The 144179-nt window shown below is 41.4% G+C and overlaps 1 protein-coding gene across 1 annotated transcript; it reads left to right on the top strand.

Annotated features, from left to right (window-relative positions):
• The first annotated feature begins 57834 nt into the window (after positions 1–57834).
• PCOLCE2 (procollagen C-endopeptidase enhancer 2) lies at positions 57835–138589 on the top strand. Its single transcript, XM_004462024.5, has 9 exons — positions 57835–57990; positions 58861–58969; positions 97399–97654; positions 107332–107456; positions 114965–115101; positions 119368–119522; positions 133718–133801; positions 135972–136139; positions 138014–138589. The coding sequence occupies exons 1-9, from the start codon at positions 57908–57910 to the stop codon at positions 138142–138144; spliced, it is 1248 nt and encodes a 415-aa protein (XP_004462081.1). The 5' UTR covers positions 57835–57907; the 3' UTR covers positions 138145–138589.
• Positions 138590–144179: the final 5590 nt, after the last annotated feature.

Here is a 144179-nt window from a genome sequence, read left to right as displayed (position 1 = left end):
TCAGAAAATATGCTTTCTTTCTGTGTATGCTTCTAAATAAGGAAAGTAGTTTTCCTTTCTGACAAGTGAACAAAATTAGAAATAATTTATTTGCTTGTTAGGGCACTAAATTCTTAAGTCCCTTCAGATTTTCTGAAACCTTAAAATGAAACTTGTAGTTGATACTAGAACTCTATAACTGGCAATGATAAAGTATAAAGGAGGGAATTCCTAGGACCACATGTACCTGTCCCAGATATGACACATGTGCAGAAAGGATCAGGGAGACCCCTATGCTTTGGCCTAGAACTATCCTCTAAACTCCTTGTGTAGATAAACTTTGAAAGAGAGCATTCATGTTGATCTGCAAAGATTGGGAAATAGGTTTTTTTTTTGTTTTTGGGTTTTGTTTTGTTTTGCTAGCTCCTGGCATTCATGGAATGTTATATCATAACACTAGCTGGATATCAGCTTAAGGAACAGATGCCTTAGAGTCTAAATTCCAATGATAACACATTGAAATATCAAAATGTTCAGGTTTGAATAAAAAATTACAAAACATACAAAGAAACAGGAAGTGATGGCAAAGGCAAAGAAGAAGATTAAAGCATTAGAAATCAGCAATGAGGAGCATCAATCTGGGACTTATCAGACAAAGACTTTTAAAAAATAGTCCTAAATATGCTCAAAGAGCTAATAGAAAAAATGGACAAGGAACTAGATGATGTCAAGAAAATATAGATGAATACAAAGAGAATATCAACAGAGAGAGAGAAAGTATGGAAAGGAACCAAACAGAGCTGAATACCACAGTAACAGAAATTTAAAAATTCCCTACAGGGTTTCAATAGCAGATTGGAGCTCACAGAAGAAAGAGTCAGTGAACTTGAAGATAAGACAATTGAAATCACCTAGTCTGAGGAGCAAAAAGAAGAAAAAAAGAAAAGTGAAAAGAGCCTGAAGAACCTATGGGATACCAGCACATGTACCAATATATGTATTATGGGGATCCCAGAATGAGAAAAAAGACTATTCAAAGAAATATGGCTGAAAACTTCCCAAATTTAACAAACAATATGAATATACAAATCCAAGATGGTCAAGGAACTCAAATAGATCCACACCAAAACATATTATAGCCAAACTGTTGAATGCCAAAGATAAAAAGGGAATTCTGAGAGCCACAAGAGAGAGGCAATGTGTCACATACAAGGGAGCCTCAATAAAATTGTGCTGATTCTCATCAGAAACCATGGAAGCAAGAAGGTAGTTGGATGACATAGTTAAAGTGCTGAAAGCAAAAAAAAAAAAAAAAAAAAAAAGCCAACTGGGAATTCTGTATCTGGCAAAACTATCTTTCAGAAATGAAGAAGGGATTAAGACATTCCAAGAAAAAAAAAAAACAGGGCCACTAGGCTAGTCCTACAAGAAATGCTAAAGGGACTTCTGTAGGTTGAAAGGAAAGGACACTAGACAATTGACTGAAGCCATGTGAAGAAATAAAGATCTCTGTTAAAGATAATGACATGGGTAAATACAAATATCAGTACTGTTGCATTTTTTTATCTACTTTTTAATTCTTATAGGATATAAAAGGCAAATGCAGAAAATGTAATAATAAATCAATGGTTTTGGACTCATAATATTTAAATGTCATTTTTAAAAGAATACATAAAGATGGGGGGTATAAGAACATAATTTATGTATACTATTGAAGTTAAGTTGTTATTAAATAAAAAGTGTTATAGATTTTGGATGTTAAATTTTACCCTAAGGTAACCACATAGAAAATATCAGAGAATATACAAACTCATAGAGTCAGAAGGGAGAGTGCAGATTACCAGGGTTGGGGAGCAGAGAAATGGGAAGTCAGTGCAAAATGAATGTAGGGTTTCTGTTTGGGATGAAGGGAAAGTGATAGATGGTGGGCAGGATACTGCAGTGTCACTGTGATTAATCCTACTGAATAGTATGCTGAGAGGGGTTAGGATGGGAAGATTTATAAGATTTATGTTACCCATATGTTTCCACAATTTTTTATAAGAAAAAGTGAAGAAAAAATGACAGTTAAATGCATTACGTGATCAAGGGTGGGATCTAAGAATGGAGGAGAAAAGCCTCAAAAAGACCCTATTGGGACATAAGAAAAAATTGAAATATAGAATATGAGAATTATATCAACGTTAACTTTCTTGAACTTGATAATTGCCCTTAAGGTGAATACATAAGTGAATATCCTTGTTCTTGGGAAATGTACAGGAAGTATTATTTGTTTAAGGATTATGATATGTGTAATCTACTCTCACATGAAGAAAGAAAGAGAGAAAGAGAGAAAGAAAGAGAGAGAGAGATATGGATTGTAGATAGATATAGAAGATATAGATAGATAGATAGATAGATAGATAGATAGATAGATAGATAGATAGATAGACCAATAGAATTATTCAGCAAAGGTGGCAAATGTTAAAATTGGTTGATCTGCATATCTGGGAGCGGGAGGGGAATATGTTGGCATTCTCTGTAAAGGGTTTGTATTATTTTTGCAACTGTCCTGTAAGTTTGAAATTATTTCAAAATACATAAGAAAAAAGAAAGAGGGTAAAAGGCTTAGCATAAGTGTATATGTATACATATAAATACTGTTGGCTTGGCTGAGACCACTTAACAATAAAACAATCGTGTTATAACTAAACATTTGGGCAATGGGTCAGTAACAATATTTAAAATCTAATTCTGGGCAGATAACACAAATAAGGCAGTAAATGTGTTTGTGGTAATAGTTCTAACAGATTCATTTGCTATTATAAAGTGATTAGTAAATTAGTGGTTTCCAAACCTGGCTACACAGTAGAATTGCCTAAGGAGCATCACAAGACAATAGATTCCAGGCTCTATCCCCAGAAATTCTAATTCAGGCAGTCAGGTGGGGGTTGGCACTTGTAGTTAGAAAAGCTCTCCTCGTGACTCCAGTCATCAGCCAGGTCTGAGAACCTCTGCTGCAGAATCTTCAAATAGTTACTAATCTTCAAATAGAAGCAGATTTACTGGGAAGCTAAAGACGCTCAATTTCCAGGGCATCTCATTGACACAGGTCCATTCCAAAGCCCTTGTAGCAGTCTGATATTATTGATTAATTCCAGAAGAAATACTGGATTATGTTTGTAAACTGATCTTTTCTTCTGGGCGTCTTAGATTATATTGGATTCATAGGTTTACTTGATTAAGTAAGTATGTAAACCTTTTGTGCTAGTGGGGCATTGAGTCCCCACCCTTTGGTGGGTGGGCACTCACAGATAAAAGGCATGGCAAAGAACAAAGTTGAGGGTTTCTGATGTTGGAGTTTTGATGTTGGAGTTTGATGCTGAAGACTTAAACTGGAGCCCCAGGAAGTTAGCACATAGAGGAAAGAGAAGCCAGCCCCAGGAAGAAAGGAATCTTGAACTCAGAGAAAAGCAAGCTCCAGGAACATGGGAACCCAGGAAGCCTGAACCCTCGCAGATGTCGGCAGCCATCTTGTTCCAAATAGACTTTGGTGAGGGAAGTAACTTATGCTTTATGGCCTGGTATCTGTAGGCTCCTACACCAAATAAATAGCCTTTATAAAAACAAACCAATTTCTGGTATTTTGCATCAGCACCCCTTTGCCTGACTAATACAACCCTGTACCTAATTTTGTATTCCCTTTTTAAAAAGAGAACTCCCAAACTCCCAAAATTGTAAAGGGTTCAGTCCCCACAAAATCTAGGCCTGCCCCTGGTCATACCCATACCATGGGCCAGCAAACTACCACCCACAGAGCAGATCTGCCCTCTGCCTGTGGTATGTCCTAGGAGTTAAGAATGGCTTTTACATTTTAAAATGGCTGAAAATTTTAAAAGAAGAACGACACATGAAAATTATGTGAAATTCAAGTTTCAGTGCATGTAAATATACATTGGCTCTCAATCATACTCATTTATTTATTGCCTGTGGTTGCTTTCATGTTACAATGATAGAGCTAAATAGTTGCAACAGAGATTGTATGGCCTGCAAAGCTTAAAATATTTACTGTCTGACCCTCTACAGAAAAAGTTGGCCAACCTGTGACCTATACCAACAAATGATGACATCATAGACACAACAGAAAACTGATTTGAAAGGCTTGCTTTATTTAATGTGAAAAGCATGGTAGGGGAATTGTTTCATATGGACAACTTATAAACGCTCTCAATGGTAGATGTGAGAGATTTATTTTATGGAAATCTACAAATGATTAAATTGAAATGTGAATACCCAAGACTTTATAGAACCATAGCATCTTATTCAAGATCCTTTAGATCAAAGTTATGCTTCATGTATACTGAGAAGCAGATTGGTGAGACAGAGGGCTCATGGGATGATTCAGGATAAGGTGATTATCAGTAAGAACCTCCCTAGGGAGATAATAAAGGAAAAATCTTGAAGCCTAGTTGCAAAAGATCTATACAATTAGATTAACCATTAACATAGTATGTGCTTTGGGTTATGGAAAAGACAGTAAAATATTGCTAAAGTTAGACTTCAAAGTTTAGCTCTCAAGGTTGTCAGTAAACCAGTTGACACAACAGTGTAAACAAAGCTAGAAGATTTGAACAATAGTGATAGGGTGTATTGGGCCAGAACTGTGACAGAGCATTGGATTCTGCTGGCAAGGCAGATTAAAAGTATTGATTGAGCTGTCCCTCTTCGAAGAATTATGACAAAAATGTATGGCTCTGACGACCTGGGGCCTCAGAGAGGCAGCGGAGGAGGGCTGTCTACCCAGGGACAGCCAGCAGAGCACCTGAGAGTGTGGATGTCGACAGGTCAGGTTCAGGAGTTACTCTCCCCGATCAAGTAAATGGTGGGTGGAAAATTAGAACCAAAGACCAACTGTTCGGGACCATAAGCTAGTGAATTTATTAGGTTGGTAGACCAATGATAAAGGCATAAGATCTTTTTATTAGTCAGTTAACTCTGCAGAACTCATGACCGAATTGCACAAAAGAGAACAAGAGCTCTTTCTTAACTGCTCCGAAAGCCCGATACTTTGGATAGCTGAAGTCTGTGACTCCAGCTTCTGATGGAAGCCTGGCTGTTTAAAGACATTTTTTTCTGTGCCTCTTAGAGGCAGCAGAGTCCCCTGGATTCCAAAGACTACCTGGGAATAATCCTAGCTGTAGTCCAACTTTTCCATTTTCATAAGAGAAAGGACTTGAGAGCTGCAAATAAGAGAATTGTTGAGTCCATTTGAAGGAGACCAGGCAAACATAGTGAAAGAAGAAGAAAACTAGCATTTTTGGAGCACCTATTATTATACTAGGTCCTTTGGGTATGTTAGTTATTTCATTAGTCTCCACAACCCCTCAGAATAGCTGTTCTTGATTCCCCTTAACACTGAGGAAACAGACTCAGCAGGTAGTTTCAGGCTCACAAGCACCCAGTAACTGGAGTTGAAATGCGAACACAGGGCCCTCCTCACTCCTTTCGGTCACCATCCAGCTCGGGGCAAGCTCTCCAAACTGAGAGAGCAGCAGGCAGAAAAGCCTGGCATGTGAAAAGAACCTGTCTTCCCACTTTGAAGGACCACCAAGACCTATCTTCTTAATAGGAGTTATAAAAATAAAACTAGCGCTTTCATGAATTAATACTTTTGCTGTGGGAGAAGGCCATATTACCCCTGCGATCTCTCTAAACCAACTAAAATAAGTGTCAATTTCTGAACCTAGGAAATGTCCTATATTAGATGCCTTTGAGAGTTGATGCCATTTAAAACCCAAAACTGGCTGAAAAGATGGTCTCATATGCTGAGGCAAAGCTTTGCGGGCTACAGGTTACCCCAGATAAGCAAGCACCCTGTTCCACCTGTGACTGGTGTGGTTTTTTCCCCTTTCACCACACTCCAATTAGAAATGAGATTGTAATTGTAGGTGTCCCCTCCCCTGGGGGTTTCTTTACACAGGCCATTATAGTAATGAGGCACACGGTCCTCCCTTAGGTGATGGTCAGTGGTAAAAACACATTCCGTAGATCCTAGAGGAATTATTACAAGTGCCTTTAAAAACTGGTTCAAGGACATGTGCCCCCATTTAGAAGTCCCTGATAGGTTATTTGATCAATTTGTAGGTATTTCTATTCCTCCAAAACTGGGTCCTCAAATTTGTCAGAGCTTAAAGTATTGACATTTTTTTTCTAACCATAAACCACTCAGAAAAGGCTCTAGGATGAAACTCTGATCAAGTAACGCTGTCTTAAAGAATTCTGTCCACTCAAAGCGTAGATTTCTTTTATAAACCTAGGCCTAACCTCAGATTAAACAAAACAAATTGTAGTCAGATAGACGGCCTCTTCAAATCTGGTTGCTTTAACACAGATGACAAAGGCAAGATGTTCTGAATCTGCAGTTCAGAAAGGTCTCTTCCCAATTTAGTAGCAGAGGGAAAAGGAAGACCAAGCACCAATCAAAACAGACATTCTGTAATTATAAGGTTTTAGGTTTGGAGTCACTTCACTTAATCTTTGCGTGACCCAGAATTCAACCCAAAAGATTAAAAGAACAGCATTTTCTATTTTATTCATGAAAATTAAGGACGTGGCTATTAAACAAAGCTGAGGGAAACATAATCCTTAAACCAATGCAAAATGAAAAAAAAATTAGCTGTACATTATTTCCATTGTAATAGGTAAAACCTTTGCTTATAGATTTGTAAAACAAGACAGAATGCCCTGAGGGTGAATTGCTTGATGGAAAAGAACCATATTAGGATTCTACTGTTGGAGCAACCCCAGAAGCTTATCAGATCTCAATAAAAGATTGATGGCGATTCTGAGTTTAAAATTTAATATCCAGGCTGGCTACTAAATTTTACATTACGAGAATGTTGACTGTACTGTAAATCAATGAAGTCAATTATTCTGTCTTATGGGATGGATTTTATAACATAAAAATTATGAATAAACTATTATGCTTTGTCGAGAGGATACCTGACCTCTTTCACTCACTGCCATTTGTCAAAATTTTCATTTCGAAGAATTTACTGGATAATATTTAAGACATGGTAAATTAAAAATCATATTCCGTTAAAAATGCTTTTTTTTCTTTGAATTGCTGATAAACATAATCATTTCCACCTGCAAACGTGGTACACTGGATTTGCAGAAACAAAACAAGCTAATAATCCGATACAGCCAAACTCCAAGAAGCAATTCCCAACTTTTAATTATGTTGAAACTGATCCTCATCTTGAAAAAGGAGCTTCGAGGCAGCTACAATATGCTATGAAGAAACAATCAATGTACTAGTCATAATTATGAGGCTTCTTTGTAAATAAATGGTAAGTGTCTGTTTATCCAACACCTTAGTTACTGCATAAATCTTTTCCCAAAGCCAGGTTACCAATTCACAGGAGCCTTATCTTTGGCTAAACCTGACTCTCAAGTGAGTTAACGGCTTGTGCAAGGAGGTAAATTACTTTTTATGGGTTTAAAATAGGCTGTGAGATTAAGACCTGTGAAATGCCATCTCAAAGGCAAGAGCTGGCAGGGTTTTCTCTCCCCTGTTCCTGCCGTTAATGTTCCACTGATCTCCTCATTCCCCTACCTCCAGGAAGGAAGAAGGGATCTTAACAGTGCAAATGTAAATACTGCATGTGTTTTTCTTTGAATTGTGCCTTTCATAAAATTATGAGATCAAGATTTTTGATCATATAGGCTGTTCAGATATGTGGTTACATTTATAATCACAAAGTAAAAAGTACCAGTGTGGAAAAAAGACTCAAAATTGTCGTAAGCAATCATTTTAAACATATTACAAAACAGATGATGATGAATTTACATTAGTATATTAACTCAGAATTGGAATTTGAAAAAGATATATTTTTCTATCTGTAATGAAATAATTTAATACTCTGTTTTCTTAAAATATTGGAGAAGAGGATATTTTAATCATTAAGGAGAAACCCTGTTTCCTATTCCCACATATGTTGGCTTAATGTCACTTGTACATCAGGTTAGCCAGAAAGAAGGCCATTTGAAAGAACATTAATAAGTTATATTTACTTTCTGAAATCAAGAATTTATTCAAATCCTTTTCTTGCTTTTCCTCAGCTAATACGATTATTTTGTTTAAAATGTTTCCTACTTTCAAATTTAGGTTCTTTTTCTTTTCCCAGGTCTACATGTACCATTCCTCCCTTTGTAAAGTCCTATATTTGGAAAAACACAAAATAGACATGACACCCCTTTTTAAAATTGTATAGAATTTTAAAAATTACAAAAGTCGCAAATACCCATTTGGAAGTCAAATATTTCAGAGGGGTGTAAAGAAAAACTATTCATCTATTTACCCCCTCTAATCCCATCGCCCTGAGAAACCCAATGCTAGCATTTAGTGTGTGTATATGTAATGTATATATACATATGCACTTATGCAAACACATGCAATAATCATAGAGGTTCTGCTTTATAAAGTCAGAATTAAATTATCCACATTCTTTCTCTATTAATCAGGACTCCTTTGGTTGCAAGTAAGAGAAATAGAAAGTAGTTGAATAAAAAGGGGGATGTATTGGTCATGTGACTGGGAAGGCTTTAAGCATAGGTGGACCTAGGGTCTTAATTAGGGACCTGGTTTTGCTCGGTCTTAACTCTGTTTTTCACTATATTGGTCTGTTCTTGGGCAAGGCTCCCCTCGTGCTGGCAAGACGGCTGACGCAGCTGCAGGCTTACATCTTCAGTTCCAAGACTCATGGAAAAGAGCGTATGCCCCTTTCAACAGGATCAAGAGAAGCTCTGAGATTTTGCACTGGCTCTGATATAATCAAATGCCTCTCTGAGCCAGTTCCTGTGGCCTGAGGAATGCTCTGCCTGTGATCACGCAGGCCTGTATCGTGAGCACAGTTGGACTGAGAACAGGCTTTCCAGAGGAAAACCCAGGTTATTTGACCGAAAAGGCCAAGGACTCCTGGGCCAGCACAATCAGCACACGTTATAACCAAAATTCAGAATTAACAAATGATTATGAACCAAATCATTTGGTAGAGTTGCCTTTTTGGCTTCTAATATGTGGTAGAATAGCTCAAAGTAAGTACCTGAAATTCCTGAAACTTGCAGAGCTAGAACTCAGATGCCTTGATCTTTGACAATGATTGTAGAACTATATAACCTTTTTGTGACTATAAAAACGTCATGACTGGCCCTGCCCATACCCCCCTCGGCATTTTAAAGCTTCCAAGGGAGAAACAGTTTCCAGTTCCAGGTCTCAACATCTGACCAGGAGAATGGGTCACCAAGGTAAAAGTGGACTGGGAAGTCAGAATGGGGGCTTCGGGCCCTTGGACCAGGGTTTTGAAGCTCTGGATCCCACTTCCAGACTGAGCTCCCTTACTCTGGCCTCTATACCTTTCTGTTTTCTGAGTACCATTCTCCTGGGGTTCAAGGCCTGACCTGAGGTTGTCTGTTGAGTATACTCCTGAAATATAAGTAATACAATATTAATTGGTATTTAATGAAATTATGGTAAATATCAAGTGTTTAATGTCTGTTTAACTGTTAATTGGTATGTTACTTAGACTTAGTAAGGTTTAAGCATTTAAATTGTTAATTGATGAGTTACTGCATTTGTATTATTCAATTGTTCCTAATTAGTTGCTAATATACAACACTCTTTAAAATGGGACATTCCTAATTCTAATACCCTACCTGAATGTAACCCTTTAGGCAGTATTTTGAAAAAAATGGAAAGATTTTAGTTGTGAGCCTATGAAAAAACAAAAAAATTATTTCTGTGTATTAGTTAGCCAAAGGGGTACTGATGCAAACTACCAAAAGCCTGTTGGCTTTTATAAAGGGCATTTATTTGGGGTAGGAGCTTACAGATACCAGGCCATAAAGCTTAAGTTACTTCCCTCACCATAGTCTATTTCCATGTGTTGGAGCAAGATGGCTGCCGATGTCTGGCTCAGTCTTCCTGGGTTCCTCTCTTCCCAGGTCTTGCTTCTCTCTGGGATCAGGGTTCCTGTCTTCCTGGGGCTTCCTTCTCTTTCCTCTGTGAGCTTACTTCCCAGGGCTCCAGCTTAAGACTTCAGCATCGAACTCCAACATCAAAACTCCAACATTAAAAACCCTCCAACTCTGTCCTGGCCATTCTTTAATCTGTGAGTCTCCACCCACCAAGGGGCGGAGGCTCAACACCTACTGATGTGGCCCAATCAAAGCCCTAATCATAATTAAATCACGGCCAGGTACAGACCAGTTTACAAACATAATCCAATATCTATTTTTGGAATTCATAATTATATCAAACTGCTACATTCTGTAATACATTCTGGCCCCAATATGATTTAGAATTGGGAGAGAGATGGCCTAAAAATGGTTCTACAGAAAAAAGCACTGTATTACAATTAAATTTATTCTGCTGAAGAAAGCAGAGATGGGATGAGATGATATATATTCAATCCTTTATTTATCTCTCTCAAAAGACAATGTTAATGAGAAAATATAAACTTTTTCCTGTAAAGACTAGTGGAGAAAAGAAAAATGCCCTCCCTGAATCAAGTCCAGGAGACCAATAGAGCCTTTTTAGCTCCTCCTTGTAGTCCCCTTTACAGGAGGTTAAAGAGCCTGAGATAGAGATAATCCCCCCTCCCATACCCAAGTGGGTACTCAATTCAACCAGAGTTGTTTTCTAAAACCAGCAGCTAAGCCACTGGCAAAATTTTTATCCCTCTAGTAAGTGCCTACAGGAATAAATGAAAAGGGAAGCCCAAGAGGATTTGTACTTGTACATACCCCGTTCACCACATCAGAGCTACACAAGTAGGAAAATAGTACCCCACTCTAGAGAGAAGACTCCCCCAAAAAATAGATTAATTGCTTCAATAGTAGCAACCTACAACCCATATTGGGCTAATATCCAAACCTTGTTAAATAATATTAACAACAGGAGAAGCAAAGAGAATAGTAATAGAAAAAGCAGAGAAGGAAGCAGATAAGAAACAAAGAGAAAATCCTGGCAACCCAGTGTGTACTGGAGCAAATTTAGCAGGACAAGTTATGGATCCTGAATGGAATCCAAATAATACTGATGACCGAGCTAAATTAGAGCATTATAAAGAGTGTATTTTAAAAAGGAATTCCTAAAACTATAAACTTAAAAAGACAAGTAATACGAGAACCAAAGGAAAATCCCTCAGCTTTCCTTGGAAGAATTTGAACACTGCCTACTGGCCATATACATAGATCCCAAATGTCCACAGAATGCCAGAAATGTGAATATGACCTTTATTACTCGGAGTTTTCCCTGTATAAGAAGAAAGTTACAAAAAATTGATGGAGGACTGGTATTGCCTATCTCTGGGTTGCTTGATATCACCTTTAAAGTTTACGACAAAAGGGACCAAGTTACGGTAAACAGGTAAACAGCACTTGGTGAGGCCCTAACGAACCAGTACAAAATTACAGCAGGAAGGTAAGACCCCCGGGCACCCCTCAAGGGATGGGAGAAATTCTTAAGAAATTAGGAACCAACCAATGTGCAAACAGTGTTTTTGTTTGCTAAAAGCTGCCAAAAGCAATACACCCGAAATGGGGTAGCTTTTACAAGAGCGATTTATCAACTTAAAAGCTTACCGTTCTGAGGCTGCGAAAATGTCCAAACTCTAGATTTCATCAGGCAGTGCTTTTCTTCCCAAAGACCTGGACTCCTGTCACATGGAAAGGCTGCCACCTGCTAGTGTCTGCCTTCTTCGGGCTCCATTGGTGTCAGCTTCTGGCTGCTCCACTTAGGACTTTCTCAGTTTCTGTGGATTCCTTTCTGAGATCCTGTCTTTTCTCTCTGTCTGTCTCTCCATATTCATCCCATCAATGAAGGACTCCAGTAAGATAATTAAGACCCATCCTGGGTCACGCCCTACTGAAATAATCTATTCAAAAACTCCCACCTACAATAGGTTTACACCACAGGAATGGATTAGCTCTAAGGATGTGGTCTTTTCTGGAGTCCACAAAAGCCTCAAACTACCACATACTGCAAGGAAGAAGGACGCTGGAAAAAGAATTGTCCTAGCTGCCCCGGGGAAAAACTTCAAGGAAAGGTGGGCAACAACCGAAAGGGACCTGGTGTGTCAGTTTGCTACAAGCTGCTGGGAGCAATATTCTGGAAATGGGTTGGCTTAGGTTAAAAGCTTACAGTTCTGAGGCTGTGAAAATGTCCAAATCAAGGCATCATCAGAGATGCCGTCTCGCCAAAGGTCGGCTGCTGGCGATCCTGGACTCCTGCCACGTGGCAAGACCCAATGACAGTTTCTGCCTTCTCCTCCTGGCCCACTTTCTCCCTGAGCGCAGCGGTGGTGGTCAAGCACGTGGCAGGGCGCAATGCCAGTCCCCTGTCTCTCCCCTCTCCACCAGGCCTCATTGCTAGTTCTGCTTCAGGCTGCTCCGCCTGTGACTTTTCTCTCTCCTGGTTCCTTTCTGAGCTCCTGGTTCCTTCTCTCTGTTTCAGCAATTTTTTTCCTTTTGTGTCTCTGCTTTCAATCCTCCATTTATAAAGGACCCCAGCAAGAGGACCAAGACCCACTCTGGGTCACACCTCACTGAAATAATCCAATCAAAGTTCCTCAACTGAATTCAGTCTAATCAAAGGATCCTACACCCATAGGAATAGATTAACTTCAAGAGCATGATCTTTTCTGGGATCCACAAAAAGTTTCAAACTATCACACCTGAAATTTAATCCTGAAAGGACCATACCTTATGGGTTAAAGCTAGAGAGTTCAAGATAATTTCTAAAGGTATTCTTTAGAGAATACCTTTGTGTGCAGGCATTTCTCATCGCCTCGTGTCTTTATGGCCCTAACAATTTACTAACCCATTTCTTTGGCACAGAGGTTGGGATTACCTTGATTGTCTTAGATCAGCTAGGGGTCATCCTTGGAGCTGGGGGTTGAGGCAATCCCACATAAATAACATAAATTTTTCCAAAGGGGTTGAGGTTTAATGGATGTCGGGGAGAAAAATACTACCCCTCCACCCCATCCTTACTGATCTTTCAGGTCTTAGATTGTAATGCCTTCTTATTACATTCATACACGCAAACACATACACTTGTTACCTCCTGGAATAGACTATAAACTCCATGAGAACTTTCTTAGAATTCCCTCAATGCTTAGCACCTAATAGGCATGCAGTAAAAATAACAATTGGGTCTACATTGCTCCACTGCTGGTCATCAGTTGAGCAACACTATTAAAGCTAAAGTAAGTCATATAAGTCAATAATGGGTTTTTCACCACCTGTATTAGTTTTTCCCAGAATCATAATCCCTTAGTAGCTACAGTAGATTGAGTTACATACCCTACAAAAAAAGACATGTTCTTAATCTTAATCCATTCCTGTGGGTGTGAGCCCATCATATAGAGGATCTTTTGAAGATGCTATTTTTTTTTATTTCTCTCCCCTCCCCCCACCCCTTCCCCTAGTTGTCTGCTCTCTGTGTCCATTTGCTGTGTGTTCCTCTGTGACCGCTTCTATCCTCATCAGCGGCACGGGAATCTTGTTGTGTCAACTCTCCGTGTGTGCGGCACCATTCTTGGGCAGGCTGCACGTTCTTTTCCGCTGGGCGGCTCTCCTTATGGGGCGCACTCCTTGCGTGTGAGGCTCCCCTAAGCAGGGGACATCCCTGCATGGCACGGCACTCCTTGCGCGCATCAGCACTGCGCATGGGCCAGCTCCATAGAGGTCAAGGAGGCCCGGGGTTTGAACTGCTGACCTCCCATGTGGTAGGCGGATGCCCTATCCATAGGGCCAAGTCCGCTTCCCCACAATAACCTTCTGACTTTAGGTACTCAGTTTGCCACAGGGCTGCCGATGCAAAGTACCAGAAATGAGTTGGATTTTATAATGGGAAATTTATTAGGAGTAAAAGCTTACAGTTCTGAGACTGTGGAATGTCAAAATCAAGGCATTAGCAGAGATGCTTTCTTACCAAAGTCAGCTACTGGTGAGACTAGCGTCCTGCCACGTAGTGATCAGGCAAGACTGGTAGGTCTGCCATGCTCCTGCTACTTTCTCCTTGAACCCAGCTGGATCAAATATGGCAGCTTCCTTTCTCTCTCTCTCTCTCCCTCTTTCCCTCTCTCTCTCTCTCTCTCTGTTTATATCAGACCCAGCAAGAGATTGGAGACTCAATCCCAGTCATGCCTCACTGATGTAATCCAACCTAAAGAATCTCACAACATAATCTTTTTCTTGGGATTCACCAAATTCAAACTGTTATCCTTGTCTAAAAGAAGAGAAAACTGAAGCTTAAAGAGATTTAAGAACCATTAAGTGATGGCTAAAGCTGGCTTTTCACCCTGTGTCACCTAACTCCAAAACTCTGGATGAACATCTGAAATTCTGGCCAATTTTATGAAATAAAATGTATTAAAGTTTGTACCTGAAACAACTACTACTCTTCTGAATATTGTTTATTCTCTTCTAGACTAATCATTTGCATTCATATATCTAATCATATTTTTAAGGAGTTAAAGGCTCTTTACACATATTATCTCATTTAAAATATAAGGTTTATAGGACAGTTTGCAAGTAAGCAGCAGAGGAAGAATAGAACTGAAATCTAAGTCACAAGCTATTCTTTGCACTGAGTCCATATTTGTTTTAATTCTTGTTTCCAACTTTAATTTCCATTTTTTCTCTATTTTCTTCTTTTTCTTTGTACTAACAGTTTAATTACTTTTTCTGATCATAAAACAATGTTTGAGTATTGTGAAAATGTTATTGCAGTAAAATTCTTTTTCTGAGCCTGGGTTTCTAGAAATCACAGCTTGGGCAAAACTTACATTCTAATGCTTTACAGGAAGGTCAAACCCAAGGAAGCAAAAGTGAAAGGGGACAGACAATGAGGCAGGAAAGAGGGAAGCAAATAGAAGGTGGTTTGTTACGGAGCTGGCCTCCGCTTACCAGAAAGCACAGCTGGCTGCTCAGTCTTTCTGGAAGTTTCTAGAGAGGTCACAGGGAGACATTTGGAAGACTCCATCAGGGGTAGAGGAAGAGGAAGAATTCATGAATAGCTTCCTCCTATCCTCCACCCAGTGGTCAACGTTCGCTTCATTATTATAACCTCCCGCACTTCTCCTGTGACTTGGCCCTTCTGGCTGGCCACGGGGGAAGCAGCAGTGGCATCCGCATGGAAGCCTCAGCACACGGGTGAGCCATGAGCAAGCACATTCCCTTTCTGCCTGTAGGCTGCATCCTCCCAGTCCCTGCCAAGCCAGCGTGCATGCAAAGGTCCCACTCTGTCTTATAACTCAGTGGTGACATGGGGGGTCTGGGGTAGGAGGGGAGAGGCCTGCAGGGGGAGGCATGAGGTGGGGCGATCCTGGGCTGTGAGCACAGGTGAGATGAGAGACCTTGAGCAGCTGTGCCACGGGCCAAGCTGGCTCCGCTTCTGCAGCAGAGATATCCCATGAGTTCTCCACAACAAACACCGAAACTGCTGCTCTGTGGCCCAAAGGAAGGTGTCTTTCTGGAGCACCATTAATAGCACTGAGTAGCAAACCATGACTGAAGACCAATACCTCGTTCTGTCAGTACACTGTTGGACATGTCCTCTTGGGCATGTATAGGAGATCTTCTCTCGGGTGTATAGCAAGAAGCAGAATGGCTGGATCATTAGGAATGTATGTCTTTAACCTTACCACATATTGTAAAATTATACTTCTAAATAATAGCTTAGAGTGACTTATTGTCGATTTAGTCTAATTCCTTATCTTTCTTATATGTATGTCTAAAACTCATATATTGATTCATAAATTCACCCTGGAAAAAAAAAAATCACTGACTATACCTATGACAATTTCTTCTTCATTAAACTGGTATTAGGCATCTTTGGCCAAACTCATAGGAAAATGGGAAGTATAAATTAAAAGCTTTTTGTGAGGTATTTAGAACTTCTTGAAGAGAGAGGCTATTGAAATACCATTAATTTTTTTTAATGAAAATTTCCCATTGTTTCCAGGAGAGGGCACAAATTCATTTTGTGTTTTTTCTTAGTGCCATTTATCACCCTTACTAAACTCACCCATGAGCAACTCTAGCTCCCATTTTGCATTCCTCTGACAGAAAAATACCTTAAGCTATTACTCCAGAACCTATGAAAGGCAACTTTGGGTGGATTCTTTACCCAGCTGCAAGATCTGGAGGGTCCATGGAGCTTCATGAGGTCCTCACACAGGACTGTGTCCACTGGGGCTGGAATGGGGAGGAGGAAAGAAGGGTCATATGAATTAAATACATAGGGCTGTAAGTCACAGTTCCTAAAGATTTTTTCCTTATTTCTCATGGCATACACATACCAAGAAATGTGATAGGAGCAACCCCAGGCAACAAGGGGGTGCATGGTCTGTAGAAAAAATTTACACAATAACAAAATACACTAAAAGTTGGTCTGCTTTTTATTAATAACTGCACACTAGCATTTATATACATTATCAGTGATAAAATGTGCTTCTCTAAAAAAACCTTTTTTGGTCTAGGTTCTAAACAATTGCTGTAATTATTGAATTTTGTAATATATAATATTAGCACATTTTATTGCTTATCCTTTAATAAATATTGTATTCTACATGGAAGTTAATTCAGAGAATCCCTGCAATAAATAGGGTTATCTACACATGTTTGTTTGAGAGTAAATTGCTAATGGTTCAGAATTGTTAGAGCTTGCTTTAGGAGCATTTCATGTCTCCACCTCCTGTGGAACTATCTAGCCCTGCATTTAAAAAACAGATTTGAAATAAATATTAACAGTACGTTGGTTTTAACAGAACTTGAGTTATTTCAGTTCCCTCTAATTCAATTTAATTTTCTCATTCTAGGTGACCATGTGGGGTTTTTATTTGTGATTAAGATTAAAATTTAAAACAATTATTTTGACAGAAGATTAGGGCTGGCATAAGAAAGAATCAGTCAACTTGAAGATAAAATTGTTATTGAAATGATTCAACCTGAAGAGCAGAAAGAGGAAAGAATAAAGAAAAATGAACAGAGCCTAAGAAAACTGTGGGACACCTCAAGCATAGCAATATACACATTATGAAAGAGGGAAAGGGGCAGAAAGAATATGCAAATAAATAATGGTTGAAAACTTCCTAAAGGATATGAATATACATATCCAAGAAGTTCAGCAAATTCCAGATAGGATAAACCCAAAGAGATCTAAATTGAGACATATTATAATGAAACTACTGAATGCCATAGAGAATTCTGCAAAAGAGAAACAATGCATCATGTACAAGGGAGACTCAATAAGATTAAGTATGGATTTCTTATCAGAAATCATGGAGACAAGAAAGCAGTTGGGTAACTGTATTAGTCAGGGTTCTCTAAGGAAACAGAATCAATAAGGGACATCTGTCAAGAGTAAGAGATTTATTAGAGTCTCTCACGCAGCCATGGGGACGTACACGTCCAGGTTCTGCAGGCAGGCTGCAACCAGGAGGTCCGATGAAAGTCCAAAGATTTTTGACAAGTTCTGGGAGATGTTGGCTGTCCAAAGACGAGCTGGGAAATTCTCTCTCAATGCTGGAATCATTTCCCCTTGTAAGGGATTCAACTGATTGGGTTAAGCATCACTCATTGCTGATAGCAATCTCCCTGACTGATGTATTATAACCAGCTATCTATGATTTACCACTGCAGTAAAGTCAATGGTGACGAAAGTCCATAAATGCCCTTGTTTTACAGTTAGCCCAGTACTTGCTTGACCAAACAACTGGGCACAATTACCTGGCCGAGTTGACACAATAGACTAACCATCACAGTAACATAGTTCAAGTGCTGAAAAGAAAAGAAGTATGAATCAAGAATTCTATAGTTAGCAAAAGTGTCTTTCAAAATTGTGGAAAATATTAAAACATTCCCAGATAATGAAAGCTAAGGATTCGTCACCACTAGATCAGCCCTATAAGAAATGCTAAACAGAGTTCTCCAGGCTGAAAGGACACAGGGCAGTAGATCAAAGCCACGTGAAAAAATAAATATCTTTAGTAAAGATACCTACATGGATGAATATAAATTCAGGTATTATTGTATTTTAGGTTTGTGACTCCACTTTTTACTTCTTACATGATCTAAAACACAAAAGTCATAAAAAATAATGATATTAAATCTATGGTTTTGGACACAATGTATAAAGATGTAATTTGTGACAAGAACAACATAAAGGTGGCAGGATGGAGGGGTATAAGAATATAGTTTATGTATGCAAATAAATACATGGAAACCACATATCTGATAAGGGTTAAAATCCAGAATATATAAACAACTCCTATAACTCAGTAACAAAAAGGCAAAGCAATTCAATTTAAAAATTGGGGGAACAGATATGGTTCAAGTGGTTGAGTGCCCACCTCCCACATGGAAGGTCCTGAGTTTGGTTCCCAGTGACTTCTGAAAAAACAAGCAAAACAAATGAAAGAAGCCGATGTGGCTCAGTGGTTTAGTGCCGGGTTCCCACATATGAGGTCCTGGGTTTTTTCCCTGGGCCCCAATACCTCAAAAAAAAAAAAAAGATGCTCAACATTATTAGGTATAAGGGAAGTATAAATCAAAACTACAATGAGAATATACACAATGGAATATTTTTCGGTCATAAAAATAAATGAAGTTCTGATACATGCTTACAACATGGATGAACTTTGAAGGTATTGCATTGAGTGAAATAAGCCAGACACAAAGGACAAATATTGTGTGACTTCAACTTATATGAAATAATAACAATGTGCAAATTCATATAGACAGAAAGTAGATTATAGATTACTGAGGTGGGGGTTGGTGGAGGTGGCAGGTTGGGGAATGGGAAGTCAAAGCTTAATAGATGCAGTTTCTGTTTGGAGTGATGGACTGGTTTGGGTAATGAATGGTGGTCATAGTAGCATGTACTTTAATTACATGCTACTGATTTGTATGTTTGCAAGTGGTCAAAACAGGAAATTTTATGTTGTATATATGTTATCACAATAAAAATGTAAAACAATGAAACAGAGCACAAATTATAGGGTGTTTATTTTTGGCAAGTACAGGTTTTAGTTTATACATGAAATATTTTTCTGAATTTGAGTAATATCTTTAAAAATTGAAGTTGATTCCTTTTTAATTGTTAGTTTTCTTATTTAATTGTTATTTAATTACTCTTGAACTGTAATGTTACTTTTCATTACTGCGGCCCACTGATATGTAGGTATATGCATGTTGTTAATTCTTTGGAAAAAATGAATGTAATTTAAAAGAATGAATTAATTTTTCTTTTTTGTACTGAAATAATGTATTTATTTTTATTGACATGATTATATATACAAAGCTCAATAAAGAAAACATTCATTGTTTCTTTTTTCTGTCCATTATTATTGTTATTAATTTCCTTTCATGACTTCTACTGAAAATAATGTTGTATATAGGAAAGAGATATTTTTAAAATGATCTGCTCCATATAGCAGATACACAAGGTGCACTGCTGCTTCCCAGGGCTGTAAAACTACGTTGCAAATCCACAGAGCTCAGGACCGGAGAGCCACGATAGTGGAAGAGACTGATCCCTGCTGTTCAAGTGTGAATTCACCCTGGAAGCTTGAAGAGGGCAGATTAACCTTGACTTTACCTTAACCTTATTCTTTTATTCAGAGATCATATATTTTACTAAGGTCAGGGGGCAAGATGGCGTCTGAGTAAGTACACCATCGTCATCTCTTTTTACAGAAGACCGGCTGTGTGGTGGCGGAGTCCTACCTGAGCAGGCTGTTTTGGGAACCTGAAAGGCGGGAGGTGTCTGGACATGGATCTGGAGAGACTGCAGCAGAACTGGTGCTTGTGCAAGGTAGAACTGCGGGTTTCTAACACTGAACGCAGAAGCCGTGGGAAGGTAAGTCCCTTCCCCCCTAGGACTAAGAGCCACAGCGTTCACTGAGAACTGCCGGTCATGGGGCGGAGTTTCCAAGCCCCCTGTTTCCCAAATGCGTGAATCACAAGCTTGTGTCCCCTGAACCCCCACGGCCCACGTTTCACACACCTACATAACCCAAGCCCACATTCTCCCAGGCCTCTGTTTCCCGAGCCCAGCACTCCTGGATTTGGAAATCCAGCATTGCCCTACCCCTCCAGGCACGGACTAACTCTCTGAGTGGGAGAGTTTAGGTGGGAAGTGCAGAGGGACTAAGGAGTGCAGGTTCAATTTTCTGGTCCCCCCCTTTTATTGAGTTTGGAGGAGCATATCAGCTGACTTGGGGAGAGCCTTGGAAGAGAGGAGAGGTGAATCTGGTGAGAGAACCCAATTTACCTAAACACCCTGGGATAGAAAACTTGATCTGGGAGAAGGTGGAGTCAGAAAATTAACCAGCCCCCTTGTAGCACACCTAAGGGAGAGGGACAGTAGGACGTGCTTTACAGGCTTCCAATAGCATATTTAGGGTTCCTGGCAAGGGGTGAGTGCTCTCTCAAGAAATTAAGAGTCATTATTTCCTCAGGTGAGTTGGTTCACCAGGGGCCCATTTGAATTTCCTACAGGAGCCCTCACACAGCCTTCCTGCTGCCTTGGGAGAGAGGGAAGTGAGGAAGGGGAAAGGGGGAAGGTCAGACTCCTAAGCAGCTTATTCAATTGCAAAGAGGATTCTCTGCCTGAGGACTTGTCTGGTCTTTTTTGTTGGTTTGTTTTCTTGTATTTGCTTCTTCTTTATCCGCCCCACCCCCCACACACAAACACTGCCCTTTCTTTTTTCTTTTTCTTTTTTTCTCCCTTCTGTTTTTCTTGCTCTGCTTTTTTTCTTCTTTCTCCTTTTTTTTTCTTTTTTCTTTTGTATATTAGTGCTGCAGGCAACATTTCTTATTCTCTGTGCTTCCTCATCCTCAATTTTCACTTTTCTGTGTGTACTGATTTTGGCTACCAACACTATCCCCTTTCCTTTACATCATTCTCTCCTCCATCACTTATTGTTTCTCTTACATTCCACCCCTGATATTTCTGACTTTTTATCTCTAATACCTCTGATGTTTTCTATCATTTATTCACTCTTTATATTATTGTCCTCTCTTTCCTTTTTCCCTCTCTCCTGACCACACTGACCTTCTAATTCATAGTATATTCCTCCCCATAATCAGTATAATATCTCATTATAGGTACTCTACTTTTTTACAGTTATAACTATACACAGCTTCCATGAGTTCTATATCCATTCTTCTAGATCTCACATGGTTCTTCTGCTAACATTCACTATCAATACTACTATTATATTTTTCTTCTTTTACCCCTTTGCTTTCTCTGGACCTAATATTTTCCTTCAAGGGAAGTTAGCCAACAACAAAGAAATAGAATAAGAAGAAAAAAGTGACAAAGAGAAGACTTAACACGCACACAAAAACAACTAATTAAACCCCAAGACTAGAATAAGAAGATAAGCAACAGAATAACCCAACAAGATAAAATGGTGACCAGACAGCAACGAAAGACTACAGACCATACCAATAATCAGGAAAACATGGCCCAATACAATGAACAAACTAAAAACCAGGAAGAGAAGTGGAACATCAAACAAGTAATTAAAGTTCTCAAAACATGTATCATGGACCAATTCAATGAAGTGAAGAAAGAGATTAAGCATATTAAGAAAACACTTGGAGAAATTGTGACCACGCACAAAAAGATCACAGAGAAGATAGGGATCAATAGCACAATCCAAGAAATCAAAAATACACTCTCAGCAAATAACAGCAGATTTGAAGAGGCAGAGGAAAGAATTAGTGATGTGGAAGACAGTACATCTGAAATCAAACAGATAGTAGAATTACTCAATAAAAAGATAGAAAAAATCCAGCAGGGCCTTAGGGACCTGAATGACAATGCAAAATGCACAAACATATGCATTATAGGCATCCCAGAAGGAGAAGGGAAAAGGGATAGAAGGGGTGTTGGAGGAAATAATGGCTGAAAATTTCCCAAACCTATTGAGGGAGATGGATGTACATGTCCAGGAAGCACAATGCACCTCGAACAGCATAAATTCCAACAGGTCTGCCCCAAGACATATATTTGTCAAATTACCCAATGCATGAGACAAAGAGAAAATACTAAAAGCATCAAGAGAAAAGAGAACCATCACACACAAGGGAGGCTCCATAAGATTAAGTGCTGATTTCTTATCTGAAACCATGGAGGCAAGAAGGTAGTGGTATGACATAGTCAAGGTGCTAAAAGAAAAAAATTTCCAATCAAGAATACTCTATACAGCAAAGCTAACATTCAAAAATGATGGAGAGTTCAAAATATTCACAGATAACCAGAAACTAAGAGAGTATGCCAACAAGAAACTTGCCCTTCAAGAAATACTAAAAGGAGTTCTGCAGGAGGAAGGAAAAAACAGGAGAGATAGAGTTGGAGGAGAGTGTAAGAATAACTAAAACTACAAAAAGAGGGGGAAAAAATCAAACATAAGACAAACACAAATCCAAAGAAAATATGGCTAATATAAGTAATTCCTTGAAAGTAATAACATTGAATGTCAATGGATTAAACTCACCTGTCAAAAGATTCAGACTGGAAGATTGGATAAGGAAATATGACCCATCAATATGGTGTCTACAAGAAACTCATCTTAGACCCAGGGATTCCAGGAGGTTGAAAGTGAATGGCTGGAAAACAATCTTACAGGCAAACAATAACCACAAAAGGGCAGGTGTAGCTATATTAATATCAGACAAAGTAGACTTTAAATGCAAAACTGTTGTGAGAGACAAAGAAGGACACTACACATTAATGAAAGGGACACTTTTTCAAGGAGAAAGAACAATCATAAACATTTATGCCCCTAACAAGGGTGCCTCCAAATACATGAGGCAAACACTGGAGAAACTACGTGAAGGAATAGATGCCTCTACAATTATAGTTCAGGACTTTAACACACCACTCTCACCATTGGACAGAACATCTCAAAAGAGAATCAACAGAGTAAGAAAGACTTTGAACAATTTATTAGAGGATCTGAACCTAATAGACATATACAGAACATTATACCCAAATACAGCAGGATATACATTTTTCTCAAGTGCTCATGGACCATTCTCCAAGATAGACTACATGCTAGGCCACAAAGAAAGTCTCCATGAATTCAGAAAGATTGAAATCATACAAAATAATTTCTCTGACCACAGTGGAGTGAAGCTGAAAATCTGCAATGGCCAGAGGCCCATATTTGGCACCAAGATATGGAAGTTAAACAACATACTCTTAGAAAAACAGTGGGTCAAGGAGGAAATCTCAACGGAAATCAATAACTACCTTGAAACTAATGAAAATGATAACACAACATATCAAAACTTATGGGATGCAGCAAAAGCTGTACTGAGAGGGAAATTCATAGCCATAAATTCATACAATAAAAAAGAAGAGCTAAAATTGAAGAACTAACTGCACACTTGGAGGAATTAGTGAAAAAAACCAACAAACTAACCCCAAAGAAAGAAGAAAGAAAGAAATAACAAAGATCAGAGCAGAACTAAATAAAATAGAAAATAGGAAAGCACTCGAAAAAATAAACAAAATGAAGAGCTGGTTCTTTGAGAAGATGAATAAAATTGACAAACCCTTAGTTAGACTAAAAAGAAAAAACAGTGAAGATGCAAATACAAAAATAAGAAATGAGAAGGGTGATATCACCACTGACCCCACTGAAATAAAGACTATCATAAGAGGATACTTTGAAAAACAGTATTCCAACAAGAAAGACAATTTAGAGGAAATGGATAAATTCCTAGAAACACATAAGCAGCCTACATTGACAAAAGAAGAAATCAATGATCTCAACAAACCAATCACAAGTAAAGAGATAGAATCAGTCATCAAAACCTCCCAACTAAGAAGAGCCCTGGGCCAGACGGCTTCACAGGTGAATTTTACCAAACATTCTGGAAAGAAATAATACCAATTTTGCTTAAACTCTTCCAAAAAATTGAAATAGAAGGAACGTTGCCTAATTTATTTTATGATGCCAACATTACCCTAATACCAAAGCCAAACAAAGGCAACACAAAAATGGAAAATTACAGACCAAGCTCTCTAATGAACCTAGATGTGAAAATCCTCAATAAAATACTTGCTAATCATATTCAACAACACATTAAACAAATTATATGCCACAACCAAGTGGGCTTCATTCCTGGTATGCAAGGATGGTTCAGCATAAAAAAATCAATTAATGAAATACACCACATAAACAGATTAAAGGGAAAAAATCACATGATCATATTTATAGATGCAGAAAAAGCATTTGACAAAATACAGCACTCTTTCTTGATAAAAAACACTGCAAAAGATAGGAATAGAAGGAAACTTTCTGAACATGATAAAGGGTATATATGAAAAACCCACAGCTAACATCATTTATAGTGGTGAAATCCTAAAATCTTTCCCTCTAATATCAGGAACAAGACAAGAATGCCCACTATCACCCCTTCTATTTAACATTGTATTAGAAGTACTAGCTTGAGCACTGAGGAAATACCCAGATATAGAAGGAATCCAAATAGGAAAGGAAAAAGTCAAAATTTCACTATCTGCAGATGACATGATCCTATGCATAGGAAGCCCTGAGAAGTCTACAACAAAGCTTCTAGAACTTATAAATGAGTTCAGTAAAGTCGCAGGGTATAAGATCAAATATGCACAAAAATCAGTAGCATTTCTGTACACTGACAATGAGCAATCTGAGGAGGAAATCAAGAAACAAATACCATTTACAATACTAAATTAAAAAATCAAATACCTAGGAATAAATTTAACCAAAGATGTAAAAGACTTATACACAGAAAACTATACAAAACTGTTCAAGGAAATCAAAGAAGACCTAAACAAATGGAAGACTATTCCCTGTTCATGGATAGGAAGACGAAATATTATTAAGATGTCTATCCTACTGAAACTGATCTACAGATTCAATGCAATCCCAATAAAAATCAATACAGCATTTTTTAATGAACTAGAAAAACTAGCTATGAAATTTATGTGGAAAGGAAAGAGGCCCCGAATAGCCAAAGACATATTGAAAAAGAAAAATGAAACTGGAGGAATCACACTACCAGACTTCAAAACATACTACAAAGCTATGGTAGTGAAAACAGCATAGTATTGGCACAAGGACAGACTCGCTGACCAATGGAACTGAATTGAGAGTTCTGATATAGATCCTCATATATGCAGTCATCTGATATTTGACAAGACCACCAAGCCCACTCAACTAGGAGAGAAAGGCCTCTTCAACAAACGGTGTCTAATGAATTGAATATCAATATGCAAAAGAAGGAAAGAGGATTACCATCTCACACCTTATACAAAAATCAACTCAAGATGGATCAAAGACCTAAATGTAAGAGCCAGGACCATAAAGACCTTGGAAAACAATGTAGGGAAGCATCTACAGAACCTTGTAATAGGAAACGGCTTCATGAACTTCACACCCAAAGCACGAGCAGCAAAAGAACAAATAGATAAATGGGACTTCCTCAAAATTAAAGCTTTTTGCACCTCAAAGGAGTTTGTCATGAAAGTAAAAAGAGAGCCTACACAATGGGAGAAAATATTTGGTAACCATATATCTGATAGGAAACTTATATCCTGCATATATAAAGAACTCCTATATCTTGAAAATAAAAAGACAAAAAAAAAAACATTTAAAAAATGGGAAAAAGACTTGAACAGACTCTTCTCCAAAGAAGAAATACAAATGGCTAAAAAGCACATGAAAAAATGCTCCAAATCTCTAGCTATTAGGGAAACACAAATCAAAACTACAATGAGATACCATCTTGCTCCCATAAGGCTGGCAGATATAAAAAATACAGAAGATTACAAGTGCTGGAGAGGATGTGGATGAATGGGAACCCTCATCCACCGCTGGTGGGAATGCAGAAGGATCCAGCCATTCTGGAGGACTGTTTGGCGATTTCTCAAAAGTTAGGTATAGATTTGTCATATGACCCGTCAATTCCACTGCTGGGTACATACCCAGAAGATCTGAAAATAAGGACACAAACCGATATATGTACACCAGTGCTCATAGCAGCATTGTACACTATTGCCAAAAGTTGGAATCAACCCAAATACCCATCAGTGGATGAATGGATAAATAAAATGTGGTACATACATATAATGGAATACTACTCAGCTATAAAAAGGAATACAATATAAACACATGTGGTAACAAGGATGAATCTTGAGGACCTTATATTTAGTGAAGCAAGCCAGGCATTGAAGGACAAATACTACATGACCTCTCTGATATGAAACAAGGAAACTGAGCTGTCTCAGAGAGCTAAAGCCTGGAAAATAGGCTTAAAGGAATCTGGAGAGGGGGGCTTGAGGAAGGTTGCGAGCTGATGCCTGCATAGGTGAAGTCCATGTCAAGCTGGAGGTAAGTATTTGTACAGGGAAGGGATAAGATGGGGCATAGGGATACCTTTGGCTGGGGCTTTGTGGTCTTGAGAGGGGCTAGAGTTGGAAGGATCATCAGATGACCCAAGGAATTGGGGGGAGGGCTGGGGGGAACTGTTGAATATGGGAGAAGGTCAGGTATATGTTTGAAACTATACTGTTGAGAAAATTAGTTAGAAAATACAATAAGGAAGGATCATGTGTTTAAGGTGCTTAACGGCAGGGGTGGGGGGGTGGAATCTGGTACAGGGGCAAGCTTCTTGGGAGTATGTGAATGCTCATTTTGTCAGAGTGTGTTATATCATTGGGTGGAGACCCATACAATGAGTGTGAAGGTGTACCCACATCCCGGGGAGACTTGATGTTCCCAAAGAGAGGGAATTGTGTCTCAAGAGGATCACTGGCTCCCAATTAGTTAGGGCAGTCTAGTATGTCAAGCCCTCAGCATTGTTGCAGTATCTGTAAATCTGGTTCCTCAAGTAGTGACGATTGAGTGTCACTGTGTGCCCTGAGGGAGGGGGAGAGAGGTATAGCATGGATTGAATGAGCGAACTGGGGGGCAATGGAAATGCTCCACAAGATGATGCAATGATGGACATGTCAACTTACATTTAAAGTGTATAAAAGTCTATAAACTAAAATTTAAACTATAATGTAAAACATAAGGAAACTAAAAATTTAGAAATTTGTATAGTCTAAAATATAAACAAAAATGTAAACCAAAATGGAACCATGTTTGATAGCTATGTTTCAAAATTTGTACATCAGCTGCAGCAAATATAACATGAACATGTAAAAAAGATCATTGCTGGGGAAAGAGGAAAAGGGTTGGATATCTGGGAGTCCCCTATATTGTGTATGTGAATTACTGCGATCCAAAACTTTTTTGAAGACAAAATTAAAAATAAGAAAAAAAAAAAAAAAAAAAAAGAAAGGATGTAGACACTGAGGAAGAAATGGAAGTGCCTTGCCACTGTACATACAGGACAACACCAATTACATAATGAAAGGCAAAATGCTAGAAACAAAGCTTTATAACATTTTTCATTTTATTAATACACCAATTTATTTTTACTTTATTTTAGTATTTTCAAATTACTATGTTTTCTATTTCTAAACTTTAAACCCATCCCTGTATTTCAATTTCCTATTAATTGAATTTGGCGATATATTAGGATTCATTGGTGAAGAAGTTTTGGACCACAGAGAGGTCCGACTATGGCAGGGGAGGAACTCTGGTGCGGGGTGTTATTGATGGGAGGCACATGGGTGGGTGGGTGGGGAGTTCTCCAGGGAATGTATATAGGGAACATAAATATGTTAGGATATATGTGGGGTATTTTTATAGTAGTTATGGTCACAAACGTTAGCTGAGGGAGTGCTGACTTCCCATCCAGGGGATCTCTATCACATTCCCCAAAAGAACAACAATAATCCCCCAAGTACAATGGCAAAGATCAACAAGGAAGGATGGTCCAACAATGAGCCCTTGATACTGATAACTACGCTTAGGAGCCTGTGTGCCTGAAATATGAACTAGGACTAAAAGAGCTGTGGGATACCTAAGAGTTACCTCTTGAGAGCCTCCTATTGCTCAAATGCGGCCACGCTCTAAGCCAAACTCAGTATGTGAATGCATTACCTTCCCCCCAGGGTGGGACATGACTCCTGGGATGAGCCTCCCTAGCGCCGAGGGATTACTACCAATCACTAACTGGAGAAGCAACTAGAAAGAGACCTCAAATAAAAGGGTCAACTCAGACCGGCAGAATAGCTCAGCCTACATGTTCGATCAAGTGTTAAAAACTGCTCTTTGACCTTGAATAAAAGGGGGAAATGGCAAAGACAAATGGGTTGATATGGCTAAGAGTCTTCCAAAAAGAGTTGGGAGGTCATCAGAGGGGTCACACTTATGCACACCTCAGCAGGACCCCAGAAAAAGCCGAAGTCGATTCAACCCTAGGTACTGGTTCTCCTGAAGGCTATGGAGATCCATAGGATATATAGTCATGGCAGATGGATTTAGAGCTCTGTGCCATGTCAGAGGCCCCTACTTTGGAATTTGTGCTCCTGAATGTGACAGAGCTGGACTGAGATGTGACTTTCTTACACATGCCTCTTCTGTCACTTTTACTGAACCTGTGGATGGTGCTAGGGATGATCCATACTCCGGAGATTTGAATCTGTGGACTGCCCATGTGCCAGCTGGGCCCTGAGCCTCAGCAGAGTGGCGACTCCTACTCTCTGGTTCGTTGGTCTTACCCAGGTCAGCTAACAGGGAGGTGAAGATGGTCAAACACCGCACCACACCACACCACACCAGGGAATCAAGAGTGCCTATAACTGCAAGGAGAGGAATTGCATCCATCATCCATGTGGAATCTAAGCCCCCTCTTGATCTAGAGGTAGAGAGGACATCGCCATCCCAGGGTCCACAGAATGGGGGAATAAAATATGGACTAGAATGGACTCACTGATATTCTATTATTGTGACGAGTAATAGAAGAAATTTTAGCATTGAGGTGGAGAAAGTGGCCACAGTAGTTGCTGAGGTCAGGGAGAGGGTAGAAGAGATGAGATGTAGGGGAATTTTTGAGATTTTGAGTTGTCCTAAATGATATTGCAGGGTCAGATGCTGGACCTTATATATCCTTCCATAACCCACTGAATGTACTGGGGGAGAGTGCAAACTACAGGGTAAACTATTATCTGTGTAGTGCAGCAGTGCCCCCAAATGTGTTCACCGAGTGCGATGAGTGTGTCACAATGATGAGGGAGGTTGTTGGTGTGGGAGGAGTGGGGTGGGGTGGGGGGCTGGGGGATATACAGGAACCTCTTATATTTTTTAGTGTAACTTTTTTTGTGTGTGATGTATATATCTTCAAAAAAATACAATTTACAAAAATGATGTGGTGGGGATGGGGAGTGGGTTATATGGGAACCTCTTATGTTTCCTGTTTATTTAATGTAACATTCCTTGTGATCTATTAACTTTAATTAAAAACATAAAAAATAAAAAATATAGTTTACTAAAATGTGAACTCAACTCCATGAGGACAAGTGCTTTGTCGCATACATTGCTGACCCCCAAGCATAGAGTGGGCAGTCAATAACATTTTGTTGGATGAAAGAATGAATTCGGTGCTACTTTGCACATGTTACAGTAAGCATATGTGAATATTTCTGAGTGTTTTTGCATGACTATTCCCAGCACAAACGGTAGCCTATCAAGAGCAGACATAGGGTCATTTACTTTTTTTTACACACACACACACATACTCCCATCATGCCAGAAAATCAACAATTGCAGACTGTCTAACCAATTGACTTACAAGGTCAGGACACTATGCTGATAAAATCAAGAATGACCCAAGGGGCTAAAATTCAATTTAAAGATGGCATTTTTTATTCTATTCCTATCGTATCTGTTTATTTGTTTATTAGTTGGGGGGGATATTACTCATTAGCAAGAATATTTAACTGATTCAAAGACATTATAACAATTTAGGTTTGTCTAGTCTTAATCATTTCTTTTTCATTCAGGTAGCTGATATTTAGGAAGGCCTCTGTGTTTCAGAATGATCAAGGGCTACCTTCAGAGCAGAAAGGGAGGGAGGTAACTTCTAAAGGGTCTGAGCAGCTCGTACAAGGTGATGCTTCAAAGGTAAGTAATATATAACGCTAGCATTAGAAGACCTAACGGTTACATCGTACAGCCTCCTCAGTTTGTAAATGACGAAACCAAAGCCCAGGGAATGCAAGATTTTTGTCCAAAGTCTCACAGGGTGGGGGGCAGAGCCAGGCCTAGAAGCTGCCCAGCAACCCAACTGCTACCCGTGCACTCTCCTAAATGACAGAGCATCCGCAACACAAGAAAAGGACTCTATACGTGTTTATTGTGTACCATATTGACTAAAGTATTTAAGATACTGGCCATTGACGAGACAATAAAAAAGAATGTTACATGGATATCTTTACATTGGCAGACAACAATATACTGATTAATGAGAATTTGATGATAACTCTAAAAACCACTTATTTATTTAAGAGGGAGAATTAATAAATATTTACTTAGCATCTACCATGTACATAGTACATAGTTATTCCCTCTAGAAAGTCCAAAGATAAATAAGTAATACTACACCTGCACCACTTAACATATACTGGTCTCTGTTACTAAGTGCTTTATATTCATTAAGACATTTAATCTTCACGACAATCCTGTGAATAGCTGATATTGTCATCATCCTCATTTTATGGGTGAGGAAATCAAGGCACAGAGAACTTCACCAGTATTTGGCAGATAGTAAGTAGATCTCTACTAATCTGGTCATCCAGAGTGATAGGCTGTGTAAACGATATCCTACTTTCCATCTTAAAGAATAAATGTATGAAGAGGTGAATGACTTAAATAACAGTTAATAAAGACAATAATATCCACAAGGCAGCAGACCAGAGCTAAGTGAAGGGTAATTCACAGCTCTTTGAGTGCAAGTGACAGAAACTGAGTTTGAGCTCAGGGAATTGAAGGAAGAGCTATAGGAACCAGAACAAGGTCAGAGCCAGAACAAGGGCTCGAGCCAGGGTCTCAACACATCCAGGGCTTGCTCGCTCTCCCCTTGCGTCTGTGACGTCATTCTTTTATACTTCATATGGACAGTCTCTGTGTGGAGGGAAAATGTGGCTTCCAACTCTGCTTTTCTTTCCCAGCTACTGCATAGAAAAATGCCAAGCACGGACTCAACTGGTTCGATTTGGGTCACATGTTCAACCCTTGACCAATCGGTTAATTTTCTTCTTGCAGTAAGCTGCCTCCACCACGCTTGGCTGGTCCGGCTCCCAGAGTCTGGAGCCCTTTTTGCTTCTGCTGGGTCGGGAGGGAGATGGTCATTTGATTGCGAGAGAATAGGGAAGGAATCTGAGGATCTGACTGCTCCTTCAAAAGACTTCATGAAACTTCATTTGCAGGCCTGTCCTTCACCCTTCCTTTCAGAAGAATCTGGGGCCTCCGGTTGTAGGGACTTTCTGGGTGCTGTGATGTTCACTGGCTTCCATCTGTATACACGTGAATTTCAGCTTTTTCTGATCTAGCCACTAACCATGCTCCAAAAATGAGTTCACCCATCCAGCTTTGTCCTTGTGCACTTTTTGGTTTCTTTGTTGTCATTTTAGTGGAGTTTTAGAAAGGACCAATGAAAATTGCATGCTTTTAAACTGCAATGTTTAACCAGAAGTCTATTCTGGGGATTTTCAAAGTTCTCTGTGAAGATGCCACAGTGGCTGCTTTCTGATTTGGGAGTGGTGGTGGGGAGATTGGGTAGAGAAAGGGCAGGAGAGGAGAGGAGTGGGCAGGCTCTGCTCCCCACCCCTGCTTCGAGCAGAAAATCCTACTTTTTCCTGTTTTACATTTTTGTCTTCTAAGATTTCATTTAGGAAAGAGCCTTTATCTAAAAATAGAAAACCTTAAAAACCACTGCACAACACCAGGCAGCCTCTTACATATTTTATAGCTTTATAATCATGGTGTAGATACAGTTTTGTATTCTGACTTCTATTTATTTTTACATTAGATTGCATTATAAACATATTTCCAGATTTCTCTAGCTTTTTAATAATTACCTTCTTAATCCAGTACTTGGCACATGGTAGGGCCTTGATAAATAGTGGTTGAATCAATGAATGATAATATTTAATAGCTGCCATTTCTGATTTATTTGCTATTATAGATAACACCATCAGGCATATACCTATTTAATTTGTTGAATGTATTTATTCATTCATCCAACACATATCTGTTGGGTACCTACTATGTGCCAGGTACTGGTGGATGGTGCTGGGAATACAGCAATGAATAAAGTACACGAAGTCTTTTCCATACAGAGCTAACAACCTAACCTGGGAACTGGCAGGTGAATTGTCAATCACAATACAGAAGTGTAAAAGTCATGGGAAACAAAGAAGGCTCTGAGAGCATGTATTAGTCAGAAAGGGGTGCTGATGCAAAGTATCCAGAAATCTGTTGTATTTTATACAGGGTATTTATTTGGGGTAGAAGCTTACAATTTCAAGGCCCTAAGGAGTCCAACTCAAGGTACCATGAGAAGTATGTTCTCACCAAAGTCTGTTGCCGTGTGTTGAAGCAAGATAGCGGGGGATCTCTGCCAGGTGTCTCCTTCCCTCTTCCTCTTAAGGCTCCATGGGCCCAGCTTCTTCCAATCTCAGCTGTAGGGTGGCACAGGGCTCAGCTTCTCTGTTCTCTTCAGCTGCAAACGCTCAGGAGAATGGCTCAGCTCTCTTCCCAGGGCCACATGATCAAAGTTCACTCCTCTTCCATGTCTACTGAGCTCTCTCTCTCTTCCGGTGTATCTTCCTCTCTTTTCTTGAGTGAGTGCTCATTTACATCAGCCCATTGAGGGGGTGGGGACTTTATCTGAGCTGCACCCTAATCTTAACATAATTTAATCAAAGACATCTCAGCAGAATCTAATGCAGGCAAAGAGTATTATACCCAGAGGAACAGACCAGTTTACAAACATAATCCTTATCATTTTGGGGGTTCATAAATAGTCTCAGCCTGCCACAGAGTACATGGTAGGGTCCCCTAACCCAGACTTGAATATCTGGGAAGGCTTTCTGGGGGAAGGGACCTAAGGTGAATTCTAAAAACCAAACAAGATGTGGTCTATACACAGGGGAAGACAATTGCTCCATGCAGAGGAAGCAGCCAGTTCCCAGGCTAGAGACAGAAGACACCGTGGTACATCTTAGGAGCTGGAAGAGGTTCAGGACAGCTGGCGGGCAGAGTATGCACAGGTGAGAGTCCGGAGATGAGCTAGAGAGAGGCAGGATTCAGAGAATGAAGGGCTTCGCTGGCACTCCTATTTGTCCTCTATCCTAAGATCAACAGGGAACCATTAAAGAAGCTTGAGCTATAACTTCTTTGCTATTGCAGGGCCAGATCCTACAGAGCCTGTAGTTCTGTAAAAGAATAGTTTGGAGTTCACCCCTAAGAGAAAAGGGGCCACTGAAGCGTTTAAGTAAGAGAACTGTATTAGTTTCCTGGGCCTGCCATAACGAAGTGCCACAAACTGGTGGCTTAAAACAATAGAAATTTATTCTCTCATAATTCTGAAAGTTAGAGTCTGAAATCCAGGAGTCAGCAGACCCATGCTCTCCCTGAAGGCTCTAGGGGGGCTTCCTTCCTTGCCTCTTCCTTGGCTCTGGTGGCTGCTGGCCACCTCTGGCATTCTGTGGCTTGTAGCATTCCGTGACTTGTAGCATTCCGTGGCTTGTAGCATTCCAGCTGTCATCACACGACCTTCTTCCTGTGTGACTCTTCTTTTATAAGATCAACAGTGACTGGATTTAGGGCCCACTCTAATCCAGTATGCACTCATCTTACACCTGCAAAGATGCTATTTCCAAATATGGTCATGTCCTGAGATTCCAGGTGAACATGAATTTTTGGAGGACGCTATTAAGTCATTACAGGAATGATATGGTCATTTTGTATTTTAAAAAATGGAGGGAGGGGAGAAGGTAAGACTAATGATAAAGAAGACCATTCAGGAATAGTAGAGAATATAAGACAATGACAGTGGGGATGAAGAGAAGTAGGTAGGTTCAAGGCACACATAGAAGCAATATCTCTTGATGGCTGGATATGGAATGTGAGAAGAAGAAAGAGACTAGCATGACACCCAGATTTCTGGTTTAGGCAATGAATGGACTATGCTACCATTTATTAAGACAGAGAAAGGATGAGAGAAGCCAGTGAGCTCAGTTGGACATGGGATTAAGGTCCCTGTGGGACATCCGTGTGAAGGTACCTTGAAGTAACTTTAAGTGTGGTTGAGAAGCACAGGAGAGGGGTCTGGATTGCAGATGGGGATCTGGGCATTTTCAGCATGAAGATGTTAAGTGACTGGAACTGAAGAGTAATGGTGAGACCCCTCATCCTGATTTGTGGAGGGAGAAGAAAGGAGGAATGCAGTCAGATCCCCAAGGTATACTGATACTTAAGATACTTAAGGACGAGCAGAGAGTGATGAACCTGCTAAGGAGTCAGGAAAGAGCACCCTGAGATGTTGGATGTGATCCAGGGAAGTGCTGGGTTATGAAAGCCGAGAGAGGATGGCGAAGGGGGAATGGTTGGTGTGACAAGGGTGATAGGAACAAGAAAGTCACTGGTGTGCTTGATAAAGCATTTCCCAGTACAATGATGGACAGAAGCCAGGTTGCAGTGGGTTGAGAAGCATCTGAATGGCAGACAAACTGTTAGGCAAGACTTTCAGAAAATATGGCTGTTTACCATTCAGCGCCCTCCGAAGTTTGGCTCTAACCAGCTATATTTTCTATCGTTCTCTACCACAGCTCTGTGCGGCAGCCAAACAGGCTCGTTATTGTCTCCCAACCATGCTGTACAATTCTCCCCTCCATTTCTTGGTTTATGTTGCTTCCTGAAATGGCCCTCTCACTTTCCCTTGGTAAAACCTGACCCATCCTGTACTGCTTGTCTTTTGGGAACATTATGACTCTCCGTTCTAAGAACCCGCAGTATTCATTGTTTGTCCCACCCTTACAATCCTCGTTATTTTCTATATTTAAGTTACTTGGGCATTTCCCTTATGCCCTGATATGACCGTAATTTCCTTGAGGGCATGGGTTGTAGCTTATTTGGAACTTTACAAGCCCTTTCACACAGTAAGAATTCAATAAATTTGTATAAATAAATGAATAAGGGTATCAGTGAACAACACAGAAGTGTTTCCTTATGACACACAGCGGATTTTCCAAGGAGATAACCCTCACTCTTGGTCACGTTTTGGGGCCCCCTCCCCCCCTCTCATTCCGTAGTAGCACCCTGCGCACATATGAGTTGCCAGGCATTTGGTCCGGTTTACTCTTTAATCCTATGATGTAGCTACTGTCAACACCCCACTTTGTCAATGAGGCAATTAAGGCTCAGAGAGGTTAAGTAACCTGCCCAAGGTCACACAGCTAGAGAACGGCTGAGCCAAGATTCCAAACTCAGCTCCGTTGGCTCTCGGAACCTGTGCTCTTATCCAGGCTGCTATGGCTGTCCTCTCTTCTCTCTGCTGTCATTTCTGGTTTGAAGAATGGAGAAAAATAATTTTAGGAAATGCTTTAACAGTTCTCTCAGTAACAAAAGACTAGAAATCTTGTCAGACCAGCAGAGAAACCAGTGGATTCTGTCATTTTTCCTTCTTGAAAATTTAGAAGTGAATAAACAGTACAAACAGCAGGCTCCTGCAAGAAATAGCCAAGAAGATCATAGTTCATGAAAAAAACAAGATATTAGACCACTTCAGGAAGAAGAGGCACAACTAGACAGGGAAAACAGTCATTTTTAAAAACTTATTTGGCAGTGTTTAGAATTTAATAAATCCTGACTACTCAACTCCCTGGCATGATTTGGAGAATCAATTCCTTACAAAAATTATATTTGTCAGTGAGTTTCCCAGGAACATTCTTTCTGGGTGACATAAAATCAGGTGACCTTAGTTTTTCAAACTAGAAAAATTACTTTTTTTGTTTACATGATTTTGTTTTTATAGGAAAGATATGTCAGGCAAAGCAATTTCTCACTTAGCCTTAAATGAGAGCCCTGCCCTCATTCTTAGGTAATGATCCATGAGTTGGATGACGTTTTCTGTTTTCAAAAATCTGTTGTGGGAAGCCTTTTGCCATTCATCTAGCCACATTACTCAGTATTTCTTGACAATGATTATTTAACAATTCATTTGTTTTTCCTTGGGATACAATTTTTAATAAGCCACCCATTATAAGTAAATTAAAATGTAGCTCAATTTCTGCTAATAGACGGTGGTATCCCTCATATTAGAAGAAAACTCTATCTCTATAGCATTATGAAGACATTGAATTCCAGGAATATTCTGAATGAAATCAGAAACATCAAATAATAGTCCCTACTTTGGCATTCCCAGTAATGTCATTGTGCCTTTTCCCCAAATAGTCCATTAAAATGCTCATTTTTCATCTTTTAGATGAGCAGGCCATCCTTGTTTGATGTGAATGATTTCTCTTTCGGCCCCTTTCTTCTGTCTGAGCACCCATCTTCTACCAAAAAAAGTGTTCATGGAAGCTCTTTTTAAAATAAAAGTGAAATTAAAATATTGTATTTTAAAATTCCACCCCACCCCATGCAAGCTAGAAATCAGATCTGTCAAGATCATTTTATAACCCTTAGCAAATCCTTTTAGATTCATTAGCACCTAAAAGTTTTATAACCAATTTATTCTTTATTCCTTTTAACTTCGTGAAAAGTTCAGAAGTTGTCTAACATAGTTTTCTCCCATAGAGGATTTTAGACAGGAACCTCTAAAATTTATGCTCTATTTTTAGCTCTGAACCTAGCTTTCAGAGGCACTGACTGCCACACTTTTAGGCATGCAACAACTGTGCTTTATCCTTAGCTCCAGGGTAGTGGGCAGAGCATGTCCCATCGTACATCTGCCAACGTAGGGCTGCAAAGGTAAGAGCTGCCAGCAATGGGAGCAATGTGGTTTATCTTCACTGTATTGTATCACAGAAAAGGCACCATTTCTGGCATCAGACAGGACTGGCTTCAAATCCCCAAGAAGACCTACCATCTCTGTTATCTTAGGAAATTCCTTAACCAAGTGGGGTCTCTATTTTCTCATTTATAAAAAGGGGAAAAAACCAATACTGTAACTGTCAGAGTCCAATAAGGAGACAGAAATTACACCAATTATCTGGGCATGAGAATTTAATGTAAAAAATGTTAACTATAAAGGCTCAACACGGATCAGCAGAATATCCCTGTCTACATATAATAACATGACTTCAAAATGCTGTTTGACCTAATGTAAGGGGGAAATGGAAAGGAGAAATGAGAATATAAGGCTATGAGTCTCTAAAAAAGAGTCTGGAGGTTGTCAGAAGGAATGCCCTTATGCACAAATGAGCAGAGTCTGAGAGACAGATAAAGTAGATACAACCCCATGTATTGGTTCTTTTGAGGAATAAAGAGACCCATGGGTTCTATGATCATGGCAGATGGCCCTTCTTTGGAGCTGGTGTTTCTGCATGATGGAATTGGACTCAGAGGGGATCTCTTTTCACAAGACTTGCATGCTACTTTAATGGAATTGTAGTTGGTGCTGGGGTTTTAGATATATTTAGGGGATTTGAATCTCTGGACTGATAATATGACACCCAGGCCCAGAGCCTCAACAGACTTCAGCTCCTACACTTTGATTTATTGGACTTACCCCACTCAGCTAACATCGAGTTGAAGAAGGGCAACCACCACACCATGGAGCCTAGAGTGCCTACAACTGAAAGCAGGAGGATTGCATCCAGCATCCATGTGGAATCTAAGCCCCCACTTGACATAGATGTGCAATGGACACAACCAATCCAATGTCCACAGAGAAAATGTGGAATGGGTGTGGGAAGGGTAGCCATGGTGACTGCTGGGTTTGGGGAATAGGAGGAAGAGATGAGATGTGGAGGCGTTTTCGGGACGAGGAGATGTCCTGGGTGATGCTTCATGGACAATTACGGGACATTGTAGATCCCCCCAGGACCCACTGGATGGAACGTGGGAGAGTGTGGGCTATGATGTGGACCATTGACTAGGGGTGCAGTGATACTCAGAGATGTACTTACCAGGTGCAATGGATGTGTCATGATGATGGGAGAGAGTGTTGCTATGGGGGGAGTGGGGAGTGGGGGCGGTGGGGTTGAATGGGACTTCATATTTTTTTAATGTAATTTTTAAAAATAAATAATTAAAAAAAATGTTAACTAGGTAGAAAGTTGTTAACTAGGTAACAGCAAAGACAAAAAGAGAACACTCAGGAAACAGACTAATAGCAAATACAGGAAACAGCTACCCCTCCTAAAGGTGGGAAAATAAATGGGGAAGAGATTGAGGAGGGACCCTGTGGACCTACAAACCAGACCTCTGAGGATGGGGCAGCGGCAGGCTGGTGCAGATGGATCTGCAGGTGTGCAATGAGCAATGATGCATCTGCAGGTGTGCAATGAGCGATGATGCATCTGCAGGTGTGCAATGAGCAAGGCCAGTTCTGCAAGTGAGGGGAAAACTGCCTGTTCTGTGAGCATCGTGCCAGCAATGCTTGTTCACCTTGGTAGAGGCATTTCCTACTGAGAGCAGCCCCTGAATCTAGTTTGCAGTTTTCCGAGGGATGTTGGATGACTCACTTAAGGTCATATAGCTAATAAATGATAGAGTTTGGGGTTGGTCAACTTATAATTTAGGAAATAGGGAAAGTCAAACAGATCAGCACACCGAAATATGGGATTGTCTTGAGAATACTTTTAGAAAGTTATTTGATTATTTGATGCTGTAGCAGTTTGATATTGTTTATGAATTCCAAAAATAGATATTGGATTATGTTTGTAAACTGGTCTGCTCCTCTGGGCATATTAGATTGTATTGGATTCAGAGGTTTCACGTTTACTTGATTAAACAATGTTTAAGGCTTTGATTGGACCTCGTCAGTAGGACACCCACCAAGGGGGCACAGACTCACAGAGAAAACCCACACTGCAAAGTAGGGAGGTTGGAGTTCTAATGCTGGAGCACTGGGAAGCACATTCACAGAGAAGCAGATGCGTGAGGAAGGAGAGAAAGCTCCATTAGACATGGCAGAGACCCTGGGAAGAGAGACAAGCTGTTCACCTGATAGTTTCAGCTGGTCTTGTGGAGAGAGACTAGATCTACCCCAGCCTACAGCTGATTTTGGAAGAAGCTGGGACTATGGAGCCTGAAGAGGAAGCCTGAACCCTCGCAGACGTCGGCAGCCATCTTGCTCCAACACGTGGCAACAGACTCTGGTGAGGGAAGTAACTTATGCTTTATGTCCTGGTAACTGTAAGCTCCTACCCCAAATAAATACCCTTTAGAAAAGCCAACAGATTTCTTGTATTTTGCATCAGCACCCCTTCGGCTGACTAATATACATACTTCAAAATTTTTCTGTTTCTGTCTATTGATATAATTTTATTCTTCTTTTGGTCATATTTACAACCACTTACAGGTCCTCATATTAATGTGAAAAAATGCCTGTAGGAAATAAATTCAATTGATCAGTAAGAATTTATTAAATGCTGAGAAACTTCTCCATCATTGTCTCAACTTCTGCACCCCTGGCTCTCCAGAGCTGCCCCCTGAGTTACTCATCTGACAGCAGAGTTTGACAACAGTTGCCACAAAAATTAGTGCTAGCGGGAAGCGGACTTGGCCCAGTGGTTAGGGCATCCGTCTACCACATGGGAGGTCCACGGTTCAAACCCCGGGCCTCCTTGACCCATGTGGAGCTGGCCCACGTGCAGTGCTGATGCGCGCAAGGAGTGCCCTGCCACGCGGGGGTGTCCCTGCATAGGGGAGCCCACGTGCAAGGAGTGCGCCCCGTAAGGAGAGCCGCCCAGCACGACAGAAAGTGCAGCCTGCCCAGGAATGGCGCGGCCCACATGGAGAGCTGACACAACAAGATGACGCAACAAAAAAGAAACACAGATTCCCGTGCTGCTGACAACAACAGAAGCGGACAAAGAAGACAATGCAGCAAATAGACACAGAACAGACAACCGGGGTGGGGGGAGAAGGGGAGAGAAATAAATAAATAAATATATATATTTTTAATTATAAAAAAAAAAATTAGTGCTAGGTACAGGGAGCATGTAAACCATCCTGAATTTCCTACTCTCAAGCATGAGTCACTCTCCTGGGAGTCCTGGTGTTGTAATGCCCAAGGACACTGAAACAAAGAGACACGCGAATAGATTGGCTCCTTCTACTGTCCATCCCTATTGTCACGGCTTCACTCTGATCACCTGTTGAGATGTGAAAATCTCTTATTGTAAAACCTGGGGGCAGACTTTTGCCCATTCAATCAGTTATTCATCTATGCAAGAAATACTAGTTACGCACCTGCTGCACATCAGGCACCAGGGTAGACTCTGAAAAACAAAACCAATGAATAGACAGCTCCTGCCCTCAAAAGATTAACATGTTTATATAGAGAGAGAGACCAACACCTGTAAAAGGGTGCTAAAGGGATTTGGGTGTTGTGGTAGAAATGTATATGGGATACAGTGGGGCTCAGTAAGGAAAGGGCAGTTCCACCAGAGGCAGAGAGGGCAGGAAAGGCTCATAGAAGGCTGGTGCTTACAGTGAGTCCTGAAAGAGAAGAGGGTGTTTGTCAGTCGATGGGGCAGAGTGGGACGGGGTGAGGGAGCGCCAGGCAGAGGAAGCAGCAGGAGCTGGCCACTTCAGTTTCATGCAACAGGAAACCTGACCCCAAATGATCTAAGCCAAAAGCGAAGTTATTGCCTTGCGTAATTGAAAGCACCGTCTCCGGGACTTGGTTTCTCCCCATCTCTCATCTGATTTCCTCTGAAATGGTTCAGGGGTCTTGAGATGGTGAGAGCAGATCCAGTCTGACAGCCTCTTACGTGTCAGAATCCCTCTGTCCTCAGGAAATGTCTTGCGTCATCCCATTAGCTTCAGAGAGGCGGCAGTCCTGAGCCCACCCCTAGCGGAATCCCTGAGGCCAGGGGAGGGTGAAGCTCTGATTTAATTATCTTGGGTCTTTCTGCTCCCAGAGAGCCAGGTGGAGCCTCCCCAACAGTATAATGTGGGCTAAGAGTCTACAAGGATCGGGCAGGTCACTGTTACCACAAGAGGGGAGATTTGACAAGCAAATGTCCATTTCAGTGGTAGTTCTGCTGACCCTTAAGAATCTGGAGGAAACGGACTTTGGCCCAGTGGTTAGGGCGTCCGTCTACCACATGGGAGTCCACGGTTCAAACCCCGGGCCTCCTTGACCCGAGTGGAGCTGGCCATGCGCAGTGCTGATGCGCGCAAGGAGTGCCGTGCCACACAGGGGTGTCCCCCGCGTGGGGGAGCCCCACGCGCATTTCAGTGGTAGTTCTGCTGACCCTTAAGAATCTGGAGACAAAGAGTCAATCACCACAGAGCCTCAGGTACTAGCGCCAAGCTGCATTCTCCAATTTGTGATCCTCTCACCTGTGTATAGCCCTCTTCCCTGGAGTCAACACTTTGGGAGAGGTTTGCACTTAATTCCCACTGGAGAGCACCAACCTTTGGACAGAGCCAGCGAGCAGCTGCAGCCCTGAGGTTTACCCACCAGACCGGACGCAGTACCTTCCTCCTCCTGCTCCACTACCAACTTCTCCCCTTCGCACCTAGCCTACCAGGGCCAGGTCACAGGTGGTGCCAGCTCAGTTTCTATTTTTCACTGTATCTTAGCAGCATCTCCTAAGTAGGAACATCTAGAGCAAGGGTTTTTATCAAGGGGTCTGTGAGCTTGAATTGAAATTTTTAAAAAAGCATTATTTTTGTGGAGACGTGTAGGTGCTGTTGTGACATATTTATTAAATAATACACAGTATAGTAAGGGGTCTGTGGTTTTGACCTGACTGGCAAAGGGGTCCGTGGAACAAAAAGGGTTAAGAAGCCCTGACCTAGAGGCTTGATCTCTCAGGCGTTGAGCTTCACATTTGTGCAGTGGACCCACTCCTGTACTGTAGGATCCTCTTTCTGCCTGTTTATTGCATGTTACCTTCAAAGCTAAGAAATACTCTCATTCTTGGTACTGTATCCTCCTTTTCTGGAACTTGCTGACAGTTTCCTATATCCTTTACCTTAGTTGTGTTAGACATATTCCTATACACACATATATATACATATACACTTTATAGGCAGTTATGCATTTTTAAAATTGTATTTATTGAGATATAAATGGCATGCAATAATATGCACCCATATTAAGTGTATAGTTCAATGGGTTTTGATAAAAGCAAAGCCCACTGTAGCCACCACCAAAATTAAGAAATAGAGCATTTCCATTACTCCAAAAGTCCCCTTGTGCCCCTTTGCAGTCCATACCTACTCATCCCCCATCCTGGCCTGAGGAAACCACTGATCTACTTTCTAGCACTCCAGATTAGTTTTGCCTTTGTAAAATTTCATATAAATGGAAATATACAACATGCTCTTTTAGGTCTGTCTTCTTTTGCGCAGCAGGTTCATCCATGCTGCTGCACACACTGGTAGTTTGTTCTTTTTTGTTGCAGAGTGGTATTCCATTGTATGCATATACCACAGTTTATTTATCTACTTCCTGCTGATGAGCACTTAAGCTATTTCACCTTTTAGCTATTACGAATAATGCTAGAATAAACATTCAGGTACAAGTCTTTGCATGGACATATGTTTTTATTTCTCTTGAGCAAATCCAGGAGTGGGTTTACAGGGTCATCACTTAACTTTATAAGAAGGGAGGCAGGTGGGTAACTAATAGAGGAAACAGAACCCACATGTCAACGTTCTGGGCCTCGGTTTCCTTGTTAACAAATTGGGAACATCAACCCTGTCTAATTTTTGCCACTATTGTGGATGACACATGTTAACGCATCATGAAGTGCTGAACTTAGCAGTATGGAGAGAGGGCTACTTCTGAGCGACGGGAGATGGTGAGGGCTGAAGGAGAGAAGGCTGAATGGAGAAGGAGCTCATACTGAATGCTCAATTAAATCTGCTCAATGGATGGATGGATGGATGGATAGATGATACAGCCTCAAGGAAGGAAAAATAAGTTAAAGGATATGGGGAGTACTTTAAGTCTGTTTTATCTGTGCACATTTTTAAAATTACATTGAAACAAAGAAGGTGCCTAACAACTTTGTGATGTGTATGGTCTCATGGAGGTGCTCAAAGGAGGTGAGTGATAGCTGGCCAGTGGGGTCCTGCAAGAGAGGCAATGCTCCCGTCAAAGCAAAGGGCCGTCTGGTCTCTTGCCACACCAAGCTCTATTCAGACTTTCCTAGTACCGTTTCCATTTTCTACTAAAAAACAAAAAATAAGCAATGCAAAGAATAGGAAATAAAGGGGAAGAAATGGACAATTTTATTCAGGACTATTTTACTCTTGTGGTGTAATTAAAACACACACACCCATACACACTTACACACTAAACTAATGATTATATTTCTTTTCCCCAAAATTTTCTAACTGCCCAATCCCCACTTATTGAGGCAGCCTTGTGATTACTCTGGGTCAAGGAGAGATGGGATGTCCCCTCGGACGATGCTGGAGACTTGGGAAACCTCAGGAATCTAGAAGACAACGCTTTCTCACCGTAGAGTCTTTGAGCTTGGCTATTCTTTTCACCTGAAGCGCTCTTTTCCCTTTCTCAAGTCATCATCCAGCTCCCAGTTTAAATACCACCAGAGCAAAGACTTTCACCCAGGCCTCTCTGTCACAGCCCCCAGATTTAATTCTCTATAGAACTCTTTAGATTGTTGGATATTTTTTTATGCATCTATGTGTCTGCTACTTTATTATCCATCTTCCCCACTGGAACATATGCTCAAAAGCAAGGACTTTGCCTTACTTACCACCACTTCCCAATGCCTAACATAATAGTAGGATCTCAATAAACGATAAATGAATAAACAAAAAGAGAAGGGAGGAGTCTCTAATAACCTGAGTAATTACCCAAAATAAACTGAGAAGAATCTAGAAGTGATTGGGTTTAGAGTCAATTGGCAAGACTAGGGACTTGAGAAATGGTTTAATTTCATCTATGTAGGAAAAAAAAAAGCTGCCTTTTTGTGGCATCTAGGTTCATATGTGCTGCACAATTGATAAAATGAGTGAATATTTTCCCTGACTTAAGGGCTACTTAATTCAAACTTACTGCCTTGTCTGATGAACAAGACTCTAATAATGATTTAAACAATAGGACTAATGTCACTAACTGTATATATGGCATTTGTCCAAACTAAATATAAATGTATTTCTGATATCTTTAAATCACTGGTCAAAGTTTTATATATTGTAACAATTTTAGAAACATGTCTTTAGGACAAAGTCATTGATTTTTTAAAAAATCCCTTCTGAAAATATAATTAAAGCTTTTTAATTTTATTAAATTTTTTCATATTTACAACTCCAAGCTCCTTTATATTTTCTTGGATAAATAAAATATAGAATTAATGTAAGACAACTTTTGCTTAATTCTAAAAACTTAAATTTAACCTAGGCAGAAGACTCACTCCCAAGAGAAAGAGTACACATCTCCAGATGATTACTATTTTGAAATCCTAACAGATCGATGTGTTTCTTCCTTTAGGCTTTAAACACCAGATGTGAGAAGGGTGGGCTGCACCTGCTGCAAATGTTTAGGAGCATGACTTGTCTTCTCGCCAGACACCAGAAGAACAAACAAAGGAAGGGAAGGAAGGAGGGAAACAGGATGAAAGGAAAGGAGGGTTCTCATAATAATAGAGAAGTTATAAGCATTTACTAAAGTCAAAAGCACTGTTTATTTAATAATTTGCAAGTGAGATGCTGCTTGGCTATTCAGTGTACCAGACCAATTCAGTTTAAAATCTAATTAGTTATCTAGGTTGGCACTATCCACTAGCTTTATCTATTGGAGACTTGAAACATGACTAGGGCAACTGAGGGACTGAATTTTTTTACTTAATTTAATTTCAATTAACATTCTTTTAAATGTAAATAGCCACAAGTGGCTGGTGGCTACCATATTGGACAGCACAAACCTAGATAATTAGCTTAATTAGATAAAATGTTCTAGCTTACATTTCTTATAACAATATTAAAGTAATCAGAGTTATGTTTCAAAATTAAGAGAACTGAAGTAATATCTTGGATAGGTGGAGACCCAACCTCAAAAATAATAGAGAAGAAGCAAAGCATCAATGACAGAGAGGCGCCCCTCACTTTCTTGGCTACTTGTGCCTGATATTATATTTCTTTTCCTTGAAGTCAAGAAGCAAGTGCTTTCCACCTAAACGCTAACTGATTCCATTTCTGTTTTTTAGCCCCAGAAGATTCCATCAACTGCTGGGTTTAGTATTTCAAACTTTCCTTGGTTGTAATACTTTTGAAGGCAGGAGTTAATTGCCTGGCATGTTGATGGTTAAAATACTTTGAGCTGCCCCAGTTTTCAGCTCTACCAGGGCAATCTTTGATGCCATGACAACCTGGAGAGGGATTTAGCAAGAGCAGTTGGGTCATAATGATTCTGGTGATAATCACATAGTTTTATAATTTTTCTTTTTTTATTCCCTTTTTGTTCTCTTCTTCCTCTCCTACAAGTCTACTGTTATTTTTGGTGGGTTGGGGTTTAATCTTGTTTGGAGAGAAGGGCGGGCAATCCAAAGAGGCCCTAGATGTGGATGACATGCCATGAATATGTAGAAGAGACAGGCAGTACAGGATGCCTGCTGTGTATTTTTTTTTCTTCATGATTTTATTTTTATTTTCTGAAATGGAACCATTGACTGTTATTCAAACCGTATCTACTGATGAAATAAATGAAAAATTATACCGCTGTACAACACACCACACACAAAAAACTCAAGAGTAAAAGGTTGTTATACCTCTACCAGTCCTTGGCCAAAATAAGCTTTTGAAACCATTCCGCCGCTTGGTAGTGGGATTTGGTAGCTGTCTTCTAGATTCCTGAGGTTTCCAAAGTCTCCAGCATCGTCCGAGGGTCATCCCATCTCTCCCTGAGGCTGCTAAGTGCCAGCGCTTTGCGGAATTTTCTCATAGCAGCTTCCCCTATGTTGAAATACGTGGCAAGTAAGTTTGCCTGGGAACTTGTTTGACCATGGGGCCTGGTGGCCCAGTGACATTCTCTGAGGAGCCCTGGCCGTGGCTCGAGCGGGAAGGTCTCAGAGTCTGCGGTGCGGAGGGCCGGGGGTGCAGAGGCTCCGAGGGGCCTCGGCAGGGAAGGAAGCTCGCGTGGAGGTCTGCAGTCCACTCCTCTTTGCCTGGAAGGCCTTCTGCGCCAGCGCCCAGCGCAAGGCCGCGGATGCTCGGCCCGGCGTGGCCTGGGGGCCGGGGGGGCGCGGCAGGGTCCGGACCACTGGTCCAGCCCCGTACCCGACTGGTGGTACGCGCCCATTGTGGACCAAGAATGAAAAAGGATTTAAAGTCTTTGAAGCCCCAAGAGATGCATCTTTACAAACAGCACCCCATACATTTTCAGTAGGGGTGGGCTTCCACCCATTTGCCTCACATAGCATTGTGATCTCCCTGATAAAACTGGGAAGCACGCAGGTATGCTTTGGGCGTCTTTTTGTCTGTAGTCCTTACAGGGGGAAGCTGTGAAGTGTCTTTCCCATTCCTGCTCCACTCCCAACTATAATGAGAACTTGAAAATAAGGTTGCCTCTGAGGATAAAACTATAAAATGCATCCGTGTGGTAGCTTGGGAATGTGCCAGGCCAGAGAGAACTTGCTTCTGGGAGTGTCATTAACTGAAAACCTCCAGCTGCCCCGAAAGTGCTGGGACCAAGCTCTCCTCAGGCTGCCCCCAGGCAATGACTGAGCAAGGCAGGGGTCCTTGAGCCAGGCCATTCCTGCCCATTCCTTTAGCAGCCAGGCCTTGCTGGAGCTCCTTGGGCTGGGTCAAGATTTTTCTCAAGGCTGTACTCTTCCAACCCAAACCTTCCTTCCCTCTCTCCTTTCACAGGTGTCAGAACGGATTCGCTGTCTGAGGCTCCCTTCCTACTCTTCTCTTTATCCTCAAAAGCATATATATATATATATACTTTTTAAAACTTTTTAAAGATATTTAGATTACATAAATGTTACATAAAAAATATAGGGGATTCCCACATGCCCTACTCCCTATCCCTCCCACATTTTCCCATATAAACGGCATTCTTCATTAGTGTGGTACATTTGCTACAATTGATGAACACATTTTGGAGCATTGCCACTAAGCATGGATTATAGTTTACATTGTAGTTTACACTCTCTCCTGCACAATTTTCTAAGTTATGACAAGATATATTATAACCTATAGCTGTCATTACAACGTAGTTCAGGACATCCTGAGAACACCCCCATATTACACCTATTTTTCCTCTCTCTCCCCTCAGAACCTCCCACTGCCTCCACATCAGTGGTAAAAGTTTTCCATGGCTAAAATCACAGTAAGTCTATAGTAGAATAACAGCTCACTCCTCATCTAATTGAAAGGAGGCTTAGATCCCATAGGCCAGATGGATGGGACTGCCTTGCTTGCAGTTGCAGACTCTCTCTGTTCCTTGGGATGGTCATTGACCATTATTATCTTGTTAGTTGTTCTGGGTGAGTCCAATGAGCTGGAGAGTAGGTGTTGCAATTCTGTTGAGATTCAGGGCCCAACTGGCACATGAACAGTCTAAAGATTTAAGTCTCTTGGGCATACACCTATCAAGTCTAGCACTAACTATAGGTTCAAATAGAAGGGGCAGAAGAGCCATGTGTAGGGAAACCACAACTGAGTCCGACTCTGTCACACGGGGGAGCATAAATTCCAAAGTAGGACCCACTGGCAGGGCACCAAACTCCTGAGCTGTCTGACTGCCTATAGTGTCTGGATGTCTCCAGAGCCCTCAGGAGTCCTGCTGTTTGAGGCAGTATTTACTTTGGCAGACAATGAGATCCTGCTGAGATGTCCATAAGCGTAACCTCTGGAATGATCTCCCGACTCGCTTTGAAGTCTCTTAGCCATGTAAACTCATTTGTCTTCACCTTTCCCCCCTTTTATTATTTTCCAGTTGCACTGCTATTGGTGCTTGGTAGTAATGCCTCAATGCCAGGGAGGCTCATCCCGGGGACTCATGTCACACTGGGGGGATGTGGGGTAGGGGAAGGTAATGCATTTATATGCTGAGTTCGGCTTAGAGAGAGGCCACATTTGAGCAATAAGGAGGCTCTCAGGAGTTAGGGTTAGGGTTAAGGTTGGGAGTTACCTCTCAGGAGGTATAATACTCTATAATACTAGGCTAAGTTTCAATTTCAAAAGTTAAGTTTTCTAAGTACAGTCATCAATATCAAGGGCCTGTCTTTGGCCCATCCTCCTTCTCTAGTCACTTCCCCTGTATTCGGGGGATTCTTGCTATCCCATTAGAGAATGTGGCAGAGGGCCCCAGGATGGGAATTTGATATTCTTTTGGTTATTATAAGACTCTCCACCCACCACAGCACAAGTTCTTAACCTTTTTTGTTCCATGGACCCCTTTGCCAGTCAGGTGAAAACCACAGACTCCTTACTAAATTCACACTATACTGTGTATTATTTAATAAATATATCACACCTGCGCCAACACATCCCCACAAGAATAATGCTTTTTTTAAAATTTCAATTCAAGCTCATGGACCCCTTGTTCAGAACCCCTCTCTACAGATAGTTCCCCCTATATTTTCCTTGCATATCTAATTCCATCACGGTGTCTCCTTCTTGGAGGACTCAAATGGACACAATACAAAATGAAAGAGATTATTAGAAGAAAGAACCTTAAAAGGATTTCTCAACTGTGAGGCTAGATACCAATTCTGTTTGATTCATTGCTGTATTTTCAGGACCTAGGGCAGCATTTCACATAGAGTAGGTTCTTGATAATTTGTGGAAGGAAGGACGGGAAGGATGAAGGGAGGAAGGGAAGAAAAAAAGGAAAGAGGAAGAAAAGGAGGGAGCAAAAGAAGGGAGGAAGGGAAGAAGGAACGGTATTTGGTTAGAGGGACCTGAAAATCTAATCAAGCCTTAGAGAATTGTTTTTTTTTTAATTATTTATTTAAATGCTGTAGCACAGAAGGAAAAACTTGTACATGGAAGAGCCTGGGTCAGCTTGGAGCTTAGAAAAGGGAAATCCAAAGAGTGCAAATTTGTTAGTCTGTCTCCAACACTGTCCAGGAGAGACACATACACTCGCACAGATGCAAATACACATTCATACAAGCCTGCATATTTACTATGTCCACAAAATGACAATAAGTAGGAAATAATATATCATATATATCTGATAGTATGCACCTAATATTTTTCTCAGAATATCTAATAACTCCTGAATATGACACAAAGGTAAAAGGAAAACGAAACAACAACAAAACAACTCTAGCAAAAGCATTACCAAATATTGAGACAATTTTCAGCTTTGGGCACTGAGACAGGCTTCAGTTGTTAAAACTTCCCATTTATGCAATTAGGCCTACCCAGTAGGCCAGGACTCCTGTCATTAGAGTCTGGCAAATATCCCCAGTTAAGAAGCAACAATTGCAGCATCCTTGAGAAAAAACTCTGGACTCATCGAAAACTGTGATCCTATTAAATCTGTATTCAGTTGAACAGTGGTAAGTCTCATGCTGATTTTTAAAATTAATAACCATTTAATACTACAAATTAATAACCACTTAATATCCACAGTAAATACATGTTGATATTCAAGCATTTTGTCTATATTTAGAATTTACTGAGAGTGATGCTTTTCTGTATTTTTTTAATGCAATTAACTTAATGGAAGGAAATGTATGTTCAGAGTTCTACTTTTTCTTGGGATTATTTCCAAAACATTTGCAGAACTGTAAAATGTTTTTAGAATTCTGAAGGCAAGGGACTCAAGGCACATAATTCAAAGTAGCTTTATTAGTATTTTGGGTTTGGGATTGTGTTCATAGCCATGAGTTTTCTCTACCCATACTCTTGTAAATTTTGCCAGTGGTTCTCTTATAAGTGAAGACTCTAAAGAATCTCTTAAGGACTCAGTTACATAGTTCTAATGCTGTTGTTTTCATATAATATTTATTTGGATAATGTCTTTTTGGTAGTTATCATATTTTTTCCCAAAGCAATAACCCTTAAGCAATTCAGTACAAAGCAGGCTCAAATTAGAAATCAAACTCTTTTATTTTAGGTGTTTTTTTTTTTTAAAGATTTATTTTTATTTATTTAATTCCCCTCCCCTCCCCTGGTTGTCTGTTTTCTGTGTCTTTTTGCTGCGTCTTGTTTCTTTGTCCGCTTCTGTTGTCCTCAGTGGCACGGGAAGTGTGGGCGGCGCCATTCCTCGGCAGGCTGCTCCCTCCTTCGCGCTGGGCGGCTCTCCTTATGGGTGCACTCCTTGCGCGTGGGGCTCCCCTACGCGGGGGACACCCCTGTGTGGCACGGCACTCTGTCCTCAGTGGCACGGGAAGTGTGGGCGGCGCCATTCCTCGGCAGGCTGCTCCCTCCTTCGCGCTGGGCGGCTCTCCTTATGGGTGCACTCCTTGCGCGTGGGGCTCCCCTACGCGGGGGACACCCCTGTGTGGCACGGCACTCCTTGCGCGCATCAGCGCTGCGCATGGGCCAGCTCCATACGGGTCAAGGAGGCCCGGGGCTTGAACCGCGGGCCTCCCATGTGGTAGACGGATGCCCTAACCACTGGGCCAAAGTCCGTTTCCCTATTTTAGGTGTTTAATAAGAAATGAATGGGAATATTTTCCTTGAGGGACAAATAATGAGATATTTGAATTGAGGTAGATTGTCAGATTTGCTGGTAATTGGAGTTGGTTTCTCCAAACAGCAGTTATTTTAGAAGAGCAATGAGCAAACAGGAAGTTACTTGTGAATGAGTTAAGACAGAAAAAGATCTACTATCATTCCTCTTGGGAAGTCATTCTAAGTCAATCTCTTATTTTAGTAATGCTGACACCGTAAAAATCTTTTTCAGTATTGATCTTTATTGGTAACTTTTCTGAAAGCAAAGAACCAGAGGACTTGGGATTAAACTCTTCAAGTCCCTAGATATAATTTTTTCATAGAAGGAACACATTGGGAAGAAAGTCAAACTGAGGTGGAACTAGTGTTGTCTTTGGGTGACAAAGACTTTTGTCTTTCTCTTTTTCTTATATTTTCCAGATTTGATATGATGAACATGTATTTCCTTCAAATTCTAGAATAGTTTTACTTAAAAAATAAAAAGAAGAGAGATGGTAACAAAAGATGGAAACCCACACAACTTAAGAAATGGCTTCAGTTTCCATCTCCTGGGGTCGGTCAAGGTTCACTTACTGATGCCAAATTCTTGCCCTGAGTGTTGAAAACCAGAGAGTGAGGAGAGTGTCATCTGGGGCAAATGGACTCTGGACTGATACCTTCTGGTATTTCGGGCATTTCCTTCTTTAGACTCCTGGCTTATTGTTGGCAGCCATCCTATTGGCATTCCTCTCCTCTTCAGGGTTCCAGAACTTCCTCAGGTGCCCATATTTTGTTGCCTGCTTCCAGGCAGATACCAGCTTGGCATGATTTAGAATTAGGAGTAATACTGAGTCCTGGTGAGACAGTCAGATGAATTAGCTACACAGTGCACCCAACTGGCTAAATAGATCAACCTATTAAAATGTAAGGGGTATAACTAACAAATAAAAAGATATTTATTACCTACAGTTGATACTAACCACTCTTATAGGCAAAGTTTCAGACCCATGAGTTAACATAATCAAACTATTCTGAGGATTTTTATTTTGATTTGGTATTTTTTGTTGGACCACAGGTACGTAAGACTGACTTAATCGTACTCTTCATGTCACAGTCCCTGTTACCATTATACGTTAAGGTTTTTATAGAATCAAGATAGGTTTTTCATTAACACTTGTCCTTTAACTTTTCTCAGGCCCAAGTCTTCTCCATATTATGTGTTAGAACCCTGGATTGTCTATAGTCTTTTCCAAATTCTTAAGCGCATTCAAAGCCCCCTTTATTGAGGAAAGCATGGACTCTATGTATCAGGGCTGGAAAAGAGGTGGATGGGATCAATTTTCCCAGAACCACAAGGCATAGGAAGGAGTGGTTTTCCAAAGGAAGGGATCCTTGGCAGATAAACAACATATATCCTCTACACCTGCCATCAACATTTGCACTGAGCACACACAGGCCCCAGGAGAGGCTCCTAAGGGTTGGCAGACAGTATTAATTAAGAGTGTGGGTTTTCCAGTCACCCTGGGTTCCAATCCTAGCTGAAAAAGCTATTTACATAGTTTAGAACTTGGATTAGTATTTAACCTCTGTGAGCCTCAGAATCTTCACCTGTAAAATGGTGATAAATTGTTCACATCTCATAGGATTATTGCAAGAATTAAATATTACTTATAAAGTACTTAACAGATCCTCACATATAAGAAGTGCTCAGTAAAAGTTAGATATGATGATGGTGATAATGACGAGGATGGTGATCATACATTATGGAGTGCCTCCGTTGGGCAAAGTTTCATTCCAAACCAATGAGAAGCAGCTGACTCCTTTGTGCTCAACTTAGCCAGCCTTTATATGGTTGCTCTGGATTCAAACAAAATTCCTGACCCAATGTGGGCAGATAAGTGGAGCTGGTTTCATTCAACACACATTATATTACCTCAGCAACTTCATATGTAAACAATACCTTGAGGCTGTTTTCTGTAGAAAGGGGATGCAAGGAGACAGACGTCGGATTTTATGGATTCCTGTAATAGACATTAATCATACTTGCGCCTGCCCATTATCTTTTTTTTAATTTTTAAAAAAATTTGTTAAAGTATGTCATTTATACTGAACATACACAAACAATAAGTGTATAGTAATAAAAGTTGTGAACTTACAAAACAAACATGCATATCATCATAAAGGGGTCCCATACATCAATCCACCACCAACACTTTGCATTGCTGTAAGACATTTGTTACAAATTATAAAAGAACATTGTCAAAATCTTACTACTATTGTCCACACTTACATATCATCCTATTTTTTAAAAATAAATTTTTATTACAGAAGTTGTGAACTTACAAAGCAATCATGACAGGTGCAGAATTCCATACAACACCCCTCCATCAACACACCACACCATGGTGAAACATTTGTTACAGATTATGAGATAATATCATCAGATTATTACCATCAACCATGGTGCATAGCATACCTTTGGCACACTTTTTCCATACCCATTATCCTTTGAATAGTCTTTTAATAGGAATTTCTATATCATATGGCCCTCATCCCCCACCCTTTCCCACTTGGTGTTGAATTCCCAGCCTCCCTTGCAGCTAAGACCCAAGGTCACGACATAGACACTACTAATCAGATACACTTGCATGAAACTTGATTCAAATGAGATCATTGTGAGGAAAGAGGGTCTGTGATGAGCTTTCATTCTGTAGGTGGTAGCAGAGATGTCTGGCCTCCGAGGCATGAGATTTGTAAGGTCATTTGCCAGTGCGGAAGGTCATGCGAGGTGCTCACAGCAGTAGCAACTGAAGTAAGTTTGAGAATCTGCATTTAGTGCTTAGTCATGGCAGCAATGGTACCCAAATTTCTCACTGGTTTATTTCTGAGATGAGATTTCAGCTACTCTTCTATGAAAATTAGCCTTGAGACTGTTTCTCCAATTCTCTTAATGACAGCGTGAACTACCTGCTACTTTTAAATGCATCCCGTTTAACTGCTTGTACTAGCTACAGTGGATTCGGTTGTTTGCAGCTGAGGAGGCTGCTGACCAACATAATTCTTCTCCAGTGTGATAATCAAAGGTTTATTCTTAGGCATGGGAAAGTTCTCTTTTTCTTCCTAATGTTTGGTTGCAAACATCAAAAAATATTGAACCATGCAGTGGGTTGGCTTAAACAATGGGAATTTATTGGCTCATTGTTTTGAGGCTAGGAGAAGTCCAAAATCAAGGTGTCATCAAGGTGATGCTTTCTCCCAAAAGACTGTAATATTCTGGGACTGGCTGTCAGCCATCCTTGGTCCTTGGCTTTTCTGTCACATGGCAATGCATATGGCAGCCTCTCCTGGCTTCTCCCTTCTATTCTGGGTTCCATTGCCATTCAGCTTCTGGCTACTCCCTGGCTTTTCTTTCTGTCAGACTTTCAACTATATTTATAAATGACTCCAGTAACTGGGATTCATTTGTGCCTTACCTTAAGTGAAGTAACATCTTGAAGAGATCTTATTTACAATTGTTGCACAGCTACAGGAACAGATGACGTTTAAGATGTTTTTCTGGAATATGTAACTCTAAGCCACCACCATTGACTTTGGGCTGCACAAAAGACTTTCCATACCAATTGTTTGCCAGACAATTTTCATTCCATTTATGTATTTATAACACTTATAAATTTAGAGACCCAAGTGGTGCATCTGGAGCAGTCAAAGAAGAACAAACTAAACCCGAGTTCCAGATATGGCTCTTGTCCCCTGAAGGATAATGGAGAAGACCCAAGGTCAGGGCTCACATTACTTCTTCTCCACCCCCCATCCTTCTGCCTCAAGTTGATGCACAGTTGAGGGGCCATACTCAGGCACCTTCAGGATAACTGGAAGTTATCCAAATCTGAGCTAATCGTGTTGGAAAAGGTCACTAAGAATCTACTAAGGCAGGCTCCAAAATTTCATAGCACATAGTGGGAAAATGCTTGAAAATTAGAAAATTTAATTTAGTTTATATTTAACAAAATTTGTATTTGCAATTGTATACCAATTCACATAATGAATGGAAAGTGAATCAAATGTGGATTTTTAGCATAATTTCTCTACAAATTATAGCAAAATATAAATGTCTGGGGAGTGGATGTGGCTCAAGCAGTTGAGCACCTACTTCCCACATGGAAGATGCCAGGTTCGGTTCCTGATGCCTCCCTAAAAACAACAACAACAACAAAAACAAAACAAGCTAACAAACAAACAAAAAAACAACTCAGGGGAGTCTCTGTGGCTCAGTGGTTGCATGCTGGTTCCCCTCATATGAAGTTCCAGGTTCAATCCTCAGCCCTGGTATCTCAAAAAAAAAAAAAAAGTAAAAAAGTCCTTCCCTTTTGATTTTCACAGCATTATAATGGAGATTACTTTTTAAAAGAAAAATGTTACAGGGATTCATCATTTTTTTCTGCAGACTTCTGTTTAATACTCTGACACTCAAAATCATTCTTTTTTCAAAGGGACTTTTGGTTGGCAAACTTCTTCAGTTTCTTTTCTTTGGTTGTTCACTGGAGTAATTTACCCAGGTCTTCATTTGTCAAGAAAACCTGCCTTTTTGCATCACTTACATCCATTTTATAAAGCATCTTTTACAAGATCAGCACTGAACGATGGATCTGCATTGTATTCACATTGCATTTTCAGATGTGTACAAGTTGATGAATTGGCCAGAGAGGAACCAACAAAGAGGAACCAACAAAGAGGTTGACGTAAGGGGCCCACCTACATATTACACAGCAAAGAATGTTTGAATGCGTTCTAAATTTGTAAGCAGTCGGTTCATTGGCGAATATTTTCATATTCCCATGACTGGTTCTCTGGGCAACCTGGTAACTGTGAATCTGCGTAATATACTTTGGATAGGAAGGATTCCTTTATCTACTAATCTGCTTTTCTTTTGAGATCCACCTTCAGAGCTTTTGTCCTCCCTACCTCTCCCTTTTCCTACTGCCTGTTTTCTGTGGCTCCTGCCCATTCTATCAACCCTGGATTGCAAGCATCTAGGAACTGGTCCCTCAGAGAGACCATATATACACCTTCATAGTCCATTTGGGTCTATCTCAGTTTTAGCACATCAAACCTCTCGGGACATTAAAGGTTTATAATTTTTGTCAGAACTGTAGTTCCAAGTCAAATATGTGTTTCTAATAGCAAGTAACATGGGTCTTAGTAAGCTGTTTTAAATCACATGAAAAATCAATGTCTTTCTTAAGTGTCACAATAAAAACAGAATAAGTAGTGTGGGACTTAGCTCACTCTCTAGTGAGGCTAGGAACACAGTCATCAGTCTAGAAATTAAGATAAGAAAATATTGTTGCATATTAATGTTCAAATAATTTTCTAATATTTGAGGCTTGTTTAGTCCTTCGTTTTTTACTTTAAATTCTGAATACTTAACTTAGTTCTAAGAATCTGGTTGTGATGACTCCAAATCATTACCAAAAGTGAATTGAGCAATATTTTCACTTTATAATGAAAAACTATGACTTTTTAATAAAATATCATCTAAAACATTTATGCTATTGGGTAACACTCTTGAAAGGTAGTGCAAAATAAGCAATCATTTATTTTCCTCTCTGCTGTTTTTTTTTTTTGGTTTTATTGGGTTGAGGGTGTAAGTTTCATGATGTAGTTTGCCAAATTCTGTAATCCTTTTAAGTCATAGAGGGTGTGGTGCCTTTAGAGCATTAAAAAACAAACAAACACCACCACCAAAAGAACCCAAAACTTGTAGAACTTCGTAATTTTTTCCCTTCACTTTTTCAAACACGTAAAATAATCTAAACCTCAAGGGAAATTCTGGTTCCTACTATAGAGGCTCCTGAGATCAAGCGCTACTAAAAGTCAAGATTTTCCCCTCTGGCCAGTTTTTACTTCTTTCCTTATTTGGAGTGCTTATGCTCTTAATATTGTATTCCTTATTAGAAATGGAGTCTTGATGAGCACTACATTAAAGCTTTTTTTTCCTTAGGTGAAAATAATTTAGAAGGAACAACACAAATGAGGCATTTAAATTAAGTTATATCTATTATGGTGTGGTTGTTTAAAAATCTCAGTTGTCTGTTGAATCCCTGCTCAATGTTTTGTTAATCCCTGCTTAATGAAATATTTACCAAAAATAAATGTTTCATTTTTTCCCCTATAATTAAATAAAAGAAAGTCTCGATTCCACAAAGCTGGGATTGTTTTTAGAAAAACAAATTCTCTATAAAACTTAACTTGTGGATTCTACAGAAAGAAATTGTTAGGAAAGCTCTTTTAAAAACAGAGATGCCAGCAAAGAAACACCATTTTCAGAACGCTAGGATGTTGGGGTTTGATGATTCCGGTTGTCTTCAGAGTTGACCTAGTTCATTCTTCATAACAATTGACTCACAAATCGCTTGACTGAAAACATATTCCTAAATCCCCACCCCCCTCCCCGCACAGAAACTATTTCCTCTGTGGTCACTATCACACATGAGTAAAAACAGAGAATAGCCCCTTTCTTTTTTGTTTTTCCTTGGATCTGGGCGCTTGAAGGAGTCAGAAATGAAGTTTTGCAGGTTTTCCAGCAAGTGATAACACTTTCTTACTTAAAAGCAGCCGTGGGGAAAACACTCTCCAAAGCAAACTACCGACCCCTCCCTATGACTCGTGTGTGAGTCCCGGAGCCAGGGCCCGCGTGGGCACCCCAAGGCGCGCCCCCTCTCCTCCCGCGCCCCGCAGACCCCGGGGCCGGGGCTAAGCACCAGGTCGCGGGGTGCCAGCACCGGGCGCCCGCCCTCCCGGAGGAGAGGAGGCGGCCCTGGCCCCGGAGCCGCCCCTCCCGCCGCCCGAGAACAAACGGCATATTCAGCAGTGGCCCGTGGCTGCCAGAGCGACTCCTCTGGGGAAATGAAGCCTCGAGGCCGGCGCCGGCGTCAGCGCCTTTAAAAGCGCGTCCTCCTCGCCCGCCGCGCACACCCGGCCACCTGGGCTGAGCGGGAGGCCCGAGCGGGCGCGAGCGAGCGTGCGTGCCCGCGTGCGGCCGTGTGCGCGGGGCGGGGGCGGGCTGCGGAGTGAGGCGGCGGGCGAGCGGGGCTGGGGCGCGAGCCGGCGTGCTCGCCGCGGGGTGCGAGCCCGGAGCGTCTACACCGGCCATGAGGGGCGCGGGCGCCGGCGCCGCGCTCTGCCTGCTGCTGGCTGCTGCCGCCCACTTCTCGACGCAGCAGTCCCCAGAGAGGTAACGCGACGCCTGCGCGGGCTCCCCCCCTGCTGCCCTTGCTCCTCCAGCTCCCCCGCGGCCTGCCTCACGCCACTGAGGGGCGCCCCGGTGACCCAGGATCCCCGGGGCCGCGCCCGGTCCGGGGCTTCCCGCTGCACCCCCAGCTCGCCGGCCACCACGTGGCGGGGGCTGAAGCCGACTTGCTTCTCCACTCCTCAAATGCACACGAGGACAGGGGGAGTCGCTGGGGTCTCAATGTGTGCCCTTTGGTTTACTTGTGCCGAGGGTCACGCCCCAGCTGCGCGCGGCGCCCTGGGAACCGCTCGCGGGCAGTTAACTCTTCGCCAGCCCCCGAGCGGGGGACCCGCCTGATGGCCGGTTAGCATCTCTTTCACCACCATCGCCATCAACCTCCCCTTTCAAGAGGAGGCTTTGCCAAAGGGCAGCGATTTTCAGAAAAGGGGCGGAGAAGTAGGCATTGCTCTCAATCTGGGGTCCTAAAACTTTTTAGATTAGCCAGTTGCTTGTCTAGCTTTCAAATTAATACGACTCATAGAGCAGGACTTGCCTTCTCCACAACCCCTTCCCCCAGTTAAAGTGATCCGTTTGCCGATTTCCTACAAGGCTTTACCACCACCGGGAGAACTGGATTGGGTTTTTTGTTTGTTTGAACTTGTTTTATTAGGACAGACTAGATGGCAGCTAGATCTCATGCCAGGCTATAACTTAAATATTTTAAATGCTAGCAAGCTTTCAAATCCCTTACATGTTGCACACATTTATTGATCAATTTTTACCCATATTCCTATGCTACACCTTTCTCACGTTGTCATTAGATTGTTAGACTGTGTTTCAAGTTAAGTTTCCTTTTCTCTTTCAATTTCCCAGACCTGTTTTCACATGTGGCGGCATACTTACTGGAGAGTCTGGATTTATTGGCAGCGAAGGTTTTCCTGGAGTGTACCCTCCAAATAGCAAATGTACTTGGAAAATCACAGTAAGCATTTTTTTAAAGAGGTATTCTCCTGGAAGTGGGTAGTGGAAACAGTGGAAGATTTATTTTCCTCTGATGTCAGGATTTGGGTTAGGGGCAAATGCCTGGAATAGTGAAATGTTGGACTTACCTCAACTATTTGGGAGATTTTTATTAATAGAACTAGTAGTGTGCTGCATTAGTGATTAGGAATGGCACAAGATAGGCTTGAAGGAATACATAAAAAAAAGCAGATGTATTTCTGAAAGCCCAGCTTAACTCATATGAGTTTTATGGATTCAAAATTAAGGCTATTTTCAGTCAAAAGTCTGTTGTAATGATATTTAGCAGCTATTGGTTGCCTGAGCCAGAGCCTTGCATGAATGTCTCCCAATGGGAAATAGAAGATCAAAGGTAGTATTTACTCCTGACTATTTTATATCCATTAGGAAGACAACGGGGGAAAAAAAAAAAAAGAATCCCTCTTAACATCCCTGGTTGAAACCAGCACTAAGGCAACCTAAGACTAGAGAATAAAAACAATGAGCCCGAGGAGCAAACCAGGGCTACAAAAATGCCATACTGGTTAGTAATGGCATAGATTACGTTGAGTCAAGATAAGAAGCTTGATTTAGAGACGGCCAGCCAAGAACAAAAATATGCCTGGATTTAGAGTCAGCTAAATTGAGTCATCTTTCCAGTCAATGTCGAAATGAGTGTTATCTTGTTCATTTTTTCCTTGTGGGGAAGTTGCTTTGTAACTGAACACATTGAATTACCAAGAACTTCACTCAGATTATACCACACATCAATTAGGATTTTTAAAATAGCTTCCATTTATTGAGCATTTACTGCTGCCAGGTACTGTCCCCAGGCAGTTAACAAGCAAAATCTCACTGAATCCTTGAAACAACTGTGAGAAGGTAACTGTTATCATTTTTTAGATAAGGAAGCTGAGACTTAGGACAGTTATATAAATTGACCAAGTAACCTAACTTTTACTCAGAAGCCTATTTTGCAAAGAGGTACTCCCACCAAAAAGGATCATTTGACAGATACCTCTCTACCCTTATAATATAAAACCTGGCTCTTATATGCACTGATGTCCCCTATAAACTATCTATGTCTGGTGAATGGACCCAGGTTTTATTAGGTTATTATAGCTCATGGGGCAAGGAGAGAATGAGTCAAAGAAAGCAGCTTTAAAATACTGATACTAGCATAAATGTGAAATAAGACTCTGGAACAAATATAAAAGTAACTTGGTTTTCATATCATTGTATTCAATAGCTGTAAGTTAAAAACAATCCAAGAACATTAATGGCCTAGTAGCATCAGGTACCCAACAAAAAAGAAATTCTTGATTGTCCATGTGTTTTGGGTATTGCAGGTGATGCTGATGTAGCATCAGATTTTAACTAGAGGGTGCAATGAAGGTTCTCCTTGGTAAAGGAGAGGTGCGCCTCTGGAGAGACCCAACTACCTCATCCTTAGGTGTGGGCACAGGGGAAGTTTAGAGGATATTCTCCTGAGATATAAAGGTAAAGCATGTGCGCTCAGCAGTAAGATTCCGCTGAGTCCAGGTTCTCGTTATATCATTCACAAGTTGTATAACCAGGATTTATCCTCCTCAAACCTCAAGATTGTTGTGAAGGTGAAAAAGTGACAGTGCATTTAAAGACCTTCAGCTCAGTGCCTGGGGCATACCAAGTGCTCAGTAAATGTGAGTCGTGGCTGTTCCTTTCATCCTCCTCATTATCGCTGGTATTGAGTTGTCCCTCCTTCCAACCTGGGAGGCAATATGGCAGGTCAGTGCCACGCCCACTCCACCCACCACAGCATTGGCCAAGCCAGGCCGAGCATCCAGTTCAGAACAGCTCAGTCTTTATGGAACAATCTACTTTGTCATCTATATCTGGGAAGATCTTATTTCTATGCTGGCATTCTCCTGTAATCATAACGGAGAGATTCTGTGTCAGTTAGGGTTAGGTCAGCTGCCAGTAAGAGAGACCCAAAATAACAACGACTCAGACAGAAGTCAGGTTCTCTCTCATGTAAAGGAATGTGGAGGTAGGCAATCCAGTATTCTCTTCCCTCTGCTCTGCTACCCTTAGTATGCTACCTCATTAAACAAGATAACTGCTCACATGCCAGCCATTAGGTCCACATTCCAGCCCACAGAATGGAAGAGGAGAGGCAGGGCATCCAGCCTCCCTTTAAGGACACCGTGCCGAAGTTGCCCACAACTCATCCACTTACATTTCCTTGGCAGGTTCTTAGTTACTTGGCAACTCCTAGCTGCAAGGAATTTGGGAAATGAAGGCCTCACTTCAGGCAGCCAGATGCTCCACTAAGATTCAGGTCTTTTGCCACTATGGAAGGGAGGGAAAACAGGCAGAAGACGAACACTCTATGTGACATATTCGTTTGTGGTTTCCCCAGGCTCCCTGGAGTAAAGTTCGTGAAATTAGGATGTTACACATGCCAGTATTTTTTTTTTTTTTTTAAAGATTTATTTATTTATTTAATTCCCCCCCTCCCCAGGTTGTCTGTTCTCCGTGTCTGTTTGCTGCATCTTGTTTCTTTGTCCGCTTCTGTTGTCGTCAGCGGCACGGGAAGTGTGGGCGGCGCCATTCCTGGGCAGGCTGCTCTTTCTTTTCACGCTGGGCGGCTTTCCTCACGGGCGCACTCCTTGCACTTGGGACTTCCCTATGCGGGGACACCCCTGCATGGCAGGGCACTCCTTGCGCACATCAGCACTGCACATGGGCCAGCTCCACACGGGTCAAGGAGGCCCGGGGTTTGAACCGCGGACCTCCCATGTGGTAGACGGACGCCCTAACCACTGGGCCAAAGTCCGTTTCCCACATGCCAGTATTTTTTAAAAGTGAAGTTTATGCAAAAGAAAGGACTGCAGCATTTGTCCACTTCCCCTTGCTTCTCAGGACTTCAGCCGCGTTGGAGTCGGGGGCCCCCCTCACTCAGGCTGGGCCCGCCTTACCTGATCACATCCTCAGACGCCCTCCTGATGGGTGGGGGCGTGCCTGCGGGGCCAGGGGTTGGCACCTGAACATGCCTTTTGTGGGGGACACGAGTCAATCCAGAACACCGGGTTCCAATTCCAGCCTCAACAGAATGTTCACAAGGGCCCTTCTTGCCCCCCAGGTCTCAGGTCCTTGTGAAACACAAATGCCAAATAGCATGAGTCCATCTGTAAAAATCTTCATGGTCCTTCATGATCCCTGGGCTTCTCATGGTCCTCTGTGTTAGGGTCCTCTGGTACGTCAGAGAAACGGAAGGGAGTGTGCCCACTCCCGGAGATCCTAGGGGAGGTGCAAAGAGAAGAACTGTTGTCCAGCCGAAGCCCACAGCCCGCAGCTCTTTCACACGTTCAACTAGTGTTTGTTGAGTGCTTACGTCATGCTGTAATTCCATCATAATGGAGTTAAGATAGCAGTACGTTTTTTGCTGGCTGGCACAGACAGACAAACTCCTTGCTGTCATGCAGCAAGCATTTTAGTTTGGGGAGAACAGGCAATTCATGTGTAATCAAATCAGTAAACAAGAATACTTCAAGCAGTGATAAATGCCTTATGAAAATAAGACAGTGGGAATGCAAAATGGTACAGCCACTTTGAAAGACAGTCTGGCAGTTTCTTATAAAGCTAAATTTAGGCTTACCAAACAGTCCAGCAATTGCACTCCTTTACCCAGATGAGTTGAAAACTTTTATCCACCCAAAAAGCTGCACACAAATGTTTGTAGCAGTTTTAGCCGTATTTGCCAAAAATCAGAAGCAACCAAGATGTCCTTCAATAAGTGAGTGGATAAACAAACAGCAGTGTATCCATGCAATGGAATAGTATTAGTGATTTTAAAAAGCGAGCTATCCAGCTCCCAAAAGGGAGGAGTCTTAAATGCATATTGCCAAGTGAAAGAAGTTGGGCTGAGAAGGCCACATACGGTCTCATTCCAACCATATGCCATTGTGGAAAAAGCAAAACTTTAGTGACAATAAAATGATCGGTGATTGCCAGGGGTTCAGAGGTAGGAGGGGGGATGAGTAGGGGGAACGCAGGGCGTTTTCAGGGCAGTGAAGCTGGTCTCTATGACACTGTAATGGTGGATATGTGACGTGATGCCTTTTCAAAATTCATGGAACTGTCCAACACAAGGAGTGAAGGAATCCTAACAAACTCTGGACTTTAGTTGAAAAATCATGTATCGGCATTGATTCATCAAGTTGTAACAAATGTGCCACTCTAATGCAAGATGTTAATAGGAAAAACTGTGTTTGGATGGAGCAGTGGTTCAAGGGGCTATATGGGAACTCTATTTTCTCCACAACTTTTCTGTAAGCCCAAAACTGCTGTAAAAATAAAGTTTCTGAAGACGGCAAAGAAAGAGAACCAGAGTGGTAGAATATTACATGATTCCATTACATGAAATATTCAGGAATGTTTAGAAAGCAGACTGGTGCAGGAGGTAGATAAGGGGACTGACTTAACAGTAAATGGGCATGAGGGATATTATTGGGGAGATGAAAATATTCTAAAATTGACTTATGGGGAAGGTTGCACAGCTTGGTAAATTTATTAGAAACTGGTAACTGTATTCTTGAAATGGGTGAATTTTATGATATATAAAATATGCCTCAATAAAGATTGTATGAAAAAAAACACACCAGACTGGTGGAATAGAGAGAGGCTATAGGGTTGCTTTAGCTGGGGTGGTCAGAGAAGGCCCCTCTGGAAAGATGACATTTGAAGCTGGAACCAGAGCTGGAACGTTGAGGAGCCAGACACGTGAGAGTCTGGGGAGGAGAGTTTCAGCCAGGGGGACCAGCAGGGGTCAACGTCGTAGGTGGAGGAAGCACGGTTTCCCTGAAGAACAGTCAGGGAGTCAGTGTGGCTGGAACAGAATGAGCAAAAGGGACAGAGGGTGCTGAAGGAGAAAGGGTGAGCGGGCACCTGTGAGCCATGGTGGGGAGTTAGACTTTTGTTTTGAGTGGGAAGCCCTGGAAAGTCTTTAGCAGACGGGGCGATCTGATTATAAGAGGCCATTGTGGCTGCTGTGTGGAGGATGAATTGTAAGGCCATGAAAACAGAAGCAGGAGCCAATAACCAGGTAGGAGGCTGGTGTGGTATCCAGGAGTGAAGAAGGTGGTGTCTCCCAGGGGAAGCCAGCCTCTTCTGCCTGAAGGAGTCTGCTCAGCGTTCCTGAGAGCGGTTGGGGTGGGGTGTCACCAGCTGCAAGATGAGGCCCCCGGTCTCTGACCCGTGCCCGTTCGCTCTTCTGGGTAGGGCTGGGCTTGGTAGGGCTTCGTCCAGCAGTTTAGCCCCATGGCTTTGCGCCTTCTGTGCCCATTTCCTTTGCTTCTCCGGACTTCAGCACCTTTGGATGGAGCCCACCCTCATTTGGTCGGGGCGCACCTTACCGGATAGCACCTTCGAGGGCCCTGCGCACAGGTGGGCTCACGCCCCCAGGACCAGGGCTTGGGAACGGCCTTTTGTGGGGACACGGTTCAGTCCCCGACAGTATCCACGTCTTCCCAGTCACCTCTGCATGGCTTCCTGCGGAGAAAGTCCGCAGTAGTGCGGGTTGGGGTGTATGAAAACTGAAACATCATAGTGGTATTTAGTAATATCAGTTGTGGATATAATTTGAGAAACCAAATAGTGAATTTAGGCAGTAATTCACATTTAAGTCACTTTCTTTATACCTAAGGGTATAGCCAGGGACTCCAAAATTCCTGTAATTAATATTTCCCTGTGTGACTATAGCAGGAGAGATGTGGAATGGAATTTGGTCCTTAAAAATGTATTTCCTATCTTTAAACTGCATGTAGGATTTAGAATTTTATGGAGACTTAAATTCCAAGCTTAAGTATGGGTATTCATTGTTCTAGGTTTGGTTTTTTCAGCTGCTTGATTTACTACTATTTATACCTAATTCCTTAGTAAAGATGAATGTAATTAACAAAGAATTTCTGAATACCCAAGCCGGGGAACCATCTGTATGAAATGGAATAAGAGTGCCATGGCTGTGTTTTGCTTGTGTGTTTGATTTTGTTTGGTTTTAATTAACAGAGTATAATTCAGAGACTTGATGATTCTTATAACACATAAACTGTTCCAATTAAGTATCCGTGGATAAGATACTAGACGAATTAAAAGGTTTTCTTTGCTGCGACAAATCCCTCTGGGAAGCAGGGTGAATATAAATCCTGAATAAATAATTAAGTTGATGACATTTTCCCACTGGGATCTCAGTCCAGTTTTTCTTAAGTTGTTTTGTTTTCTGCTTGCTTTTGAGAGCTTCTGTTGGCTTGTTTTTGTTTTTGTTTTTTTCTTTCACATGGAAATGAAAGATGTTTTTATTGATTGAAAACCTGATGTTTTATAAATATGCTGATTTGTTTGTACTGCTTGTTCTTTCACTGTTGTGCTCAGGCAGATGCCTTAGAAAGCTTTAACTAGTAAGAACACTGAGAAAAAATGAAAATGAAATCTTCATTGGGTATTTTTTCTCTGAAACATATTCTCTTTAATAATATATTAAGGACCCAGAGTAAGTCATTCTTTCCTGAGACATCACTGTAATAATGGAGCACAAAGATAACAGAGTAAAAAACCCCTCTATTAAAAAGCAGTATTAAAAAGAGAAGGCATGTTAACTGAGGTAGAACACCCAAAAAGGATTTTTAAGAATGTATTGTTAAAAAGATTTTTGGAGTTACTTTCACATCTCTTCACAAGCTCTTGAGGTCCATTTAAGATGTGAGATGATGAGCAAATCTGAATTGTTCCATAGATTTTCAGATTCCTAAAAATGTATCGGGTATTGACAATAGAGAAGAGAGTGGTCTTGTTTATTGATTGCTTTATACTGGAGACCAGAGGAGCATCTAAAGGACTCCTAATTCTAAGGGTTTCTTTTTTCACATTGTTCTGCTTAGGAAAGTGCCCCTGTGGATAGCTGCTCTCTCCTGTTCCTTGCACAGAGAAATTTTATGTGTATGGATTATTGGTCCTTGACCCTACCAAAAATGCAACCACTATTCTTTATTTGCACAGTCACGTCTTATAATCTATCAGCTTTATCAACCCTGGAGATAGAGCTTTGGGTACCATTGAATTCCTTACTCTAGAAACTTGGGAGAAAAGAAATGTTTTCTTTAGATACATTATTTGTTAGATCATGAGAGTCAGTGTGGCAAGTCTCTGGAAAACTAACATTAAACATCTAAAAATAAATGGAACACCCACAGAGAAGTGGGGAGTTGGTATTAAGGCTGCCTGAAGCATAAGCCTTTCCACTAAATATCGCCTCTCTTTCACTACCTCACCCCACAGAACACTCCTGAGCACTGCATATAATAAATTAGTGTTTTCCAAAATGTGGAAGGAGGCATAGAGCATTTAGTCAGAGAGGGGCTGCTATATGGCCATGCTCACAAGGAGGGGGCCACAGGAAGCCCGTAGCAATTGTACTCACGCTAAATGCTCCTAGAAATGAACGAATAGGGGTCTGATGGCTAGATGCAGATCTTGTAAGATCCCGTATTCACAGCCTCCCCTGGATTTCCTGGGCTACATACAATAGCCCGCATCAACCAGTAATTCATTAAAAGTATTTTTAAAGTGCCTACCAGAGATTAGGTGCTGGGCTGGCATAGGTAATACAACGATTAGGAAACCACATCCCCAGATGGGGGTGGGGAAGCTGGGGGACGCTCACTAGTCGGGATGTCTCAGGAATGAACAGTGATGGCACAGGGTGACGGGAATCGTGGCGCGAGAACGCACGTGTCCCCTCTGCTACGTGGCGTGGAGAGAGGTAGCACTGCCCAGTGATGAGGAGGGTGAGCACTGGAAAGTCATGCAGACCTGGGTTCAAAACTCTGCCCCGGCATTTCCTTGGTATGTGATGCAGTTTTCTGAACTCTCCCATGTTGGTGTGGTGGATACGATGGATCTGCCTGGGAAGGGCGGTATGAGAATGGAAGGAGGCGTGGGTAAAAGGCCTTTGGCACAGTGCTTGGTGTAAGCAAGGACATGGAGGGGGTATTGATTATTTTTTTTAACCACTCTTCCAGGGCTGTAATCAGGCAGAAAGAGTGGTGTTTGTGTCGGACTTGTCTACAAGCCAGCTCCTTTCGAGCTGGTCGGTAATCCCTTTGGGGCATGGCTAGCTCCCGTTGGAAATACTCATTCCTGCTCACTGTGTCCATTCTTCATTTAAAATATGATCTTTCATAAGACTTTGTCCACAGAAGTGCTTCCAAACCCTCCCTGCTGCTTTTCCAGCCCTCTCCCCTCAACCAGCCACCTCCTAGCTTTGCCTCAGCCTCACCAGAGACTGCCCCTTAATTTTTGAAACGAGGTATTTAGAAGCAGACAAAGGATTGCCAGTTAAAAATTGCAAAATAGTTTTCTGTCTTTAGAGATGGAGGCTTTAATTGGCCTGGGAGCCCCAAACGACTAGAATAGGCCTCGCTAGTTACCCAAATGAAGTAATGACTTTATGTATTCACTTACTCCTAATGGAGAAGCAGTATTATCTAGAAAGAGTGGAGGCTGCCTGGACTCAAACCCCAGCTCCAGTGCTGTGAGCATGAGTGTCTGAAGAGCACCCCAATTACCAGGCCTCCCAGCGTTCAAGCCCCTTTCTCTGAATCCCCAAACACTGCATCTGGGCCAGCCCTGGGAAACAACAGAATGACTTTTGGAGCTAGGACACAAGGAAGCTGGCAGCTTCTGTCTTCGTCTCTTAAGACGCGCACGCTGGGGAAAGCGGCTGCCGGCTCAGGCCTCCGTGCTGTGGGTTAGCCCACGCTGGCCGTGGAGAGAGGCTTCTTGGGGGGAGAGAGCCTTCGACCCCCAGCCAGGCTTGGGCTCTTCTAGTCTTCCGACCTGGAAGCGAGGAAGCGATCCTGTAGGGCCAGCCCAGGTGAACCTTAGATGGCTTCAGCTCCAGCTGCTGAGAGTAAATGCACGAGAGAATTCAAGCGAGAGCAACCCAGCTGAGACCAGTGGACGCAGCCATAAAAAATAAAAGTGCAATGTTGTTTTAAACCACTAAGTTTTGGGGTGGTTTGTTATGCAGCAACAGATAAACCAAACAACCACCTACTAACTCCACGACGTTGGGCTTGTTCCTTAACCCTCCATACCTCAGTTTCCTCGTGTATAAAAGGGGGATAACACAGTACTTATCTCAGAGGGTTGCTTTGGGGGTTAAAGAAGGTATGACATGTAAGGTGATAAGAACAGTGCCTAATAACAAGAAATGGGAAAAAGAGAAAGAACAGCGCCTAGTACATGGTAAATAGAAATAATCGTCATTATTCATTCATGAAATATTTATCGAACACTTAGCACGCATCAGGTCTGTTTAATATTCAGGGGCTGTAATTGTGATTCTTAGTGATGGCCCCTGAGCTCACAGTGCTTATGTGCTAGGACGGTCGGGGCAGGGTGTGGTGTAAAACAGATTTACAGAGGGTGGAGTGGAGAATAAGTACCGGGAAGGCAATAGAACACAGTGACGTGGTAGAGACCGACGCTGATGATGTGCCAGTTGAACTGAAACCTGAATGACGCAAAGGGCAACTGGAGAAATTGTGAGGTCATCCCTGCCGCGACATAATTTCGTACGCGGCGTTGAGCGCCCTCTCTAAGGCGTCTTGTCCGTTGCAAGTGGAGAACAGAACGTCTCGTGGATGTTTATGAATGGAAAGGCCCTGCTCAGGGAGTGAAGTGAACTCCTGTGGAGAGGGTGTTGGATTTGGGTTCCAGCTTTGCTCGTGTATGTTTGGCTGGTTTGTGTGTTAACCTTTTAGAGGTGCTTTGGGGACACGGAGCAGAGAGAACCTGAAGGGTCTGTTCTGTGAGGAAGATGCCTTAGGTCCTAGGTGACGCGGCTTGATGCAGAGTTGGGGGAGAGATCTGTTCTAATCACCCCCATTCGCTATCCCTGCAACCTTGGAGGTGGGAAACAGGTGGACCCAGGGGGGACCTCCATCCGCAGAGCGCGTGGTAAGAGAGGACGCACGTGGTGCCGGCGGTTACTAGGGAGCCAGACTGCTTTGTGAGCCAATTTCAGTATCCCTTGGAGATGCTACAAAACAACTGGGGTTCCGGGGCGGGGACGGAACAGATGCTGTGTACGGGTACATATATATGTGGTAAGAAAATTGTTTTCAAGTCAAGGGAATAGTCACAAGGTAGGCAGCTACCCCAAGAAATGCCCAATATACTTGTTTTTATTATGATATTCTAATTGTGGGTTAAAATTTTAGTGTGGCTCAGTGGTTGAGTGCCTGCTTCACATGTACAAGGTCCCAGGTTCAATCCCAGGTGAGTCCTAAAAAAGTTTTTGTAATGAACTTGTTTTATTATTCCTTGTTAATCTTAGATAGATGTATATTTATCCCTATAAATCTTAGCTATGCAAATATTGTTTTACTATTCCCTGTAAATCTTAGCTATATACATTGGAAAATAATGGCATGCCCTTTCTTAAAAAAGAAATAAGTCATAGAATGATTGTGTCAGAAGACACTTACCAGTGTTCCTGGCTAACCCATGTGCTCCTCGGCTCGACTGGGTGTCAGCTTCCTCTGTGTTCGCAGAGCACCCAGGAGGTATCTGTGCTGCAGCGCTGACCACACTGCAGTATAATCGTCTGTTTGATCGTCTCTCTCCCCTACTAAACTGTGAAGCCTGCTTGACACGTGAAATATAGGGTGCAGGCACGAATGAATATATGAACGAATGAGGAGGTGCTTTAACACATCTGCCCACCTCTGGGAAGAACAGTGAAGAAGCTATAGGTCTCTGCAGAAAAGCATCCATTTCCAGAGGTCTCTGGAGTAGGAGATTTGCTATAAATTTTCTCAGACTGTAGTTGCTGTTGAAAGAATGTTCTGTACCCGTGTTCTCCCTGCCTTGTCTCTAGGTGAGTCCCCTTTTCATGCTGCTTTCCCTCCCTGAATTTGTGCATGATCAGCCACCACGCGATTATATTGGTAACAACATCAGCGACATGAACAAAGCATGCCATTTGGATTTAATGTTGGTTTCCGAATATTCACTTTTCTGTGTAGATATATTCCACATGCTTCATGGAGTAAAGCTCTCCTTATTTGCGCTATGTAGTGACATTCCATATAGTTGAAATATCAGTTTATGTTATTTCAAGAGTACAGTGCTACAATACTAATGTTGACTTTGGGCTTAGAACTTCCAAATATTTAAATAGGGAGAGAGTGACAATATGAATTAAGAGAGTATATTTTAGAGTCAAAAAAATGCTTCCAAGAATTAGACAATCTAAAAACCAACAAACAAAATTTGGTAGGTAGTATAAGACTGAAGAATAGAGATTAGATTATACCATAATTCTAACATTTGTAGAACTGTTTGGTGAACTAGCATTTAAATATTATATTTAAGTTTTAGATATTTAATTCCATTTAGGTCATATATCTCCCACCCCACCCCATCCCCTGAGATGGCTCCCTCATCTGTCTGCTCATTGTTTCCGCTTGTTGTCTGCTTGCTGTGTCTGCTCTATTGTCTGTGCATTGTGTCCCCTTGTCTTCCTTAGGAGACACCAGGGACCAAACCCTGGACCTCCCGTGTGAGAGGCGGGTGCTCAACTGTTTGAGCCACATCTGTTCCCTGCTTGTGTGACTGCTTGTTGCATCAGCTCATTGCTTTTGCTCGTCTTCTTTAGGAGGCACTGGGAACCTAACCAAGGATCTCCCTTGTGGGCGGCAGGTGCCCAACTGCTTGAGCCTTATCTGTGCCGTCCCCCCATACATCTTTTAAGAAAAAGCCATTTGGGGGGAATTCTTTATATCTTGTAAGAATGAATTAACAGTAAAATGGTCATCCTGTTGATGATGGTCCTTGGTTTAGACTAAAAAGTGATTTTCACACTTGCCCAAGAGACATATGCCATGAGCCTGGTGTATATCTATGAGAGAAAGAGACTTGGTAGATTTTTCTTACAGAATCATGCAACAGGAAAACAGAGGGTGGAGCAAGAAAAGCAATCGGAAGACATCTGGCTGCGGGGCCGCTGCAGGGTTTTGAGCAGAGGAGTGAGGTACCGGGACTTGCATTTTAAAAGAATCACCTTGGATGCCACATTGAGGCTAGACCATGGGCTGCAGGAGTAGAAGGAAGAAAGACTGGAGAGGAGGCGACTGCTGCCGTTGAGGTGGGAGACAATGGTGGCTGGGACCAGCATGGGAGCCAGGAGGTGGTGAGGGGTCATCAGGTCCTGGCTGTGCTCTAAAAAGACAGCCAAAGAGTTGTTGCTGGGTGCGATGTAGGGTAGGAGAGGAGATGAGGAGATGTGACTTCAAGAGTCTTGCCCGGAGCCAGCTAGAAGATCAGAGGCACGGTCGCCTGTGACTGGGCAGACTGGTGGAGAAGGTATTGAGGGGGACATCAGGGATTCTGCTCTCCACGTGTTAAGCTGAGGTGTGTATTAGACCCAAGTGGCGATGTCACGGCTGAATGCCATCCATATACTACTCGGCTGTCAGAGAGAATAGATGGTAGGCGATAAGTTGCTTCCTATTCTTGAATCAGTGCTTTGGGAAGAAATGAAAATTGAAAATAGGATCAATCAGCCGCCCGTGAACCAATGTCTTTAAAAGCATGTGGCTCAAGGAACTGGGTAGCTGCATATCACTATGTTTTTCCACTTGGAGGTGTATTTGGCTGCTGAAGATAACAGTGCTCGTGTAAGTTGTTGAAATGAGGAATGGTATATTGTAAAAAAAATCACTGATAATGTCAGTGAAGACGTTTTTCCTGTTTCAAATGGCCTGCTCTAAAGTATCACAGGAATAAACCCTATTTCTTGCCTAGCCTAAGTCTATTACTATCATTTTTTTACATCGAAATTAAAATATTGGAATCTCCTGCATTTGAAGTTGGGTGCATTGGACTTGGTAACTGAGAAATTTTGCATCTTCCCTACACTTGATGCTTTTCTTCACTTTTCAGAGAAATAAATCAGCAACTTTCTATCGATATTTCAGGCCACACACAAATGCAGCAACTGAACATGAAAAAATACTTTTTAGAGCTAAATGTTACCAGAGAGAGGACCAGACATCCATTCACTGCTATTGCCCAAATGGAAAGTCAGCTTTCTCAGTCTCCAGTGTGATATTTCATCAACCTAACATTTCACAGAACACTGGAGTTTATACTGAGGAATCATTCCATTACTTCTGGGTCCTAACTTGACACGCCTACCCAGAACTATCTGACAGAGCCGTCTAACACTTGCCTTACAGTTCTGAGTTAGGATTTTCTACCTTGTAGAGATGAAGAATAAAACATGACTCGAGCTGCCTGTGGACCTATTGCCAAGTAGACTGGCATATTTTAGTATCATGCCTCAAGTTTATGTGAAAACATTATTAGTTTTAAGAGAGTATGGTTAATTTAATTTTAGATGCTTAAAAACAGACCTAAAATTCATGGACTGTGTGTGTTCTGAACATCCATTAGGAGGTGTTTGGAGGATGAAAGTTTGAGGAACGCTGGCCTGGACCCTTCTGTCCAGAAGAGCAGAGGCCACCGTTATCTTTTTTCCTCTCCTGTGAGCCCAGCATAGGGCCTGGCACATAGTAGGAAACTCATAGATATTTGATTGCTGTACCGGAAAAATTGGACATCTTTCCTGGAAGAATTATTATTCCCTAGTGTTCCTCCCCGCTACCCTCAAGGAACTTGCATTCATTTGGGAAGAGTTTAAAACCATTTTATCTCTGGGTTTTACTGACCACAGGTCTTCATCACCACATTCTCATCCAGTTTTCTCCCATACCTTCAAGTTCTTTTCTGAGCAGAGAGCAGGTCACAGCCCTCCCCAGCAATTCAGCTTTAGCTCCTTTGAGAAACTACCAAATTGACCAATGATGTTCCTAATTTTATTTACATACTAAGTGGCTATTTCAAATTAAGGATGCAGTTGATGGAATGAACAAGACAAGATAAATTGGATGTGGCAAGTAATAAATTATGGGATTTTTATGATAGGTCATAGGTTGATGGAATATGACTGAATCTTATCGTAATTCGTTATGCAGGTGCATATCCCTTTCAATCCCAAATAGCAGATTTCAGGTTTGCACAATGATATGGCAAGCACTGTTCTAAACCCCATACCCTATAGGTTGATTGATATGTGTTCACACCACTTATATGGCACTGTTATGTTTCAGCCTGTTTTTGGTTTTGGTGGGTTTTTTGTTTTGTTTTGTTTTTGTTTTTAGGTATTCTTTACACACCCTGAAACGCATTCTCCCTAGAAATGGTGGGGAGTTCTGTTTGCTCTACATTCCCACATTTGGTTTCATCAGTCTTTTCAATTCTAGCATTTGTGTAATTATATCTGACTTTGGTTTCACTTCGCATTTCCCTGATGACTGATGAGGTTGAACTCTTTTTCAAGTGCATCTTGGTCTTACTTTGTGCAACGTCTCTCCAAGTCTTTTGCCCATTTTTTACTGGATCATTTGCCTTTCTATCGTAAAGTTGTAGGAGTACTTTATTTATCTGGGTACAGTTTCTTTGTCAGATATATGTACTGCAAATATTTTCTAACCTTTTGTAACTTATCTGCTCATTTTATTAACAGTTTCTTTTGATGGCAAGGAAGTTTTAAATTTTTAAGTCCAGTGTATCAGTTTTTACTTTTGTGCTTAATGCTTTCGTCTTACTCATAAATGCGAAAATAGTCAATGTTTTCTTCTAAAAGCTTTATAAAAACTTTAACTCTTACATTTATGTATATGATCCTTCTCAACTTCATGTGTGCATGGTGTAAGGCTGGGGTTGAGGTTCATATTTCTTTTGTGTGGATATCCAGTTTTTCCAATACCTTTTGTTAAAAAGACTTTCATTCTCTCTATTGAACTGCTTTGGCACCTTTGCCAAGTTTTAATTGGCCATATGAGTGTGGGTCTGTATCTGGACTCGCTAGTCTATTCCGTTGAACTGTTTGTCTATCCTGACTATTTTTCCATCACTCACAGGGAGGCTTTTGGGCATCGTTATTATAGTTATCCCAAGCAACATTTTAAATAAGCCTTAGTTAATCTTAACATGTCCACATTTCCTTTTTTCCTATGCAGTCACACAGAGCTTTCCATACTTAATGTGATTTTGCTGTTATATTTATATAATGAGTTAGCATGGTGATTATGTAATCATTGTGTTTGTAGTTATTTGGTGCAATGTTAGAATATTCTAGTAACTTCCCCATGTGTTTTGTTTCTCTTTTATATTATTCTCTGAGAAGCAATGTCCATCCTTCACAGGTATTATTTTTTTAACTTCACCAAACAAGCTTATTGGAACAAGCTTGTCAGGGTGCCTTACCTCGTACTTATGACCTTAAATTCACGTATGAAACCCACTTTACAGTGTGACTCAGATATTCATCTTTATTACGTGTTAATTTTTTTCCCTTTATTAGAGAAGGTGTAGGTTTACAGAATAATCATGCACAAAATGCAGGATTCCCATACACCAATCCAGCACCACCAACTTGTACTGGTGTGGAACATTTATTACAATTGATGCTATCATATTTTTATAATTGTACTATTAGTTTTAAGGTCTATGGTTTAACAAGTTGTTTTGATGTCTTCCTCATTTTTATTTTACAAGTATTTATGGATGACAATTTAAAAATAGGCAAAAGATTTGACTAGGCATTTCACTAAAGAAGTTATGTGAATGGCCAATAAATGCAGGAAATGATGCTCAACAGAATTAGTGATTAGGGATTTGCAAATCAAAACTACTGTGTGAGAGACACTTCCAAGTGTTGTGAGAATGTTGAGAAACTGGATCCCTAACATCTTGCTGGTGGGAATGTAAAATGTTAAACCACTTTGAGAAAGAGAATGGCATTTTCTTTAAAAGGGCACATTTACCGGAAATTCCTAAGTAGATACCCAAGAGATTGAAACCATCTATCCACATAAAGATTTTGGTATGAATGTTATATGAATTCATAATTCCAAAAAGAGGAAACAGCCAAAATATGCCTCAACCGATAAATGGATAAACAAAATGTAGTATATCCATACAATGGAATATTATTCAACAATAAAAAGTAGTGAATATTGGTACGTGCTACAAAATGGATAAGCCTCACAGATGTTAACGCTAAGTGAAAGAAGCCAGATGCAAAAACCCACATGTTATAGTCCACTGTCCAGAAAAGGCAAATCTATAGAGACAGAAAAGAGATTAGTGATTGCCTGGGGCTGAGGGTGGGACAAGGGAGTGATTGCACATGGGCATGAGGATACTTTGGGGGCTGATGGAAATGTTCTAAAATTGGATTGCAGTGATGGTTGCACATCTGTATAAATATTCTTGACAGCATTTTATTATACACTTAAAACAATTGAATTGCATGGCATATAAATGACACCTCAATAAGGCTGTTTTTTAAAAAAGTGTCTTAGGAGTGAAAAGCTGTTATGAATGGGGTCTGCGATGTCATGGAAACGCCAAGAGCCTAACAAATGTGTGCCAAGTGAGGAATGATGAGAGCAGAAGCCCTGCACTTGGCATTGCAGGACTTCCAATCTGAAGAGCTGTGTCTTCACTTCCAGGAGCTGTCATAACAAAGTGCCACAACCTGGTGCCTCAAAACAGACGAGGCGTTTTGCCTCACAGGTCTGGAGGCTGGACATCCCGGTCGGGGTTGCCGGCAGGACCGTGCTCCCTCTGATGTCCGTAGGGCTCTGGTGGTGGCTTGCTGGGCGTCGCTGGCACTGCCTGGCTTGTGGCATCACTCCATCTCTGCTCCCCACACTTGGCTGTCTTCTCTCTGCCTGTCTGTGTCCAAGTTCCTCTCCTTAGAAGAACGTAAATCATAGGGGATCAGGGCCACCCTAATCCACTTAAGCCTCACCCTAACTAATAACCCGTTCCAAGATCCTGTTTCCAAGTAGATTCCCATTCATGAGGCTGGGGCTTAGGACTTGAATGGTGTCTTTTTGGAACACAACTCATTCCATAGCAAACCACCTTCTCCTTGAATTTAAAAAACCACAGCAAGATAACACGTCCTCTTCAGTGTCAGCTGTTCCTTTAGGCAACTGAGAGCTTTGAGAAAAGGGTGCTCCTTTCATGAATAACCCTAAGATTTGCCATTGAAGGAACGACGGATGAGGGAATGCCGCGTGGTGGAGGCGGCAGGCGTGTCATCATCCTCCCCTCTCCCTGCCGTGGCTTTTCAAGCCATCTGGCCATACCAGTGAGCTCCTTCTCAGGCTCTCTCTGATCTTCTTTTTCCTATCCACTGGTGTCTTCTTTTTTGTGGTTTTTCCTCAGTGTGTTGTTGTCACAGAGCGTTTGCTTTAAATGTCACACCATCTGAGCAAAATGATTCACTGTCTCTTCTCCCACGGACTAACCTCTCCTCAGGGAATCCTGAGCCTTTTCTGAAATGCTGTCTTAACTTTATCCACTTTTCCTTTGTTTTTAATGTCGTTTACATTTTTTGGAAAGTTTCTTTGGCAGGGGTGGGATCTAAGCAGAGGAGAATTTAGGAGCAAAGTTAGCCAGATTGCTGGTGGCCCTAGGGACCTAGTAGTGGAAAGAGTGAAGGTGCCTGCTTTGTTTATGCTGCTAACCGTCATCCCCAAGACCTGCCCGTGAGCTTGTTGCTTCTGGCACCTCTGAGCCTGTCACACACCCTTTTTCTCTCTTACTCTCTCCTTTTGGCCACACATTTGTGAGACATCTGGCTAGACTAAGAGTCCCCTCTGGCCTCAAAATTTGTTTTCTTCTGTAAATATTTTTTTTCCATGTGCCACCCAATCTGATCAAATGTCCTCTTTTCTGAGAGAACTGGATCTTTTGAACTCTTTCTTTTTTCCCCATTAAACTATCATTCTGACTGGTATTACAACATATACCTCTAATATCTTAAACTTTTAAAAATATATACTTTTTATTTTTAAAGATACTTAGATTACATAAATGTACGTTAAAAATATAGGGGATTTCCATATGTCCTCCTTCCTCTCCTTCCCACACTTTCCCACATTAACAACGTCCTTCATTAGTGTAGTACATATGTTACAGTTGATGAACACATTTTGGAGCATTGCCACTTTGGCAGTTTGATATTTTTGATGAATTCCAAAAAGAAATACTGATTATGTTTGTAAATTGGTCTGTTCCTCTGGGCTAGTGATACCTTTAGAGTGTATTGGATTCAGAGGTTTCATTTTCACTTGATTAAATAATGAATACGACTTTGGGCCATGTCAATAGGACATTGCATCCCTGCCCCTTTGTCAGAGAAAAAGACATGGCAGAAGACAGAGTTTAAAGTTTTGAACTGGAGCCCTGGGAAGTAAACACATAGAAGAACACAGAGGAATAGAGATGGCTCCATAGATACAGCCGAGGCCCCAGGAAGAGAGAGAGCCTGATGGTCTATAGCTGACCTTATGGAGAGAACAGAGCAGCTGAGCCCAGAGAGAAACGAGCCCCAGAGAGAGAGGAGACTTACCCAAGCCTACAGCTGATTTTGGAAAGACGAAGAGGAAGCCTGAACCCTCACAGACGCCAGCAGCCATCTTGCTCCAACACGTGGCAACAGACTTTGGTGAGGGACGTAACTTATGCTCTATGGCCTGGTAACTGTAAGCTTCTACCCCACATAAATACCCTTTATAAAAACCAACAGATTTCTGGTACCTTGCATCAGCATCTCTTTGGCTGACTAATACAGTCACTAAGTGTGAATTACAGTTTACACTCTCTTCCGCACATTTTTGTAAGTTATTACAAGATACATAATGGCCTGAATCTGACATGTTCAAAGCCAAACACATCTCCACATTAGTCCACTCTAAAACAAACCGACACAAAACCTTTCTCTCCTCCCCACTGCCTTTCTGTTGTAGGCAGAATCATTACTTGACTCACCCAGGCTCTGGGGCTTGTGAGTATCTTTGACGAGATTTCTCTTACCTGCCGCCATCTGCCTTGTCTTGCCATTTTAAATGAACTCAGCTTTTCCATGCAAATAGCTGCTGGAAGTGGTAAAATCCCTCTGAAATTCAAACAGGGGGATGTCTTTCTTTTTCTTTGTCTTCTTCTTCTTACCATATTGACAAGTACTGGCAGCATCCTGTGTAAGTAAGGGTGTGAAAAATGGAAATATGAATTAATACAGCTTTTCTTGGAGTATTCTGCAATAATCTAAAATTCTTACACCCCTTGACATAGCAAGACCATTTCTCAGCATTGATCCTACAAACAAAAACATTTCTTTTTCAATTTAAGAAGATTTGTATAAGCATAAGCAGTATTTACATATTAGAAACATAAAAATATAGAAAAATCAGGATTGATTATATAAATTATACTACAGGCATAATTAGAATAGTACAAAGCTATTAAGAATAGGTAATATAGTTGTCTTTCCGTTCTTTTCAAACCACCTTATGATCTAGCATAATTCTTAGTATTTGATATTTATCTAATAGAAACTGGCTTTTATTTTTAAAAATAACATATTTGTATATATAACCTAAGAATACAGTATATCATTCTTAGTGACTTCTGGTTAGATATGTATTTATCTCTGCCTACTCTCAAAATCTCACCAAAATTGTATCAAGAATTAAAACATTTATGCCCACAAAGACAAAAGGAATGGGAAATGATCTAACAGTGGGTGGGAGTTACCAATGAAATTCTTGGAAGATAAGAAAGCAGATGGCCAATAGTAACTGAATTAGCAAGGGAGAGAGAACTAAAATATATGTGTCTGCCAGAGGAGAGGGAAGATGGTAATGAGAGGCAAGTTAATTGGTGCCACAGAATCTCAAAAAGGTTCAGGAATTGGAGGCACCAGATTTCTTGAAAGGCACTGGGGGTGGGGAGTGAAGTTAAAAATTGGAGTTATATTGTAAGCCTTTGCAGGAGCAGTTAACCTCCCAGGTTCCTTCCTCTACCTCCTTCTTTTGTCCCTTCATCACCATCACATTGAGGCTTAATTCCTGATTGTGATGGCTTGGAGCTCTGTAACCCTTAAAAACATGTTCTTTTTTTTTTTTTTTTTTTAAGATACATAGATCACACATTAAAAAAACATGTTTTTAAACTTCATTCCTGTGGGTGTGAACCATTGTAAATAAGATCTCTTCAGGATGTTACTTAAGTTAAAATATGGCCCAATGAGTCAAGTTGGGTTTAATTCTGATTACTGGTGTCCTTGACAAGCAGAGTGAAAGACAGAGAGAAAAGAGCCAGAGGGAGCAGCCAGCAGCAACCTGAATGGCAATGAGAAGGGAGAAGCCAAGAGAGACTGCCATGTGGCAGAAAAGCCAAAGACCAAGGATCTCCAGCAGCCAGCCCCAGCATGCCACAATCTTCTGGGAGAAAGCATCGCCTTGATGATGCCTTGATTTTGGACTACTGCTAGCCTCAAAACCGTGAACCAATAAATTCCCGTTGTTTAAGCCACCCCAGTGCATGGAATGTGCTTTAGCAATGAGGAAACTAAAATATGGTGGAAATTGAACCAGAGCCTAGCAGAAGGGGACAAGGTTGGGTTGTGGTACTGAAAATGGGATGATTAAATTAAAGTCTGCGTACGGAATAGTGAGACCTCCAGCCCCTTCCCCCCTGTTCCTCTCCTGAATGCTGCAGCAAGGTCTCTACCTTCCTAGCAAGACACTGAAGGATTTTAGAGAAATTGAACAGGCCCAGAGAAAGGACCTCCAGATACTGACATTTGGGAGGTTCAACGGAATAAAACCCCAGCTTGCCTCCAGTTACTCTATGGTGACACAGAGGTTCCAGAGAAGCTGACATCTGAGTATGAATGGAAAGTAAAGGATTAGTAGACATTCAAGGAAAGCCTCCTACATGAAAAAGTAGAACCCCAAATAGACAATGAGAAAACAAAAACTCCAACGGACAATGAGAAAACATAAACTCCAAGGAAACAGTGATAAAGCAAAGAGAAGAAGAAAATTTCAAAACTATTCATATTCTCAGAGAGATAAGAAAGATACTGTTTGCATAAAATAAAAACAGAATGCTAATACAAGAGAATGCTAAAAGAGAATAAGAAAAAAAAAGACTCTTGTAAATTAAAAACTTGACAGTAGAAACCAAAAAATTAATAGAAGGTCTGGGAGACAAAGTTGAAGGAGATACTCAGAAAGTAGAACAAAAAGGAAAAGAGATAGCATGCTGGAGAGAAAATATAAGAAAATTAGAGAAGATATCCAGGGAGTCCCAATCTGACTAGTAAGAATTCTAGAAAGAGAGAATAGGGAATACCTAGAGGAAAAAATTACCAAGAAAATAATATCAACACAATGAATGAAAAAAGGCATAGCAAGGCACATCCTTGCTAAATTTTAGAAGAGAAAATCCTACAAGCTTTCAGAGGAGAGAAATCACATAGAAAGGAAAAAGAACAGCAAAAGTCTACTAGAAGCTAGAAGACATTAAAAACAATACCTTTAACATTTTGATGAAAAATATTTTAAAGTTTTAATTCTGTACCCTGCCAAACTGAGAGATGAGTGTTAGCACAGAATAAAAATGTTTTTGGACATGAAAGATCTTAGATTTTTTATGTTTATACACCTTTTATAAGAAAACTATAAGAGGAGGAACTCCAGCAAAAGGAAGAAATAGAGAAAGGAGGGTTGAATTTCCTGGGTTGACAGTGAAGCAAGGTCCCAGGCCAACAGCAATCTTTGAGAGTATCCAGTCCAGATTGGATGGAGAGAGGACAGAATCACAGAGAACTCCAGGATGGATGTTTCAGAGAATGGAATCCATAGAATACATTATTGAGAAGTCTTTTAGTGATGGGGACCTAGAAAACTACGCAAATTTGGAGAACAAGGTAATTATTAGCCAGTTTTACAAGAAATCTTAACTGCATGGCTCAGCAGTGAACACCATATTAATGGAAATCTTAAATATTGATCAAACCAGAATTTTGGTGGAGGAATGTGGGGAATAATAGTAAAGAAATTAAAAGGAATATATCAAGAAATAATGGCATAAGCATGCTGTTAAGGAACAAGGAGTACAGTTCCAGATAAAATGGCCAATTTGAATGTTGTTGCGAAGAGAGAGAACAACTGTTATTTTCTGCTAAAGCCTTTTGGTGCTGTTTTAGATTATAAGCTATGAACATGAATGATTTTGATATTAGAATTAAGTTTTAGAGCAATTTTAGCTCCCCTCTTGTAGCAACCTAATAGACCATGTGGACCATGCCTTTTACTCATAAAGAGAACTTGGATGCTCACACTTGCATCTGTTCCGTTTTAAAAGTTTTATTACCTTACTGTGATTTCTGTCATCCCAGAAGGGAAGGGATTTTAAAAATTTCATTCCTAGTAAAATATCATTATAATTTTGCATTCCTGACCCATTACGGATTTTCAGATAAATTAAATTACAGAAGTATTTTCTTGAAAATTTATTTCATGTTCTTTCCTTGATTAGTGCATTGAAATAGCCCATAAACACTTTAGGAGGGGAAAAAAAGTTATTCTCAAGTGTCATATGGTGCTGACAAAAAGGTCCCTAGCAAAAGGCTCCTCTTGTCTCCACCCTCTGGTTTTGTGTCAGTTATCCTTATGCCTGGCTGTTGGAAACCGTGTACTAGTGGCTTAGGATAGGGACCATTTCTGTCCAAGAATCTGTCCCAATCATGTTTATCCTATTCTGGATTAATTTAGGTTGACTAGTCAAAGAATATCCTAAAATGATTCAAGTGCTTTGGTCCCTTTTTTGAAGGTATAAAGAAATTGGCTAGATCTATCTTATCTGACCTATCTGCATTCATTTCTCATGAAACACATCTAAGAAAAAGAAACCAATATCTTGACTTTAAATAAAACTTACAGTGCTGTGCGCATGGACTGAGAAATTGTATAACAAAGCCGACTGCTTGGGACGGCTGTGTTAACAAACTTTTGATGGTATTTCCCAGTATCTTAGCATGGCCCAACTTTTCCCAGGGAAGCTCTGCCAGATTCTGGGTTACATGGAACATTGGGGTTTATGTTTTAGCCTAGATTGCTGTATGCTGCTGTGCCGGCAGCTGGTATTTAATGAATACTTGTTTATTTGCAGAATAGTCAAATGGCACAGAAAATCCCCAAATTATTTGATCTGAGACTTAAAATGTATAAAATGAAGATAAGAATCTCCCCCCTCCACTGTAACCTTCACTGCAATGTGTACCATCCCCCCACTCCCACCCCCAAGTGCATGAGGGCTCAGTTACTCAGACACAGATGAATCAGAATGGAGTGGTCCTGCCTGCGAAAGGCTCACAGTCCACTTGGAGGGGTAGGACACACCCCAGACCTTTGTGAGACTCTTTAGGATACTGAGGAATCTACCAAAAGGGAGAGGAAAGAACAGAGGGCTCTGGGAGTTGAGAGAGGGAAGAAGACATCTCTTGGGTCCTGGACATTGGTAGGGGGGTTGTGGCAGTTTGAGATTATTTTTATGAATCCCCAAAAGAGATAGATTATGTTTGTAAACTAATCCGTTCCTCTGGTTTGATATCCTTTGATTGTATTGAATTCAGCCGAGGGGACTTTGAGTAGATCATGTGTTAAGATTGCTGTAGGGCTTTTTATTGGACTGTGTAAGTGAGGTGGGACTCAGGTAGAGTCCCCACACCCTGGTTGGGTCTGTTATAAATGGCCACTCACTCAGACAGACACACGAAGACAGTTCTGCCATTTTTAATCCTGCCATGTGACAAGGCTCAAACAGCTGAGACCCTGGAGAGAGAGAGAAGTCATTTGCCTGATGGCTTACAGATGACCTTGGGAAGAGAGTAGAACAGCCAAGACTGGTATAGGAGGCCCGGAAATAAACAAGCCCTATGCCAGGAAAGAGAGGACTACGGGAGTACTTAAGCAGGAAGCCCCAAGAGGCTGGGCCCACAGAGCTCAAGAGGAAGGGGTGAGCCCAGAAGAAAAGGCTTAAACCTGGGCAGAGTTTGGTGGCCATCTTGCTTCCCCATGTGGCAGCATACCAGGGTCAACAGTAGCCTATTTTAGAAAGAAAGCATCTCTGATGGTGCCTCAGTTTGGACTTCCCCTGACCTTGGAACTGTAAGCTTTTACCCCAAATAAATCCCTTTGTAAAAACCAACAGATTTCTGGTACTTCATATCAGCACCCCTTGCACAAACTAAGATGGGTGGAGAGGAGGCGCCTAGAGAAGGTGACTTTGCCCCAGATTTTGAATTTGGGGTGGCAGTCAGTAGTCTGATATGGGAGTAAAGACTATTCTGGGAGTTAGGAAAGGAAAGGAAGGGCTGGGAGTGTTGGAGGATGGGTAGATTGATAAGCCATTTATCAAGTGTTGGTGGATAGAAGAGACTAGAATGTCTATAATGGGTGAAGAATGCATTTTATTGTGTAGTAATGCTTTGTATTTTAGCCTTGCACACCATTCTTCTAAGGAGTTAGAACTATTTCTGCAGGTAACAGGGCCATTCTGTTATTCTTTTATCATTTCACTTACTCAGCATCTATTTGTTCATTCAGCCTATGATTGTTGGGAACCAGTGGGGGCAGCATCCAACATTAGAGGAGAGGACTACATGCCCTAAGGAAGCCTTGCGTAATCCCCATTAATGCCTGTAGTCCCAGCTTCTTGTATGGTTATCTTATTTATCAAGGATTTTTTTTAATTGTGTAAAGGAAAGTATTACTCTTAATACTAATCCTTGTGCAATAATCCAGGATGGGTTTGTTAGAGCTCCACTTTGCATTTCCATCTTCTGCCACAGTCTTGTCTAGACTTGCTCATATGCATATGCATATGCACTTCAGAGTGCTCTGTTCAACACATGGTGAAATGCCAAGGACAGCCAGTGATAACTAGATTTGTTTTTTCCTGACCCTTTCCTGACACAACTGAGGGATCCAAAATGGCAGAGTAAGAAATGGAAAGCTGCACTCCTGCTCCAGAAACTGCAGGTCTAATATTTTTTCAGAGGAACACAGGCAACTACAAGGATATAGAATAAGTGGAACCAAGTGTCAGAGAGGATCCTTAACACAAAACAAAATGAAATAAAACCCTGGAGTAGAAAGAGAAATTACTGAATAAACCCATCAAGATAAACAGATGCCTAGAGACTAGCAAAATATTACAAGCCATACTAAGAAACAGGAAGACATGGCCCAGGCTAATGAATGAACTAAAAAGTGGGAGGAGATGTAGAACTTGGAACAACTAATCAAGGATGTCCAAACAAATATCATGAATCAACTTAATAAAGTGAAGGAAGAGGTAGAGGATTTTAAGAAGACACTGGGGGAACACATAGAGGAAATTTTAAACATACATAAAAATCAGATCTAATTGTGATGATAGGCACAATGCAAGAAATAAAAAATATGCTGGAAACACAAACAGCAGATTTAAACAGGTAGAAGAAAGATTTAGTGGTGTTGAAGATGGAATATGAAATTGCACAGATTGTAAAACAGATTTTAAAAGTAGAGAAAATTCAGCAGGATTTCAGGGAACGGAATGTCAACATGAAATGCACAAAATACGAATTATAGGCATCCCACAGGAAGAAGAGAAGGGAAAGGGGGCAGAAGGAGTGTTGGAGGAGATAATGACCCAAAATTTCCCAAATTTTATGAGGGACATGGATATACATGTCCAGGAAGCTATAGGGACCCCACTCCAAATCCTCAGCACATAAGCACCTCATGACCTAGACATAAGTCAAAGGTTAGCAACCCTCCCCAAAGGGGAGAGAATGCACAAATGGTATTATAAACTATAATCTTCCCAAAGCAGAAAACGTCTTTGGTAAACATCTTCCTATGAGAATAGTGAAAACATCAGACTCCATGTGTGCCATGAGAGTACCCTCATAGGAATTCTGTTCTCATGCTCTATGGAATGTCCTTGTTACCCCTTATTTCATCCCTCATTTTCCCATCTCTTCACAGAACACTAACTTCATTCTCTGAACCACCGCCATCAGAGACTCTCTCCTGTCCTTACATCCCAATAAAGTTTATGCCTGACTAAATCCAGGTGCATTCTTTGGTCTTACGGTTGCACCAATTTGTACCCTTTAGGAGTTGGGTTTTAACAGAAGCTCAGTGCAGTTCAGCAGTATAAATCCTAACAGGCATAACCCGAGACACATACTTATCAGATTGTCAAATGCTCAAGACAGAATTCTGAAAGCAGCAAGGAAAAAGAGATCCATCCCATACAAGGGAAGCTTGATAAGGTTAAGTGCTGATTTCTTATCTGAAACACAGAGGTGAAAAGGCAGTGGTATGACATAGTTAAGGTGCTAAAAAAAAAAACTGCAGCCAAGAATTCTGTATCTACAAAGCTGGCATTCAAAAATGAGCGAGAGGAGAGTGGATGTGGCTCAACTGATTGAGCTCCTGCCTACCACATGGGAGGTCTGGGTTCAGTTCCTGGTGCCCCCTAAAGTAGATGAGCAAGACAGCAAGCTGATATGACTGGCTGACATGGCAAGTTGGCACAACAAGATGACTCAACAAGAGATACAAAGAAGGAAAACATAATGAGAGACACAACAAAGCAGGGACTGAAGGTGGCTCAAGGAATTAGGAGACTTCCTTCCACATGGGAGGTCCCAGGTTCCATTCCCAGTGCCTCCTAAAAAAAAGAAGACAAACACACAACAAACAGACACAGAAAATGCAAACAATGAGGGAGAAATAAATAAAATCTAAAAAAAGCTGAGGAATTGTTCTAAATATTCACAGATAAACAGAAATTGAGAGAGTTCATTAACAAGAATCAACCATACAAGAAATACTAAAAGGAATTCTGCAGGTTTAAAGGGGGAAAAAGGAGAGAGAGGGTTGGAGAAGAGTGTAGAAAAAATTATTACAAAGAGTAACTAAAAGGATATAAAGAGAAATAAAAACAAAATATGACATATATAAACCTAAAGAAAAATTGTTAATGTGAGTATTGCCTTGACAGTAATAACATTGAATATTAATGGATTAAACTCTCCAATTGGCAGAATGGATAGGCAGAATGGATAGGGAAATATGACCCATCTATATGCTGACTACAAGAAACTCACCTTAGACCCAGAACTGAAGGAGATTGCAAGTGAATGGTTGGAAACCAATTTTGCATACAAACAGTAACCAAAAAAGGGAAGGAGTAGCTATACTAATATCAGACAAAATAGACTTTAAATACAAAACCATTGCAAGAGACAAAGGATGACTATATATATATATATTTTTTTTTTTTTTTTAAAGATTTATTTATTTATTTATTTCCCTTCCCCCCCACCCCGGTTGTCTGTTTTCTGTGTCCATGTGCTGCGTCTTCTTTGTCCGCTTCTGTTGTTGTTAGCGGCACGGAAATCTGTGTCTCTTTTTGTTGCATCATCTTGCTGCGTCAGCTCTCCATGCGGCACCATTCCTGGGCAGGCTGCACTTTCTTTCGTGCTGGGCGGCTCTCCTTACGGGGCCCACTCCTTGCGCGTGGGGCTCCCCTACGCGGGGGACACCCTTGCGTGGCACGGCACTCCTTGCGCGCATCAGCACTGCGCATGGGCCAGCTGCACACGGGTCAAGGAGGCCTGGGGTTTGAACCGTGGACCTCCCATGTGGTAAACGGACGCCCCAACCACTGGGCCAAGTCTGCCGCCGACTATATATTAATAAAAGGGGTAATCTATTAAGAAGAAAGAACAATCACAATTATTTATGCACCTAACTAGGGTGCCCCAAAATACATAACACAAACAATGGCAAAACTAAGGGGAGAAATAGATGCCTCTACAATCATAATGGGGACTTTAATATACCACTATCACCAGTAGACAGAGCATCTCAACAGAGGGTTAATAAAGTAACAGAGACCTTGAATAATATGTTAGAGGAACTACACCTAAGAGACATATACAGAACTTTTCACCCATATACAGCAGGATATACATTCTTCTCGAGTGCACACGGACCATTCTCTAGGATAGACTACACACTAGATTACAGAACAAGTCTCAGCAAATTTAGAAAGGTTAATATTATACAAAGTGATTTATCTGACCACAGTAGAATACAGCTGGAAATTAATATGGGGCAGAGAACCAGAATAGTCACAAAGATGTGGAAGTTAAACAACACACTCTTAGACAAATGGTGGGTCAAGGAGGAAATTGCACTACCTTGAAGTGAATGAAAATCAGAACACAACATATCAAAACTTATGGGATGCAGCAAAAGCAGCGCCAAAAGGAAATTTACAGCCATAAATACCAATATTAAAAAAGAAGAAAGAGCTAAAATCACAGACCTTACTGCACACATGGAGGAACTAGAAAAAGAACAACAAACTAATCCCAAAGCAAGCAGAAAGAAGGAAATAACCAACATTAGAGCAGAACTGAATGAAATTGAGAGTAAAAACAAAAAAACATTAGAATTAACATAACCAAAAGCTTGTTCTTTGAAAAGGTTAATAAAATTGACAAACCCTTAACTTGACTAACAACAACAAAAAAGATACCAATAACTAAAAAAACAAGAGAGGGGCTATCACCATTGATCCCATAGACATAAAGAGTATTGTAAGATGATACTTTGAAAAACTATATGCCAACAAGATGGATAACTTAGATGGACAAATTCCTAGAAACAACACATGCAGCTTACACTGATGAAAGAAGAAACAGAAGAACTCAACAGATCAATCACAAGTAATGAGATTGAATTAGTCATCAAAAACCTCCCAACCAAGGAAAGCCCAAGACCATATAGCCTCAAGGGTGAATTCTACAAATCAGTCTGGGAAGAACTAACAGCAATCCTGCTTAATCTTGTCCAAAAATAGAAGTGTAAGGAACATTGCCTAATTCATTCTATGATACTGTATTAGTCAGCCAAAGGGGTGCTGATGCAAAATACCAGAAGTCTGTTGGCTTTTATAAAGGGTATTTATTTGGGGTAGGAGCTTACAGATACCAGGCCATAAAGTGTAAGTTACTTCCCTCACCAAAGTCTGTTTCCATGTGTTGGAGCAAGATGGCTGCCAATGTCTTGTCTGGGTTCAGGCTTCCTGGGTTCCTCTCTTCCCAGGGCTTCTCTTAACTCTGTGCAGTTACTTTCCTGGGGCTCTAGCTTAAAACTTCAACATCAAACTCCAACATAAAATTTCCAACATTAAAAACTTCCATCATCAAAAAGCTCCAACTCTGTCCTTTGCCATGCCTTTTATGTGTGAGTCCCCACCCACCAAGGGGCGGGGTCTCAATACCCTACTGATGTGGCCCAATTAAAGCCCTAATCATAATCTTTTTTTTTTTCTAAGATTTATTTATTTCTCTCCCCTTCCCCCCCAACCCGGGTTGTCTGTTCTCTGTGTCTATTTGCTGCATCTTCTTTGTCCATTTCTGTTGTCAGCGGCACTAGAATCTGTGTTTCTTTTTGTTGTGTCATCTTGCTGTGTCAGCGCTCCGTGTGTGCGGCACCATTCCTGGGCAGGCTGCACTTTCTTTCATGCTGGGCAGCTCTCCTTACGGGGCGCACTCCTTGCACTTGGGGCTTCCCTATGCGGGGACACCCCTGCATGGCAGGGCACTCCTTGCGCACATCAGCACTGCACATGGGCCAGCTCCACACGGGTCAAGGAGGCCTGGGGTTTGAACCGTGGACCTCCCATGTGGTAGACGGACGCCCTAACCACTGGGCCAAGGCCGCCGCCCCTAATCATAATCATGACCAGGTATAGACTAGTTTACAAACATAAGCCAATATCTTAAGTTCATAACTATATCAAACTGCTACACTTGCAACATCAGTGTAATAACCAAAGCCACATAAAGATGCCTCAAGAAAACTACAGATCAATCTCTTTAATGAGCTTAGATGCTAAAATCCTCAACAAAATACTTGCTAATCGACCCCAACAACACATCAGTTGGATTAATTACACACCATGATCAAGTGGGTTTTATCCAGGTATGCAAGGATGGTTCAACATTAGAAAATCAATGTAATACACCATGTTAACAGATGGAAAAGGAAAAAAATCACATGATCATCTCTGTTGACACAGAAAAAGCATTTGACAAGATACAAAATCTTTTCTTGACAAAAACACTTCAAAATACAGAAAAAGAAGGAAACTTCCTCAATATGGTAAAGGTTATATATGAAAAACCCACAGCTGGGAAACAGACTTTGGCCCAGTGGTTAGGGCGTCCGTCTACCACATGGGAGGTCTGCGGTTCAAGCCCCGGGCCTCCTTGACCCGTGTGGAGCTGGCCCATGCGCAGTGCTGATGCTCGCAAGGAGTGCCTGTGCTACACAGGGGTGTCCCCCGCGTAGGGGAGCCCCACGCGCAAGGAGTGCACCCATAAGGAGAGCCGCCCAGCGCGAAGGAGGGAGCAGCCTGCCGAGGAATGGCGCCGCCCACACTTCCCGTGCCACTGACGACAACAGAAGCGGACAAAGAAATAAGACGCAGCAAACAGACACAGAAAACAGACAACCGGGGGAGGGGAGGGGAATTAAATAAATAAAAATAAATCTTTAAAAAAAAAAAAGAAAAGAAAAACCCACAGCTAACATCATACTCAGTGGTGAAATGCTAAATAAAGACTTTCCGTCTAAGATCAGGAACAAGGCACAGTTGCCCACTGTCACCGCTCTTATTTCACATTTATTAGAAGGACTTGGTTGACACAACTGACCCCTCCCTTTCCAGGTGTACACCAATCACACCCTAGGTCCATCTCCTCCTTCCAGTGCTGGGTGATAGGGGACACATATTCGACATTGCTGCTACCGGCCACCCGTGCTGTGCGAGTTATGTGACCGGTGGCTGGCTGCTTCAGTGGAAGACATGGGCAAGTATAAATACATGTTGGGAAATGGAGGCTGGGCTGTCCTGCTGTGGAATGTATAGAATAGTCTGAATGCCCTTGCGAAAGTGACTTTGTCACTTACTGCTTGGTATTATTCTACTTATTTTATTATGTGGGTAATGTTTTTTATTTTACAGTAAACCCTTTCATAAGCAAACAGCTAACAACAAAGCTCACGTTTACTGAAGAATTAAGTAGTGAATTTCCATTTCTCATGGAAGTTGAGGCTATATCCATATCTTATACAGAATAACTTGTACGGTATATTTGGCATCACTTACATTCACAGTAGGGTCCTTGTGATATCACTGACCACGTAAAAATCAGAAGACATGACATCTGCAACTTGAGTTTTCCCCCTCCCACAACCGAACCCCAAAGCAGCAGCTCTTGGCCTGACTTGCCAACCCGGCTGTAATTACCTTGGCAGCCCTGGTGACTCTGGGTTCTGCTTTCTTTTCCCATCTGTGTTTGCTCTTGGCAGACTTGAGCTCAGTCACGCTCACGTTCCAGGAAAACCCACCCGCCACAGCCGGGAGTGCCTCTCAGGGTTTTCTTCTTACCCTTGGGCAGCATGTGCAAAGCAGCTGCGCCCTGACGCCCAGGCTCTCCTTCGTTTCATACCCAGGTCTTCAGTCAAAGGCTCCACTTCTTCCCTCAGCTCAGCAAGCACTCTTGCCTCTTGGTTGCCTTCTAACCCCAGCTGACCGGCCACAGGTAAAGGAGTCAGGGAGGGAGATGAGGGCAGTTAACCTTCGTAGGGTGGGCCTCAATGACTCCGATATGTCTCACTTTTGTAATTGCTCCAAATTGCCCATGTCTTTACCAAAGTGAGGTGCCTTGGACTGAATTCACCTCCCCAAGTGTATTCCAAACAGTGTCCAGTTAAAAGACAAAGCTGTTATCTCTCTTGCTGTTCACACATCCTGAAACTGCCAGCTTTTTTGGTGGCCACATCACGCTGTTGATTCACGTAGAACTTAGAGGCACCAAAACCACTGAAGGCCTCTCACAGTTACCTGTCAGAGAGCCGCTGGGTCAGGACATAGGGCGAATGGCACTGTCCGTTTGTTCATCAGTGATTACCACGGAGTACAAAGCTGCTATAACGAACAGCCCCAAATCTAGTGGTCTAACCAACAAATGGTTGTTTCTCGCTTATTTCACCGTCCAGGGCAGTTGGCTGTCGTGGGTAGCTCTCCTCCAAGCATGAACTCCCTTGCTTGTGTGGTTCTCCTGTCTCCTACAACCTCCTTGTTTCCTCCCCCAAATTCTCTCCACAGAGCAAACGCTAGAAGGATTGCACAGGACGTTTGTATGGCTAGGCGTGGGGTGGATACACCACTTCAGCCCACATTGTATTGGCCAGAACCCACTCCCGTGGACCCAGCCTACCTGCCAGGGAGGTGGGAAACGTTGCTTTCCTGTGCGCTCAAGAAGAGGAAGCAGGATTAGCGAATATCCCCTCCGTTTCTGCCATGGACTGGTCATGCCAGTGGGGGGGAAGTCAGGGGACCCTCGAGCTCTGCCGCCAACTTGCTGGGTGACCGTAGGCAAGTCATCGTAACCACTCCGAGCTGTTTCTTCCTCCCGGTAAGGGTGCTGGTCATGCTTGCCCTGTCCCTGTGAATCAGTTCACAGTATTCTCTAAATGCGTGTGCTGGTCATAGCAGTAGTGGCCTGCACCTTGAGTGTGTGTGTGTGTGTGATTTGGGGAGGGCGGATTATAAGGATCCCAGTCATTTATATAACAGATAGTTTCTGGGCACCTCTGACAAGCCAGGCATTGGACTTGCTGTGGACAAACTGAATGCTGGAGCTCACGTTCTGGTGAGGAACCTGCTGACACATACACTATGGAGAAATAACACGGTGGCCTGATCTTAAGGGACTGAGGGCATCAGGGGAGGTCTCTGAGGAGGTGGCACTTGAGCCAAGACGTAAGTGGTTAGTGGAGGCAGACACATGGATATCGTGGAGATGGGTATTCCCAGCAGAGGGACCAGACCTGCAAAGGCCCTGAGGTGGGAACAGCTAAGAGGATTCCTTGAACAAAAAAGTAACTGCCAAATTGTCATCTGAGGGGGAAGGTGGCATCAGAGAGCTAGTCAGGGGCTGGGGCATCCCGGACCTTACCTTCTCTGTGTCTCCTGTTTTCTTCCCTGCAAAACTGGGAAAATAATCACCTCACAGGGTTGCTATAAGGGATTCAATGAAATAATTTGTCAAGTGCTGAGAAAAATGCCTGTTGCTTGCATTAAGCTACTTGAGTGTTTGTACTATGAACAAGGTATGGATTTTATTCTAAGTAAAATGAAGAAGTTTTAGGTTTCCGGCAGGGGAGTGGACCTTGAACTCTCCTGGTGCCCTGAGCCTGGGCTCAAGGTGGGTGAGGCCTCCCTCCCCCCCACATGACATCAAGGAGGTAGCATTATTTGGATAAAATCTCCAATAAAAAAATGTTCGAAACATTGCATGTTATTTCCATTAATCAGCAGACACGTTTTATTTTCCAGCCAGTATAACATTCTGTCTTTTAAAATAGGAGTAAATATATGCAAAAAGTACATGAATAAGAGCTTGCAAGCTTCTGATTTCTCTCACTCTTGAAATACTGCCAAATATTTGTATGTAATTTGTACATAAACTTTTCTGAATTTCCTTTGAATATGTAAGAGGTGACACTGACTTCTTGGGCTTCATGTAAATATAATGTGGCCTGCAATTTAGAACTCACTTTCCCAAAGATCTATTTGTGGAAGTGGGAAATCTTAGAACATTAAAACGATAGATTTTTAAAAAACCAGACGCACTGCAGAAACAGACCTTTTCACTCAAATTAGTAAACGATGTGCTATGGGAAGAAAAGCTGCAGTCACAAATGAGCCTCACCATTTCTGCAGGAATATATCCTCCATGCGCAAGGAGTTGGCCTCAGATTTGCGTTTTGCTCAGAGTATCCTGAAAATGCAAAGCATCGACTTAAAACGCGGTTTCCCATTCACTGGCAGGAGCCCCAGCATCAAGAGGCTTGGCACGTTTGCCGGTGACAGTGAGGACGTCCCAGGGTTGGGAGTTGAGCTGAGGTCGTTGCTTCAGCACTGGGCTTTGACTCACACACAACTCGGCTGTTGTAGGAAGAAAACATGAAAGTAGAACTTGTTTTTCTCCAGGCAGATAATGAATCCCCTGGTCAATGTAATCTTACAAAATAGTAGCTTTGTGTGATTGCCACACACAAAAAAAGCAACTTAATGGAGTTTCTGCATTGTGTTAGCATTATTTGAAATATGAAGTTTCCAGAAAGATATGAGTTTTCTCTTTTGTAAAGAAAGCAATCCTTTAGAGCTGTCAGATGAGGTACGGGATATTTGAACACAAGAGGCGGAGCAACCCAGTGAGCTTTTTAGTCTGTGATTTGTTCAGCAGTCTTTGCTGGTGGCTTCATCTAGTGCCAGATGGAGTCAGTCATTGAACAAGATGCCTTTAAGTGGGGCCACACGTTGTGTCAGGGGTTGGGTGGAGAGGTCCTTATCTCCTGGAGCTCTGTCTTTCAGGGAAAGCTGATAGTGAACAAGTTAGTGGGCTGAGCTGTCCCACCCTCTGAGAAGTGAGGGCTGGGCAGTGCCTCCAGGAGGAGGTGACCTTGAAACTGAGGCCCAACGCAGGAGTAAAAGAAAGGAACAAGTGCTGCGTGTTTTTATTTTTATCTCTCCCCTGTCTTCCTCACCCAGAGAACTCAAGGTTGTAGAGTGATATTTATAGTATTATTCCATTTTCATTCATTTTTAAAACAGACACAAAACACAACTATATATTGTGTATGGATACATACATGTATGAGTATTTCAAATGGCATGGAAGGAAACCCACTAAATTTGTGACAGTGGTTGCTTCTGCAGAAGGAGTGGCTGGGGGAGGAGTCACCCTCCTTTCTCGTAGCTCCTGGCTCACTGTCACTGTCTAAAACACTCTTCCTGCCATATAACCCATGGCAATTTCAATGCTCATCTGGCTGACCCCTGCATCCTGGTTTCCATCCTTACCTGGCTTGGATTCCGGGGTCCATCATTATGATCACTCCCGTGCCTACGCCCTCAACTCTTTTGCCCTCTCTCCCTCCATAGCCATCACTAGAGCAACTCCATTCTGTTCCCCTGCCCTCGTCCCCACCGCTCTCCACCTCCACTCAGAGAGCCTGACATGGCTGGAAAAAAAAATACACAACCATGCTGCAAAGCCTCACGTTTAATTCATTGAGTTCTAGTGGACCCCCAATACTCCTGACAGCCTGCCGCATTTCCCTAATGCATTCCCACTCACCCTCTCCTAGATGGCTACTTCACACCTTCTCTGCCCTCCAGCTCCCAACAGCTCAGCCTCATTCACAATTCCCACTTGCTGCCTTTGTTTCCTCTTTCACTAAGAAAGTCGGAGCAATCAGAAGGAGAAAACCGCCTGCTTCACCACCTCAGCAACTGCCTTTCCTCCTGTCACTGCTCCCACTAAGGCTCATCCCTCCCATCTGTGCCTTAGAGCCAGCCCCTCTTGCCTGCTTAAGGACATCACTCTGGCAAGTCTCTTCTCTCCCCCACTTCATTAGTTTACCATTTACAGAGTCACTTTCACCAGCATACAAACCACTATCCATGCCAAGCAGCAGTGCTCCAAAATGTGTTCACCAAATGCAATGAATGTGCCACGATGATGAGGTTGTTGATGTGGGGGGAGCGAAGTGAGGGGGTGGGGGGTATATGGGGACTTCATATATTTTTTAATGTAACATTTTTTTAAAAAGGGGGAAAAAAACCCTCTCTTGAGCCCACCTTCCTGGCCAGCTACCACCATGATACTCTGTTCATCTTTATAGCAAAACTCCTGCAAATGCTTGTCTCTACATTATCACCTATTCCTCTCACCCCATTTTTTCTTGAGCCTTCTTTTATCAGGCTGTGTCCTTACTGCTCCACCAAAACAACCCTAGTCAAGATCACCGGTGACCGTGCTCAACTCTGGGTTTTAAGTCCATGGTCCATGTCTCAGTCCTCATCTTCCTTGACTTGTCAGCTGCACTGGACCAGAGTGCAGTCGACCAGTCCTTCCTCCATGACGGCTTTTCTTCACTTGTCTTCTGGGCACCACCCCTTCTGGTTGCCTCCTTTTTACTAAATCTCTAATGTTGGTTTGACTTCCTTTCCCAGAGTAGATGACTTTGGAATGTCCCAGAGCTCTATCCTGAGACTTCTTCCCCTTTTTATCTACACTCATGCTGTGGGTGATCTCACTGAATCTCATGCTTTGAATTATTTGAATACAGATCTCTATATCAGCACAGTCATTATACAATTCAAAGACAACACAAATTATATTTAATATTATGTTTTTTTCTTGGTCAGGAATTTTTCAGTGATTCTTAGTGAGCTTGCTTATGCTTAGAATTACAGCTATGGCTTCACATTTTGAAAATATTCTTATCATAGGGTTAATACAAGTTGCATGCAGAAACAGTCTGCAACAGATAATCTCAGTCAACAGAAGTTTGACTTTTTCAAAATGAGATTGCATTTTCTGCTGTCAGCTTCTTAGGCTGTGGCTTTGGCACCTCAGGTATTCACATCATTAAGATGAGTTTCCAGGGAGAGGATGTAGCTCAAGCAGCTAAGCTCCCACGTGGGAGGGTCCTGGGTTGGTTCCCAGTGCCTCCTGAAAAAAATAAACAATAAGCAGAACATAGAACCAACTCAGGGAAGCCGGTATGGCTCAGTGGTTGGGCGCTGTCTTCCCGCACCTGAGGTCCCAGGTTCAATTCCTGGCCTCGGTACTTTAAAAAAAAAAAAAAAAAGATAAATTCCCAGTAGGTAGAATAAAACTGTGGCAAAGCCAAAATAACTTCCTTCTTGGGATGCTTCATCACCGTTTTGTACCACAGGGTGTGTATATGTGTTTGACAGTAAAGGCAAGTAGTACCGAAACAGTTTGTCTTTTTAGAAAAAAATATTTTATTAGAAAAGTTTTGGGTTTACAGAACAATCATGCATAAAATACAGGATTCTCATACACTTTGAGATTCTCATACATTTTCAACACTTTGCTTTGGTGTGGAACATTTGTTACAACTGATGATAGCACTTTTTATAATTGTACTTTTTAAAAAACAGTAGTTATCTTTGTTACAATTGATGAAAGATTATTAAAACAGTACTATTAACTATCCTCCATAGTTTACATTAAGACCTAATGTAAGACCTAATTTTTCCCAGTGTCGTATATTTGTTATAATTCATGAAAGAACATCCTTCTACTTGTACTAGTCCATCATCTGCAATAGGGTTCACTGTGTTATACAGTCCTGTGTGAAATATTTCATCTTGTCATAGAAAAAGATTCAAGGACCTGAGCTCACCGATATGGGGAATTCTTGTTAATTTTAAAGTATTTATTGACCTTTGAGTCTGAGATAGTTAATTAAGATACATACACACCAACCACAGTTTTGGTTGTTTTTTAAACCACTGACCTTTATCAAAGATAAGATTTTACAGAATGAAATTCTGACACCTTTCAATGGGGATCTCTCCTAAGTGAAAGGGTGAAACAAATACAATCAAGGTTTATGACTGAAAGACTTGAATGAAGAAATTAAAAGGTGGTGTAAACTGGGAAGGAAATGGGACTTTTGTAACCTGAGAATCCAACCAAATGTTTTTGTGCCATTTTTTCCTACTTATTCAGGTAACAAGGAAGGAAGCATCATAAGTGTTACATGAGGAAATTGTGGTAAACAAAGCCTTAAGAGAAAGTGAAAGCTTGTCATTTTCACTATTAGTGCATTATGTTTCAAAGCTGACTGATATAGAAAGGTTTTATAGGGAAGACAAACAAACAAAAATCTCAGTAACTTTTAGAAGAGATGATTCAACAATTACTCAGTTACTTTAATCAATATAGATGGCTGATTTTGATTATCCAGGAACACAAAGGAAGTTAGTTATCCATAAGTTAGCTGCACAAGTGCCAAATAATCACTTCATGTGAACTTCGTAGAACCTTCTATATGTTGAGATTGTCCTATTATATTATTTGTGAGAAATGACATTGGTAATATTTCTTTGCTAAGTAATGTTTCCTGTGCCAGGGTGTTTTAGAATGTGCAAATGAATGCTAAAATTCAATCAGGACCAGTGTTCTTTGCAAGCAACAACTTATCAATAAAACTGACTGACCCAGTATTTTAGAGATTTGTTAAGATTGTGTACCCTAGAGAACTGGAATTTGTCAAAAGAGAGTATGTTTATTTTATTAGGAATGCATTGTGCTGGAACGGTTTTCTCAGTTCAGTTCAGATTTGAGGGAGGAAAACACATCATCTGGAGTACTACACATTTTCTGCTGTTCACTTTAGTAATTGACTAGGTATGAGGCATCGGACATGGTTTTCATGACACTCTTCCAATTTGCCCTTTTCTTGGCAGGTTCCCGAGGGAAAGGTAGTTGTTCTTAATTTCCGATTCATAGACCTTGAGAGTGACAACCTGTGCCGCTATGACTTTGTGGATGTGTACAATGGCCATGCCAATGGCCAGCGCATTGGGCGTTTCTGTGGCACGTTCCGGCCTGGAGCTCTAGTGTCCAGTGGCAACAAGATGATGGTGCAAATGATTTCCGATGCCAACACTGCTGGGAATGGCTTCATGGCCATGTTCTCTGCCGCTGAACCGAACGAAAGAGGTATTGTTTCCACAGAACAATAGTAATAGCAATAATGATGGCTTATATTTATTGAGTGCCTATGTCAGTCATTGTTCTAGGCTCTCTCTCTCTTTCTCTCTCTCTCTCTATATATATATGTATCTTTAACCTAAAGCTTAACAGAATAGCTTGGCAAACAGACTTATCAATGCCACCAAGCCATCAAGACACCACAAAAATCAGTGACATTTTTAGCCCATATACATTCTTGTAAAAACTCAAATACAGGCATTAATAGAGTAAAAATATGAAGATTGCATATACTTACATGTACAGATATACAAACATACCCCACTATCCTGTTCTCTCCAGAGGTAGCCGTGGCTGGTGCTGTCCACACCTTTCTCTGTGCACTTATGTGTATATACTTTTACAAATTGCTTTTTAAAAATATAACTGGGATCATACACTGATGTTATTCTGCAACTTGTTCTTTTCATTTGAGACTATGTCTTGGGATATTTTTGTGCCAACACATATGAAATGTGTTTGAAGCAAGAGAAACAAAAAGACATCAAGAGTCACAGAAGAAATCTCATAGGCTGTTTCAGCCAAGTACTATATAGTAAGCATTGTCCTTTAGAAAGAGTCTCTTGCAAGTGCTAAGAGAGGCTTAAAATTGATAATACAGGGTATTCACGTTGGTTTATAACTGACTATCTCTTTATCCATTTAACCGTTTACTGATTACCTTAGGTAAATCAAACACTCAAAACAAATTTGAAATGAACCCTAAGAATTTACAGTCTAGTGGAGAGAAACAAAGGAGTGTAATGAAGTGGAATAGAATTTGTATCAAAATTGTCCCAATATAGTGGTAGTTAGGGGAACAGGGCCAGGGAAGGCTCATGGAGAGGGAACACTTGAACTGAATATACTACCTTGATTGTTGGGGCTGAAGGAAACGGGTCAGGGAGAGCACTCCAGCCACAGGGAGTTTTACCTGTGTTGGCCTGAAGAATTAAACAGCATAGCATATTGGGAGGAATGTTACCAATGATATTAATAATAATAAAAATTTGTTTATTGAGCACATACTATGTTCTGTACTATGCTATGAACTTTACATATATTATTTCATTTATTCTTTACAACAATGAAAGGAAACTGAGGCTTAGAGAGGTTAAACCTCAAGATAATATAGCTATAAATGGTTAAGCTGGAATTCGATCCAGGTTGTCTAGTGGCAAAGCCCATAGCCATTACTGGAACACCCACTTCCTGGTTTGAGGGACGGGAAGGTTAAAAGAGGAAGATCACAGGACGGCTTGTTTGCTGTGCTAAAGGGAAGGGGCACAGTTGTGAGTGGATTCCAGATCCTTGGAGAGCTTTTCCAAAGTGATTTAAATAATAAAAGAAACGTATGGCTCATGTAACTGCAAAATCCAGAGGTAGTTCTGGTCAGGCAAGGCTTGATTCAAGGAGCAGGTTTCTTTCCATGGTTTTTGCTCTGCTGTTCATGGAATTGGCTTCATTCTAAGACCGATTTCCCTTGTGGTTCAAAGATGGCTATCGGCTGACTTTGGGCTACAAGCTTTACCCTCATCCAGAAGGAAGAAGGGTCCTATTTCACAGCCAAAGTGTAAGGCTTACTCTCATTGGAACAGCCTGAGCCATATGCCTATCCCTGAGCCTCTCTCTGAATCCGGGTGATGGATACCACAATCACGGTTCACCACTGGAGCGGGGGTGGTACTAATCCTAGGGAAACCACATCACTGAAAATTTGGGGGAGGGTAGTTTTCCCAAAAAGAAATCTGGGATACCATTCTAGAGGAGGAGCAAATGGATGCTGGACAAACAACAATGGATGGCCAGTCCAAAAATAAACCTGCCCTCTCCACTATCACCTTCTCACCCAATACAGTACCAGAATCAAAGGAGAAGGCGTGTTTATTCTGAAAGTACTTCCAGGTAGTTCAGATGATTAATCCACTCTCGCCACAGTGGTGTAAGTAGTTGAAACTAACTGAATGTTTTTGTGAAAAGATGGGAAAAAAAACCCTGCAGGCATGGAAAGTTCTCTGTCCTTTTCTACATTTCAATGAAACCTTTAATATTTCCATTTGAAAACTCTTTGGGGAAAGAGTCCTTTGAGAATTGCTTTTTTAAAAAATTAAAAAAGCAAATCAGTGAATTTTGCAATCTAAAGCTAAAGGTTTGGTAGCCCAGATAGTAGGTGGCTGCATAAATCAAAATCTCCCAATATGTCCTCCCAGAAGCTGAATAATTCAATAAGAACACATAAAACCACACAAAACCCACACCTCGCATAACTAGAAGAGAAGAGACACTATAAACATAAAATTATCAGCAAGTAGGAAAAATAATAAATACCAATTTCCAGTGGAGATGCTTCTCTAGCTTCTTGCAGAGAGTAAAGTGGGACAGGAACAACTTCATAGAAGATATAAGAAAGAAACAGATGACCTAAGAGTGAACTAAAATCAATCCAAGGAAGAAAAACAAACTCCAAATATGAAAATGCTGAAAAAGAGTTCTGCTAGATCAGAGCACTAACTACTGAGAAGGGATTTAAAAGTGTATGTGGGACCCAAGGGGCAATATTAGAAAAGCCATGTTTCTGGGGAAAAAAGAGTAATAAGGAAGTGAGAGATACCCTTTGAAAACTCAAGTGAAGGGAAAATGAAGCAAGAAGGGGAAATTTAAGACCCTATAAGACCAAAGAAAAATAAAGAAATCATAGGACACAAAGCCTTTTTATCCCCCCATCCCTCTAAAAAAGCCATTTATCTAAAAACAAACAAAAACTAATTCAGGGCCTTTAGGCTAACAGAACAACTAACAAGTGCAAGAGGATTAGGCTTGTATCAGACATCTGAAAAGCACGCACAAAGCAAGACAACTCTGCAGCAGTATTTTCAAAAAACTCAAGGAATAATGTATGAACCAAAGATTTTATATACAGCTGGCTATCCTTCAGATATTTAGACTAGAGAAAATGATTGCATGCATTAAAAAGAACTCAAGGTATACTGTACCCATGAGCCCTTCTTGAGCAACTGATGGAGAGATGACTGGATAAACAGTAGCAACCTCATGGTAAAATTTAATATATTTAATTGTAGATCTAAGACCAAAACTAAGGTGGGGAAAAGGATGGAAGAATAATAGGCCAATATTTTATGTTTTCAAAAATGAGAGGAGAGGGAAACAAATGTGGCTCAACCACTTGGGTGCCTGCCTACCAATGAGAGGTCCCAGTGCCTCCTAAAAGAAGATGAGCAGATGCCATGTCCTGCCGCAACAGACCTAGACTCCCCCCCCACCACCACCACAACAAGCAGAGGCCACAAGCCAGCACACGCTGCAGCCCACACGGAGCAGCAGTGGCTCAGTCCATTGGGCAATCCCCTCTCATGTGGGAGGTCCCAGGGTCGGTTCCTGGTGCCTCCTAGAGAAGGCAAGTAGAAGACGAGTGAACCATCTGGGGAAAGAGGGAGAATAAGTAAAGAAAAATAAAGTAAAAATTTTTTTAAATGAGAGGAGAAAGGAGGGAGGAAAAAGAAAGTTAATAATCTCATTGATTTTTGAATAGGCAATAGTCAAAGGACACCATTAAAATTAACAAACCATGTAGTTAAAGAATAAGAAAACAAGACTGATGATACTTTAAAAAGGAATAAGTGAAAAGATAACTAATATAAAGCCACAAACCTTTATAAATATCAAAGGAAGTTAAACGAAAAAGGAATAAAGAAAACAAGTAGAAAAAGAAATACAACCAATAGAAAATCTGTACATGGTAAATATAAAGTAATATGACAGAATTTGAAACCAAACATAAGAATCATACCAATAAATCTGAATGGGCTTATCTCCCTTATTAGAAGAAAAAAGTCATAACTTTGGCTCACAAAAGAATATCTACCTAAATACTAAATAAAAAAGATACCTAAAATCAAGTGATTTAAAAGGCTAAAAAATAGAGATGGACAAAGGTATGTGGGTAAATGGAAACAATAAGAAAGCAGGATTTGCAATTCTGATGTTATAGTAGAATTCAAGCAAAAAAGCCTTATATGTAACAAAGAAGCATCTGTTAAAATGCTAAAAGGCCAGCATTCACAATATGGATTCAATATTTATGAATATCTGTGTACCAAATAACAAACACATCAAGCACCTTCATGAGCAGAAAATTAGGAGATACAGGAAACTGATAATAGGAGACCTTAACACATCAATAATAATACAGGCAGATTTTAACACATCACTAATATTAGAAGACTTTAACATACATTCTAATAATAGGACATTTTAGTACACACCACTTTCAGTACAGGACAGATGAAGTAGACAGTAAGGAAGGATATAGAGGAAAAGTTTAATAAAGCCTTCATTTTATTTTGTAGATCAAAGGGGCACACCCTATTTCAAGAAAAACATATATAATGACAAACCCCAAAACCTATCCTGATGAAGTAAACAAACTTCAGTGGTTTAAAACAAACAAGAATACTCCTCATACTCAAGAGGCAGAAGTTAGGCTTAGGTAAGATTTTTCACAGATATACCCATGACAAAAGATTGTAAAGCAATATTTATAATGCTATGAGGGAGAAAAAAATCTCTGGCCTGTTATTTTTATACCCCAAAAAATAGCCTTTTTTAAAAAGATATATTGTCTCTCCTCTGTGTCTTTTTTTTGTCGCATCATCTTGCTGCATCAGCTCTCTGCACAGGGCAGCACTCCTGCGCAGGGCAGCCCTGCATGTGGGCCAGTTTGCTACACGGGCAGCGTGCCTTCACCAGGAGGCCCTGGGCATCAAACCCTGTGCCTCCTATACGGTAGACAGGAACCCTATTGCTTGAGCCACATCTCCTTCCCAAGTGGCCTTTTTTTTTTTAAAGATTTATTTATTTTATTTCTCTCTCCATCCTCCCCACCCCCCACCCCGCCCCAGTTGTCTGTTCTCCCTATCTGCTGAGAGTTCTTCTTTGTCTGCTTCTGTTGTCAGTAGCATGGGAATCTGTTCTTTTTGTTGCATCATCTTGTTGTGTCAGCTCTCCGTGTGTGCGGCACCATTCCTGGGCAGGCTGCACTTTCTTTCGCTCTGGGCAGCTTTCCTTATGGGGTGCACTCCTTGCACATGGGGCTCCCCTACACGGGGGACACCCCTGTGTGGCAGGGCACTCCTTGCGTGCATCAGCACTGCGCATGGGCCAGCTCCACACGGGTCAAGGAGGCCCGGGGTTTGAACCGCGGACCTCCCATGTGGTAGGCGGACACCCTAACCGCTGAGCCAAGTCCGCTTCCCTCAAATGACCTTTAAATTATGAGATCATCAGGTAGAAATTCTCAACCGTGCCAGAATTTTAAAAATATAGCACCTACTGGCCTTTCTTTAAAAATAACAACAACAACAAAAGGATGATAAAATCCAACCAAGAGATGAATCAAAATAACTCATTAATGAAGAAAAACTACAATGAAAGAATGGTGGAAAACTTTTAACCCAGGAATAGTATAGAACAGGGGTTCTTAAATTTTTTTTGTTCCATGGACACCTTTGTCAGTCAAGTGAAAACCACAGACCCTTACTAAGTCCACACTATACTGTGTATTATTAATATTTAATAAGTATATCATACCTGCACCAACACATCCCCACAAGAATAAAGTTTTTTTTTAAATTTCTATTCAAGCCCATGGAACCCTTGTTAGGAACCCCTGCTATAGAATTATAGTTAAAGGAATATAAATGTACTTACTTATTTAATAGGCAGTCAGTGAAGTTGAAATATGGAGCTGAAAAATAGTACAATTTCCTACTTCTGGTAACAATAGAGTAGATTGGTCAGACAAACCCTCCCTCAGATAAAAGTTATAAAATCTGGACAAAATATAAGCAAAAACAACTATTTGAAGACATTAGAGAATGACCAAAAGCAGGTGGAAACTGCCACCCTTGAAAAACGAACAATGATGAGTGAGATTTGCAAATCTGTAGTCTTTTTCCTCAAGACACTTTCTATACTCTTGTCTTGGGCAGTAGCGCAACATTACTGGCTTGAGATGTCAGAGGGCAGAACCTGAGACTGACAGACCAACCAGAATATTTGGGAAAATATCCAGGAAGTCGGGGAGCTGCAGAAGTTTTGAGGCACAAAATCTACATATAAAATCCACCCAAATCTTTGACTGACAGCTAAACTACAGATATGTGAGGGAGATCCCAGATGGCCTGGCAAAAAAAAGCATGAGCTGAAAGCTGAAAGAACTGAGCAGAAATTATACTTGCTGCCCCCTACCAGGGAGACAGACTTTGGAGTTTGAGTCCAGCCAAGTGAATTGCCTGTTAAAACAAAAATCATTTTTCATAGGACACAAAAGAATGTAGAGTCTTTATAATGTATCAATCATAATGTCCAGGATCCATTTGAAATTCCCTTTAAATGAAGAGATAAGAAAAAGTGACCCATATTCAGGAAAAAAAAAAAACAGTCAATAAAAACTTATCCCCAGATGACCCAGATGTTGCAATTAATGTAAAAACACTTTAAAGCATACTTATAAATATGTTTAAGGACTTAAAGGGAAGTATATCTGCAATAATTAAACAGATTATTGGCAGAGAAATAGAAACTATTAAAAAAGAGCAAAATGGAAATTCTAGAACTGAAAAATACAGACTTGGAAATTTTAAAATTTAATTAATGGGCTTACAAGACGATTGGAGATGGTAGAAAGAGTCAATGAACGTGAATAGAAATGATCCAATTGAAGAACCTAGAGGAAAAAGATTGAAGGAAAAGAGCCTCAGAGACCAGTGAGACACAGTCAAATGGTCTAACATACGTGTAATTTGAGTCCCCGAAGAATAGAGTGATAATAGTGCAGAAAAAATATTTGAAGACGTAATAGCTGGAAATCACCTAAATCCTGTGAAGAACAGCAATTTATAGAGGCAAGAAGGTCAACAAACCCTAAACAGGAGATACACAAATGAAGGCATGCCAAGACGCATGAGTTGGTTTGAGTCTTTTAGGTGGATCCCAGAAAATTATGTTCTTAAATTGGTCCGTTCTTGTGGGTGTGGGATGCTTTGGTTGGAGTACTTCAGTGAAGGGAGAGTCAGGTGTCTTCATCCTTTTCCTGGAATCCTTTAGATTAGAAGGCAGAGAAAGAGAGCGCCCTTTTACCCAGCCGTGAGAGAGAGGACTCTAGGATCACCCGCACCTGCAGAAACACAGGGAAACCCCAAGAGGCTGGACTCAGTGGAGCACAGAAGCGTGGACAGAGGCCCCCGAGAGGCTGAAGGAGACAGGGCTCAGAGGAGAGGGGAGACGAGCCATGTGCTGAACTCCAGAGACGGCAGAGCCACTCATACCCTCTGTGTGCCTGATTGCTCACAGCCGAGCGCGGGGAGAGCGAGCCTGGAGGGGAAGGTAGAGACCTGGCGGACGCCCCCACTGTGCCTTGCCATGAGCGGGAGTGCAGGATCGCCAGCAGCCGACCTCTGGTGAGACGCCATCTCAGATGGTGCCTTGATTTGGACCTTTTCACAGCCTCAGACCTAAGATTCTTACCTAATAAATTCCCATTATATAAGCCAACCCATTTCTGGTATTTTGCATTGGCAGCTTTTAGCAAACCAAGGCAACGTGGTATAGTTACACTGCAGAAATCTAAAGATAAAGACAAAATCTGGATATCAGTCAGACAAAAACAGAATTACGTACAGAGGAAAAGCGGTATGAAGCATGGCTGTGGTTTAATCAGAAACAGTGGAGGCCCGAAGCAGGGGGACAGCATTTTTAAAGCTCTAGGATATAACTGTCAACCCAGATTTCTCTAGCCAGTCTTCCAAAATGAAAGTGAAATTTTAAAAAGTTTTCAGATAAATACTATAAATACCTGAAAGATGTTTTTAGATGTGCACCATAATAAATATTGAAGGAAGTTCCTCAGTTTGGCGGGAAATGATGCCAAATGGTCACACAAGGGTACTAGAAAGATGGAAGTCACCAGAAGTGAAAATAAAGGCTATATGTTATTTTCTTTTTTTCACTTAATTTCTTTACGTGTCTCTGCAAAGAAATGCAACTCTAGAATAAAAAAAATCTAAGGTGAAAAAATTCAAAAAAGTTGTGGGCTATCCAGAATATTGACAGGGAAGGGATACAGGGAAGTGGACTTGGCCCAGTGGTTAGGGCGTCCATCTACCACATGGGAGGTCCATAGTTCAAACCCCTGGCCTCCTTGACCCGTGTGCAGCTGGCCCATGCGCAGCGCTGATGCGCGCAAGGAGTGCCCTGCCACGCAGGGGTGTCCCCGCATAGGGGAGCCCCACGCGCAAGGAGTGCGCCCCATAAGGAGAGCCGCCCAGCGCGAAAGAAAGTGCAGCCTGCCCAGGAATGGCGCCGCCCACACGGAGAGCTGACACAGCAAGATGACTCAAAAAAAAGAGACACATTCCCGTGCCGCTGATAAGGACAGAAGCGGTCACAGAGGAACACAAAGCTAATGGACACAGAGAGCAGACAACTGGGATAAGGGGAGAGAAATTTTTTTTAAAAATTTATTAAAAAAAGGGATACAGAAGTTTCTTAGGAGATGTAAATTTGCTGTGTCACAATAGGCGTATGGCACACATAGGTATATCCATTTTTCAAATTTCTCTAGTTAATATTTGTGCATTTTGAAGTATGAATTTACATCTCTCAAACCTGTAAAATAATAATAGTAACAATAGCAAAGCAGGTGGTGGGAATGGGTGGAGGTATAGATTAATAGAATGGTAGAACGATGAAAGTTGTTGAAACTGTGTGATGGATATATAGGAGTTCATTAACCTATCTCCTTTGTGTGTATTTGACATTTTCTATTAATAAAAGTAAAAAATTTTGAAACCTCAATTTTTAATAATACATTTACTTAAATTTAGAGATTTCTTTTCAGAATGACTATCTTATGTGTCAAAGAAATATTTTGTTAAAGTATGATAATTCCTTTAATTTGAATTCAGATTTATTTGTTATTGTTAGTAAAGCACACAAAAAATTTAAGATTAAATTTAGAACTTTGTATTCAAGAAAACTTTCTAAAATTATTTCTGTCAACCTATCAGTATACATGCATAGATTTCTCTGAAATGATGTTTGTCAAATATTAATCATGTACTTTTTATAAACAAATTATTCTGAAAAATTATTAAAATAGTCACACATAAAGTTCTCTAGTAATAAATGCTGCCTACATCAACTAATTCAAACTTTGTCCATATCCATGGACTTTTTTAACGCTGTTAAAAAATACCTTTATTGGGGGGGAGCGGGTCTTAAAATCTGTGCAATTTGTTGAACCTGCATTCTTTCTGCGTGAGTACATGCCTTCAGCTGACACACACACTTGCACACACATGTCGTGGGCCTGACTTTACCCCTTCACTCTCTGGCATTGATGTGATTTGTGGGAACACAGTGATCATTCTGTGCGTGTTAGTGTGTGTGTGTGTATGTGTGTAGAGCAGACTATGTAACCATTTTTTAAGAGCAAATTTAAGTGCTTCTGCCATTGCTATTATTTACTATACTATCACCTAACGTTCCAAATTCCTAATCTACACATTATTCCACTGCTATACCTGCATCAGGATATAAAGTTGTTTTTTCATATTTAATAATTTCAGGGGATCAGTACTGTGGAGGACACCTTGAAAGACCTGCTGGCTCTTTCAAAACCCCCAACTGGCCAGACCATGATTACCCTGCAGGAGTCACTTGTGTGTGGCACATCGTAGCCCCGAAGAATCAGGTAAGAGTCCCTGGACATGTGGAGAAAGCATGCAGGTGCGAATGACTCAAACAATGTGAGGAAGCGAATTTCCAGAAGCCTTGGGTTTGGGGTAAGGAGGGAGCTGAGGGCGCAGGGAGAGGAAGGCCTTGCTGGACACAGGGGTTCCTTCCAGTGAAGGCCCAGCTTTACGCTGCCCTTTGCACCCTTTGACTTGCAAAGTCATGGATTTAATTCTCTAATATATACTTATACTTTTCAAAACAGTTTTTAAAACGCAAATAGTGTGCAAATCCCACATGAGCTGTTTTAAATCTGTGGAAGGTAGAGCAGGGCATTATCAGCAGCCGTGGCTAACCGTGAGAAGATAAAAATCCCCAAGTGCCTACACATTTCGGGTGTCATTTGCTCATGCAGCAAACCCGTCACATCCTGATAATAATAACCCTAGTCACCAAGTCACAACCATGTGAACAGAGCCAACGGAAGCCTCTTCGTTTCTTCAGAAGGCCAAGGTGTCTGGTGTGAAAGCTGATCCACTTTTGGTTTTGTTTTATGTTTTTGTTTTTTGGTTATTGTTCACGAGAAAAGTTGTGCTGGTTCCTCACAGAGTTTGATTTATTGCTCTAAAACAATCAACAGAGAAGGTCTAGTTTGCCAGTATTTATTAGTTTGTGGTTATATGAATTTTTGCCCTTTCTGTGGACCACTTTTAGATATTAACTACAAGATAGAACTTGGTGTAGGAGTAGAAGAGGCTTACCTTATGGACTTTTCAAAATACCTTTTAAAAATTACTATTATAAACACTATAGACTCTTCATCCAAATAATATCAGATAAGCATTATGATATTGTTTATACAAATACTACCTGCAATATATTCTTCTTTTTTTTTAAATTTATTTCTCTCCTCTCTCCTCCCCCCCCACCCATTGTCTGCTTTCTGAGTCCATTCGCTGTGTGTTCTTCTGTGTCCGCTTGTATTCTTGTCAGCAGCACCTGGAATCTGTGTCTCTTTTTGTTGCGTCACCTTGCTGTGTCAGCTCTCTATGTGTGCCGCTCCATTCCTGGGCAGGCTGTACATTTTTCGCACTGGGCGGCTCTTCTTATGGGGCCCACTCCTTGTGCGTGGGGCTCCTCTACATGGGGGACACCCCTGCATGGCACGGCACTCCTTGTGCGCATCAGCACTGCGCGTGGGCCAGCTCCACACAGGCCAAGGAGGCCCGGGGTTTGAACTATGGACCTCCCATGTGGTAAGCAGATGCCCTATCCATTGAGCCAAATATGCTTCCCCATATATTCATTTTTTGATGGAAGGCAAACATACTGTACTAGTTAGTAAATTAAACATGCACATACACAAACACCTTGATCATACTCCCAAAACTCAGCTTTATTATTATTTTTTTAAGATTTATTTTATTTATCTCTCTCCACCCCCTCTTTATTTGTACTTGGTGTGTCTGTTCACCTTCCTTGTTTCTTTAGGAGGCATCAGGAATTGAACCCAGGACCTCCGATGTGGGAGGGGGGCACCTAATTGCTTGAGTCACCTCCATTCCCTGCTTTGTGGTGTCTCTCATATTTTCCTTCTTGTGTCTCTTGTGCTGTCATCTCGTTGCGTCAGCTTGCTGCACCTGCCCATCACGCCAGCTCTCTGTCTTCTTTGGGAGGCACCAGGAACCGAACCATGGACCTCCCATGCGGTAGGGGGGAGCTCAATTGCTTGAGCCACATCCACTTCCCAGCTTTATTTTTAAGAAGAAAAATAGGGTTCTTTATTTAATAGTGAAAGGTTCTATAAATCTATTGGGCATTTTATAGTTTAAAATAAACTTAAACTTTACATTTCTCAAATGTTTAAACCATTATGTCATTCCTTGAAATCGTATGGGTCATTTTTCTTTCTGTGATCCTTGTAAATGTATTAGACTAAATAATTTCAACTTGATTATACTTGCAAAATGCAGCATCTCATTTCCTTTGTTCTTCTCTTTGATTACTTAAATTTAAGTTTGGGTTTTATTTTACTAACATGATGTTTGGCTTCAGCCAATTGAAGGTTTTTTTGTTGTTGTTTATCTTTTCTTTTAAAAAGATACATGGATCACACAAAATGTTACATTAAAAAATATAAGAGGTTCCCATATACCCCACTCCCCATTTCCCCCACTCCTCCCACATCTACAGGTTCTTTCATCAGTGTGGTACATTCATTGCATTTGATGAGTACATTTTGGAGCACTGCTACACAGCATGGATTATAACTCCAAGTCCCAAAAATGCCCCCATATCACACCTCTTTCCCTCTCCCTGCCTTCAGCAACTACTGTGGCCACTGTCTCCACATCAGTGATATAATTTCTAAATTAAACCTTCTGTTTTGAAATACTTTCAAACTTATAGGACAGTTACAAAAATAATACAAACCCCATACAGAGAACACAAACATCCTTCTTCCCCCCAGATAGCCAGGTCCACCAATTTTAACATTTTGCCATATTTGCAGTATTATTTTATCTATCTATCCATCTATCTGTTAATCCATCTGTCTTTCCAACTGTCTGTCTAGCTATCTATTTATCAATTCATTCTCTGAAAACAATACTGCCATGTACATTTCCTAGGAACATGGAAATTCACTTATGGAGCCACCTACATGCACTTATCAAGATCAAGAAATTTAACATTGATATGAAGAAGTCTATATTCCAAGTTTTTCACATGTCTCAATAACGTGTTTTTAAGCCTTTTCTCCTTTCTTATTGGATCCCATACAGGATCATGTATTTCATTTAGTTGTCATTTTCTCTTTAGTTGCCCTTTCATTTTTAAACATTTATACAATGTAAACTTTCCCATCTCAATTACTGCGTTCTGTTGGATTAATTACCTTCAAAACGCTGCAGAACCCTCACTACTGTCCATTACTAAAATTATCCCATTTCTCCAAACAGAAATCCTACACCAATTGTGTTTTAATTCCCCATTCTCCCTGCCCCTCACCCCTGGCAACCTGTATTTTATTTTCTGTCTGTATGAGCTTGTGTATTCTCTGATATTTTCTTTGTAGTTACCATGGGGTTTAAGGTTAACATCCTAAATCTATAGCACCCTCATTTGCTTAGATATCAACTTAACTTCAGTAGTATACACTGCTGTGTTCCTGTACTGCTCTTTCCTCTACCTTTATGAAGTTTTTATACAGATTACATGTTTATACATCATGAGCCCAGCACCACTGATTTGTCATTTCATTTTATGCATTTGCTCTAATAGATCCTGTAAGAAGTAAAAAAGTGGAGTTGCAACCAAAAATGCAATAGTACTGGCCCTTGTATGTACTCATGTTGTAATCCTCACTGGAGATCTTTAGTTCTTCATGAGGCTTCAATCTGTTATCTCCTGTCCTTTCCTTTTAACCTACAGACCTCTTTTGCTTCTCTTGTGGGATTGGTCTAGTGCTGAACTCCCTCAGATTTTGTTTACCTGGGAATGTTTTACTCTCATTCTCTTTTTGAAGGACAGTTTAGCCAGATATAGAATTCTTGGTTTGCAATCATTGTGCTTTCAGCACTTTAAATATGTCATCTAACGTCCTTCTCGCCTCCATCGTTTCTCTATTTTTGTCTTTTATCCCCCTTTCCTCCCCCCTCCCCCACCCCGCTGTTTTTGCTTTCTGTGTCCATTCACTGTGTGTGTGATCTTCTGTCTCTATTTCTCTTTTTGTCTTCTCTTCTAGTTTTTCTCCTCTAGGATTCACCAGGATTTGATCCTGGGGACCTCTGATGTGGAGAGAGGTTCCCTGTCAATTGTGCCACCTCAGTTCCTGGTCTCTGCTGTGCTTCACCTTGACTCTCTCTTTGTCTCTCTTTTGTTACGTCATCATCTTGCTGCAGGACTCACTTGTGTGGGCACTCAGCTTGCTGCATGGGCACTTGGCTTTGCTGCGCAGGCACTTGGCTCGCCATATGGGCACTCCCCTCGCTGCATGGGCACCCATGTGGGCACTCAGCTCACCATGTGGGCACTCGGCTCACCATGCAGGCTGTAAGCTCACCACAGGGCACTGGTTCGCCATCAGGCACGCTTTCTCTTCTTCTTTTTTACCAGGAGATCCCAAGGATCAAACCTGGGTCTTCCCATATGGTAGGCAGAAGCCCCATCACTTGAGCCACACCTGCTTCCTCCTCGGTTTCTTATGAGAAATTGACACTTAATCTTATTGAGGCTCCCGTGTACAATGCTTCACTCTTGCAGCTTTCAGTACGCTCTCTCTTTATCTTTGGCATTTGACAGTTTTATAATGATATGTCTTGGTATGAGTCTCTTTGGATTTATCTTGTTTGGAGTTCATTGAGCATCTTGGATATGTATATTTATGTCTTTTGCTAAATTTGGCTTTCATTAGCTCTTTGAATATTCTCTCTGCCCCTTTCTCTCTTCTCTTTCTGGGACTCCCACAATGCGTATACTGATATGCTTGTTGGTGTCACACAGGTCTCTCAAGCTCTATTCACTTTTCTTCATTCCTTCTTCCTTCCACCCCTCAGACTGAATGATTTCAATTGTCTTATCTTCAGTTTCACAGATTCTTTCTTCTGCTAGCTCCAATATGTTGTTAAACCCCTGTAGGGAATTTTTAATTTCTATTACTGTGGTCTTCAGCTCTGTTTGTTTCCTTTTCATAATTTCCATCTCTATATTGATATTCTCTTTGTATTCATCTCTAATTTTCCTGATTTTCTTTAGTTTTTTGGTCCATATTATCATTTAGATCTTTCTGCATATTTGGGACCATTTTTCAGAAGTCTTTGACTAGTATGCCCCAGGTCCGGTTCTACTCATTGATGGTTTCTAAAGCTTTAATCTTCTCCTTTGTCTAGGTCATTGCTTCCTGTTTCTTAGTATGTTTTATAATCTTTTTTTTTTTTTTTTGCAACTTGAAAATTTTTGTATTTTAATGCATTATTGCTAGAATTTAGAGTCTGGGGCATCTGTTTCTTAAGCTTATATTTAGCTAGTGTTACGATAGCTTTTCTTGAATATCAGGACCAGCCAATTGTGTTTTTTTGTTTTTTTTGTTTTTTTTTGTTTTTAAAGATTTATTTTTATTTATTTAATTCCCCTCCCCTCCCCCTGTTGTCTGTTTTCTGTGTCTTTTTGCTGCATCTTGTTTCTTTGTCCGCTTCTGTTGTCGTCAGCAGCACGGGAAGTGTGGGCGCCGCCATTCCTCGGCAGGCTGCTCCCTCCTTCGTACTGGGCGGCTCTCCTTACGGGGTGCACTCCTTGCGCGTGGGGCTCCCCTACGCAGGGGACACCCCTAAGTAGCAGGGCACTCCTTGCGCGCGTCAGCACTGCGCATGGCCAGCTCCACGCGGGTCAAGGAGGCCCGGGGCTTGAACCGCGGACCTCCCATGTGGTAGACGGACGCCCTAACCACTGGGCCAAAGTCTGTTTCCCCCAATTGTGTTTTTAATCATCACTGTAGAGTTTGAAATCACTGGTAGCTCTATCCAAAGAAGAAACATGTAATGGGAAATTTAGTACTAAGTAATTTCTATTTAAGTCTATGGAGATTTTCTTCCATTAAAGAATGCCTTCACTTTTAAAGAATCATAGATTTCTCTTTATCCTCCCATTTATTTACTTTTTTAAATTCTCTCTCCAAAAGTTATGTGTCTAATTTCTAAGCAAAGTTCAGCCAATTTTTTAATAACCTGGAAAGCATTTTATTAGTAACTGTTGTGAAGTCACTCAACAATTTAAAGCAGTGTTAAGAACAAAGAAACCATTATTCACTCATTACTGGTACTGACTTTTTTAAAAGGTGTAGATGTGTAGAAATTAAGTTCAAATTCAGAATTTACTCATGTCCACCTGTGATGGTGTCGCTGTTTTCATCTTCACTCAGATTACTGTATGAGTCTTCTCTAGCTAATAAGTGTGTGCCTGTCCCAGCAAGAATGAATGCGCATTTTCTTCCCTGAAGTAGCAGGGAGGGTTGTCTTCCCATCTGCCACCCAGCAAGAATGGATACCAACTGTCTGAATAGCAAGAGTATTTATGACCCCTGTGAGATTTCCTTTGATTCACACAGTTGAGGTGCTCCTAAAAATCTGCTTATAGGAAACGGACTTGGCCCAGTGGTTAGGGCATCCATCTACCACATGGGAGGTCCGCGGTTCAAACCCCGGGCCTCCTTGACCCGTGTGGAGCTGGCCCATACGCAGTGCTGACGCGCGCAAGGAGTGCCCTGCCACGCAGGGGTGTCCCCGCGTAGGGGAGCCCCACGCGCAAGGAGTGTGCCCCATAAGGAGAGCCGCCCAGCACGAAAGCAAGTGCAGCCTGCCCAGGAATGGCACCGCCCACACTTCCCGTGCCGCTGACAACAACAGAAGCGGACAAAGAAACAAGACGCAGCAAATAGACACTGAGAACAGACAAACGGGGGAGGGGAGAAATTAAATAAATAAAATAAAAATCTTTAAAAAAAAAAATCTGCTTATGAGGGGAATGATTGGTATAAATCAAAACTTCCTACAACTTGAATAATATTATTCAACAAGAATATTATTATTGGTACTCTCATAAAAAAATGACAATATTTAAGAATCCTAACACCAGTTTAGTATATCAGTGCTTCTGTACAATCTCTTCAAAAGGCACTCACTTCTCCAAGTAGGCTGTGCTCAGTCTGTATACTTTTCAAACACGTCAAGGAGACATCACAGGGAGCAGATGTGACTCACATGGTTGAGCACTGCTTCCCACATGGGAGGTCCCAGATTCAGTTACTGGTGCCTCATGAAAAAACAAAAACTAGCAACAAGTAAAACAAATTGAAAAAAAAAAAAAAACTCAGGGAAGCTGATGGGCTCCATGGTTGAGCGCCAGTTTCCCACATAAGAGGTCCCAGGTTCCATCCCGGTCCCTGGTACCTCAAAAAAAAAAAAAAAAAAAAAAAATAGCACAGTCAATTCCCACTTCCCTGAACCTCTAGTCCTAAAAACCTTGACACCTTTATACGTGATGGGAAGATCAGTCTCCCTCCCTCAAAAGGAGATCCACTCTATCCCCCAATCACATACCCAATATAGGGGGCATATAATCATTTTTCTTTTTATCAGCTTTCTTGAAGAAAAGAATGAAGTTGGTATATAGCCCTCTTCTCACTCCAGCACACCCCAATTACTGTCTTAATGTAGGTTGCTAGGTTATATATGATAGTATTCCTGTACTTCTATAGCTGTAAGGGAGCAGAGGTCCCAAGTTTGAGATCCTAACTAAGGTTGATCTGAGGTTGACATGATATTTTTGAGTGATTAAAAATTAAGGAATAAGAACACCACACTTGTATTAACTTACAAGAAGTATGCAACAAGGAAAAATCCTTTAAATATCATAAATGCTTGTTTTATAGAGGACAATCATGGTAAACTACAAATTTGGGGAAAGGAAGAACTCCATTGGGGCTTAATCAGCAGTCCTCTTTTGACACTTCTAATACTATGTTCTCTTAAGCTTATAGAAGTAAAGTTTGAGAAATTTGATGTGGAGCGGGATAACTACTGCCGTTATGATTATGTGGCTGTGTTTAATGGTGGAGAAGTCAACGATGCAAAAAGAATTGGAAAATACTGTGGTGATAGTCCACCTGCGTAAGTAGCTCCTGTTTATTTCATTAATGTTTAGTGGCTCTACATTTGTTTCTTATTAAATTGCCCACTTATCTTTTATTTTCTGGAAGCTTTCTTTACAAAGTCTTGGGTTCCATGACAGTGAAGTTACATCCAGTTGTCAGCCTCAACATAAAAGTAGCCAACCCAGAAGCTGGGGTGGATCAGTGCAGAGGAAGAGAAAACCTATTTCCCTGTCAAAAGTATGGATAGAAGGAGGAGACTACTGTATGTGGGGCAGCACCTCATCATCCTGTGTCTGGTTCAATGCAGTATAATGCCATTGAATTCAGCTCAAAAGCATTTATTACACACAGGCTATGTGCTGGGAACTATGTTGGGTACCTGAAATATAAGGATAAATAAGAAATATAAAGATTAAGTAGTGAGAGGGAAGGAAACAAGGCAGATAGGTAAATTGGCAAAGAAATGTCCTGGGTACATATTATATATCCTGCCATAACCCACTGAATGGACTGGGGGAGAGTATAAACTACAATGTAAACTATTATCCATGCTGTGTAGCAGTGCTCCAAAATGTGTTCATCAAATGCAGTGAATATACCACACTGATGAAAGAAGTTGTTGATATGGGAAAACTGTGGGGTATGGGAAGTGGGGCATATGGGAATCTCCTATATATTTTTTTTATTTTTTATTTTTTTATTAAATTGTCTTTTTTAAAAAAGATACATAGATCACAAAAAAATGTTACATTAAAAAATATAAGAGGTTCCCATATACCCCACACGTCACCCCCCCCACTCCTCCTACATCAACAACCTCTTTCATCATTGTGGCACATTCATGGCATTTGGTGGATACACTTTGGAGCACTGCTGCACCACATGAATAATAGTTTACATTGTACTTTACACTCTCCCCCAGTCCATTCTGTGGGTTATATAGCAGGATATATAATATCCAGCATCTGTCCCTGCAATATCATTTAGGACAATTCTAAGTCCTGAAAATGCCCCCACATAAATGTAACATTTTGTGTCATCTATGAATCTTTTAAAAATAAATTAAAAATACATTAAAAAAAAAAAAAAAAAAAAAGAAGGAATGTCCTGGGTGCTTTGGTCCCTGAGGAAGAGTCCTTTGGCTTATTCCAGGTAAGCAGTGGGGAGATTAGGGAAGGGTTTTGGGAGGAGATTGTGGCTCTTGAAGCTGAGTGTTAAAGGAAGAGTTGGAGTTAAAGAAAGAAAGGAGGACAAACTCATTCCAAATACAGGAGGCTCCATTAATAAACTTACAGAGGGGAGGTATATGCTATTTCTGGGCCCTGAACCTTGAGTCTGGGCCTAGAGAGCGATAAAGCAGGAAGGCTGAATTGGGTTCCACGTCCCTGAAGTGCCTTTACACAGAGAAGTGCCATGACCAATGATTCTAGAAGCCCTACTCTAGAAACATGAGCAGGAGCCTAGCTAGGAGGCCGTTGCACTGGTACAGATAAAAGTCAAGAAGGGTCTGCAATAGAGCGGGGTGGTAAGGATGAAGAGGAGAATGTGGATTCAAGAAAGTATGGAGGGAGGGAAATGGATTTGGCTCAACTGAAAGAGCATCCACCTACCATATGGGAAGTCCAGGGTTCAAACCCCGGGCCTCCTTGACCTGTGTGGAGCTGGCCCGCACACAGTGCTGATGCACGCAAGGAGTGCCGTGCCACGCAGGGGTGTCCCCTGCGTAGGGGAGCCCCATGCATAAGAAGTGCGCCCCAGAAGGAGAGCTGCCCCATGTGAGAAAAGTGCAGCCTGCCCAGGAGTGGCGCCGCACACATAGAGAGCTGACACAGCAAGATGACGCAACAAAAGAGACAGAGATTCCCAGGGCCACTGACAAGAATGCAAACAGACACAAAAGAACACACAGCAAATGGACACAGAGCAGACAATGGCAGGGGGTGGGGGAGGATAAATAAAAAATAAATCCTTAAAAAGAAAGTATGGAGACAAAAGTGGCGGAATGTGGTGGTTAATTGGAGAAGAAATTATGGAGTGACAAACCAGAGACAGCTGACGTAACCAGCTCTAAAAGACATGGGGCAGCATCCTCTGTCCATTCTTGGGATCTGCCAGGGCACAGGGGCTCTAAGTGAGATTTCCTCTTGCCTTTCTGGTGAGCTGTAATACTAATTTGCAGGTGCAACCCTTGGCCCTCAATACATTTATGGCTCAGTGATTCTGTAATATTTATACTAAAGCTCACGCAAGAAAATATTTATTGTTACTAAAATACTCTTCCTTGAGAAAATTCAATTTCGGGTGTAATGCCTCTGAGATTAGTTCACAGAAAAGGCAGTGAATGATCTCTATAATTATAACCTCATGCCGAGGAGGCTGGCCTCCTTGGGCCTTAAGGGTTCTTTCCCTGCTTATGAGTGCTTTTGGTAATTTTATCATTTAAACAAGATTACCCTGTTTTATTGGTAATTTTTAGAGAGAATTGTGTTTAGTGCACTGTTTTTACAAATGAGTCCTTCTAAAGCAAGACAGTGTAACTGTTAAAGGCGCGATCCTCAGAAGCGTTGCTTAAATGACTGGTCACTGCTGTGACCAGGGCTCTAAATGGAGTTTACAAAGTTTACTCGTAGGCATCTCTTTGTGCAAAAGTTACCTTCTGTACAGAAATAACCTCCTGGACAGAAAATTCAGGAGAAAGAGCCTGCAGCTCTACCCATCCCTCCACCAACTCCCACTCAAAGTGGCTGATGGGGAGGGGCATGAGGTGACTTATTATTTGCTGTCTGTGATACTTAAGAAATGGTTTGGCTGAGAAAACATCAATGTGGGGCAACTGCTTTAGCTGCTTTAAGCAAGGAATTTAGTCAACCAATTAATTCAATAAAATAATCATTTATTTTTTTTCCATGCTTGAATTAAAGTTTTTATATGGAATTAACTAAAACGAGCATTTCTTTTTACCATTGGTTAAGTAGTAAAAGCCAAAGCTTAAATGAAACTACTGTCTCATATAATATAGTTGCCTCCTAAGATTAAGAGAGCTCTTGAGGGAAGCAGACTTGGCTGAATGGATAGAGCGTCCATCTACCACATGGGAAGTCCGCGGTTCAAACCCCGGGCCTCCTTGACCCGTGTGGAGCTGGCCCATGCGCAGTGCTGATGCGCGCAAGGAGTGCCCTGCCACGCAGGGGTGTCCCCCGCATGGGGCTCGCTCAAGGAGTGCTCCCTGTAAGGAGAGCTGCCCAGAGCAAAAAAAGAGCAGCCTGTCCGGGATTGGTGCTGCACACAAGGAGAGCTGACACAACAAGATGATGCAATAAGAAGAGACAGGGATTCCAGGTGCCGCTGACAAGAACACAAGCGGACACAGAAGAATACACAGTGAATGGACACAGAGCAGACAACTGGTGGTGGGGAAGGGGAGAGAAATAAATTTTAAAAATAAAAATTTTTTTTTAAAAGAACTCTTGAGCCTGTTATTGCCACTAAATATGTAGTGATGACTGACCAACCAGCCCCTAAAACAGCTTTAAAATGAGAGTCCTAATCAATGATGTCATCCGTGACCATCCAAGCAGAGTAACCATTTGCCCTGTTTCTCCACAGCATTTTGCTGGGGATGTTATATGAAAAGAAATGTTTCTGTTTCAGGCATGCATAAGGGCACCCACTAAGAATGAAATGGGAGTTCCCTTAAGCCCTGCCTGGCCTTCTCATCCCCGGGTGGCCAGCCCACCAACCTGGGCCTGTGACTGTCTTCACAGGGTGTGGAAATCTGCCCGTCAGATTCTCCGCGGCCACCATCCCGGCCTCTCCTGGCTGGCGTGGACCCAGAGTCTCAGTTCAAAGAAGCAGTGGTGCTCCCAAGTCAGGTCAAACTCTGAGATGCTTGGTGCAAACCAGCCACAGCTTCAGCATGTACGTTGGCCAAATATCTACCACAGTCTCGAGAGCCACCTGACCTGGATTCAAATCCTGAACCTTCCACATACTAGAGTTGTGGGGCCTTAGGCAAATCCCTTTAACTCTCTGAACTTCAGTTGCCGATTCTGTAAGAAGGGGATAATAACAGGGTTGTTGTGAAGATGGAATGTGGCAGTTTACCTAATATTTAGCTGAGACTTTCACCTTCTGAAGTGTTACGTTTAGCCTTCAAGTTTAAACAAACAATAACTTATTGCCAGAAATTGAAAGCTAGAAAAGTTCATATTGCCGAGAAATACCACTTAAAGTTTTATAATATATAATTTTTTAAAAAAAAAACATGCTTTTCTTCTTTTAGGCCAATTATATCTGAGCAAAATGAACTTCTTATTCAGTTTTTATCAGACTTAAGTTTAACTGCAGATGGATTTATTGGTCACTACAAATTCAGGCCAAAAAAATTGCCTGCGACGACAGCACCACCTATTACCACGACACTCCCCATAACTGCTGGTAAGTTTTCCTGTTTTGAAGTTTGTGTAGTAGTATAAGAAAAATTTTTTTGAAATAAAAGAAAATAAATGGGAGCAAAGTACTTTTTGAAACTAAATATTTTGAATAAGATGAAAAATTATGGAAGAGAATACTGACTCCATTAATAAAAGAAAGGCATATGGTGGGAGACTCCTCATTAACTAAGTTTTAAATGTCACCTAAAAAAAAAAGTATCACCACTTAAAAATTACTAGGAAACCTCTTATAGGCACAGATCATTACATTTTTTCCCCCTGGCACTTACAAAATTATGGTTTTCTTTTTATTACATAGATGTAGTATTTTAGTTTAAAGTTTTAGATACATTGATATTTTAGCCTTGATAATTGCCTGTTACACATCTGCCAATATTGCCTCAGGCTCTTTTTTCTTCTCTCCAAAATGTGTTATTGAAAAATGCCATTTTTTCAAGTAGGAATAAATCAAAAATGTATTCTATGTAGCGATATCGATACGCCTTGGTATAACCAGTGCCAGCCTCCATATGATACAGAAGTAGATTGGACTCTGCTCAAGGACATGTATTTGATCTGAAAAACGGAGAGGCAGAGGTTGGTCCCTATTATCTAGTCACTACATCTTGTCAGCTCCACCCACTGGGATTTTAGGTCTCAGACCTACAATCCAAATCTAGAGAGGAGTTAAAAATGGGAAGGGAAGAAATAAGCCTAGCTGTAACGCCCGCAGCGTTCTGCACGTACCCTGGGGGGGCAGTGCAGCCTCCTGCTCTGGAAGGGCCAGTTTTTCTGAGCTCTCCACAAGTGTGCCATCTTGTGGCCTGGACATGTCCTGCCTCCTATTTACTGCCGCGTTTCTCCAGTTCATTTTGTTTCACGCTGGTGTCCTTGTTCTTTCCAGTGAATTATCTGGCCTCACCCATGAGACTTATGGTTTCCTAGCTTTTACCTCCATTTCTAAACTTTCTGTGGAACCGCAAACATGAATTTGCAATGATCTCCCAGACATTTGTGACTGCTAGACGTTTAATGAAAGCATGTCAAATTGAACTCATTTTTATCACCTTGTTTTCTGCTTAAACCCGCTTCTCCACCAAGCTTGGTCCACAGCACGCACGCTTTTAGGGCCATCTTTGACTTCTCCTTGCTCTTACCCCACTGCATGCCCCACCACCGCACACAGACCATGGCATTCTCCCACTTAAATTCACTGTAGCTGTGCTGTCCAATACAGTAGCCGCTATTTAGCACTTGAAACATGGCTAGTGAGACTGAGAAATGGATTTTTTAGCTTTTAAATTTAATTTAAATCTAAATAGCCTTATATGACTAGTAGATACGATAATGAACAGAGACAGCACAGGCCCCCAGGCTCCTTCACGTGGTATGGAAACCCCTTCATGCTTTGTCCCTCTTTAGCTCTATCGTCAGACCCGGCCTCCTCTGTCCTTGGGCTAAGTACTTTTGTTTTTTTTTTTTTAATACCAAGTGCTGGGGAAGTTGATGATAGTTTTTTTTTCTATTTTAAAACTTTATTTCTGTTTTTTAAACTTTATTAAAAATATAAGCAATTAAAAAATAAAACAGTTAAAAATCTCCATTTCTCAATTAAATGTACTGGATACATACAAATTTTTTTAAATCATACAATATGTTACACAATATATTTGGTTCATAGGAGCACAATCTTTCAGTATTTGTCCTTTGTGTCTGGCTTGCTTTGCTCAACATAATGTCCTCCAGGTACATCCATACTGTCATATGCTTTACGACTTCATTTCTTCTTACAGCTATATAATATTCTATAGTGTGAGAATGCCACTGTTTATCTGTTCATCCATTAATGGACACCTGGGTTGTTTCCAACTTCTGGCAATCATGAATAGTGCCGCTATGAACATTGATGTGCAGGTGTCTGTTCAAGTCACTGCTCTCAGTTCTTCTGGGTATATACCCAATAGTAGTATTGCAGGGTCATGTGGCAAATCTATATTCAACTTCCTTAGGAACTGCCAAACAGTCCTCCACAGTGGCTGCACCATTCTACATTCCCACCAACCAGAAATAAGGGTTCCTTTCTTTCCAAATCTTCTCCAGTACTTATAGTTCTCTTTTTATTAGTGTCCATTCTGATAGGTGTGAAATGATATCTCAATGTAGTTTTGCATTTCCTAATCATGAGTGATGTTGAGCATTTTTTTCATGTGTTTTTTACCATTTGTATTTGTTCTTGGGATAAATGTCTATTCAGGTCTTTGCCCATTTTTTAATTGGGTCATTTGTCTTTTTGTTGAGTTGTAACATCTCTTTATATATTCTGGATATTAAACCCTTATCTGACACGTTTCCAAATATTTTCTCCCATTGATTTGGCTGCCTGTTTACCCTTTTGACAAAGTCCTGTGAGGAGAAAAATGTTTAATTTTGAGGATTTCCCATTTATCTATTTTTTCTTTTGTTGTGTGTGCTTCTACTACAAGGTCTTGAAGATATTTCCCTACATTTTCTTCTAGTAGTTTTGTGGTCCTGGATTTTATATTATGTCTTTGATCTATTTTTTTTAGTTGATTCTTCTATAGAGAGTGAGATAGGGGTCCTCTTTCATTCTTTTGGTTATAGATTCCAGTTCTCCGAACACCATTTGTTGAAAAAACTGCTTTGTCTCATTAAAATGGACTTGATAGGTTTGTCAAAACCCAATTGACTGTAGAGGTGAGGGTTTATTTCTGGACTCTCAATTCTATTCCACTGATTGATATGTCTGTCTTTATGCTAATACCATGCTGTTTTGACCACTGTTGCTTTTTATGTGTCAAGGTCAGGCAGTGAAATTCCTTCCACATCGCTCTTCTTTTCTAGCATGCATTTGGCTATTTGGGTGCATTTTCCCTAATTTGGTAATTGCCTTTTCTAATTCTGTAGAGTAAGTTCTTGGAATTTTGATTGGTATTGCACTGAATCTATAAATCAGTTTGGGTAAGATTGACATCTTACAATCCATGAACATGGAATGTCTCCATTTGTTTAGGTCTTTTTAAATTTCTTTTAGCATTGTTTGTAGTTTTCAGCATATAGGTCCTATATTTCCTTGGTTAAATTAATTCCTAGGTATTTGGGTCTTTTTGTTGCTATTGTAAATGGAATTTTCCCCCTGATTTCCTCCTCAAATTGTTCAGTACTAGTTTACAAAAACATTACTGATTTTTGTGTGTTGATCTTGTATCCTACCACTTTTCTGAACTCATTTATTAGCTCATGTAGCTTTGTCATGGATACTTCAGGATTTTTTGAGTACAGGATCATGTCATCTGCAAACAGAGTTTTACTTCTTCTTTTCCTATTTGGATGCCTTTAGTTTTTTTTTCTTGTCTAATTGCCCTAGGTAGAATTTCTAGTCCAATACTGAACAACAGTGGTGACAGTGGGTATCCTTGTCTTGTTCCCAATCTTAGAGTGAAAGCTTTCAACCTTTCCCATTGAATACAATGTTGGCTGTGGGTTTTTCATAAATGCCTTTTATCAGGTTAAGGAATTTTCCATCTATTCCTACCTTTTGAAGTGTTTTTATTAAAAAAAAAAAAAAAAGAAGCTGGATTTTGTTGAATGACCTTTCTGCATCAGTTGAGATGGCCATGCAGTTTTTTTCCCTTCAATTTGTTAATGTGATGTATTACGTTAATTGACTTTCTTGTGTTGAACCATCCTTGCATACCAGGAATAAATCCTACTTGGTCGTGATGTGTAAGTCTTTTGATATGCTGTTGGATTCGATTTGCAAGTATTTTGTTGAGAATTTTTGCATCTTTGTTCATTAGAGAGATTGGTCTGTAATTTTCTTTTCTTGTAGTATTTTTATCTGGCTTTGGTATTAGGATGATGTTGGCTTATAAAATGTGTTGGGTAATTTTCCCTCCTCTTCAATTTTTTGGAAGAGTTTAATCAGTATTGGTTTTAATTCTTTTGAAATGCTTGGTAGAATTCATCTGTGAAGCCATTTGGTCCTGGGCTTTTCTTTGCTGGGAGATTTTTGATGATGGATTCAATCTCTTTAAATGTGATTGGCTGGGAAGAGGGCTTAGCCAAATGGATAGGGTGTCGCCTACCACATGGGAGGTCTGCAGTTCAGACCCCGGGCCACCTTGACCTGTGTGGAGCTGGCCCATGCGCAGTGCTGATGCACAGAAGGAGTGCCGTGCCACGCAGGGGTGTCCCCCGCGTAGGGGAGCCCCACGCGCAAGGAGTGCGCCCCATAAGGAGAGCTGCCCAGTGCGAAAGAAAGTGCAGCCTGACCAAGAATGGTGTTGCACACATGGAGAGCTGACACAACAAGATGACGCAACAAAAAGAAAAACACAGATTCCCGGTGCCGCTGATAAGGATAGAAGTTGTCACAGAAGAACACACAGCAAATGGACACTGAGAGCAGACAACTGAGGGGGGGGGAGAGGGAGAGAAATAAATAAAATAAGTAAATCTTTAAAAAATAAAATATGTGATTGGTTTATTAAGTTCTTGTATTTCTTTTAGTGTCAACATAGGTTATTTGTGCATTTCTAGGTTGTCTAGTTTGTTGGCATACAGTTTCTCATAATGTCCTCTTATGATTCTTTTTATTTCTGTGGGGTCAGTCATAACTTCCCCCCTTTCATTTCTGATTGTATTTGCATCTTCTCTCTTTTTTTCTTTGTTAATCTAGTTGGGGGTTTGTCAATTTTATTGATCTTCTCAAAGAACCAACTTTTGGCTTTGTTGATTTTCTCTATTTTTTTTTCCCTCAATTTCATTTATTTCTGCTCTAGTCTTTATTATTTCTTTCCTTCTGCTGGCTTTGAGATTGGTTTGCTTTTCTTTTTCTAGTTTCTCTAGTTGTACAGTTAAATCTTTGAGTTTAGTTCTTTCTTTTTTAATATAGGCATTTAGAGCTATAAATTTCCTTCTCAAGACTGCCTTCACTGTATCCCATAAATTTTGATAAGTTGTGTTTTCATTTTCATTTGTCTCAATATATTTAATGATTTGATTTCACTTGCAATTTCTTCTTTGACTGACTATTCAGGAGTGTGTTGTTCAGCCTCTACATATTTGCAAATTTACTTTTTTCCTGTCTATTATGAATTTCCAGTCTCGTTCCATTATGATCTGAGAAGGTGCTTTGTATAATTTCAATCTTTTTATATTTATTGGGAGCTATATTGTGCCCTTACATGTGGTCCATCCTGGAGAAAGATCCATGGGCACTTGAGAAAAATGTATAATCTGCTGAGTTTGGATGCAGTATTCTATATATGTCTGTTAAGTCTAACTCATTTATCATATTGTTCAAATTCTCTGTTTCCTTGTTGATCTTCTTTCTAATTGGTCTATCTAATGATGTGAGTGGGGTGTTGAAGTCTCCAACAATTATTTTACAGATGTCTGTTTCTCCCTTCAGTTTTGCCAGAGTTAGTCTCATGTATTTTGGTACACCCTGGTTAGGTGTATAGATATTTATGACTATTATATCTGCCTGTTAGATTGTCCATTTTATTAATATATAATGGCCTTCTGTATCTCTTATAGCTTTTTTGCATTTAAAGTCTGTTTTGTCTAATATTAGTATAGCTACCCCTGCTCTTTTTTGGTTACTATTTGCATAAAGTATGTCCACCCTTTCGCTTTCAGCCATTTTGTATCCCTGGGTCTAAGATGAGTTTCTTATAAGCTGCATATGGATGGTTTGTGGTTTTTTATTCATTCTGTCAGCCTGTATCTTTTGATTGGGGAGTTTAATCCATTCACATTCAAAATATTCCTGTAAATATACTTTATATTTATTTCCACTATTTTATTCCTTGGTTTTCATATGTCATGTCATATGTTTGTCTGTCTTTTCACTCTTTAGTTATCCTTTCTGCTAATTCTTTCTTCTATACTCTCCTCCAAGCCTCTCTTTCCTGTCTTTTTATTTCAGGTTTTAAGGATTCCTTTAATAATTCTTGTAAAGGTAGAAAAAAAAATTTTTTTTTTGCAAACTCTTTTAGTTTGTTTGCTTGTGAGTATTTTATACTTACCTTCATATTTGAAGGACAGTTTTGTTGGATAAAGAGTCTTGCTGGCAGTTTTTCTTTCAGTATCCTAATTGTATCATACCACTGTCTTCTCACCTCCATGGTTTCTGAAGAGAAATCCGCACTAAGTCTCACTGGGCATCCCTTGTATGTGATGATGGTAGTTTTAAGCAAAGCTCAGGATCAGGTTTGCATTTTACAAAGATCACTGTGGCCACTAAGAAGTGACTGGATAATAGGGGTCATGAGGATCAGCAGTTTTTTGTGGTTGCCCAGATGAACTGTCCTTTGGCAGAAATACAGAATATTCAAGAAACGAGCAGGAGATAGTACAGGCTGTGGTGATTAATTGGACTAAGTAGATTTGGGGAGGTGCCAAAAATGTCTCCACGCAGGTCCCTGGCTTGCACAATTGGATGGATGGTGTTACCACTCACTGAAATAGAGAAATGGGCTTGGGGTGGATTTACGAGTTACTCTTCGAGCTTGTTGGGTTTGAGGCGTCTGTGAGACATTTAAGAGACATTTAAGTGGAGATGTCATGTGGGCAGTCAGATAAATGGATCTCCAGGCCAGAAGAGAGATTTGGGCAAAAGATATAAATTTTAGGATCATCAACATAAAGATGATAATCGAAGCCATAATCTGGAATGAGATTGCCTCAGGAGAAGTTGGGAGTGAATGAAAGCAAGCTTTCTACAAAGGTGGGAGGGCCTGTCCTCCAGAGGCCAAAGAGTTGACCTTAGACAGGAGAGAGGCAACCCCCTCTGCCAGGGGAGGGAAGGAAGACCGAGGGCACAGATAAAGATGAGTTGACAGTTTGTTCAGTGTCGTGGGGACTTTTTCCGCTATGGCCTCTATTCTCCATAGAAAAATACGCAAGGTCACCTACTGAGGCTGGGAAGGAAAGTGGGAGCACTGAAGGTTAGGAGAATGAGAAAGAACTTGAAAAACACCTGTGGAGATTGGAGAGTGAGTTGATCAACAAAACAGCCTGTCACTTTGCTGAGAGTCCCAGTAGTACACTCAGCTGCCTGGTTGCAGACACAGAAAAAATGGAGTCTCCTACAGGGTTGAGGTTTGACCAGTTAAGAACTGTGAAAACACAGAGGGGTGAGGGAATTTAAGGTATTGTCATAAAAATAATTGCAATAGTGGACCATGGAAACTAAGTGGAATAATTAAGAGAGTAGAGACAGGCCAAGATTGATGGATTGAGGGAAATGTACTGAACCTCCAAAGATGAGGAAAAAAGGAGGAGAGGGGGCTATACTGGATAATAGGGCATCTAAATGTGAGAGTCTGGCAATGAAAGACTTTAGAAGGAGGCCATGTGAGTGTGGGAACCACTATCTGAGATGGAGCAGAGGGAAAGTTCCTGGGGAGGTTGAGGCCATTGGACTGAGGGGGATAGTCCCTGAGGAGGTTGAGCCACAGGGATGGTTGCAGGAACACATGGAGAGGAAGACTGTGAGCCAGGTGGCCAGGATGGAGAGTGCAGGTTGCTGGAAGATTGTAAGAGGAGGAAGGGTAGGGTGGTGTAGCTGATGACATAAGGGTAAGAGAGCAGGGGTCTGCCAAAGGGAGAGAACGATCAGTATGGGACACCCACCCAACCCCAGACTGCATTCTGCGGCTAAGAGAGAGCTGTTCTCCAGTGGTCCACGTGAAAGGATGCTTGCTTTCATCAAACAGGGAGAACCACCATCACTTCTTTCTGACTTGGTTAATTAGGTAAATTTAGTGCCAAATTGAGGTCACCAACTTCTGTAACAATGATATCTCTCTCTCTAAATGTTTCCTAAGCTCCATCTCTTTTTGAAAAGTATACATTTAAGCTCTTATATACATGTAGGGGTACAAATTAAGAGTAAATAAATAGAAATTAACAGAGGAGTTGGATGAACACATTATATGAGCAATATTACAATTGCAAATTCTTATCCAAAAAGTACATCTGTAACAGTTTTTTTTAAAGATTTATTTTTTATTTATTTCTCTCCCTTCCTTCCCCCACCAGTTGTCTGCTCTCTGTGTCCATTCACTGTGTGTTCTTCTGTGACCGCTTCTATCCTTTGATTCTTCCCAGTATATTGCTACATATAAGTGAATAATTTGCAAATATTTTGAAATATGTTGAAATGATGATAATGAGGATTAAATATTTTCATTTTTGTTAACCCAGGGTTTCTCAACCTCAGCACTCTTTACATTTGGGCTGGACAATTCCTTGTTGTCCTGTGCATTGTCAGGTGTCTCGTAGCATCACTGGCTTCTACCCCCTAAATGCCAGTAGATGTTTCCAGACATAGCCACATGTCACCTGAGAGCCAGCAAAGAGCTAAAGATAATTTGCCCTCTCAAACACCCTCCTTACTGCCATGGGCTGGTGGCTGAGGAGGCAGAGGGAGGGAGAATGTGCCCAGCTGGCCAAAGGAGAACAGCTTCTGAGAAAGTTTGTTTGTGAGGCTTGACCTGCCCTGAGGACATTGATTCTGTACTTCCTGCCCTCCTCAGAGTTGCATTGCCCCCTAGCACCTGGGGTCTGAGCTGAGAGGGCCATCAGAGAACGCCATCTACTGGTAGACCAGAAAAGTGCATGAAAAGAAGGGAAAAATAATAGTAAGTAAAAGAGGCAATCAGGTGCCTTTACTGGCCCAGTCTCTCCAAACCCCTTGGAAACTGGCCTGCACCCCATTACTGGGTACTTAACCCTGGTTTGAGCAGTTAAATAGAGCCAATCCTAATATCTAGAATAAGTTGAACCAAGAGTCAAAGAACAGTGGTAGCACACAGCTACTTAACAGTAAATACCTAGGCAAGAGAGAAAAACTGAACATCAGTGTAAACTCAGGATCAGAATCAGATGCCAAGTTGTTGGAAAAATTACAAGCCACACTAAGAAAAAGGGAGATATGACTTCAGCAAAGAAACAAATCAAAGCTCAAGATGAGACATAGGACTTGAAACAGCTAATCAGTGAGATTCATACAAATCTCCTAAACCAAATCATGGAGTTGAAGGATAACATGGGTAAAGAAATAAAAGACATTAAGAAGGGGAAGCGGCTGTGGCTCAATCAGATGAGCTCTTGTCTACCATATGGGAGGCCCTCAGTTCACATCCCAGGGCCTCCTTGTGAAGGCAGGCTCACCTGCATGCGGCGGAGTGGTGCCTGGCCCACAGATGCCACAGAGAACTGACTCAGCAAAGGTGACACAACAAAAGAAGGGAGACAAGCAAGAACACAGAAGAGCCAACAGCAAATGAACACAGAGAGCAGACAGCAAGCAAGCCACAAGGGGGGGAGGAAAAAATAAAATAAATACAGACACAGAAAAACGTACAGTGAAATGGACACAGAGCAGACAGCATGCAAAAAGTCACAAGGGGGGGATTAAAAAAGATGTTAAGAAGATACTTGGTGAGCACAAAGAAAAATTTGAAATCTTGGATAAAAAAATAATAGCTGATGGTAATGAAAGACAATAAATGAGATTAAAAACACAGTAGAGGTACACAACAGCAGATTTGAAATCATGGAAGAAAGAATCAGTGGCATAGAGGAAAGAACAACTGAAATTGAAAAGACACAAGAACAGAGACAGAAAAGAATTGAAAAAAATGAGCAGGGGCTCAGGGAGTGGAATATAGCATGAAGTGCACCAATATATGTGTCATGGGAGTTCCAGAAGGAGAAGAGAAGGGAACGGGGCAAAAATAGTATTTGAGGAAATAATGGCCAAAAATTTCCCAACTCCCGTTAAAGACATGAATATACATGTCCAGAAAGCACTGTTTACTCCCATTAGAATAAATCTAAATACACCTACCCCAAGGCACATAATATGCAGAATGCCAAATGCCAAAGATAAAGAGAAAATTCTGAGAGCAGCAAGGGAAAAGTGAAACAATAACATACAAAGGATGTCCAATAAGACTTAGTGTGGATTTCTCTTCAGAAATCATGGTCCTGTGAAGGCAGTGGTATGATATAATTTAGGTACTGAAAGAGAAAAATTGCCAACCAAGAATTATTTATCAAGGAAAACTATCCTTCAGTTATGACAGTGAATTTAAAATATTCACAGATAAACAGAAACAGAGTTTGTAACCAAGAATCCAGCTTTGTAGGAAGCACTTAAAGGAATTCTGGAGCCAGGAAAGAAAAGAGAAGAGAAAGAGGCTTGGAGGAGAATGTAGAAGTGAAGACTATTAGAAAGGGTAACAAAAAAGGTAAAAAGAAGGACCAAAGTAAGATATGACAAATGAAAGCCAAATGATAAAATGGTTGAAGTAAGAGCAATGACTGTTAATGGATTAAACTACCCAATCAAAAGACATAGGCTGACAAAATGGATAAAAAAAACATGAGCCATCCATATGCTGTCTGCAGGACACTCACCTTAGACCCAAGGATGCAAACAGACTGAAAGTGAAAGGTTGGAGAAAGATATTTCACATAAATAGCAAACAATAGAGGGAAGAAGTAGCTATACTGATGTCAGACAAAACAGACTTTAAATGCAAAATAGTGGTAAAAGATGCAGAAAGCCATTATATATTAATAAAAGGGATGACCCATCAGGAAGGAGTAACAGTCCTATATCTATACACCTAACCAGGGCGCCCCAAAACACATGAGGCAAAGTCTGGCAAAACTGAAAGGAGAAATAGACATCTCTACAATAATCGTTGGAGACTTCAACATGCCACTCACATCAATAGATAAAACAACCAGACAGAAGATCAACAAGGAAACAGAGAATTTGAACAATATGATGAATATGCTGGACTTGAGAAACATACTCAGAACTTTGCACCCCAGATCAGCAGGTTATACATTCTTCTCAAGTGCTCATGCATCTTTCTCTGGGATAGAACATATGCTATGCCACAACATAACTCTCAATAAATTTAAGATTGAAATTATACAAAGCACCTTCTCAGATCATAATGGAATGAAGCTGGAAATGAATAGTAGGTGGGAAAGAGGAAAATTTGCAAATATGTGGAGGCTAAACAACTCACTCCTAAACAATTAGTGGGTCAAAGAAGAAATTGCAGGAGAAATTAGTAGATATCTTGAGATGAATGAAAAGTGAGGGAGAGATTAAAACATTCCCAGACAAACAATAGTTGAATTTGTACATCACTATTAGACCTGCCCTACAAGTAATGCTTGCAGTGGATTTGGCTCAACTGATAGAGTGTCCACCTACCATATGGAGGGTCCAGGGTTCGATACCAAGGACCTCCTGACCCGTGTGGTGAGCTGGCCCACACGCAATACTGACGTGTGCACGAAGTGCTGTGCCATGCAGGGGTGTCCCTGCCTAGGGGAGTCCACACGCAAGAAGTGTGCCCTGCAGGGAGAGCTGCCCCATGCGAAAAAAGTGCAGACTGCCCAGGAGTGGTGCCGCACACATGGAGAGGTGATGCAGCAAAACGAAGCAACAAAAAGAGACACAGATTCCTGGTGCTGCTGACAAGAATGTAAGCGGACACAGAAGAACACACAGTGAATGGACAGAGAGAGCAGAAAATGGGGAGGGGGGGAGAAATAAATAAAAAATAAATCTTTAAAAAAAAAATCAACATTCCAAAATCAGTAATGTTTCTAGACACAAGTAATGAATAATTAGGACAATAAATCAAGGGGGAAATTCCATTACAATAGCAATTAAAAACAATCCAATATCTAGGGATAAATCTAACCAAGGGTATTAAGGACTTGTATAATAGAAAACCACAAAACACTGCAAGAAAACGTAAATAAATGGAAAACTAAATATTGTTAAGATGTCAGTTCTACCCAAAGTGATGTACAGATTAACACAATACAATCAAAATCTTTACATCCTTCTTGCAGAGAGAGAAAAACCAATCATCAAATTTATATGAAAGGTTAAGGGGATCCAGACAGGCAAAATCATTTTGAAAGAGAAGACAAGTTGGAGAACTCACACTTCCCAATCTTAAAACTTATTATAAAGCCACAATAATCAAAGCAGCATGATACTGGCATAAGGACAGACATATAGACCAATGGAATCAAATTGAGAGCTCACAAATGAACCCTTACGTTTATAGTCAAATGACTTTTAGGAAAGGGGTAAAGACCACAAAGTTGGGGGAAGAAAGTATCTTCAACAGTGGTGGCAGGAAAACAGATATCCACTTGCATTAAGAATGATGGAGGACCCATACCTCACACCTTATATAAAAATCAACTCAAAATGGATCAAAGACCTACATATAAGAGACAGAACTATCAGACTCCTAGAAGAAAACATAGGGAAGCATCTTCAGGACTTGTGGTAGGCAATGTTTTCCTAAATGTTATACCCAAATCACAAGCAACAAAACAAAAAATGGGATCTCACCAAAATTAAAAACTTTTGAGCTTCAACGGACTTTATTATGAAAGTAAAACAACAACCTACATTAAGGAGAAAATATTAGGAAACTACATATTTGATAAAGGACTAATATCCAGAATAAAGAAATGCTTCAACTTAAAAAATGACAACCCAATTTAAAAATGCGCAAAAGACTTGGATAGACATCACTCCAAAGAAGATCTGCAAATGACCAGAAAGCACATGAGAAAATACTCAACATCATTAGCCATCAGGGAAAAGCAAATCAAAACTACAGCGAGTTACCATTCACATCCATTAGAATGGCTACTATTTTAAAAAAACAAAAAACAAAAAAAAACCCAGAAAATTATAATTATTGGAGAAGATGTAGAGAAATAGGAACACGCATTCATTGCTGGTGGCAATGTAAAATGGTACAGCCACTGTAGAAAACAGTTTGGGACCCCAAAAAGCTAAATCTGGGACTACCATTGTTCTTGGCAGTCCCACTACTAGGTATATACCCAAAAGAATTGGAAGCAGGGACTCAAACAGATATTTGCACACCAGTGTTCACAGCAGCATTTTTCACTATGCCAAAAGATGGAAGCAACCCAAGTGTCCATCAATTGATGAGTGGATAAACAAAATGTAGTATGTACATACAATGGAATATTATTCAGCTGTAAAAAGGAATGAAATTCTGGTACATGGGACAGTATGGGGGAACCTGGAAGACTGAAATATGCCATGTTGACTGAAATATGCCAGAAACAAATGGAAAAATAGTGTATGAACTCACTGACTTGAAACAATTAGAATAAGCAAACTCATAGAGTCAGAATCTAGAATGTAGGTTACCAGGGGATAGGGAATGGGAAGTTAAGACTTAAAATGAACAGCGTTCTTATTTGGAATGATGGAAATGTTTTAGTAGTGGATGGTGTAATGCTAGCACAACATTGTGAATGCAGTTAACAGCACTGAAATATATATCTGAATGTGGATAAAAAGGGTTAAAGATGTGGTAATAGAATAATTTTTTTTAAATCAATGAAAACTGCATTACACAGTGAACCCTAAGTTAAACTATGGAGTATAGCTAATAGTACAATTATAAAACAGTGCTTTCATCATTGTAACAAATATATCACACCAATGCAAGGTGTTAATAATAGGGGGTATATGGAAATCCTGTAGTTTATACATGATTCTTCTGTGAACCCATAATTTCTCTAATTTAAAAAAAAGTTACATAAAAATAAAGAAAAAGAAGAGACTAGAAAATAAAAAATAATAGGGATTGTTGTATCTAATTACACATGTAACACACTTTAAAGGTGAGCAATGTTTCTAAATACCTGTATTATTCACATATGGGCAATTGTATTATATTTTACATACACCAAGCAAGTTCCCTCCATCCTCATGTGAACATCAGATTTGTTGTAATAGGTTTTTCTAAGCAGGGCACAGACAGATGATATAGATTTTTTTGGTTACAATGTTAGTTATATAAAAAGATAACAGGGCTAAATTTGGATTATCTTTGATCTCAAGTTTAAAAATCATCAGAGGGTATTGAGTCACCCTGAGGATATTAGGGCAGTAGGGTAGCATGAAGAATTTCTTTGACATGGCTGTTAATGATTTCATTGCAGTAACATACTGATGTCCAGTGGGTAAAGCGGGGGGGAGGATTTTAAATGGATAGTTTCAGATATAAACATTAATTATACTTAATTAATTTTCCTGAATCTTATATATTTCTTCTTTGAATTAAGGTTTAAAACCCACTGTGGCCCTGTGCCAACAAAAGTGTAGACGAACTGGGACTCTGGAGAGCAATTATTGTTCAAGCAACTTTGGTAAGAAATGAAAACCAGCCTTTTCTCTCTAAATAGAAACTCGAGACTGCATGCTTAATCTCAAAGGAATTGCCATGAAAGTCTTAGGGAAAGAAAGTTAATGGTGAAAGGTCAACAGTACTGTCCATTTACCCAAGAAAATATTTTTCTACACACTAGGGTGTGTTGATCTGTGTTCTTAGAATTGCTAAATTTCACAACTGAGAAAAATGTTATACATAACATATGGAAATATGCTTTTTATCACATAAACTTAAATTAACTCCTGCTACATGACACTGCTACTCTGGGCACTCTGGTTGGCAGAGTATTCCTGAAAAAACCTGTATATATTTTTCCTCACATATTTTTCATGTATTGAGAATTTTTTCACACATTTGTAATTCAGCTTAAGTAAATTAGAAACATCTTAAGTTACATTCAGAAGCAGCCTCTATAAGAAGAAATTCAAGTATTTTCTCTGCAGCGTCCTTCCAAAGTATTAAATTAAAGCTTGGAAATCTGGCATCTATTTGGAAAATCTTATAAATTGGAAGCTGAGGAGACATTACTTAATGATTTAGAATTTTTAAGAGATCTTTACATTAAAAAATGACACTCTCTGTGAAAATCACGTCAGAGCAAAAGCCTCTGTGAAAATCACTTCAGAGTGAAAGATGCTAAATTTAATTTTGGTTATTTTTAAAAGCTTAAAGAGAAATTAAAAAAGAAAAAATCTTACCAGGGAAATAAAGTTGCTACAGCCTAAACAGGTTACCCAAAACAAAGGACCGCCCCAGAAGAGGATTTCCTTGTCTTCTCTGTGTCCTAAATTGGTAACTGTCTACATGCCCAAATGAGCTGTACATTGTGAACATACGAAGACCTTGAACAATCTGGAGTCCTAAATGTTAATAGCATGTGCGTGCTGAAATTCCAATAGCTGGCATAAAAACTGAAAACAGATAGGACCAGGTGTCGAGCTTCAGAAATTACTGCCCGCCCCCCCCGTCCCTTGGGAGTCAACTGATGCCACTTAGCTATAGTCTCACATTTTGCAGTGAAGACACATCACCAGGAGTCAAAGTAAGGCATGATCAGACTTCTCATTTTAAGAGTTTTGCACAGTGAGTAAGCAGTGAGAGCTCCCTTTATCCTAAAGGAGTGGTATTAGTCAAGTCCAAAACTTGTCATCCCATTGAGTTATGACTCAATTATATGGTGAAATGACCAAATACTCTCACTGGTGGCCCATTGGTTCTCAACTGGAGTTGATAATGCCCTCTAGGGGCACTTTTGGGTTGTCACAATAACTGAGGGTTGCTAATAGCTTTTATGGGTAGGAGCAGGGCTGTAAAAAGTCTTTCAATGCGAGGCTCAATCTTGTACACGAGGAATTGTCCCCCTAAAATGTTAAAAGACACCCCTTTTATAAACATTGCATCATCGTTCCTTCCATTGGCTCAGAGGTGAGACTCTTTTCTTTATAGAATATCATGATTGAAAAAAAGAGAATTACATAATGAAAGGCAACTGAATTTTCCTAGTTTTTGTAGGAAGGAAATGTTTTAAATTATACCTCAATTCCGTATTTTGACTTGTTAAATCCAATAAACAGGTTGGATAAGGAAGAGAATGTGAAAGACTCAGAGGAAGACATGGGTTTCCTCTAATGAGAGGAAGATTTTTTTGTTGTTCAAGGAGAAAGGGTAGCTACAGAGAGTGGGGAGGAGAAGCACAGAGAGATGGGTGGGCACTCACCATCAGGACACAAGGACTCACAGTTTTGTGGGTCAAGCCCCCATCGTGCAAGCTCTAACGATGGTATTGCCTCTAAAGATTCAATGCCTTATTGAGTAGTTAGCCTTACAGGCCATAATCCTATCCACATGTTGGATAGAACATTTAGAAGAGTCCTCATCTCAGCAATAGACTGTGATCCAGTAAGAATCTAGGTTTCTCTCCTAGTTATCAATACCTAACAACCAGGGTAAGAGGGAATGGCTGCATAGCCCCCTTTTTAACCTGAATTTTAGTGACAAATGTACAGAACCAAAGCTGAGCGCTCTAGTAGGGACTTCCCTTTACAATTGTTTTCCTATCCCAGACTTAGAAGAATGTAACATTGTTCTCAGTTCTGCTTCCACTTGCTACCACTATCCCGTTATTTTTTCAACGTTCTCTTCTGCAGTATTGGCCGGCACTGTTATCACAACTGTCACTCGAGGTGGGAGCTTGCATGCCACGGTCTCCATCATCAACATCTACAAAGAGGGAAATCTGGCCATTCAGCAGGCGGGCAAGAACATGAGTGCCAAGGTCACTGTGGTCTGCAAGCAGTGCCCTCTTCTCAGAAGAGGTGAGCAGGAAGGAAAACCGTAGTCCCTTTCCGTGGATGCTCAGGACACAGAAGGCTCAACAGAGAGCGCCTCTGAGCAAGTCATGGATCTCTCCATGTCATAGCTGCTCTGGGGAAGTAAAGTCAGGGCTAATGTAATACACTGTCCACTTCTGATAGAGAAGAAAGGCCTTTGGACTTGGGCAGAATTGGGCTCTAATCCAAGTTATTGATAACCTGAGGAAGAAAAAGATGAATGAGTCCAAGAAGCATTGGACGATGGCTCAGTAGGGAACAGATGCAGAGGGAGCAATTAGGGAAGAGATTTTAAACTACTGCACTTAAAGTGCCAATGCTATATTTAGATGAAAATACCTAGTAAATAATGGGAAATGCAGAGCTGAAGGTCAAAGAGAAAGGTATATCTAGACTAAAATTAAAGATTTGGGAATTATTTGCAGAGGTAGGACCATTAAATTTGTGGATAGAAATGAGTTTATTAAGAGAAATTATTTTTTTTAAAACAAGGAAAGTGACTCCGAGTCAGAGGCACATGACTTTTAAAATAATATTTAACAGTATAAGTAATGTGTGCTCCTTTTTTTTTTAAGGTTAAATAAGCAGAGAAGGGTATAAAACAAAAAGTGCAAGTTCCCTTTCCTTTTCTCCAGGAGTACCATGAAAAGTTCCTTCCAGAAAGTTTTTATCCATGTAAAGCATGCACATACATTCATGCACACATTTACAAACATGGGATGATACTATACATACTCCACTGCAATGTTTTCCCCCACACAATATATATCTAGACGTTTTTCCATTAAAGGACTTGCAGACAGATGTATCTTTTTCTTTGGAATGGTAGTGATGCATAGTATTTCATTGTGTAGCGTACTATGTTTTCTCGATTCCATCTCAGCTTGTAACAAACATTCCTTCCTCAGGCTTGTAACAGACATCTCCCACAACCAAACCAAATACACACAAATAGGGACTCTCCACTTCCTAAGAGCCTGGCTCTGAATTTAGACTATTTGGAAGAGAAAGGAAGCTAGCTGTTCAAGTTGACTTTCCCGAGGGAAGAGCAGAGGCACTTTAAAAGATAAAGACTTCTTTCAAAACTGCCAGAAACAGCAAATAATGCACAGCTAGGTAATGTAAGGTCTTGTAATGATACTAGCAGCCCAGCCTTGAGACGGCATCACCTTCCAGCTTCCACAGGCTCCCGACCACCATGAAGACAGCGGTAACCTGCAGCAGAAGGCCTATGCGAGGGAGAAAGGAAACACATATTTCTCTTATGACACACAGGGGGAGGGGCAAATAAATGAAGTGGCAGAATATGACATTTTTCTGAGGCAATATAAATCTTAAGAATTGAACCCAGTACACCGCAGCTCAGGTCCCAGTCTAGGCCTCACAGCCAGACGTTGAGGGAAGTTCAAGGCAACAGCAATAGAAGAGAATGGGTGATTAGTCAGCATACGTGTGGGAAGTTCTGGAATTGTTAAAGGACTAAGAGAGACCATCAAGGATGGTGTGCCAGGGAGCACTGGGGAACCCTGGCCGAAGGAACGCCTTCCCTTTACCACAGTGCATTGTTCGTGGTGGGCACTTGGCGAACACACCAGCCCTACAGCACTGCAGTGTCAGGCATGACTTTAGATACCACCCCGTGCAGTTTCCTTGTGTTGGCAGAGCTGGAATGTGCTATTGAGTTGAATTTATTTTTTAGCCAATGAGAATCTCTAGCCAGATTTTATTCCAGATACTACAAATGTATAATTATATTATTTATAGAGTAAAACACTTATCTGGAGGCAAGTTATTGTCTAAGTTATTGCAAACCAATATACATGAAGAAAAATATTTAATTTTGCATTCTCTTTCTTTAGGTTTAAATTACATTATTATGGGCCAAGTGGGTGAAGATGGACGAGGCAAAATCATGCCAAATAGTTTCATCATGATGTTCAAGACCAAGAATCAGAAGCTCTTGAATGCCTTGAAAAACAAGCAGTGTTAACAGCGAACTGTGTCAAGTTAAGCTGCATTCTGTCATTGCCTTTGAAAGATATTTCTCTTAGTAGGAAAGAGTCTTATAAAAGTAAATATCAAGTCTTCCAAGATCAGACAAATTTACTCTTCACATGCTGTAGGTATGAGGTCTCTGATATCGCAGATGGAAGTTCTGTGCCTGCACAGAGAGGAGCAGAAATCTGACTGTAAGCCTGCAGACTTAGTGCAGTGATAGCAAAGTAAATATATTAAGCGTTGACAGCTTGGAAGCAGTTTATTTATACATCTCTGTAAAAGGGTATTTTAGAAATGAGTTGTGTGAAGATGTAAAAAAGAGATTTTATAAGTGCAATATTTATAGTGATATTTGTTTTATCTTTAAGCATTTAATCTGAGGTGTTCCATTCTTGTATTTTTAAACTAATGCTTAATAAAATATTTTTAAGTGAGTATACAGCAGCCATTAAGCTTGATTTTATAGAAAGTGGAACACTAAAAAGAATACACCCTGTTATTTACGTATAAGTTTGTCTTCATATCAATTTACACTTTGTTGAAAGAACTAGCATTCCAAGAATTTTAGGGACTGGATGGATCCACTAATATAATTAGACTCTAATTCCTCTCTAGAATGTTGTCCCCGGGGCTCTCGTCCAGCGCCTTCGCTTTGTGATTTAAACTGCAGCTCAGGTATATTTGGTGACTTGCCCTGGCCACACCTCTCCTAAGGGAAGGCAGGAGTGCTAATTCCCAGCCCAGTGCCCTTGCTCCCTGCCCCTCTGCGGCTGGGCTTCACGGTGCAGCCACACTCAGCCAAGATAGAACTAGGGACTCCTGCTTGATTCCAGCCTTCTCAAGGCAAGTTAGTTGCTTTGGAGAATCACATTATCGGGCTTTGGAGGGATTACTAAAGACTTAAGTATTTCTTCTCTCGATAGAACTTCCTTGGTGCATGATAGGCAGTGTGCTTGCAGGTATTAGCCTCCTCCACTACCAGTGGAAAGACTTCCATAGCCTTCGGAGTGAGGGCTCAATGGATAGGGCATCCGCCTACCACGTGGGAGGTCCAGGGTTCAATCCCAGGGCCTCCTGACCCGTGTGATGAGCTGACCCACGTGCAGCGCTGATGCGCACAAGGAGTGCCGTGCCACGCAGGGGTGTCCCCGGCGTAGGGGAGCCCCGTGCGCAAGGAGTGCACCCTGCAAGGAGAGCCGCCCCCGCAAAAAAAATGCAGCCAGCCTAGGAGTGGCACTGCACACACGGAGAGCTGACGCATAAAGATGACGCAACAACAAAAAAACGACAGTTTCTTGGTGCCAAATGAGAAGAATGCAAGCAGACACAGAAGAACACACAACAAATGGACACAGAGAGCAGACAAAAGGGGGAAGGAGAGAGAAATCTTTTTTTTAAAAAGTCAAACAACTTAAAAATGGGCAAAGGACTTTTCCAAAGAAAATATGCAAATGGATAATAAGTATAGGAAAGATGCTCAGCATCATTAAACATAAGAAATGCAAAGCAAAATCACAATGAGGAACCACATGATACCCACCAGAATGACTGTAATACAAAAGACAGATAACAAGTGGAATTCGGAAAACAGTCTGGCAGTTAAGCATATGACAGCCATTCCACTCCTACATATATACCTTAGAGAAATGAAAACATATGTCCACATACATCTTCTACACAAATGTTCATAGCACCACTACTCACAATAGTAAAAAGTGGGAACGACTCCGATGTCTATCATTGCTGAATAGACAAAATATAATATATCCATACAATGGAATGTTACTGCACTATAAAAAGGAATGAAGTGAGACATCTGGGGAGATGGCAGAGAAGGGAGCTTCAGGACTCACTCCTTCCACAAAAACAACTATTAAACAGGCAGGAACCATTTGAAACAATTATTTTGAAGTGCCAGAGGCCAGAAGGACACTGTACAGCATATAGGGAAAAGTGGGAGGAAGAGCCTGATATATTATGGCAAATAACTGTGAATTGCACCCTATGTGGCAGCTACCAGAGCCCACCCCACTCTTGCAGTATGCTGCCACTGGGTCCAGTCACTGGCTATTGGCTGGTGACAGGAAAGGCCATAAATCTTCTTCCTCAAGAACAGGTGTGCATGGTAGATCACAGATCATGCTTTTGATTAGCTGGATGGCTGGGTCCTGGCTCAGCTATTGTTTCAGCTCACCCTGGACTGAGGCAGAGGCAATCTTTGTTAAACCCCCCCCCAGAAAGGTCAGAGGCAGTGGAAATTTAGAGAAGCAGTGCTTCCTTAGGGCTGCAGGGGGAAAGTTAGCTGAAGGGCTGTATTTGCTGAGTGGGCCAGTGTTGCTGCCTCCCTTCACCCCTCCTCCTTGCTTTTGTTATCTCCCTTTTCCAGCCGTTGCTATCCTTCCCGCCAGTCCCGTCCACTTAGCCAACTCATAATCTGCCCCCTTTCTTAATCACCGCCTACTTCATAGCTGCCTGCACAGTTCCGCCTATCCACTACCGCCCCGTAGTTTACCCGCCCCAATTCCTACCCCTCCCTTGACCCGACCTTATATAATCAAGTGTATTTCCGCAATAAATTGGACTAGCTCATTCTCACAGGCTGTCTCCGTGGTTTTTACCACGCGTCCCCCATGCCTGGAGAACCTAGGCCTACGCGTTGGCCTAGGGGCTCACCGCCGAGCCGTGGAAGCCCGCCCGGTCCTCGTAGGTTGCTAACTTAGAGTAGCAGCCCACAGCAGGGGTTGCTAACTTGGAATAGCAACACTCAGCAGGGGGCTCGTCCGGGATCCTTTCCTTCCACCGCCCTCCGGCCCCTCTCTGCTGCTGCTGCTGCTGTCTACTGGCGACCATTTCAGCTCTCCAGGTAGGGACCCCATCGCCGTCTTTTCTTCTCCCACTATGGGCACCTCTCTCTCCTCACACCATACCCCTCAGGTTCGGCTTTTAGCCGCCCTGCTTGATACCAATGGAGTCCGCGTTTCCCTAAAACAGCTCCAAAAATATTGGGACCTGCTACTCCCTCTTAATCCGTGGCTCGCCACTTGCCAGCTCTGGAGCCCAGACACATACTCTCGACTCATAGATCGAGTCACCTCCGCCATAGAGCATGAAAAGCGGTCTTTTCCGCACGGCCTGCTGCCTGCTCTAGTAGCCATACGCGCCTGTCTCCTTGGTGCACCGTCAGAAGCCATCCGAGACAAATCAGTTAAGCAACCCAATGACTATGAGCCCGATGATCCTGGCGACCCAAATTCTCTGTCTGACCAGCTCGCCGCCGCTCTCGAGCGCGAACCTCCCTGCCCGCGCTCCCCACGGCCCGCAGAAGCCGCTTCAGTAGCTCCTCAAAATAGCGGACTTTCTCCTTTTTCTTCCACCTCTGCCCAAAATGGCGCACTTCCGGCTTCTTCTTCACCTATGTCCGAGCCCGCCAGCGGGAACAAAGGCGCTTCCTCTCACCTTTACCCGCCCCTCCCTGTCTCGTCATCTTCCGGCCCTGCCCCCGGAAATGACGTGACTTCGCCGCCATCTTGGCCGGCCCCCGGAAATGACGTGACTTCGCCGCCATCTTGGCCGGCCCCCGGAAATGACGTGACTTCGCCGCCATCTTGGCCGGCGCCCAAAAATGACGTAACTACATCGCCATCTTGGCAGGCGCCTAAAAGTGACGTCGCCGCTCCGCCATCTTGTCCAGCGCCCAAAAATATCCCGCCGCCAGTTTGTTGCCGCCTTGACGCTGCTAAGCCATCATTCTCTCATCTGTTTCCTGCTACCGTTCATCCCTCGCCACCACCGTATGGCAGCAGCTCCCCACCTGCTTCTAGCGAAGCACATTCTCCCGCCCCCCAGCTATACCCGCTCAACCCGCTGCCCACGCAGCAACGCCCTCAGACTTGGCTTCCCTTCACAGCCGAAGAAGTTAAAACTCTTCGCAAAGCTGTTAAAGAAGACGGCATAGGTAGCCCATATGTCCAACAATTAATAGAAGAGTTAGGAGTTCAACTTGCTCTTCCTTATGACTGGATTTCTCTAGCCCGTTCCATCCTTCCGCCAGGCCAGTTCCTTGAATGGCGTGCTTACTATCAAGTAGCTGTTGATAAGCAAGTGGTAGAAAATGTCCAGGCGGGTATCCAAGATCCAGCTGACGCCTACACAGGAATTAACAACTATGCTGACCCTCGTTCTTATATAAACATAGATCCAGGGTTTTGGCACCGAGTAAAAGCTCTTGTCCAGCGATCGTTCTCTTTAGTTTCTACCAAGCAGTCCACCAAATTTGCGCAAATGCTTCAAGACTCGCAAGAAACCTTTCCAGCATTTGTCGCACGCGTTTTAGAAGCATGCCAGCGGAAAATTACTAATGAAGATGCTCAGTTTGTGTTAGCAAAAGAACTCATTCTCGATGGGTGCCTTGCACCCTTCCGGGCCGTTATTCTTCCTATCCGTGATAAGCCAATACATGAATGGGTATTGGCTTGTCGAGATATTGACCCACAGACTAAAGCACTTACTGCTGCCTTCGCTTCCGCCATGGCTGTGTCATCTGCCTCCACTTCTGCCTGCTTTCGATGCGGTCAGCCCGGTCATTTTGTCCGCGAGTGCCCTCAACAGGCAGCTCCCCGCCCTGCCGTAGCACTGCACAGACCAAGAGGCCCCCCACACCATGCCCGCGCTGTGGCAAGGGGTATCACTGGGCCCGCGATTGCCGCTCATCGCAACGTATCTCCCAGCCTTTAAACTTCCAGCGGGGCAGGCCTCAGCCCCTCCCCCAAGAGGCCCTCCAGAGAGCTCCAAAACCTTAATGTGGACAATGCCTATCAAACATCACCAAAAACCTTCCTTAGAGCTTAAAATAAACGGACAGTGGCTTGAAGGGCTCTTAGACTCTGGTGCTGAAATCTCTTGTATTCCCTTTGAAATCGCCGCCTTCAATCATTGGCCCCTCGAAACCGGCCCTCAAGTCATCGGCGCCACGGGAGCTGCTACCTCCTGGAAAACCTCCCAGCCTCTGCATTGGAGCGACCGAGAAGGTCACGAAGGCCAGATTCGTCCACTCGTCCTTTCTTCAGTCCAAACCATCCTGTGGGGAAGAGATGTACTCAGCCAGCTAAAAGCTCGAATCACCACAGAAGCCTTCATAGCTGTGCCGCCCCCCCCCCCCTTATAGGGGCCACTGCTCCCATCTCAAGACCTGACCCTATCCCTCTGGAATGGGACACAGAGGAGCCCATCTGGGTTGAGCAGTGGCCCTTGCCAACTCATAAACTGCAAGCTCTCTCTGCCCTCGTCGAAGAACAGCTACAAGCAGGGCATATTGAGCCGTCTACCAGTCCCTACAATTCGCCAGTCTTCGTCATCAATAAAAAGAACACGAGCAAGTTCCGCCTCCTTCATGACCTTCGAGAAATTAACAAACATATTAAGCCAATGGGATCACCTCAGCCTGGTTGCCCGCATCCCACTGCAGTCCCTCAGCATTTTCATGCAGCCACCATCGATATCAAAGACTGCTTTTTCTCTATCCCTCTTCACCCGCAAGACTGTCCACGATTTGCGTTTACAGTCCCACGCACCAACAATCAGGGCGCAGCGCTTCGATTCCAATGGCGAGTACTACCACAAGGCATGCGGAACAGTCCAACTATATGTCAGCTCTATGTCAATCATGCCATTGAGCCGCTACGCTCTAAGTTCCATCCAGAGCACACATACATCATCCACTATATGGATGACCTTTTAGCAGCAAGTTCTAAAACACTTCTCAATGATCTACTCTCTGCAGTTACGACAAACCTCTCAAGTCTTGGATTAATAGTGCAACCTGACAAAGTCAACCCCCAGCCACCTTTCCAGTTCTTAGGCTTTCATTTTCATCAATATATTCGGCCCACCAGCCCGCAAATCCATGTTTCTGATCACATGACGCTGACTGAGCTCCAACGGCTTTGTGGACAAATCAATTGGCTTCGATCAGCACTCCCCATCACAACAGCGCAAATGCAACCCCTTTTTGAGCTCCTGCAGACTAAG

The sequence above is a fragment of the Dasypus novemcinctus genome, chromosome 4 (genome assembly GCF_030445035.2).
Source record: "Dasypus novemcinctus isolate mDasNov1 chromosome 4, mDasNov1.1.hap2, whole genome shotgun sequence".
NCBI classification, from domain to species: Eukaryota; Metazoa; Chordata; class Mammalia; order Cingulata; family Dasypodidae; genus Dasypus; species Dasypus novemcinctus.
Note: the sequence above shows the minus strand (reverse complement) of the source record. Positions and strands in the feature narration are given on the sequence as shown.

Excerpts from the sequence above, each read along its gene's own strand:
- PCOLCE2 (XM_004462024.5), top strand. The coding sequence starts at position 57,908 with ATGAGGGGCGCGGGCGCCGGCGCCGCGCTCTGCCTGCTGCTGGCTGCT. Across the intron at positions 57,991-58,860 it reads ACGCAGCAGTCCCCAGAGAG|ACCTGTTTTCACATGTGGCG; the intron begins GTAACGCGACGC and ends TCAATTTCCCAG. Across the intron at positions 107,457-114,964 it reads TCGTAGCCCCGAAGAATCAG|CTTATAGAAGTAAAGTTTGA; the intron begins GTAAGAGTCCCT and ends TGTTCTCTTAAG.